The sequence below is a fragment of the Chenopodium quinoa genome, unplaced genomic scaffold, assembly GCF_001683475.1.
Source record: "Chenopodium quinoa cultivar QQ74 unplaced genomic scaffold, ASM168347v1, whole genome shotgun sequence".
NCBI lineage: Eukaryota > Viridiplantae > Streptophyta > Magnoliopsida > Caryophyllales > Amaranthaceae > Chenopodium > Chenopodium quinoa.
The window spans coordinates 668,166-812,344 of record NW_018742318.1 but is presented as its reverse complement, the minus strand read 5'-3'; the positions used below and the strand labels follow the sequence as shown (position 1 = coordinate 812,344).

The following is a 144,179-nucleotide window of genomic DNA, read 5'->3' as shown; positions in this document are numbered from 1 at the left end:
TCATTTCTTGTAACAAGGTTTCTCATCTTGTTTACACATCAAGCGCACTTTAGGGCGCGCTTTAGAGCATATTTTAGGATGATTTTGGATGTATTTGGGGCCGCTTTGGCCGATTATTACCTTGTTATGCTTACGTTCCCCATATTACGTGCTTCACGGGTTTTCGGTTTGTTTTTGATGTGTTTTCAGGTAATATCAACCGAGTTTAATTGGATCCCGAGCCCTTGATGCGTAACCGATCTAGCCTTGACCGGAGTCCGAGGAGTTAAGGAAGTTCAAGTGCCGTGCATTGATTACATAGCACAGGCAGCACGGCCGTGTTACCATAGGCACACCCGTGCTGGCCTATAATCAAGCAACCCCAGGCAAGGCAGCACGGCCGTGCAAGCCAATAGCACGGCCGTGTCAGTATCCACGCACCCGCACGGCCGTGCAGGCCATTAGCACGGCCGTGCCTGATGTTGCCCGTGCCCGTGTCAGCTTCAGTATGAGCCCCTTACTAGAGCATATTCAGCACGGCCGTGTCATTTTTAGCAAGGCCGTGCCAGGAAGCTGCACGACCGTGCCATATATAGCACGGCCGTGCCAATTTGAAGAAGAAATCCGGTTTACTTACTGACAAGCTAGCACGGCCGTGCCAAATACAGCACGGCCGTGCTGATCCAGGGTTAACTGCGCGCTTGACTTCTCCACATTAGAAGACGTATATAAGGCCCAACTTTAAGAGGATTCCTCAGACAGTTTTTTAGAGATAGTTTTGAGAGCCTTTGTAGAGAGTTATTGGAGAACGTTCTTAGTATTAGAGATTCATTAGTTTTCTTAGAGATATTTCTAGCGATTTTAGTTTTCTTGGATTGATTTGAAGCAAGATTTGTGAAGATTCTTTGTATTATTCATTGACGACGGATATCAAAGTTCTGAACTTTTCCATTGATTCGCATCAATACAATTGGTATTATTCATTCTTGTTTATTAATCAAGCTTTATTATTCCTTAATCAGAATTCATGTTTATATCTATTATGCTTTTGGAATTCATTATTGCTTTGATTATGAATATGTGTGAGTAGTCTCCTAGCTAGGGTTTCGGGATGAAACCCGGCCTAGGTAATCTATGTAATTGAGGATTGATTTTGATAAACGGATTGTGATTAAATTGATTATATGCGATTGCATGTTAATTCATTATAATAGGAGTAGCTAACCTAGAATCTTGAATTTGATTGCATGATATTCTTGATTTGAACAAGAGATTGTGAATTGAGTATTTCATCATTGAATGTGGTTTGATTATGTATCGAGTAATGTTAAGTGCATGAGAAATCCAAGCTTAGTATTGCCCGTTGTCTTCCTATCACATGATATTGATCAGACTTATAGTCTTTGCATATCCCGTTTGTCTCTGTGATTCCTTGTTGCTTAGTTACCAATGGTTAGGCGGATTCCCGTTCTCCCTAGTGTCTTAGTTTATTGATTTATTCCATCTTATTATTAGTATTTTAGAACACCATTTTCCATTGATTTCGAACTAGCTTAGGTTTAAGATTGTTTTGCAATTACTCTCGTTCCTCGTGGACCGAACCTTTATTTGCCATTGTACTTGGTTATAGGGTGTTCGTATAAGTATTGTTTGATTGAGAGTTAGATTGTAGCGACCGATTTAACCCTCGTCACGAAGCTAATTGTATTAAATGAAACTAAAAAGCATTCAGACAAGTCTTTTTGAATCAAATAAAAGTCAAACACATTCAAACAAAGCTTTTTGAGTTGAATGAAAGTAAAATGCACTAAATGAAGCCAATTGAATCAAATTAAAGTAAAACACATTCAAACGAATATTTTGAATCAAATGAAAGTCAACCACATTCATACAATGCTTTTTAAATCAAATGAAAGTCAAACATATCAAACAAAGCTTTTTGAATCGAATGAAAGTCAAATTCTTTCAACGACGCTCATTGAATTAAATTAAAGTCAAACGCACTCAAACAAAGCGTTTTAAATCAAATGAAAGTCAAACACATTCAAACCAAGCTTTTTGAGTCGAATAAAAGTCAAGTGTATTCAAACAAAGTTTTTCAAATGAAATAAAGTTAAAAATATTAAAATAAAGCTTTTTCAATCAAATGAGAGTCTAATACATTCAAAAAAAGCTTTTTGAATGAAATGAAATTAAAAAACATTTAAACTAAGCTTTTAGAATAAAATGAAAGTCAAACACATTCACACATATTCAACCAAAGCTTTTTAAATGAAATGAAAGTTTAATTTAACACATTAAAACAAATCTTTTACAATGAAATGAGAGTCAAATACATTCAAACAAAGCTTTTTGAATAATATGATATTAAAACACATTTAAACTAAGCGTTTTGAATCAATTGAAAGTCAAACACATTCAAACAATCAAACAAAGCTTTTTGAATCAAATGAATCAGACACATTCAAACAAAGCTTTAAGCACCATATGAAAGTCAACCACAATCAAACAAAACGTTTTAAATCCAATAAAAGTCAAATGCACTCAACGAAGCTAATTGAATCAAATGAAAATCAAACACATTTAAACAAAGCTTTTGAAATCAAAGAAAATTTAAAGACATTCAAACAATGCTTTTTGAATCAAATTAAAGTCAAACACATTCAAACAAAGCTTTTGAAATCAAAGAAAAATCAAAGACATTCAAACAATGCTTTTTGAATCAAATAAAAGTCAAACACATACAAACAAAGATTTTTCATTCGAATAAAAGTCAAACGAATTCAACGAAGCTAATTGTTTTTAATGAAACTCAAAAACATTCAGACAAGTCTTTTTGAATCAAATGAAAGTCAAACACATTCAAACAAAGATTTTTGAGTTGAATGAAAGTCAAATGCACTAAATGAAGCCAATTGAATCAAATTAAAGTAAAACACATTCAAACAAATATTTTGAATAAAATGAAAGTCAACCACATTCATACAATGCTTTTTAAATCAAATGAAAGTCAAACGTAACAAACAAAGCTTTTTGAATCGAATGAAAGTCAAATGCTTTCAACGAAGCTCATTGAATCAAATTAAAGTCAAACGCACTCAAACAAAGCGTTTTAAATCAAATGAAAGTCAAACACATTTAAACTAAGCTTTTTGAATCGAATAAAAGTCAAGTGTATTCAAACAAAGTTTTTCAAATGAAAGAAAGTTAAACATATTAAAATAAAGCTTTTTCAATCAAAAGAGAGTCAAATACATTCAAACAAAGCTTTTTGAATGAAATGAAATAAAAAAACATTTAAACTAAGCTTTTTGAATAAAATGAAAGTCAAACACATTCAAACATATTCAAACAAAGCTTTTTAAATGAAATGAAAGTTTAATTTAACACATTAAAACAAATCTTTTTCTATGAAATGAGAGTCAAATACATTCAAACAAAGCTTTTTGAATAAAATGAAATTAAAACACATTTAAACTAAGCTTTTTGAATCAAATGAAAGTTAAACACATTCAAACATATTCAAACAAAGCTTTTTGAATCCAATGAATCGGACACATTCAAACAAAGCTTTAAGAATCATATGAAAGTCAAACACATTCAAACAAAACTTTTTGAATCCAATGAAAGTCAAACGCATTTAACGAAGCTAATTGAATCAATGAAAATCAAACACTTTTAAACAAAGCTTTCGAAATCAAAGAAAATTAAAAGACATTCAAACAATGCTTTTTAAATCACATAAAAGTCAAACACATTCAAACAAAGCTTTTATAATCGAATAAAAGCCAAGTGTATTCAAACAAAGTTTTTCAAATGAAAGAAAGTTAAACATATTAAAATAAAGGTTTTTCAATCAAAAGAGAGTCAAATACATTCAAACAAAGCTTTTTGAATAAAATGAAATTACAAAACATTTAAACTAAGCTTTTTGAATAAAATGAAAGTCAAACATATTCAAACATATTCAAACAAAGCTTTTTAAATGAAATGAAAGTTTAATTTAACACATTAAAACAAATCTTTTTCAATGAAATGAGAGTCAAATACATTCAAACAAAGCTTTTTGAATTAAATGAAATTAAAACACATTCAAACAAATATTTTGAACCAAATCAAAGTCAACCACATTCATACAATGCTTAAATCAAATGAAAGTCAAACATATCAAACAAAACTTTTTGAATAGAATGAAAGTCAAATGATTTCAACGAAGCTCATTGAATCAAATTAAAGTCAAACGCACTCAAACAAAGCGTTTTGAATCAAATGAAAGTCAAACACATTCAAACCAAGCTTTTTGAGTTGAATAAAAGTCAAGTGTATTCAAACAAAGTTTCTCAAATGAAATAAAGTTAAAAATATTAAAATAAAGCTTTTTCAATCAAATGAGAGTCTAATACATTCAAACAAAGCTTTTTGAATGAAATGAATTAAAAAACATTTAAACTAAGCTTTTAGGATAAAATGAGAGTCAAACACATTCAAACATATTCAACCAAAGCTTTTTAAATGAAATGAAAGTTTAATTTAACACATTAAAACAAATCTTTTTCAATGAAATGAGAGTCAAATACATTCAAACAAAGCTTTTTGAATAAAATGAAATTAAAACACATTTAAACTAAGCTTTTTAAATCAAATGAAAGTCAAACACATTCAAACAAAGCATTTTGAATCAAATGAATCAAACACATTCAAACAAAGCTTTAAGATTCACATGAATGTCAAACACATTCAAACAAAACGGGGTTTTGAATCCAATGAAAGTCAAATGCATTCAACGAAGCTAATTGAATCAAATGAAAGTCAAACATATTTAAACAAAGCTTTTGAAATCAAAGAAAATTCAAAGACATTCAAACAATGCTTTTTGAATCAAATAAAAGTCAAACACATTCAAACAAAGATTTTTTAATCGAATAAAAGTCAAACGAATTCAACGAAGCTCATTGTTTTAAATGAAACTCAAAAACATTCAGACAAGTCTTTTTGAATCAAATGAAAGTCAAACACATTCAAACAAAGCTTTTTGAGTTGAATGAAAGTAAAATGCTCTAAATGAAGCCAATTGAATCCAATGAAAGTAAAACGTTTTGAATCCAATGAAAGTCAAACGCATTTAACGAAGCTAATTGAATCAATGAAAGTCAAACACATTTAAACAAAGCTTTCGAAATCAAAGAAAATTCAAAGACATTCAAACAATGCTTTTTGAATCAAATAAAAGTCAAACACATTTAGACAAAGCTTTTTTAATCGAATAAAAGTCAAACGAATTCAACAAAGCTAATTGTATTAAATGAAACTAAAAAACATCCAGACAAGTCTTTTTGAATCAAATAAAAGTCAAACACATTCAAACAAAGCTTTTTGAGTTGAATGAAAGTAAAATGCACTAAATGAAGCCAATTGAATCAAATTAAAGTAAAACACATTCAAACTAATATTTTGAACCAAATCAAAGTCAACCACATTCATACAATGCTTTTTAAATCAAATGAAAGACAAACATATCAAACAAAGCTTTTTGAATCAAATGAAAGTGAAATGCTTTCAACGACGCTCATTGAATTAAATTAAAGTCAAACGCACTCAAACAAAGAGTTTTGAATCAAATAAAAGTCAAACACATTCAAACCAAGCTTTTTGAGTCGAATAAAAGTCAAGTGTATTCAAACAAAGTTTTTCAAATGAAATAAAGTTAAAAATATTAAAATAAAGCTTTTTCAATCAAATGAGAGTCTAATACATTCAAACAAAGCTTTTTGAATGAAATGAAATTAAATAACATTTAAACTAAGCTTTTAGAATAAAATGAAAGTCAAACACATTCAAACATATTCAACCAAAGCTTTTTAAATGAAATGAAAGTTTAATTTAACACATTAAAACAAATCTTTTTCAATGAAATGAGAGTCAAATACATTCAAACAAAGCTTTTTGAATAAAATGAAATTAAAACACATTTAAACTAAGCTTTTTGAATCAAATGAAAGTCAAACACATTCAAACATATTCAAACAAAGCATTTTGAATCAAATGAATCAAACACATTCAAACAAAGCTTTAAGAATCACATGAATGTCAAACACGTGATTAAGGGAGGTATTTATAACCTTGGAAAACGTGCCAATCCTAGGTTTAGGTTAACCTAGGGCTGATTGGGCTTCCCTTGGAAGTTGGGCCTAGGTGGCCGATTTCTCCATTAGGCATGGAGGATGCCACGTGTCATGACATAATAGGTCCAGGGTGGACGAATAGGCGTGTGCCACGTGGCAAGCCCTGACAGTTCCAACTGGGGGACACTTGGCAGGACCTGATTGGCCCACGTGGTGCATTCCGATTGGTGGGAGCAAAATCCCTAATCATTTGCCCCTCATAGGTGGCACGTGACTGGTCACGTGTTACCTGTGACAGGTGTCGCACTGTGATAGGCGACGGCCTGCTACAGGTGCCACTCGGCGAAAGGCCGAGAGATTCTCCCGCCCAAATTTTGAATTTTGGAAGTGACCCTTCGCCTTCTCACTTCGCCTATATAAAGGAGTGTTGACTTCAGTCATTTTCACACTTGAGAACTTTTTGAGAGAACATTCGGACCCCTGAACTTGCTCTGACATTTTGGACCCTTTCTGCCTACCGCCTGCTCTGACAAGCCGACTGCACAGGATTTTCAGAACTCCATCAACATCACTCGTTCAGGTAACCGTCGGTTCTCTTACTCTTAATTTTCTCTTTATTTTATTCTTTTTTGAAATGGCACCACGGAAGCACACGACACGACCTAGGTTAGTGATCAGCCGGTCACCGGGGTTGGCTGAATCTAGGACTAGGAGTGCCGCCTGCCCTTTTCCGGACCCATCTTTGCCCTTTATACAAAGTCCGACTGTCTTTGTGTCTATGCAGAACATGATGGCCAGAACTAAAAGAACTGCTAGGATTTCGAACTCAGACGACTCCTCCCACAGGGTGCCGATTAGTGAAACATCTGACCAGGCGCCAGATGTGGAAGTGAACCAAAGCGGCTTGAAAGCCGACAGTTCTGAGGGAGGAGTCAAAGTGACCCCTTCCAATTTTACAGTTGACAAGTCTACATTCTCTCCTGCTCCTTTTAAAGGAGAGGAGGCGGGCCCCTCTGGGAGAGGGGAGGAGTCGTCCTCTTCGGACTCGTCAGAGGACGAATCCGAATCTAGCTCTTCTGGTCATACTTCTCTGGACACAGAAGAGAAAAACAGTCGCCTACAAGAGGCGAGGCTTTCTCACGCAGTTGAGAAGGGGGACAATTGGGCGGAACCATCCGCCTCTTTCCGAGAGCAAAATACCCCCTACTACTGCACTGTCCCACGGGGCCGGATCACGGCCATGCAAGAGAAAGTGGGGAGCTTTATTGCAAACCACACAATGGGCCCCGGCTTATTAGTGTTCGTGCCGGATCCAGAAGACACAGTCGTCTGGCCGGCTGGTACTAGCTATGATGGCGCCTGCTTTGGCTGTTACGAGGCGGCCATCAAGGCTGGGCTGCGCTTCCCACTACATCTGGCAGTTCAGCGGATCTTGGATGGGTATGAGTTGGGGTTATGGCAGTTAGCCCCGAACTCATGGGTCAACGTACTCGGCTATGTGGCCGGGTGCGAACTGCACGGGGTGGAGCCAAACTTCGAGGCTTTCGCCCACATGAATTACCTCAGCCGGACCCCTAAGGCAGGCGGTACCGGCTAGTATCAGTTGACGAGCCACAGAGGCTACCTCATGACAAGAGGTAAAGCAAACAAGTGGAAGGACTAGCGAAGCACCTTCCTTATCATTGAGAGTTCAGACACAGAGCTGAACAAGCGCTTCAATAGGTGGAACTGGAATCCGCCTCTTCTTGCAGGCGGCCGCAGCATGCCGCCTGTTCCCCCCAAGGCTAAGAAAGAGATCCTGGATAAAGGACTCTTTAAAGTAGAGTCAAGGGTCGACTCTACTACAGGGGTACGAGAGCAAGTACCCCTGTACTGCGTCCCGAGCTTCAAATGGCTCTACGACGAGTACTTTTTGGCCGCCTGTGGCCTCAGCAATCGGTGCTCAAGAGGTAGCCGGCCTGTCGAATACTTTGTTTTTCCATGCATTACTATTATGACTTTTTATTAACTTTGCTATATGTTTTTGTAGCGGACGCCATGAGCAAAATTACCGCCTCCAAGACTGCGGCGGCCATGTTGCGGGCCTTCATCATGCAACAGTCCTCAACCGACTCCCCCAACAAGGGAGCGCCCTTGGTGAGCTTCAAACCTTTCACTCTCTTTTTGGAGTTGGGTTTATGCATGTACTGACCGAGTGTTTTTTTTTTTTTTTTAGTCGGGCGCTCCAAAATCCTCTTCTTCCCACCAGCCGGACTCCAAGACCCGGAGGACGATTGTTGCGAGCTCTCCTGGTTCTGCCAGGAAACATGCGACGGCTGAGAAACTAACGCCTGTTCCCTTTTACTTAGGCCCTGCTCCGAGTGAACGGCCTCCGCAAGCCGCTTGACAGGAAGAACAAAGAGGTAAAGGCTGCAAAAGCTATGGCCGCCTCTGACTGTGATAAGACAATGTTTCAAATTGCCCAAAATGAGGTTCTGACAATTGACATTCTTTATTATCAGGCGCAGGCTACTTCCGCTATACGGGCTCAGTTAGAGGCGGCCCAGAAGAAAAATAGCGAGCTGGAGGCGACCATCAACAATCTCAAGGCCGAGCTGAGACCTCTTCGCCAAAAAATGTCCTCATACGACACCTTGGAGAAATCCTTGGCGCACGTTAAGGAACGCCTGGTGACCCAGGAGAAGAGTCTTACTCAGGAGCTCTCGGAAAAGGCCGAGCAAGAAAAGAAGGAGCTGGTCCGGGAGATGATGGAAGACTCTGCTCAAATCCAGCGCATGACCTGGGGCCGCCTCTTCCCTAATGCCGACTTTTCCTCTTGGGAAAAAACGTACCGCAGTGTTCTGATAGATATAATCAAGAGATCCTGGCGGCTGCTGAGGACGAGGCGTTGGAAGAGGAGGAGCCGGTAGTGGCGCTTGTGCCGCTTGGGGGTAATGCATCGAAGAAGGATGCAGCTGAAGCCGAGTCCAACAAAAAGAGTGCTGACCAGGCGGCAGCTGCTATTATTGAAGATCTACCCCCTTCTTAAGCTTTATGTCTTCTTTTCACGGCCTGTGTGCCGTTTGTTTCTATTTACCTGGCCAGGGGGCCGGGGTTCTGAATATTTGGCCGGTCTTTAATGACCGGCTTCTTTTTTATGCCACAATATTTCGTTTTGTTTTGTTTCAAATTTGTTTAAGTATCAAATACTCTGATATCCAATTGCACACTATACCGACTGTTTTGCATGGCCGATAGTTGCGGACAGGTACAAGATAGTTAGTCACGCCACCTATGCCCCTGGACGACTGGTTGTCTGTTTCCAGGCTAAGCGATCAGTCGGCCACTTTAAAGAATGGATTTCCTTCAACCAAGTAGAAAGGTGGTTTCCTACCTGCCTTGTTTGTTTTTTGTTTTTTAAGCTAGAGACTCTAGTCGGTCCAGGCCGACTGTTCCCCGCCACTTTTAATCTAGTGTGGACAGGTGCTGTATGAACACCTTTTTAGCTTTATACTAAAATATTTTAAGGAGTGACCATGGAAACATAATTGTTACCTAGTCGCCAAGTGACTGAGTAGTAGAGGTATCAAGCGGTGGGTACCGGTTGTTCCCCTTTATTCGCCAATGTTTGTTGGCTATTAACTCATAAGATACCAACTGTTCTTATCCCAGGTAGTTCAGTCGGTTGGTTGACACGGATGGTTACTGCGAACACTTGTTTGACCTGATTAATCAGTTAAGTGAGAGGTATCCTTGTCCGGGAAACGGCTACGTGGTTGTCTTGGTTAGACAGTCGTATAGGTGCCGTGTAATGATTTTATAGAACAATGTTCCACCCAAAAGGGAGCTGCTCTCTGCGACGAATTTCATCCGGATGGATGCCGTCGGACGCCTGCTATAATGTTGGGACAGGTCGAATTGAATTTATATTTGGATCAGTTGGCCTGGCGCCTGGTCTGATCATTTTAGCCATGAGCCTTTGATAGTTCTTGGTGAACTGTGTTATGAGAGAGTAACCGGTTGTGTGGAACAAGCGCCGTGCCCCTCTTAAGTAAGAATAAAAATTAAACAGGAGAGTAACCGACTGTTTGTCAGTAGGCATGCTTCCTTAGGTAAAAAATGAAAATTAAACATGGAGAGTAGTCGACTGTTTGTCAGTAGGCATGCCCCTCTTAGTACAAAATTGAATGAAACATCAAACTTTTATTAAGTAGCCTTCGACTATTTACATCATTCAAAAGAAATATTTCTTAAGATTATCTACATTCCAGGTTCGAGGCAACGGTTGGCCGTCTGGTGTTTCCAGACGATAGGTACCGCCCCTGACCTCTTCATAGATTCGGTAGGGTCCCTCCCAGTTGGGAGTTAATTTGCCAGACTCATTAGTCCTACCAACTGCTTCCATTTTTCTAAGTACAAAGTCTCCCACTTTGAGTGGACGCCTGTGTACTTTTTTGTTGTATGATCTAGTCATTCTCATGCGGTAAATTTCATGGCGCAAGACAACATTGCCCCTCCTTTCTGGGAGTGAGTCTAATGCTAGGCGCATGGCTTCCCAGTTTGCCTCTTCGTCATATAGCATTACTCGAAGAGTCGGCTCGTAGTGTTCTATTGGAAGAACAGCTTCCACACCATAAGTTAGGAGGAATGGAGTTTCTCCAGTCGCCCCTTTTTCAGTCGTCCTAATGGCCTAGAGAACATGTGGTAATTCATCCGCCCATAGGCCGCCTGCTCGTTCAATCTTTTTCTTGAGACCGTCTGAGATGATTTTATTAAAGGCTTCTACCTGGACGTTTGCTTTTGGACGGCCGACTGATGCAAAGTGGTGTGCAATTCCTTGGTCACCCAACCAGCTTTTGAGAACAGGCGTCTCAAATTGGGGACCATTATCAAAGACCATAGACATGGGAACCCCGAACCGAGTGATGACATTTTTCCAGATGAATGAAATTACATCCTTCGTCTTGATTCCCTTTACAGCCTCCGCCTCCACCCATTTAGTGAAGTAGTCGACTGCAACAAGTATGTACCTCCTTCCGCCTGTAGCAGGCGTATATGGACCCAGAATATCCATGCCTCACTTAGAAAACGGTAGTGGGCTATGAATGGTAGTGAGGTCAGTAGCCGGACGATGAATTAATTTGCCAAACCTTTGGCACTTGTCACATTTTTTCACCATCTCCATTGCATCTGCTTCTAAAGTAGGCCAAAAGTAGCCCTGCCGCCTTGTCCTTTGAGCAAGCGACCTACCGCCTATATGGGAAGCGCAGTAACCAGAGTGAAGATCGTCTAGTATCTCTCGCCCCTTTTCTGGAGTAACACACTTTAAGTAGGGTTGAAGGTACCCTCTTTTGTGAAGTTCTCCCTTTATCATTTCAAAACTGGCTGCCCGTTTTTTCAGCGCAGCCGCCAGGTGATGATCATCCGGCAGGGTACTGACAAGGGTTAAATCGGTCGCTACAATCTAACTCTCAATCAAACAATACTTAAACGAACACCCTATAACCAAGTACAATGGCAAATAAAGGTTCGGTCCACGAGGAACGAGAGTAATTGCAAATCAATCTTAAACCTAAACTAGTTCGAAATCAATGGAAAATGGTGTTCTAAAATACTACTAATAAGATGGAATAAATCAATAAACTAAGACACTAGGGAGAACGGGAATTCGCCAAACCATCGGTAACTACGCAACAAGGAATCACAGAGACAAACGGGATATGCAAAGACTATATGTCTGATCAATATCATGTGATAGGAAGACAACGGGCAATACTAAGCTTGGATTTCTCATGCACTTAACATTACTCGATACATAATCAAACCACATTCAATAATGAAATACTCAATTCACAATCTCTTGTTCAAATCAAGGATATCATGCAATCAAATTCAAGATTCTAGGTTAGCTACTCCTATTATAATGAATTAACATGCAATCGCATATAATCAATTTAATCACAATCCGTTTATCAAAATCAATCCTCAATTACATAGATTACCTAGGCCGGGTTTCATCCCGAAACCCTAGCTAGGAGACTACTCACACATATTCATAATCAAAGCAATAATGAATTCCAAAAGCATAATAGATATAAACATGAATTCTGATTAAGGAATAATAAAGCTTGATTAATAAACAAGAATGAATAATACCAATTGTATTGATGCGAATCAATGGAAAAGTTCGGAAACTTTGATATCCGTCGTCAATGAATAATACAAAGAATCTTCGCAAATCTTGCTTCAAATCAATCCAAGAAAACTAAAATCTCTAGAAATATCTCTAAGAAAACTAATGAATCTCTAATACTAAGAACGTTCTCCAATAACTCTCTACAAAGGCTCTCAAAACTATCTCTAAAACTGTCTGAGGAATCCTCTTAAAGTTGGGCCTTATATACGTCTTCTAATGCGGAGAAGTCAAGCGCGCAGTTAACCCTAGATCAGCACGGCCGTGCTGTATTTGGCACGGCCGTGCTAGCTTGTCAGTAAGTAAACCGGATTTCTTCTTCAAATTGGCACGGCCGTGCTATATATGGCACGGCCGTGCAGCTTCCTGGCACGGCCGTGCTAAAAATGACACGGCCGTGCTGAATATGCTCTAGCACGGGGCTCATACTGAAGCTGACACGGGCACGGGCAACATCTAGCACGGCCGTGCTAATGGCCTGCACGGCCGTGCGGGTGCGTGGATACTGACACGGCCGTGCTATTGGCTTGCACGGTCGTGCTGCCTTGCCTGGGGTTGCTTGCTTATAGGCCAGCACGGGTGTGCCTATGGTAACACGACCGTGCTGCCTGTGCTATGTAATCAATGCACGCCACTTGAACTTCCTTAACTCCTCGGACTCCGGTCAAGGCTAGCTCGGTTACGCATCAAGGGCTCGGGATCCGATTAAACTCGGTTGATATTACCTGAAAACACATCAAAAACAAACCGAAAACCCGTGAAGCACGTAATATGGGGAACGTAAGCATAACAAGGTAATAATCGGCCAAAGCGGCCCCAAATACATCCAAAATCATCCTAAAATATGCTCTAAAGCGCGCCCTAAAGTGCGCTTGTCAAAACCCCCCAAGCTACACTTTTGCTAGTCCTCGAGCATAAACCAAGGGAAACACACACAAGATCAAATAAACTATGCCATTGTGAACAAATCAAATTAAGCACGGAATGAAATCAATGGATCCTACTTAGAACAACCATGCACGGAAGGAAAACTCACTCAAACAAGCAACGAGGCACACAATCCAAGATATCGTTGATCAAATGCGAACAAGACCTAAACCAAGCATAGAGAACAAAAAAATCATGCTTCCCTCTAAACCCGACCAAACCGGCCACGTCCTCCCCTTTTGCTTCAAATCACCACCCTAATTGGCCCCTCGTGATTCCTCGAAGGAACCGGAAGAAGTGATGTTTTGAGGAAATAACAAAGGTATCCCGACATCTCGATTACGCATAATCTTTCCATAGGGTTGAAAGGTATCTCCCTCCACCGTTTGAGAACCGAACACCTCTAAAGTCTAAGGGTCTTAAAAGGGTTGTAATGTATTGGCAATGGGTAAGGTAGGTGAAAACAATTTAAAAAAATGGGGTTAATTCCTAAATGAAGCGCAAGAATCACAATTCTCAAAAACAATAGTTCAAAAGATGTAATTCACTTTCCACAATCTCATTGATTCACATTCTTACACATTCCAAATTATCCATATAATACACACTCAAATGACCTCTTTCAAACTTCAAAACTTTATTTATGTGTCCTTGCCTTTTCACAATTCGGACGGCTTTTCTCTTCTTTTTTTTTTCTTTTTTTTATTGATGGAAAAATGACTTTCACATTACATATTTACAATTAGGCTCACTTTCACACCTGCTCAAACCAACTATCAAACTTTATTTCTTGATTAGTAAACTATAAGCTCAACAAACCTATCTAGGTAAACGCTTCACAACTAAGGGTTGGTAAAACATTGGCCATCGGGTTTGTAACACGGTTAACCAAGAATGGAATTAAAGCTCAACATGGTTAGCAAGTAAGATGATGTAAAAAGAAAATCAATTTGTAACAAAACAAAAGGAACAAAATAAGAAAAATGAAAAAGGTGCCCTCTTCCTCCCTTAAAAGTGTCAAGTCGGTCTCGGGAGCTACTAGTCAACACAAAGATCGAAAAATGCGTAATCAAGGATCCAAATATGCCACTCAACAAGAATGATGAAGGCTAGAACAAATAAACCTCACGGGATCTAACAAATAAAGCAACTACCAATCAAGGGGGTCAAATCCACAACCGGGAAGCGACTCCATCTTACCACAGCCCAAAGGCATAGAGTTTCACATGACAAAAGTGTTCTATTTCTACCCTTCGCCTAGACTCGTCCACATCGATCAACAATAGACTCGAACTGTGTATTCATCACTGGCTTAAGTGGAAATAGACATTCCATACACATTCATTCACATTTCGAATCCAACATGAACAATATTCCAAAATTTTGCAATTACACAAGTTTATTATGATCCAAAAACATAGGAAAAGACTACAAGGCATATCATATAAGCTAAACCACACATCCTCATAGCAGAAGCTTTTCCTATCTAACACAAACATATGTACAACTAAGCCAACTGAATAAGTTGAAAGGCACATAACGAGGCATAAAAATCACATAAAATCCCAATCGACAAACAAGTGATCGAATGATATCAACATCAACGATCCCAGGTTCCTTAGAACCGATCAAACATCCTCGAACCATTCAACTTCTTCCTAAACTAAACTATCCTAAGCACACAAAAAAAAAGAAAAGATCTCACCAAATTTGCTTCCCGGGAGCTCCAATTAACGGCCATAGCATCGTTCTTCAAACTCATGCCGCGTCTCGAATGTTCCCAATCTGCAAAAAGGAAAGACATACTAGCAAACAAGTTAAGGTTAGTCTAGGAAAGCAGTAAATCTTTTTTTTTTTTTTTTTTTTTTTTTAGAATGAATACAAGTAAGACCCCCCCCCCAAACTAGAATCAAACATTGTCCTCAATGTTTATACATCAAGGACTTACAATAGTAAGGAGAGGGAGGTAACTAAAGGGAAAGGGAAAGGGATCACGAGCTAGGCCCGCCCGGGCCATAAGGGAAACGGGAGGCCATATCATCAACACTCCTCTTCAGGTCTCTGAAGGCGGAGGTCATATCCTCGTTCGACCGGCGCAAATCCGCTACCTCGAGCTTCAAATCTTCCATTCCTTGGCGGAGCCAGGCGAAGTCTTGCGCCGGGATCTGCTGGGCCGCATTCGGGCCACCCTCCTCGTCATCATCATCAGCATCGTCACCTCCTTGGCCCCCGTGGGCCTGCTCATCCCCCTGGTGAGGCTGGGGATTGCGGTCTACATACTCCGTGCCTCCGTCCTCGTGCCAGGCGAAGTCGGGGTCGAAGATCTAGTTGTCTTTGTTGTAAACCACCGTCCTCTCCGGATCGGGCAAGTAGGCGTATGGCTTGCCTACTACGAGCCACAAATAGCAATCCGGCTGGGATGTCCCTTCAAGCCACTGCATGGCTCTCAAGGTGCGCATATCAAGCCTCGTAGTGCCTGGGATAGCCTGCAATTCAGAAAAATCAATCCCATTATATTGCGCAAGAATGGTTATCATGCCACCGATAGTAATATCACCCCTACCCCGGGCTACACCGTCGAGGTGGTCTAGTAACCACGCTCCCATGTCTAGACGCCCGTCCCCACGGGTGAGGTGCCAAATAAACTGTAACTCCCTAATGGAGACTACACCCGAACTATCTCCTCTAGCAAATATAGTAGAGGAGAAGGTCCTATGGGACAACCGAAAGGCGGGATTGACGATGGAAGTCGCCTTATCCCTACGGGGATCTCTATCCATTTTCCCCGTGATTTGCCGCCAAAAAAACCCGGAGTTGTAGTGTTTTGAGTGGCCATCCTTAGGACCATATTTCAGGTCGGATATCCACCCAAAGGCGGCATTAACTTGGGCCACCGACATTTGAATGGTGCCCGAGTTCATTAGTTGAAAGGACAAGTACCGGGGTGAGTTATTCTCATCCCGATGCACGTACAAAGAAGACAAAAATTCGAGGGTAAGCCTCTTGTAAGTGAGAGCATGCATGGTAAGGAAAGAATCAAAGTTGGTAAATGAAAATAGTTGAACCATGTCGCTTTCGATCCCTAGAGCCCTAGCGGCTAAAGGGTCGTAGAACTTGGTAGGCCGGATCGGTCGGTGGGATAATCCTACAAATTTGTCCAAAAAGGACGGGTTATTAAAAACAATACCCATGGTGTCCACCGTGGGTGGAACCATGGATGAGGATGCATCGTCCCGACCCGGTCTCCTAGTCGATGTCTTTGTTCTAGGCATGTTTGATTCAAGAAATTAAGCACAATATACCAATTAACAAGCAAGAAACTATCCTAGCATGCAATGTACTACCCTAACACTACTAGTTCACCCAAACTTGCAACAATAAAGCACAATTCAACAACAAATATTCAATAAAACGAATGAAATTGGACAAAAATTGCGAAAATCAATGAGTTTAAGAACGAATTCACCGAGGACTCCACAAAGTGGAGTTGTGGCGAGCTCAAAGAGGGCCAAATTTTTCGTCCAATCACTTGAAAAATGCTCCAATGCAAGGAGGGTGCCGAGATCTTGAAAGAAGAATATGGGGAATTAGGGTTTGATTTGAGGAATTGAGGGAGGAGGTTGGGGGTTTGGGTTAGTTTAGAGAGAAAAAGGGTAGGAAAGAGTGTTAGAGAGTTAGGGAATAGTGAGAGAGTTTGAGTGAAATCGTGTTTAAAAAACACGAAAAACTATCCGGAACCCACGCTGCACGGCCGTGCTATAACTGGCACGGCCGTGCTGAGGTTTGGCACGGCCGTGCCGAATTTGGCACGGCCCTGTTGGCTTGGCAGGCTTTTTGCGAAATTGAATTTCAGATGGCACGACCGTGCTAAAATTGGCACGGCCGTGCTATTACTTGACACGGCCGTGCTGAAAATGGCACGGCCGTGCTAGAATGTCAGTGGGCTTTTGAGGTTTGGCACGGCCGTGCAGATTGTGGCACGGCCGTGCTGGATTCTGGCACGGCCGTGCTGTCTGATGGCACGACCGTGCTGTCTGTTGCAGTCTGCAGGTTTTCTTTTCCTTCAAGGCACGCATCACTCTCTTCATTCCGACTTCTAACCAATCTTCTACCTGCACAAAAACACACAAGAGCACACAAAACTCACACAAATTAGGAGCTAAACCAACTACAAAACAAAAGAAACTACTCTAGTAAAAGCAAGAAAATCGGGCTGCCTCCCGGAAGCGCTAAGTTTAACGTCGATAGCTTGACGTGGTCACATTCAACTCTTGTGACCGCATTCGAACACATCTATCACACCAACATGGGCTCCCTCATAGTATGTCTTCAAGCTTTGCCCATTAACCACGAAGGATTGCAACCCACTAGAATCATAAAGCTCAACCGCACCGGAAGGGAAAACATCTTTGACAGTGAATGGACCCCTCCATCTTGACATCAACTTACCGGGGAAGAGCTTCATCCTAGAGTTATATAAGAGGACTTTGTCACCAACATTGAACACCTTCCGCTCTATCTTCCGGTCATGGAACTCCTTAGACCGGGACTTGTATAGGTTCGCACTGTCATATGCGTCCATCCGAAGCTCCTCCAATTCATGAAGGTCCAACATCCGTTGCTCTCCCGCGCTTGCTAGATCAAAATTTATCTTCTTGATAGCCCATTGAGCGCGGTGCTCTAGTTCGACCGGGAGGTGACATGCTTTCCCGTAGATCAAGCGGTATGGGGTGGTGCCTATTGGGGTCTTGAAAGCAGTCCGGTATGCCCAAAGTGCATCATCAAGATTATCGGACCAATCTTTCCTATTCTTCGCCACTGTCTTCTCAAGGATGGACTTTATCTGTCGATTGGAGACTTCCGCTTGCCCACTAGATTGAGGGTGATAGGTTGTCCCGAACCTTTGATGTACTCCATTCTTTCGAAGCATCCTTTGAAAGGCCCCATGCACAAAGTGTGACCCGTTGTCACTTATAACCGCCCTAGGAACCCCAAACCTTGGAAATATAATCTTCTTGAAGAGTTTCACCACCACCTTGTGATCATTTGTAGGGGAGGCAATTGCTTCCACCCACTTAGACACGTAGTCCACAGCCACAAGTATGTATTGGTTCCCACGGGAGGAAAGGAAGGGTCCCATAAAGTCAATGCCCCACACATCAAAGATCTCAAGTTCAAGTATGGGTTTTTGAGGCATTTCATTCTTCTTGGAAATGTTTCCACTCCGTTGGCAAGCATCGCAAGTCTTCACAAATGCCCACGCGTCCCTAAAGATATGGGGCCACCATAGCCCACATTGCAAAACCTTTTGGGCTGTCTTATTAGCCCCCATGTGACCTCCGCAAGGGTCGGAGTGGCACATTTTCAGCACACTATGAACTTCTTCCTCCGGAACGCACCTTCTTAGGAGACCATCTACACCTCTCTTGAACAAAATTGGATCATCCCATATGTAATGCCTTTCATCTCTCCTAATCTTCTTCCGTTGGTGCTTGGAGTAATCGGGGGGAAACTCCTCACAAGCCAAGTAGTTTACCAAATCCGCAAACCATGGTAGAATCTTCTCCTTGAGGAGGTATAAAACATCATCCTTCAACTCATCACAAATGGGCAGCCCATCATCTTCTTGTTGCTCCCTCTCCATGCGCGAAAGGTGATCCGCAACCGCATTCTCGGCTCCCTTCTTGTCCCGGATCTCCACATGAAATTGTTGTAAAGAGAGGACCCATCGGAGGAGGCGTGGTTTGGATTCCTTCTTCGAAATTAGGTACTTGATGGCAGCATGGTCAGTATAAACAATCGTTTTGGAACCAATGAGGTAGTCCCAAAATTTCTCAAATGCATGAACAATGGCTAGGAACTCTTTCTCTGTAGTGGTGTAGTTCCTTTGTGCTTCATTTAAGGTCTTGGACATGTAATAGATCACGTGAACCCTCTTCTCAACTCGTTGCCCAAGAACACCTCCAATAGCCGTATCACTAGCATCGCACATCAACTCAAAAGGTAGATCCCACCGTGGTCCTTGCACAATCGGTGCCGAAATCAAAGCTTTCTTAAGTGTGTTAAAAGCTTGTAGGCACTCTTTGTCGAACTTGAAGTCGACTTCCTTTTGCAATAAGGCAGTCAAAGGCTTGGCTATAAGAGAGAAATCTTTTATGAATCGCCGGTAGAACCCCGCATGCCCTAGGAATTGTCTTACCCCTTTTGCATTGACCGGTGGTGGTAGCTTTGCTATAACTTCAACCTTTGCTTTGTCCACCTCTATGCCTGCATTTGAGATCTTGTGACCGAGGACAATACCTTCTTCAACCATGAAGTGACACTTCTCCCAGTTCAGGACTAAATTCACTCTCTCACACCGTTGTAGGCACTTCCCCAAGTTCACTAGGCAATCATCAAAGGAGGCTCCCCCAACAGAAAAATCGTCCATGAAAACCTCCATCTCGGCCTCCAACATGTCCCCAAAAATGCTCATCATACACCGTTGAAAGGTGCCCGGTGCATTGCAAAGTCCAAAAGGCATTCTCCTGTAGGCAAAAGTACCATATGGACAAGTAAAAGTTGTCTTCTCTTGGTCATCCGGGTTTATAGGTATTTGGAAAAACCCCGAATAACCGTAAAGAAAGCAATAATACTTGTGCCTAGTTAGTCTTTCGAGCATTTGATCAATAAAAGGGAGGGGAAAATGGTCCTTTTTGGTAGATGCGTTTAGACGTCTATAGTCTATGCACATCCGCCAGCCGGTCACCGTTCTAGTTGAGATGAGCTCACCATTCTCATTCTCAACTACAGTCATTCCCCCCTTCTTAGGGACAACATGCACAGGGGAAACCCATCTAGAGCTTGAAATGGGGAAGATGATACCTGCATCAAGAAGTTTGGTGATCTCTTTCTTCACCACCTCCCCCATTTGAGGATTGAGTTTCCTCTGCCTCTCAATAGAAGGCCTCGCACCATCCTCGAGAGTTATGTGATGCATACATATAGCGGGGCTAATACCCTTGAGGTTATCAATGGTATAGCCTATGGCACTTTGATGCTCTCTCAATACATCACACAACTTCCGAGTTTGATCCGCATCTAAAGAAGAATTCACAATGACAGGATAAGTTGAATCAGGGCCAAGAAATTCGTACCTTAGATGTGATGGTAGAGGTTTCAATTCTACCTTAGGGGCCTCGTTTACCTCTTTTGTGGTGGCCTTAGCAAGTGCATACATGGGTGTAATTTCCTTGAAACCGTTATCACCATCATCTTCCTCTAGCATTTGCTCCTCTATGTACCTGCTCTCATCGATATCACTTGGCTCAAGATCATGGTTAGTAGAAAGCAATAGTGTATGCATACTAGAGACAATCGAATCAATAGTGTCAATCATCATGCAGTTTTCGGAAGTAGACAAAGGATATTGCATGCTTTTGTTTAGATCAAATTCAAGGACCTCCTCTCCTACCTTTAAAGAAATCTTGGCACTCTTCACATCAATGAGAGCATCAGAGGTAGCTAGGAAAGGTCGCCCAAGAATAATAGGTATATGATTATCTTCATCCATTTCCAAAACTACAAAATCCACAGGTATCACAAATTTCCCAACTCGTAGGGGAACATCTTCTACCTTACCCTTAGGAAATTTGATCGAACGATCAGCTAACTGTAGGGTAATGTTGGTAGGAAGAAGTTCTCCTACCCCTAATCTTTGATATACAGAATATGGCATAAGACTAACACTAGCCCCAAGATCACATAATGCATTATCAATTTTCATTTTATTAATAGCACAAGGGATTGAGAAATTACCTGGGTCTCCCAATTTGGGAGGCATCTTGTTCATGATGATTGCACTACAATTCGCGGTGAGGTTAACAGTTTCCACCCCATCACAATTCCTCCTGCCACTCAAAATATCTTTCAAAAACCTAGCATAGTTAGGCATTTGTTTTATAGCGTCGGTGAATGGTATGGAAAGGTGAATTTGCTTCAAAGTATCTAAAAACTTACCGAATTGAACATCCAACTTATGTCTCACAAACTTATGGGGGTAAGGAAGTTTTTGCAATAGATTGGGTTCTTTGACTTGTGTTACTTCCTTTTCATTTAAGACCTCTACAGTTTTATCATTTTCTCCGGTCCTCTCCTCCTCACTCTCTATAACAGTATCAGTGGTAGGTGTAGTCACAGATTGACTCCTAGGGGGTACTACTTCATCGCTCCCCCTCAATGTCTTTCCACTCCTAGTGGTGATAGCATTTACAGAGTTTTTAGGGTCAATACCTTGAGGTGGGAGTTTTGACACTCCAACCCCATCCTTTATAGCACTAGCCAACTGAGAAATCTGGGTTTCAAGCATTTTATTATGTGTCATCACTTCATTAAACTTTTTGTCACTGGTGGCCATGAAAGTGTTGAACATTTTGGTCTGTGCTTCCATCATCTCCTCCAAACTAGTCCTTTGCGATGGTCCTTGAGCATTGTAGTTGTCATTAGAGGCTCGGGAGCCACACGCATTAGACTGTTGGGGATTTTGATTTTGGATGTTGTTCCTGTTACCATTGTTATTCCAATTTCCCCTGTTATTGGCATTAATGTTCTGATTGTATTGCCCTTGATTACCTGCATTTTGTTGGTAATTATTCTGATTACCAAAATTACCATGTTGATTATAAGACCCTTGGGGATTTTGGTCCCTTTGGTTCCTGTTTCCCCACTGGTTTTGCTGTTCGTAGTCAGAATTATTACCCTGTTGATTATAATTGTTCCCTCTTTGATTAGGTGGTAAATATCTGTTATTGTCATTCCTAGGTCTATTATCATAAGACAAGGCATTGACTTGTTCATTATCACACTCATTACCATCATTATAGTTGGATTGAAATTGGGAATCTACGTTACAGGCAGAGGTATCATGGTCATAAGACCCACAGTTTTCACAGAATATACATCCAGCAGGCATATTATTAGAGTTAGAGTGCATACCTGCTCCCTTAGAATAGGATGGAAGATTTTGATGCAGTGGAGCGTTGAGCTTCTCTTTGATAATTGACATTTCCTTACCTAGATTTAAAGTTTGCGATGTCAAATTCCCGATTGCGTTAAGATGGTCTACCGAATAGACCGCTCCTCCACTCTTGCTCATGGCCTCTCGCTCTCCATCTTGCCAATCCATGTGGTGTCGTACCACATCTTCTATGATATCAATGACTTCTTCTTCGGTTTTGTTCATAATGGGGCCACCTGCTCCCGCATCCAAACTGGTCTTCCCTTGAGGACTCAATCCTCCATAGAAAATCTGTAAAACTTGATATGTTGGGATTCCGTGGTGTGGGCACTCTCTTTGATACTCCTTGTACCTTTCCCATGCTTCGTAGATTGACTCCCCACTCCTTTGCCGAAATCCCTAGATCAAAGCTCTAGCATCGGCCGTCTTCTTTTGGGAATAAAATCTTCCCAAGAATGCTGTCGTGACATCATCCCAAGTGTGTAGAGAGTTCGGCTTCACCTCCTTCTCTAACCATTCGAGAGCTCTCCCAATAAGTGAAAAGGGGAAAAGCTTCAATCTCACGAACTCTTGATTCACCCCATTAACCTTGATGGTATTGCAGTACTTCTCAAATTCGTTCAAATGAGCCAAAGGGCTCTCATGCTTGGCACCACTAAACTGCCTTCTCTCGATGAGGGTGATCATAGCCGGCCGGATCTCGAAATCATTGGCCTCAGTAGTGGGTGGAGCAATCCCACTTGAAGCTCTATACGCCCCAGGAGTTCCCAACTCCTTAAGGGGTCGTGGTGCTGGCCGATTGGGTTGGCGCGGTATGTCTGCCATTGGAACCTGTTGTGTGTTGTGTTCCTTTCCTTGAGAGTTTGATGACGTCAATCGAGATTTACGATTGCTCTTCAAAGTTCTTTCGATTTCTGGATCGAAGGGTATTAATTCTCTCTGTTTAGACCTGCGCATACACACTAACCAAACCAATTAAATAGCAGGGCTACAAGTGTAGCCAAAAGGGAAAAATCTTTTTGTGCTTTTTTTTATGATGAACTAGACTCAAGAAATCAAAAAGCAATTAACAAACACCGCTCCCCGGCAACGGCGCCATTTTGACAAGGGTTAAATCGGTCGCTACAATCTAACTCTCAATCAAACAATACTTAAACGAACACCCTATAACCAAGTACAATGGCAAATAAAGGTTCGGTCCACGAGGAACGAGAGTAATTGTAAATTAATCTTAAAACTAAACTAGTTCGAAATCAATGGAAAATGGTGTTCTAAAATACTACTAATAAGATGGAATAAATTAATAAACTAAGACACTAGGGAGAACGGGAATTCACCAAACCATCGGTAACTACGCAACAAGGAATCACATAGACAAACGGGATATGCAAAGACTATATGTCTAATCAATATCATGTGATAGGAAGACAACGAGCAATACTAAGCTTGGATTTCTCATGCACTTAACATTACTCGATACATAATCAAACCACATTCAATAATGAAATACTCAATTCACAATCTCTTGTTCAAATCAAGGATATCATGCAATCAAATTCAATATTCTAGGTTAGCTACTCCTATTATAATGAATTAACATGCAATCGCATATAATCAATTTAATCACAATCCGTTTATCAAAATCAATCCTCAATTACATAGATTACCTAGGCCGGGTTTCATCCCGAAACCCTAGCTAGGAGACTACTCACACATATTCATAATCAAAGCAATAATGAATTCCAAAAGCATAATAGATATAAACATGAATTCTGATTAAGGAATAATAAAGCTTGATTAATAAACAAGAATGAATAATACCAATTGTATTGATGCGAATCAATGGAAAAGTTCAGAACTTTGATATCCGTCGTCAATGAATAATACAAAGAATCTTCGCAAATCTTGCTTCAAATCAATCCAAGAAAACTAAAATCTCTAGAAATATCTCTAAGAAAACTAATGAATCTCTAATACTAAGAACGTTCTCCAATAACTCTCTACAAAGGCTCTCAAAACTATCTCTAAAACTGTCTGAGGAATCCTCTTAAAGTTGGGCCTTATATACGTCTTCTAATGCGTAGAAGTCAAGCGCGCAGTTAACCCTGGATCAGCACGGTCGTGCTGTATTTGGCACGGCCGTGCTAGCTTGTCAGTAAGTAAACCAGATTTCTTCTTCAAATTGGCACGGCCGTGCTATATATGGCACGGCCGTGCAGCTTCCTGGCATGGCCGTGCTGAATATGCTCTAGCACGGGGCTCATACTAAAGCTGACACGGGCACGGGCAACATCTGGCACGGCCGTGCTAATGGCCTGCACGGCCGTGCGGGTGCGTGGATACTAACACGGCCGTGCTATTGGCTTGCACGGACGTGCTGCCTTGCCTGGGGTTGCTTGCTTATAGGCCAGCACGGGTGTGCCTATGGTAACACGGCCGTGCTGCCTGTGCTATGTAATCAATGTACGACACTTGAACTTCCTTAACTCCTCGGACTCCGGTTAAGGCTAGCTCGGTTACGCATCAAGGGCTCGGGATCCGATTAAACTCGGTTGATATTACCTGAAAACACATCAAAAACAAACCGAAAACCCGTGAAGCACGTAATATGGGGAACGTAAGCATAACAAGGTAATAATCGGCCAAAGCGGCCCCAAATACATCTAAAATCATCCTAAAATATGCTCTAAAGCGCGCCCTAAAGTGCGCTTGTCAGGTACCGTCTATCAGATATGCCCTGATTGGATCCATCCAGGTTGAGCTTCTGTCTAGGATTCCAATAGGGTCTTCCTCGATGCTTCTCTTCTCCATTACTTCCCAAAAAACAGTTCGAGGAGTATCACAAGAGGCGGACGATGCTAATTTTTAAAGTGCATCCGCCTGGTTGTTTTCTGATCTCGGCACTTGAGTCAGATGAAAATCTTCAAGGGAACCGACTGCCTGTCGTACCGCCTGTAAATACTTGATCATGGCCGGATGGGTTGCTTCATAATCTCCATTATACTGACTCACTATCAATTGTGAATCGGAAAAGGCGTTTATCTTTCGTGCCCCTGCCGCCTTGCACATGCGGATTCCGGCTAGTAAAGCTTCATATTCTGCCTCATTGTTTGAGGCCTGAAAACTGAAGCGTAGAGCATATTCGTACCTGTCGCCTTCTGGCGACTAACACATGACGCCTGCTCCACAACCATTTGAAGTAGAGCTTCCATCCACATATACCTTCTAGATTTGGTCTGGATCTCGAGAATCAGGGGGACGAGTCATCTCAACAATAAAGTCAGCAAAGGCTTGCCCCTTCACTGCTTTTCTAGGCTCGAAAGTAACTTCGAGGCTCTGTATTTCTATGGCCCATTTGATCATCCGGCCTGACGACTCCATGGTGGTCAGTGGCCGCTTGATAGGTTGATCTGTATACACGATGACTGCATGTGCCAAAAAGTAGGGCTTCAATTTTTTAACAGCCATGAAGAGTGCAAGACCAAATTTTTCCACTAAGGGATACCTCAACTCAGCATTTTTCAATACCTGACTGACAAAGTAGACCGGGAGCTGACAACCGTCTCTTTCAGCAAGAAGAACAGCGCTTAACGCATGATTAGAGACGACCAGGTACATGTAGAGTACTTCTCTGGGCAAAGGGCTGACCAGCCTTGGCAAGGAATGCAAGTGAACTTTCAATTTCTAGAAGGTCGCCTCAGCATCCGGCCCCCATTCAAACCTTGCCTTCTTCTTAATGGCCTGGAAGAAGTATAAGCATTTGTCGCCTGATCGGCTTAGAAATCTTCCCAAGGCCGCCAGACAACCTGTTAACTTCTGAACCTCTCGGATGGTACGAGGCGACTGCATGTCAATGACCGCCTGCACCTTCTCAGGGTTCGCCTCTATTCCTCTATGATTGATAAGGAATCCGAGAAATTTCCCAGACTCAACTCCAAAGACACATTTCTTGGGATTGAGCATGACATGGTGCCGCCTGAGTGTGGCGAAAGTTTCTCGGAGGTCCGACAGATGATCTTTCTGAAGTTTATTCTTGACAATCATATCATCAACATATGCCTCGACGTTTCTCCCAATCTGATCAAAGAGCACAGTGTTTATCATTCGCTGGAAGGTAGCCGGGGCATTCTTAAGACCGAACGGCATGACCGTGTAACAGTATAACCCCTGATCAGTGACGAAGGCCGTCTTCTCCTGATCTTTCTTCCATAAAGGAATTTGATGGAAACCAGAGTAGGCGTCCATAAAGCTCATCAAAGCATGGCCGGCTGTTGAGTCGACCAGGTTATCAATTTTAAGCAGAGGGTAACTGTCTTTGGGGCACGCCTTGTTTAAATCTGTGTAGTCTACACACATTCGCCAGGTGCCATTCGGCTTTTTAACAAGCACCACATTTGCAACCCAGTCTGGGAAGTAACATTGCCGAATGAACCCTGCATCAAGTAATTTTTTAACTTCGGCGGCTGCCGCCTGACTTCTTTCTTCGCCATGGTTCCGCTTCTTCTGCCGTACCGGCTTCTTTTTCGGATCCACGGCTAGTTTATGTACCGCCAGATCAGGACTAATGCCTGGCATTTCATGGACTTCGAATGCAAAGATGTCCTTGTATTCTTTCAATAGTTTGTGAAAGTCGTCACCAAGGTCTCTTAGAGCAGTCGTCCCAACTTTAACTGTTCGGTCAGGACGTGAGTCGTCTAAGATCAGGTCCGTATGCTCACCAGACGGCTTAGGGCGGAATTCATCCGACCGCTCCTCTACCAATGATTGCTATTTTCTGTCTTTTCTTGCGGCCCCCGTCTGGGCTGCCTTTCTCTTCTTGCCGCCTGCTTCTTGAACAGGCGCACTCTCCTTGACATTGTCAAGGTCTGTTTTTCCACCACTTGACCCTGCGGTCATAACAGTGGGCTTGATATCCGAGAGATAGCACTCTCGGGCCATCCTCTGATCTCCCCTTAGGGACCCGACTGTTCCATTATCCCTCTCAAATTTGAGCAACATAAGAGATGGGATTATAACAACCTTGGAATTATTCAGGGTTGGTCGTCCCAGAATCATGTTGTAGGTCGAGAGTTCTTCTACTACCAGGAACCGGACTACCATGTGTCGTCCTTCCCCTTTTTCACCCAGACGGATGGGTAAATCCACTCGTCCCACTGGGTGGACGACTCCTCCCCCAAACCCTACTAAAGGGTGGGATGCCGGATGTATGCAATCAGTCTGATATTTTAATTTTGACAGACATTTGCTACTGATAAGATCTGAGGAGCTTCCAGTATCTATAAGGATTCGGCCAACTCTCTGGTTGGCCACTTTACACTCAATAACGATAGGGTCGTCATGCGGCCCCCTTACCCCTCCTAGATCTTCTTCAGTGATGACAATCTCAGGAAATGAATATTTGGAGGGCCGTTCTTGGTGAACGGAATTTACATCTAGCCGCCTGATATTGTCTTTGTTGCCCCTAATAGTAGGGCCGCCTCCTGAGAAACCGCCTGCAATGGTGTAGACGACTGCATCATCTGTATCAGAGCTGTCGGCTTGTTGACTCTTTTTGGCCGACTACTTTTTCGAGGAAGTGTTCCCCGTAGATTTCTTGACATAAGTGTCAAGATCGCCCTGCTCAACCAGGCGGTCCAGATACCGCATGAGACTGATGCATTCGTTGGTGTGATGACCAATATCTTCATGATAATCACAGAATTTTTCTTGGTTCCGGTTGCTTGCAGAACCCTTCATGGGGACCGGCTTCTCAATTGAGATCCGTCCCTTGATTTCCTTTAGGATAGCTTGGCTATCCTTGTTAAACGCATACTTTGGGGAGTATGGTTTGAATTCTTTTTTCTTCTTCTGGGCCGGCTGTTTAGAGGAATCAGCCGCCCAGACCTCTTTTCTTTTCTTCTCATCTTTGTTCGACAACTGATTCTGTCGTCCTTCTTTTTTGTCGAACCTTTTCCCGTCCGACTGTTTTGTACTACAAAGATCAGTCGCCTGTATATAGGCTTCCGCTTCAATCAAGGCCTCTTGAAGAGTCGCCACCCTCTTTCGGACCAAATCAAATTTGAATGTCGATCCGTCTTTGAGACCTCTGAAAAAGTCAATATAGGCTACCTCATCCGGTAACCCTTGAATCTGTATTCTCATCAGGTTGAACCGCCTGATGTAAGAACGAAGCCCCTCCTTCTCGCCCTGCTGAATCGTTCCTAAATCAAGGGTCGTCTTCTTCGCAAGTATGTTCATGGCAAAGTTGGAGGTGAATAAGTTAGCAAGCATCCAGAAGTTATTCACACAACCAGTCGGCAGGTTGCCGAACCATTGTTGTGCGATTCCTTTGAGAGTCGCTGGGAAACACTTGCACCAAGTGGGATCATCCAACCCTTGAAGGTACATCAGGTTGGTGAATGCCATCAAATGGTCTTCTGGGTTAGTAGTGCCGTCATAGGCGCCTACTAATACATTTTTCACTTTGGCCGGCTGAGCGGCTTCAGCAATTTCCTTGGAGAAGGCCGACGGCTGTTCCCCAAGTCTAAGCAACCGTAGCTTCCAATCCATAGGTTGGACATTCTTTGATGCATGCCCACCAAACAGAGGTGGCTGCAAAAAATATTGTTGTTGCGGTACAAATGGTAAGTTTTGGTACCGCCTGGTCACTATGAAAGCCGGACTGACGGGAGGTACCGCCTGACTGACTCTCATGATGCGACTGAGTATGCATCATCGAGGTATTGCGCAGACGGTCTTGGAAGTTTGAAGTAGAGGCCGACTCTGACAATCGGTCATTCTTTTTCTGCTCTAGCAATAGCCGAGCGTCTGTGTATGTTTTCTTCGACCCGTCCGCCTGAATATGACGAACGGGTTTCCTCTTTCCTTGAGTAGGAAAATGGTACTTTGTGAAATAAAGAGCAGGCGGCTCCCACTTCCTAGAGTTAGGATGAGGGGTCGCCTCTCGCCCTTGAACTGGCTTCCTCTTCCCTGAAGTGAAAGGTTTCTTAGCCGACTGTTCCTTGGCCAGAGCAGGCTTCTTGTTGAGCAACTCTTGAATCTCTCCCTTGAAGTTAGGATGAGTTAGGATGAGTTCGTTCCTTGTAATGGGAGCAGACCCATCAGTCGGCTGCTGCTGAACAGGCGGTGCGCCGGCTGGATCACTGAGTCCAGTTTGAAGATGTTCCCGTTCCCTCCTTTCGGTATGACGGGTGCGTCGGGCCCTTAGGGTCCCGTCTGAAGCTGTGTGAGTTTCAACTTCAAATTCATTCTAAGTGTCATGGTACGACTGAACTTGAGGATCGTCTAGGGGACGCCTCTCTTCAGGAGTCGGTACAGACGTGGATGCCATCTCAGAAGTACTCTCCCCACAGACGACGCCAAAATGTTTCGGGGTTTTCTGATGTCCTGCGGGAGAGTTACAATTCCGAGACTGGAACCGGACGCCTGTACCTGCAAAACAAACGGATGCTCCGGATGATTGGAGATCCGCCTCCGACGGTCAAGTTAGTACTTGATTAAGGAGTAATTAATGCGGAAATAAAAGTGATTGGGTCTCTCTAGGTGAGAGTGTTTAATGTGCGTAATCCCCCTTAATGAGGATTAAGGGAGGTATTTATAACCTTGGAAAACGTGCCAATTCTAGGTTTAGGTTAACCTAGGGCTGATTGGGCTTCCCTTGGAAGTTGGGCCTAGGTGGCCAGTTTCTCCACTAGGCATGGAGGATGCCACGTGTCATGACATAATAGGTCCAGGGTGGACGAATAGGCGTGTGCCACGTGGCAAGCCCTGACAGTTCCAACTGGGGGACACTTGGCAGGACCTGATTGGCCTGCGTGGCGCATTCCGATTGGTGGGAGCAAAATCCTCTAATCACTAATTGTATTAAATGAAACTAAAAAACATTCAGACAAGTCTTTTTGAATCAAATAAAAGTCAAACATATTCAAACAAAGCTTTTTGAGTTGAATGAAAGTAAAATGCACTAAATGAAGCCAATTGAATCAAATTAAAGTAAAACACATTCAAACAAATATTTTGAACCAAATCAAAGTCAACCACATTCATACAATGCTTTTTAAATCAAATGAAAGTCAAACATATCAAACAAAGCTTTTTGTATCGAATGAAAGTCAAATGCTTTCAACGACGCTCATGGAATTAAATTAAAGTCAAACGCACTCAAACAAAGCGTTTTGAATCAAATGAAAGTCAAACACATTCAAACCAAGCTTTTTGAGTCGAATAAAAGTCAAGTGTATTCAAACAAAGTTTTTCAAATGAAATAAAGTTAAAAATATTAAAATAAAGCTTTTTCAATCAAATGAGAGTCTAAACATTCAAACAAAGCTTTTTGAATGAAATGAAATTAAAAAACATTTAAACTAAGCTTTTAGAATAAAATGAAAGTCAAACACATTCAAACATATTCAACCAAAGCTTTTTAAATGAAATGAAAGTTTAATTTAACACATTAAAACAAATCTTTTTCAATGAAATGAGAGTCAAATACATTCAAACAAAGCTTTTTGAATAAAATGAAATTAAAACACATTTAAACTAAGCTTTTTGAATCAAATGAAAGTCAAACACATTCAAACATATTCAAACAAAGCATTTTGAATCAAATGAATCAAACACATTCAAACAAAGCTTTAAGAATCACATGAATGTCAAACACATTCAAACAAAACGTTTTGAATCCAATGAAAGTCAAATGCATTCAACGAAGCTAATTGAATCAAATGAAAGTCAAACATATTTAAACAAAGCTTTTGAAATCAAAGAAAATTCAAAGACATTCAAACAATGCTTTTTGAATCAAATAAAAGTCAAACACATTCAAACAAAGATTTTTTAATTGAATAAAAGTGAAACGAATTCAACGAAGCTCATTGTTTTAAATGAAACTCAAAAACATTCAGACAAGTCTTTTTGAATCAAATGAAAGTCAAACACATTCAAACAAAGATTTTTGAGTTGAATGAAAGTCAAATGCACTAAATGAAGCCAATTGAATCAAATTAAAGTAAAACACATTCAAACAAATATTTTGAATCAAATGAAAGTCAACCTCATTCATACAATGCTTTTTAAATCAAATGAAAGTCAAACATATCAAACAAAGCTTTTTGAATCGAATGAAAGTCAAATGCTTTCAACGAAGCTCATTGAATAAAATTAAAGTCAAACGCACTCAAACAAAGCGTTTTAAATCAAATGAAAGTCAAACACATTCAAACCAAGCTTTTTGAATCGAATAAAAGTCAAGTGTATTCAAACAAAGTTTTTCAAATGAAATAAAGTTAAAAATATTAAAATAAAGCTTTTTCAATCAAATGAGAGTCTAATACATTCAAACAAAGCTTTTTGAATGAAATGAAATTAAAAAACATTTAAACTAAGCTTTTTGAATAAAAGAAAGTCAAACACATTCAAACATATTCAACCAAAGCTTTTTAAATGAAATGAAAGTTTAATTTAACAAATTAAAACAAATCTTTTTTAATGAAATGAGAGTCAAATACATTCAAACAAAGCTTTTTGAATAAAATGACATTAAAACACATTTAAACTAAGCTTTTTGAATCAAATGAAAGTCAAACACATTCAAACATATTCAAACAAAGCATTTTGAATCAAATGAATCAAACACATTCAAACAAAGCTTTAAGAATCACATGAATGTCAAACACATTCAAACAAAACGTTTTGAATCCAATGAAAGTCAAATGCATTCAACGAAGCTAATTGAATTAAATGAAAGTCAAACATATTTAAACAAAGCTTTTGAAATCAAAGAAAATTCAAAGACATTCAAACAATGCTTTTTGAATCAAATAAAAGTCAAACACATTCAAACAAGGATTTTTTAATCAAAAAAAAGTCAAACGAATTCAACGAAGCTCATTGTTTCAAATGAAACTCAAAAACATTCAGACAAGTCTTTTTGAATCAAATGAAAGTCAAACACACTCAAACAAAGATTTTTGAGTTGAATGAAAGTCAAATGCACTAAATGAAGCCAATTGAATCAAATTAAAGTAAAACACATTCAAACAAATATTTTGAATCAAATGAAAGTCAACCTCATTCATACAATGCTTTTTAAATCAAATGAAAGTCAAACATATCAAACAAAGCTTTTTGAATCGAATGAAAGTCAAATGCTTTCAACGAAGCTCATTGAATAAAATTAAAGTCAAACGCACTCAAACAAAGCGTTTTAAATCAAATGAAAGTCAAACACATTCAAACCAAGCTTTTTGAATCGAATAAAAGTCAAGTGTATTCAAACAAAGTTTTTCAAATGAAATAAAGTTAAAAATATTAAAATAAAGCTTTTTCAATCAAATGAGAGTCTAATACATTCAAACAAAGCTTTTTGAATGATATGAAATTTAAAAACATTTAAACTAAGCTTTTAGAATAAAATGAAAGTCAAACACATTCAAACATATTCAACCAAAGCTTTTTAAATGAAATGAAAGTTTAATTTAACACATTAAAACAAATCTTTTGCAATGAAATGAGAGTCAAATACATTCAAACAAAGCTTTTTGAATAAAATGAAATTAAAACACATTTAAACTAAGCTTTTTGAATCAAATGAAAGTCAAACACATTCAAACATATTCAAACAAAGCATTTTGAATCAAATAAATCAAACACATTCAAACAAAGCTTTAAGAATCACATGAATGTCAAACACATTCAAACAAAACGTTTTGAATCCAATGAAAGTCAAATGCATTCAACGAAGCTAATTGAATCAAATGAAAGTCAAACATATTTAAACAAAGCTTTTGAAATCAAAGAAAATTCAAAGACATTCAAACAATGCTTTTTGAATCAAATAAAAGTCAAACACATTCAAACAAAGATTTTTTAATCGAATAAAAGTCAAACGAATTCAACGAAGCTCATTGTTTCAAATGAAACTAAAAAACATTCAGACAAGTCTTTTTGAATCAAATGAAAGTCAAACACACTCAAACAAAGATTTTTGAGTTGAATGAAAGTCAAATGCACTAAATGAAGCCAATTGAATCAAATTAAAGTAAAACACATTCAAACAAATATTTTGAATCAAATGAAAGTCAACCTCATTCATACAATGCTTTTTAAATCAAATGAAAGTCAAACATATCAAACAAAGCTGTTTGAATCGAATGAAAGTCAAATGCTTTCAACGACGCTCATTGAATTAAATTAAAGTCAAACGCACTCAAACAAAGCGTTTTGAATCAAATGAAAGTCAAACACATTCAAACCAAGCTTTTTGAGTCGAATAAAAGTCAAGTTTATTCAAACAAAGTTTCTCAAATGAAATAAAGTTAAAAATATTAAAATAAAGCTTTTTCAATCAAATGAGAGTCTAATACATTCAAACAAAGCTTTTTGAATGAAATGAAATTAAAAAACATTTAAACTAAGATTTTAGAATAAAATGAAAGTCAAACACATTCAAACATATTCAACCAAAGCTTTTTAAATGAAATGAAAGTTTAATTTAACACATTAAAACAAATCTTTTTCAATGAAATGAGAGTCAAATACATTCAAACAAAGCTTTTTGAATAACATGAAATTAAAACACATTTAAACTAAGCTTTTTGAATCAAATGAAAGTCAAACACATTCAAACATATTCAAACAAAGCATTTTGAATCAAATGTATAAAACACATTCAAACAAAGCTTTATGAATCACATGAATGTCAAACACATTCAAACAAAACGTTTTGAATCCAATGAAAGTCAAATGCATTCAACGAAGCTAATTGAATCAAATGAAAGTCAAACATATTTAAACAAAGCTTTTGAAATCAAAGAAAATTCAAAGACATTCAAACAATGCTTTTTGAATCAAATAAAAGTCAAACACATTCAAACAAAGATTTTTTAATCGAATAAAAGTCAAACGAATTCAACGAAGCTCATTGTTTCAAATGAAACTAAAAAACATTCAGACAAGTCTTTTTGAATCAAATGAAAGTCAAACACACTCAAACAAAGATTTTTGAGTTGAATGAAAGTCAAATGCACTAAATGAAGCCAATTGAATCAAATTAAAGTAAAACACATTCAAACAAATATTTTGAATCAAATGAAAGTCAACCTCATTCATACAATGCTTTTTAAATCAAATGAAAGTCAAACATATCAAACAAAGCTTTTTGAATCGAATGAAAGTCAAACGCACTCAAACAAAGCGTTTTGAATCAAATGAAAGTCAAACACATTCAAACCAAGCTTTTTGAGTCGAATAAAAGTCAAGTGTATTCAAACAAAGTTTTTCAAATGAAATAAAGTTAAAAATATTAAAATAAAGCTTTTTCAATCAAATGAGAGTCTAATACATTCAAACAAAGCTTTTTGAATGAAATGAAATTAAAAAACATTTAAACTAAGATTTTAGAATAAAATGAAAGTCAAACACATTCAAACATATTCAACCAAAGCTTTTTAAATGAAATGAAAGTTTAATTTAACACATTAAAACAAATCTTTTTCAATGAAATGAGAGTCAAATACATTCAAACAAAGCTTTTTGAATAAAATGAAATTAAAACACATTTAAACTAAGCTTTTTGAATCAAATGAAAGTCAAACACATTCAAACATATTCAAACAAAGCATTTTGAATCAAATGAATCAAACACATTCAAACAAAGCTTTAAGAATCACATGAATGTCAAACACATTCATACTAAACGTTTTGAATCCAATGAAAGTCAAATGCATTCAACGAAGCTAATTGAATCAAATGAAAGTCAAACATATTTAAACAAAGCTTTTGAAATCAAAGAAAATTCAAAGACATTCAGACAATGCTTTTTGAATCAAATAAAAGTCAAACACATTCAAACAAAGATTTTTTAATCGAATAAAAGTCAAACGAATTTAACGAAGCTCATTGTTTTAAATGAAACTCAAAAACATTCAGACAAGTATTTTTGAATCAAATGAAAGTCAAACACACTCAAACAAAAATTTTTGAGTTGAATGAAAGTCAAATGCACTAAATGAAGCCAATTGAATCAAATTAAAGTAAAACACATTCAAACAAATATTTTGAATCAAATGAAAGTCAACCTCATTCATACAATGCTTTTTAAATCAAATGAAAGTTAAACATATCAAACAAAGCTTTTTGAATCGAATGAAAGTCAAATGCTTTCAACGACGCTCATTGAATAAAATTAAAGTCAAACGCACTCAAACAAAGCGTTTTGAATCAAATGAAAGTCAAACACATTCAAACCAAGCTTTTTGAGTCGAATAAAAGTCAAGTGTATTAAAACAAAGTTTTTCTAATGAAATGAAGTTAAAAATATTAAAATAAAGCTTTTTCAATCAAATGAGAGTCTAATAAATTCAAACAAAGCTTTTTGAATGAAATGAAATTAAAAAACATTTAAACTAAGATTTTAGAATAAAATGAAAGTCAAACACATTCAAACATATTCAACCATAGCTTTTTAAATGAAATGAAAGTTTAATTTAACACATTAAAACAAATCTTTTTCAATGAAATGAGAGTCAAATACATTCAAACAAAGCTTTTTGAATAAAATGAAATTAAAACACATTTAAACTAAGCTTTTTGAATCAAATGAAAGTCAAACACATTCAAACATATTCAAACAAAGCATTTTGAATCAAATGTATAAAACACATTCAAACATAGCTTTAAGAATCACATGAATGTCAAACACATTCAAACAAAACGTTTTGAATCCAATGAAAGTCAAATGCATTCAACGAAGCTAATTGAATCAAATGAAAGTCAAACATATTTAAACAAAGCTTTTGAAATCAAAGAAAATTCAAAGACATTCAAACAATGCTTTTTGAATCAAATAAAAGTGAAACACATTCAAACAAAGATTTTTTAATCGAATAAAAGTCAAACGAATTCAACGAAGCTCATTGTTTCAAATGAAACTCAAAAACATTCAGACAAGTCTTTTTGAATCAAATGAAACTCAAACACACTCAAACAAAGATTTTTGAGTTGAATGAAAGTAAAATGCACTAAATGAAGCCAATTGAATCAAATTAAAGTAAAACACATTCAAACAAATATTTTGAATCAAATGAAAGTCAACCTCATTCATACAATGCTTTTTAAATCAAATGAAAGTCAAACATATCAAACAAAGCTTTTTGAATCGAATGAAAGTCAAATGCTTTCAACGAAGCTCATTGAATAAAATTAAAGTCAAACGCACTCAAACAAAGCGTTTTAAATCAAATGAAAGTCAAACACATTCAAACCAAGCTTTTTGAATCGAAAAAAAGTCAAGTGTATTCAAACAAAGTTTTTCAAATGAAATAAAGTTAAAAATATTAAAATAAAGCTTTTTCAATCAAATGAGAGTCTAATACATTCAAACAAAGCTTTTTGAATGACATGAAATTAAAAAACATTTAAACTAAGCTTTTTGAATAAAATAAAAGTCAAACACATTCAAACATATTCAACCAAAGCTTTTTAAATGAAATGAAAGTTTAATTTAACACATTAAAACAAATCTTTTACAATGAAATGAGAGTCAAATACATTTAAACAAAGCTTTTTGAATAAAATGAAATTAAAACACATTTAAACTAAGCTTTTTAAATCAAATGAAAGTCAAACACATTCAAACATATTCAAACAAAGCTTTTTAAATCAAATGAATCAAACACATTCAAACAAAGCTTTAAGAATCCTATGAAAGTCAAACACATTCAAACAAAATGTTTTGAATCCAATGAAAGTCAAATGCATTCAACGAAGCTAATTGAAAGTCAAACACATTTAAACAAAGCTTTTGAAATCAAAGAAAATTCAAAGACATTCAAACAATGCTTTTTATACCAAATTAAAGTCAAACACATTCAAACAAAGCTTTTTTAATCGAATAAAAGTCAAACGAATTCAACGAAGCTAATTGTATTAAATGAAACTCAATAACATTCAGACAAGTCTTTTTGAATCAAATGAAAGTCAAACACATTCAAACAAAGATTTTTGAGTTGAATGAAAGTGAAATGCACTAAATGATGCCAATTGAATCAAATTAAAGTAAAACACATTCAAACAAATATTTTGAATCAAATGAAAGTCAACCCATTCATACAATGCTTTTTAAATCAAATGAAAGTCAAACATATCAAACAAAACTTTTTGAATAAAATGAAAGTCAAATGCTTTCAACGAAGCTCATTGAATCAAATTAAAGTCAAACGCACTCAAACAAAGCGTTTTGAATCAAATGAAAGTCCAACACATTCAAACAATGCTTTTTGAATCGAATAAAAGTCAAGTGTATTCAAACAAAGTTTATCAAATGAAAGAAAGTTAAACATATTAAAATAAAGCTTTTTCAATCAAAAGAGAGTCAAATACATTCAAACAAAGCTTTTTGAATGAAATGAAACTAAAAAACATTTAAACTAAGCTTTTTGAATAAAATGGAAGTCAAACACATTTAAACATATTCAAACAAAGCTTTTTAAATGAAATGAAAGTTTAATTGAACACATTAAAACAAATCTTTTTCAATGAAATGAGAGTCAAATACATTCAAACAAAGCTTTTTGAATAAAATGAAATTAAAACACATTTAAACTAAGCTTTTTGAATCAAATGAAAGTCAAACACATTAAACATATTCAAACAAAGCTTTTTGAATCAAATGAATCAGACACATTCAAACAAAGCTTTAAGAATCATATGAAAGTTAAACACATTCAAACAATACGTTTTGAATCCAATGAAAGTCAAACGCATTTAACGAAGCTAATTGAATCAATGAAAGTCAAACACATTTAAACAAAGCTTTCGAAATCAAAGAAAATTCAAAGACATTCAAATAATGCTTTTTGAATCAAATAAAAGTCAAACACATTCAAACAAAGCTTTTTTAATCGAATAAAAGCCAAGTGTATTCAAACAAAGATTTTCAAATGAAAGAAAGTTAAACATATTAAAATAAAGGTTTTTCAATCAAAAGAGAGTCAAATACATTCAAACAAAGCTTTTTGAATGAAATGAAATTAAAACACATTTAAACTAAGCTTTTTGAATCAAATTAAAGTCAAACACATTCAAACATATTCAAACAAAGCATTTTGAATCAAATGAATCAAACACATTCAAACAAAGCTTTAAGAATCACATGAATGTCAAACACATTCAAACAAAACGTTTTGAATCCAATGAAAGTCAAATGCATTCAACGAAGCTAATTGAATCAAATGAAAGTCAAACATATTTAAACAAAGCTTTTGAAATCAAAGAAAATTCAAAGACATTCAAACAATGCTTTTTGAATTAAATAAAAGTCAAACACATTCAAACAAAGATTTTTTAATCGAATAAAAGTCAAACGAATTCAACGAAGCTCATTGTTTCACATGAAACTCTAAAACATTCAGACAAGTCTTTTTGAATCAAATGAAAGTCAAACACACTCAAACAAAGATTTTTGAGTTGAATGAAAGTCAAATGCACTAAATGAAGCCAATTGAATCAAATTAAAGTAAAACACATTCAAACAAATATTTTGAATCAAATGAAAGTCAACCTCATTCATACAATGCTTTTTAAATCAAATGAAAGTCAAACATATCAAACAAAGCTTTTTGAATCGAATGAAAGTCAAATGCTTTCAACGAAGCTCATTGAATAAAATTAAAGTCAAACGCACTCAAACAAAGCATTTTAAATCAAATGAAAGTCAAACACATTCAAACCAAGCTTTTTGAATCGAATAAAAGTCAAATGTATTCAAACAAAGTTTTTCAAATGAAATAAAGTTAAAAATATTAAAATAAAGCTTTTTCAATCAAATGAGAGTCTAATACATTCAAACAAAGCTTTTTGAATGAAATGAAATTAAAAAACATTTAAACTAAGCTTTTAGAATAAAATGAAAGTCAAACACATTCAAACATATTCAACCAAAGCTTTTTAAATGACATGAAAGTTTAATTTAAAACATTAAAACAAATCTTTTTCAATGAAATGAGAGTCAAATACATTCAAACAAAGCTTTTTGAATAAAATGACATTAAAACACATTTAAACTAAGCTTTTTAAATCAAATGAAAGTCAAACACATTCAAACATATTCAAACAAAGCATTTTGAATCAAATGAATCAAACACATTCAAACAAAGCTTTAAGAATCACATGAATGTCAAAAACATTCAAACAAAACGTTTTGAATCCAATGAAAGTCAAATGCATTCAACGAAGCTAATTGAATCAAATGAAAGTCAAACATATTTAAACAAAGCTTTTGAAATCAAAGAAAATTCAAAGACATTCAAACAATGCTTTTTGAATCAAATAAAAGTCAAACACATTCAAACAAAGATTTTTTAATCGAATAAAAGTCAAACGAAGCTCATTGTTTCAAATGAAACTCAAAAACATTCAGACAAGTCTTTTTGAATCAAATGAAAGTCAAACACACTCAAATAAAGATTTTTGAGTTGAATGAAAGTCAAATGCACTAAATGAAGCCAATTGAATCAAATTAAAGTAAAACACATTCAAACAAATATTTTGAATCAAATGAAAGTCAACCTCATTCATACAATGCTTTTTAAATCAAATGAAAGTCAAACATATCAAACAAAGCTTTTTGAATCGAATGAAAGTCAAATGCTTTCAACGAAGCTCATTGAATAAAATTAAAGTCAAACGCACTCAAACAAAGCGTTTTAAATCAAATGAAAGTCAAACACATTCAAACCAAGCTTTTTGAATCGAATAAAAGTCAAGTGTATTCAAACAAAGTTTTTCAAATGAAATAAAGTTAAAAATATTAAAATAAAGCTTTTTCAATCAAATGAGAGTCTAATACATTCAAACAAAGCTTTTTGAATGAAATGAAATTAAAAAACATTTAAACTAAGCTTTTTGTATAAAATAAAGTCAAACACATTCAAACATATTCAACCAAAGCTTTTTAAATGAAATGAAAGTTTAATTTAACACATTAAAACAAATCTTTTACAATGAAATGAGAGTCAAATACATTCAAACAAAGCTTTTTGAATAAAATGAAATTAAAACACATTCAAACTAAGCTTTTTAAATCAAATGAAAGTCAAACACATTCAAACATATTCAAACAAAGCTTTTTGAATCAAATGAATCAAACACATTCAAACGAAGCTTTAAGAATCATATGAAAGTCAAACACATTCAAACAAAACGTTTTGAATCCAATGAAAGTCAAACGCATTTAACGAAGCTAATTGAATCAATGAAAGTCAAACACATTTAAACAAAGCTTTCGAAATCAAAGAAAATTCAAAGAGATTCAAATAATGCTTTTTGAATCAAATAAAAGTCAAACACATTCAAACAAAGCTTTTTTAATCGAATAAAAGCCAAGTGTATTCAAACAAAGTTTTTCAAATGAAAGAAAGTTAAACATATTAAAATAAAGGTTTTTCAATCAAAAGAGAGTCAAATACATTCAAACAAAGCTTTTTGAATGAAATGAAATTAAAAAACATTTAAACTAAGCTTTTTGAATAAAATGAAAGTCAAAACACATTCAAACATATTCAAACAAAGTTTTTTAAATGAAATGAAAGTTTAATTTAACACATTAAAACAAGTCTTTTTCAATGAAATGAGAGTCAAATACATTCAAACAAAGCTTTTTGAATAAAATGAAATTAAAACACATTTAAACTAAGCTTTTTGAATCAAATGAAAGTCAAACACATTCAAACATATTCAAACAAAGCTTTTTGAATCAAATGAATCAGACACATTCAAACAAAGCTTTAAGAATCATATGAAAGTTAAACACATTCAAACAAAACGTTTTGAATCCAATGAAAGTCAAACGCATTTAACGAAGCTAATTGAATTAATGAAAGTCAAACACATTTAAACAAAGCTTTCGAAATCAAAGAAAATTCAAAGACATTCAACAATGCTTTTTGAATCAAATAAAAGTCAAACACATTCAAACAAAGCTTTTTTAATCGCAAAAAAGTCTAACGAATTCAACGAAGCTAATTGTATTAAATGAAACTAAAAAACATTCAGACAAGTCTTTTTGAATCAAATAAAAGTCAAACACATTCAAACAAAGCTTTTTGAGTTGAATGAAAGTAAAATGCACTAAATGAAACCAATTTAATCAAATTAAAGTAAAACACTTTCAAACAAATATTTTGAATCAAATGAAAGTCAACCACATTCATACAATGCTTTTTAAATCAAATGAAAGTCAAACATATCAAACAAAGCTTTTTGAATCGAATGAAAGTCAAATGCTTGCAACGACGCTCATTGAATTAAATTAATGTCAAACGCACTCAAACAAAGCGTTTTGAATCAAATGAAAGTCATACACATTCAAACCAAGCTTTTTGAGTCGAATAAAAGTCAAGTGTATTCAAACAAAGTTTTTCAAATGAAAGAAAGTTAAAAATATTAAAATAAAGCATTTTCAATCAAATGAGAGTCTAATACATTCAAACAAAGCTTTTTGAATGAAATGAAATTTAAAAACATTTAAACTAAGCTTTTAGAATAAAATGAAAGTCAAACACATTCAAACATATTCAACCAAAGCTTTTTAAATGAAATGAAAGTTTAATTTAACACATTAAAACAAATCTTTTACAATGAAATGAGAGTCAAATACATTCAAACAAAGCTTTTTGAATAATATGAAATTAAAACACATTTAAACTAAGCTTTTTGAATCAATTGAACGTCAAACACATTCAAACATATTCAAACAAAGCTTTTTGGATCAAATGAATCAAACACATTCAAACAAAGTTTTAAGAATCATAAGAAAGTCAAACACAATCAAACAAAACGTTTTGAATCCAATGAAAGTCAAATGCACTCAACGAAGCTAATTGAATCAAATGAAAATCAAACACATTTAAACGAAGCTTTTGAAATGAAAGAAAATTCAAAGACATTCAAACAATGCTTTTTGAATCAAATAAAAGTCAAACACATTCAAACAAAGCTTTTTTAATCGAATAAAAGTCAAACGAATTCAATGAAGATAATTGTATTAATGAAACTCAAAAACATTCAGACAAGTTTTTTTGAATCAAATGAAAGTCAAACACATTCAAACAAAGCTTTTAGAGTTGAATGAAAGTCAAATGCACTAAATGAAGCCAATTGAATCAAATTAAAGTAAAAAAACATTTAAACAAATATTTTGAATCAAATTAAAGTCAACCACATTCATACAATGCTTTTTAAATCATATGAAAGTCAAACATATCAAATAAAACTTTTTGAATAGAATGAAAGTCAAATGCTTTCAACGAAGCTCATTGAATCAAATTAAGGTCAAACGCACTTAAACAAAACGTTTTGAATCAAATGAAAGTCAAACACATTCAAACAAAGCTTTTTGAATCGAATAAAAGTTAAGTGTATTCAAACAAAGTTTTTCACATGAAAGAAAGTTAAACAAATTAAAATAAAGCTTTTTCAATCAAATGAGAGTCTAATACATTCAAACAAAGCTTTTTGAATGAAATGAAATTAAAAAACATTTAAACCAAGCTTTTTGAATAAAATAAAAGTCAAACACATTCAAACATACTCAACCAAAGCTTTTTAAATGAAATGAAAGTTTAATTTAACACATTAAAACAAATCTTTTACAATGAAAAGATAGTCAAATACATTCAACCAAAGCTTTTTGAATAATATGAAATCAAAACACATTTAAACTAAGCTTTTTGAATCAATTGAAAGTCAAACACATTTAAACATATTCAAAAAAAGCTTTTTGGATCAAATGAATCAAACACATTCAAACAAAGCTTTAAGAATCATATGAAAGTCAAACACATTCAAACAAAACGTTTTGAATCCAATGAAAGTCAAACGCATTTAACGAAGCTAATTGAATCAATGAAAGTCAATCACATTTAAACAAAGCTTTCGAAATCAAAGAAAATTCAAAGACATTCAAACAATGCTTTTTGAATTAAATAAAAGTCAAACACATTCAAACAAAGCTTTTTTAATCGAATTAAAGTCAAACGAATTCAACGAAGCTAATTGTATTAAATGAAACTAAAAAACATTCAGACAAGTCTTTTTGAATCAAATGAAAGTCAAACACATTCAAACAAAGCTTTTTGAGTTGAATGAAAGTAAAATGCACTAAATGAAGCCAATTGAATCAAATTAAAGTAAAACCCATTCAAACAAATATTTTGAATCAAATGAAAGTCAACCACATTCATACAATGCTTTTTAAATCAAATGAAAGTCAAACATATCAAACAAAGCTTTTTGAATCGAATGAAAGTCAAATGCTTTCAACGACGCTCATTGAATTAAATTAATGTCAAACGCACTCAAACAAAGCGTTTTGAATCAAATGAAAGTCAAACACATTCAAACCAAGCTTTTTGAGTCGAATAAAAGTCAAGTGTATTCAAACAAAGTTTTTCAAATGAAAGAAAGTTAAAAATATTAAAATAAAGCATTTTCAATCAAATGAGAGTCTAATACATTCAAACAAAGCTTTTTGAATGAAATGAAATTTAAAAACATTTAAACTAAGCTTTTAGAATAAAATGAAAGTCAAACACATTCAAACATATTCAACCAAAGCTTTTTAAATGAAATGAAAGTTTAATTTAACACATTAAAACAAATCTTTTACAATGAAATGAGAGTCAAATACATTCAAACAAAGCTTTTTGAATAATATGAAATTAAAACACATTTAAACTAAGCTTTTTGAATCAATTGAACGTCAAACACATTCAAACATATTCAAACAAAGCTTTTTGGATCAAATGAATCAAACACATTCAAACAAAGTTTTAAGAATCATATGAACGTCAAACACAATCAAACAAAACGTTTTGAATCCAATGAAAGTCAAATGCACTCAACGAAGCTAATTGAATCAAATGAAAATCAAACACATTTAAACGAAGCTTTTCAAATGAAAGAAAATTCAAAGACATTCAAACAATGCTTTTTGAATCAAATAAAAGTCAAACACATTCAAACAAAGCTTTTTTAATCGAATAAAAGTCAAACGAATTCAATGAAGATAATTGTATTAATGAAACTCAAAAACATTCAGACAAGTTTTTTTGAATCAAATGAAAGTCAAACACATTCAAACAAAGCTTTTAGAGTTGAATAAAAGTCAAATGCACTAAATGAAGCCAATTGAATCAAATTAAAGTAAAAAAACATTTAAACAAATATTTTGAATCAAATGAAAGTCAACCACATTCATACAATGCTTTTTAAATCAAATGAAAGTCAAACATATCAAACAAAGCATTTTGAATAGAATGAAAGTCAAATGCTTTCAACGAAGCTCATTGAATCAAATTAAGGTCAAACGCACTTAAACAAAACGTTTTGAATCAAATGAAAGTCAAACACATTCAAACAAAGCTTTTTGAATCGAATAAAAGTTAATTGTATTCAAACAAAGTTTTTCACATGAAAGAAAGTTAAACAAATTAAAATAAAGCTTTTTCAATCAAATGAGAGTCTAATACATTCAAACAAAGCTTTTTGAATGAAATGAAATTAAAAAACATTTAAACCAAGCTTTTTGAATAAAATAAAAGTCAAACACATTCAAACATATTCAACCAAAGCTTTTTAAATGAAATGAAAGTTTAATTTAACACATTAAAACAAATCTTTTACAATGAAAAGATAGTCAAATACATTCAACCAAAGCTTTTTGAATAATATGAAATTAAAACACATTTAAACTAAGCTTTTTGAATCAATTGAAAGTCAAACACATTTAAACATATTCAAAAAAAGCTTTTTGGATCAAATGAATCAAACACATTCAAACAAAGCTTTAAGAATCATATGAAAGTCAAACACATTCAAACAAAACGTTTTGAATCCAATGAAAGTCAAACGCATTTAACGAAGCTAATTGAATCAATGAAAGTCAAACACATTTAAACAAAGCTTTTGAAATCAAAGAAAATTCAAAGACATTCAAACAATGCTTTTTGAATCAAATAAAAGTCAAACACATTCAAACAAAGATTTTTTAATCGAATAAAAGTCAAACGAATTCAACGAAGCTCATTGTTTCAAATGAAACTAAAAAACATTCAGACAAGTCTTTTTGAATCAAATGAAAGTCAAACACACTCAAACAAAGATTTTTGAGTTGAATGAAAGTCAAATGCACTAAATGAAGCCAATTGAATCAAATTAAAGTAAAACACATTCAAACAAATATTTTGAATCAAATGAAAGTCAACCTCATTCATACAATGCTTTTTAAATCAAATGAAAGTCAAACATATCAAACAAAGCTGTTTGAATCGAATGAAAGTCAAATGCTTTCAACGACGCTCATTGAATTAAATTAAAGTCAAACGCACTCAAACAAAGCGTTTTGAATCAAATGAAAGTCAAACACATTCAAACCAAGCTTTTTGAGTCGAATAAAAGTCAAGTTTATTCAAACAAAGTTTCTCAAATGAAATAAAGTTAAAAATATTTAAATAAAGCATTTTCAATCAAATGAGAGTCTAATACATTCAAACAAAGCTTTTTGAATGAAATGAAATTAAAAAACATTTAAACTAAGATTTTAGAATAAAATGAAAGTCAAACACATTCAAACATATTCAACCAAAGCTTTTTAAATGAAATGAAAGTTTAATTTAACACATTAAAACAAATCTTTTACAATGAAATGAGAGTCAAATACATTCAAACAAAGCTTTTTGAATAATATGAAATTAAAACACATTTAAACTAAGCTTTTTGAATCAATTGAACGTCAAACACATTCAAACATATTCAAACAAAGCTTTTTGGATCAAATGAATCAAACACATTCAAACAAAGTTTTAAGAATCATATGAACGTCAAACACAATCAAACAAAACGTTTTGAATCCAATGAAAGTCAAATGCACTCAACGAAGCTAATTGAATCAAATGAAAATCAAACACATTTAAACGAAGCTTTTCAAATGAAAGAAAATTCAAAGACATTCAAACAATGCTTTTTGAATCAAATAAAAGTCAAACACATTCAAACAAAGCTTTTTTAATCGAATAAAAGTCAAACGAATTCAATGAAGATAATTGTATTAATGAAACTCAAAAACATTCAGACAAGTTTTTTTGAATCAAATGAAAGTCAAACACATTCAAACAAAGCTTTAAGAATCGAATAAAAGTCAAATGCACTAAATGAAGCCAATTGAATCAAATTAAAGTAAAAAAACATTTAAACAAATATTTTGAATCAAATGAAAGTCAACCACATTCATACAATGCTTTTTAAATCAAATGAAAGTCAAACATATCAAACAAAGCATTTTGAATAGAATGAAAGTCAAATGCTTTCAACGAAGCTCATTGAATCAAATTAAGGTCAAACGCACTTAAACAAAACGTTTTGAATCAAATGAAAGTCAAACAGATTCAAACAAAGCTTTTTGAATCGAATAAAAGTTAATTGTATTCAAACAAAGTTTTTCACATGAAAGAAAGTTAAACAAATTAAAATAAAGCTTTTTCAATCAAATGAGAGTCTAATACATTCAAACAAAGCTTTTTGAATGAAATGAAATTAAAAAACATTTAAACCAAGCTTTTTGAATAAAATAAAAGTCAAACACATTCAAACATATTCAACCAAAGCTTTTTAAATGAAATGAAAGTTTAATTTAACACATTAAAACAAATCTTTTACAATGAAAAGATAGTCAAATACATTCAACCAAAGCTTTTTGAATAATATGAAATTAAAACACATTTAAACTAAGCTTTTTGAATCAATTGAAAGTCAAACACATTTAAACATATTCAAAAAAAGCTTTTTGGATCAAATGAATCAAACACATTCAAACAAAGCTTTAAGAATCATATGAAAGTCAAACACATTCAAACAAAACGTTTTGAATCCAATGAAAGTCAAACGCATTTAACGAAGCTAATTGAATCAATGAAAGTCAATCACATTTAAACAAAGCTTTCGAAATCAAAGAAAATTCGAACACATTCAAACAATGCTTTTTGAATTAAATAAAAGTCAAACACATTCAAAAAAAGCTTTTTTAATCGAATTAAAGTCAAACGAATTCAACGAAGCTAATTGTATTAAATGAAACTAAAAATCATTCAGACAAGTCTTTTTGAATCAAATGAACGTCAAACACATTCAAACAAAGCTTTTTGAGTTGAATGAAAGTAAAATGCACTAAATGAAGCCAATTGAATCAAATTAAAGTAAAACCCATTCAAACAAATATTTTGAAATGAAAGTCAACCACATTCATACAATGCTTTTTAAATCAAATGAAAGTCAAACATATCAAACAAAGCTTTTTGAATCGAATGAAAGTCAAATGCTTTCAACTAAGCTCATTGAATCAAATTTAAGTCAAACGCACTCAAACAAAGCGTTTTGAATCAAATGAAAGTCAAACACATTCAAACCAAGCTTTTTGAATCGAATAAAAGTAAAGTGTTTTCAAACAAAGTTTTTCAAATGAAATAAAGTTAAAAATATTAAAATAAAGCTTTTTCAATCAAATGAGAGTCTAATACATTTAAACAAAGCTTTTTGAATGAAATGAAATTAAAAAACATTTAAACTAAGCTTTTCGAATAAAATGAAAGTCAAACACATTCAAACATATTCAACCAAAGCTTTTTAAATGAAATGAAAGTTTAATTTAACACATTAAAACAAATCTTTTACAATGAAAAGATAGTCAAATACATTCAAACAAAGCTTTTTGAATAATATGAAATTAAAACACATTTAAACTAAGCTTTTTGAATCAATTGAAAGTCAAACACATTCAAACATATTCAAAAAAAGCTTTTTGGATCAAATGAATCAAACACATTCAAACAAAGCTTTAAGAATCATATGAAAGTCAAACACATTCAAACAAAACGTTTTGAATCCAATGAAAGTCAAACGCATTTAACGAAGCTAATTGAATCAATGAAAGTCAAACACATTTAAACAAAGCTTTCGAAATCAAAGAAAATTCAAACACATTCAAACAATGCTTTTTGAATCAAATAAAAGTCAAACACATTCAAACAAAGCTTTTTTAATCGAATTAAAGTCAAACGAATTCAACGAAGCTAATTGTATTAAATGAAACTCAAAAACATTCAGACAAGTCTTTTTGAATCAAATGAAAGTCAGACACATTCAAACAAAGCTTTTTGAGTTGAATGAAAGTAAAATGCACTAAATGAAGCCAATTTAATCAAATTAAAGTAAAACACATTCAAACAAATATTTTGAATCAAATGAAAGTCAACCACATTCATACAATGCTTTGTAAATCAAATGAAAGTCAAACATATCAAACAAAGCTTTTTGAATCGAATGAAAGTCAAATGCTTTCAACGACGCTCATTGAATTAAATTAATGTCAAACGCACTCAAACAAAGCGTTTTGAATCAAATGAAAGTCAAACACATTCAAACCAAGCTTTTTGAGTCGAATAAAAGTCAAGTGTATTCAAACAAAGTTTTTCAAATGAAAGAAAGTTAAAAATATTAAAATAAAGCATTTTCAATCAAATGAGAGTCTAATACATTCAAACAAAGCTTTTTGAATGAAATGAAATTTATAAACATTTAAACTAAGCTTTTAGAATAAAATGAAAGTCAAACACATTCAAACATATTCAACCAAAGCTTTTTAAATGAAATGAAAGTTTAATTTAACACATTAAAACAAATCTTTTACAATGAAATGAGAGTCAAATACATTCAAACAAAGCTTTTTGAATAATATGAAATTAAAACACATTTAAACTAAGCTTTTTGAATCAATTGAACGTCAAACACATTCAAACATATTCAAACAAAGCTTTTTGGATCAAATGAATCAAACACATTCAAACAAAGTTTTAAGAATCATATGAAAGTCAAACACAATCAAACAAAACGTTTTGAATCCAATGAAAGTCAAATGCACTCAACGAAGCTAATTGAATCAAATGAAAATCAAACACATTTAAACGAAGCTTTTGAAATGAAAGAAAATTCAAAGACATTCAAACAACGCTTTTTGAATCAAATAAAAGTCAAACACATTCAAACAAAGCTTTTTTAATCGAATAAAAGTCAAACGAATTCAATGAAGATAATTGTAATAATGAAACTCAAAAACATTCAGACAAGTTTTTTTGAATCAAATGAAAGTCAAACACATTCAAACAAAGCTTTTTGAGTTGAATGAAAGTAAAATGCACTAAATGAAGCCAATTGAATCAAATTAAAGTAAAACACATTCAAACAAATATTTTGAATCAAATGAAAGTCAACCACATTCATACAATGCTTTTTAAATCAAATGAAAGTCAAACATATCAAACAAAGCTTTTTGAATCGAATGAAAATCAAATGCTTTCAACGACGCTCATTGAATTAAATTAATGTCAAACGCACTCAAACAAAGCGTTTTGAATCAAATGAAAGTCAAACACATTCAAACCAAGCTTTTTGAGTCGAATAAAAGTCAAGTGTATTCAAACAAAGTTTTTCAAATGAAAGAAAGTTAAAAAATATTAAAAATAAAGCATTTTCAATCAAAATGAGAGTCTAATACATTCAAACAAAAGCTTTTTTGAATGAAAATGAAATTTAAAAAACATTTAAACTAAGCTTTTAAGAATAAAAATGAAAGTCAAACACATTCAAACATATTCAAACAAAGCTTTTTAAATGAAATGAAAGTTTAATTTAACACATTAAAACAAATCTTTTACAATGAAATGAGAGTCAAATACATTAAAACAAAGCTTTTGATAAAATGAAAAAAAACATTTAAATAAGCGAATAAAAAAGCAAACACATTCAAACAAAGCTTTTTAAATCGAAAAAAAAAACAATTCAACGAAGATAAGTAAAAAAATCAAAAAATTAGAAAGAATAAAATGAAATCAAACAAAAAAATTCAAAAAAGCAAAAAATAGAAATATAATTAACAGTAAAACAAATCTTTTTCAATGAAATGAAAGTATAATTTAACACATTAAAACAAATCTTTTTCAATGAAATGAGAGTCAAATACATTCAAACAAAGGTTTTTTAATAAAATGAAATTAAAACACATTTAAACTAAACTTTTTGAATCAAATGAAAGTCAAACACATTCAAACATATTTAAACAAAGCTTTTTGAATCAAATGAATCAAACACATTCAAACAAAGCTTTAAGAATCATATGAAAGTCAAACACATTCAAACAAAACGTTTTGAATCCAATGAAAGTCAAATGCACTCAATGAATCTAATTGAATCAAATGAAAGTCAAAACACATTTAAACAAAGCTTTTGAAATCAAAGAAAATTCAAAGACATAAAAACAATGCTTTTTAAATCAAAAAAAAGTCAAACACATTCAAACAAAGCTTTTTAAATCGAATAAAAGACAAACGAATTCAACGAAGATAATTGTATTAAATGAAACTCAAAAACATTCAGACAAGTCTTTTTGAATCAAATGAAAGTCAAACACATTCAAACAAAGCTTTTTGAGTTGAATGAAAGTCAAATGCACTTAATGAAGCCAATTGAATAAAATTAAAGTAAAACACATTTAAACAAATATTTTGAATCAAATGAAAGTCAACCACATTCATACAATGCTTTTTAAATCAAATGAAAGTCAAACATATCAAACAAAGCTTTTTGAATAGAATAAAAGTCAAATGCTTTCAACGAAGCTCATTGAATCAAATTAAGGTCAAACGCACTCAAACAAAGCGTTTTGAATCAAATGAAAGTCAAACACATTCTAACAAAGCTTTTTGAATCGATTAAAAGTCAAGTGTATTCAAACAAAGTTTTTCAAATGAAAGAAAGTTAAACATATTAAAATAAAGCTTTTTCAATCAAAAGAGAGTCAAATACATTTAAACAAAGCTTTTTGAATGAAATATAATTAAAAAAACATTTAAACTAAGCTTTTAATATAAAATGAAAGTCAAACACATTCAAACATATTCAAACAAAGCTTTTTAAATGAAATGAATGTTTAATTTAACACATTAAGACAAATCTTTTTCAATGAAATGAGAGTCAAATACATTCAAACAAAGATTTTTGAATAAAATGAAATTAAAACACATTTAAACAAAGCTTTTTAAATCAAATGAAAGTCAAACACATTCAAACATATTCAAACAAAGCTTTTTAAATCAAATGAATCAGACACATTCAAACAAAGCTTTAAGAATCATAAGAAAGTCAAACACATTCAAACAAAACGTTTTGAATCCAATGAAAGTCAAATGCATTCAACGAAACTAATTGAATCAAATGAAAGTCAAACACATTTAAACAATGCTTTATATATCAAATAAAAGTCAAACACATTCAAACAAAGCTTTTTTAATCGAATAAAAGTCAAACGAATTCAACAAAGCTAATTGTATTAAATGAAACTCAATAACATTCAGACAAGTCTTTTTCAATGAAATGAAAGTCAAACACATTCAAACAAAGCTTTTTGAGTTGAATGAAAGTCAAATGCACTAAATGAAGCCAATTGAATCAAATTAAAGTAAAACACATTCAAACAAATATTTTGAATCAAATGAAAGTCAACCACATTCATACAATGCTTTTTGAATCGAATGAAAGTCAAATGCTTTCAACTAAGCTCATTGAATCAAATTTAAGTCAAACGCACTTAAACAAAGCGTTTTGAATCAAATGAAAGTCAAACACATTCAAACCAAGCTTTTTGAATCGAATAAAAGTCAAGTGTTTTCAAACAAAGTTTTTCAAATGAAATAAAGTTAAAAATATTAAAATAAAGCTTTTTCAATCAAATGAGAGTCTAATACATTTAAACAAAGCTTTTTGAATGAAATGAAATTAAAAAACATTTAAACTAAGCTTTTTGAATAAAATGAAAGTCAAACACATTCAAACATATTCAACCAAAGCTTTTTAAATGAAATGAATGTTTAATTTAACACATTAAAACAAATCTTTTACAATGAAAAGATAGTCAAATACATTTAAACAAAGCTTTTTGAATAATATGAAATTAAAACACATTTAAACTAAGCTTTTTGAATCAATTGAAAGTCAAACACATTCAAACATATTCAAAAAAAGCTTTTTGGATCAAATGAATCAAACACATTCAAACAAAGCTTTAAGAATCATATGAAAGTCAAACACATTCAAACAAAACGTTTTGAATCCAATGAAAGTCAAACGCATTTAACGAAGCTAATTGAATCAATGAAAGTCAAACACATTTAAACAAAGCTTTCGAAATCAAAGAAAATTCAAACACATTCAAACAATGCTTTTTGAATCAAATAAAAGTCAAACACATTCAAACAAAGCTTTTTTAATCGAATTAAAGTCAAACGAATTCAACGAAGCTAATTGTATTAAATGAAACTCAAAAACATTCAGACAAGTCTTTTTGAATCAAATGAAAGTCAGACACATTCAAACAAAGCTTTTTGAGTTGAATGAAAGTAAAATGCACTAAATGAAGCCAATTTAATCAAATTAAAGTAAAACACATTCAAACAAATATTTTGAATCAAATGAAAGTCAACCACATTCATACAATGCTTTTTAAATCAAATGAAAGTCAAACATATCAAACAAAGCTTTTTGAATCGAATGAAAGTCAAATGCTTTCAACGACGCTCATTGAATTAAATTAATGTCAAACGCACTCAAACAAAGCGTTTTGAATCAAATGAAAGTCAAACACATTCAAACCAAGCTTTTTGAGTCGAATAAAAGTCAAGTGTATTCAAACAAAGTTTTTCAAATGAAAGAAAGTTCAAAATATTTAAATAAAGCATTTTCAATCAAATGAGAGTCTAATACATTCAAACAAAGCTTTTTGAATGAAATGAAATTTATAAACATTTAAACTAAGCTTTTAGAATAAAATGAAAGTCAAACACATTCAAACATATTAAACCAAAGCTTTTTAAATGAAATAAAAGTTTAATTTAACACATTAAAACAAATCTTTTACAATGAAATGAGAGTCAAATACATTCAAACAAAGCTTTTTGAATAATATGAAATTAAAACACATTTAAACTAAGCTTTTTGAATCAATTGAACGTCAAACACATTCAAACATATTCAAACAAAGCTTTTTGGATCAAATGAATCAAACACATTCAAACAAAGTTTTAAGAATCATATGAAAGTCAAACACAATCAAACAAAACGTTTTGAATCTAATGAAAGTCAAATGCACTCAACGAAGCTAATTGAATCAAATGAAAATCAAACACATTTAAACGAAGCTTTTGAAATGAAAGAAAATTCAAAGACATTCAAACAATGCTTTTTGAATCAAATAAAAGTCAAACACATTCAAACAAAGCTTTTTTAATCGAATAAAAGTCAAACGAATTCAATGAAGATAATTGTAATAATGAAACTCAAAAACATTCAGACAAGTTTTTTTGAATCAAATGAAAGTCAAACACATTCAAACAAAGCTTTTTGAGTTGAATGAAAGTAAAATGCACTAAATGAAGCCAATTGAATCAAATTAAAGTAAAACACATTCAAACAAATATTTTGAATCAAATGAAAGTCAACCACATTCATACAATGCTTTTTAAATCAAATGAAAGTCAAACATATCAAACAAAGCTTTTTGAATCGAATGAAAGTCAAATGCTTTCAACGACGCTCATTGAATTAAATTAATGTCAAACGCACTCAAACAAAGCGTTTTGAATCAAATGAAAGTCAAACACATTCAAACCAAGCTTTTTGAGTCGAATAAAAGTCAAGTGTATTCAAACAAAGTTTTTTCAAATGAAATAAAGTTAAAAATATTACAATAAAGCATTTTCAATCAAATGAGAGTCTAATACATTCAAACAAAGCTTTTTGAATGAAATGAAATTTAAAAAACATTTAAACTAAGCTTTTAAAATAAAATGAAAGTCAAACACAATCAAACATATTCAACCAAAGCTTTTTAAATGAAATGAAAGTTTAATTTAACACATTAAAACAAATCTTTTACGATGAAAGATAGTCAAATACATTCAAACAAAGATTTTTGAATAATATGAATTTAAAACACATTTAAACTAACCTTTTTGAATCAATTGAAAGTCAAACACATTCAAACATATTCAAACAAAGCTTTTTAAATCAAATGAATCAAACAGATTCAAACAAAGCTTTAAGAATCATATGAAAGTCAAACACATTCAAACAAAACGTTTTGAATCCAATGAAAGTCAAATGCACTCAATGAAGCTAATTGAATAAAATGAAAGTCAAACACATTTAAACAAAGCTTTTGAAATCAAAGAAATTCAAAGACATTTAAACAACGCTTTTTGAATCAAATAAAAGTCAAACACATTCAAACAAAGCTTTTTTAATCGAATAAAAGACAAACGAATTCAACGAAGCTAATTGTATTAAATGAAACTAAAAAACATTCTGACAAGTCTTTTTGAATCAAATGCAAGTCAAACACATTCAAACAAAGCTTTTTGAGTTGAATTAAAGTAAAATGCACTAAATGAAGTCAATTGAATCAAATTAAAGTAAAACACATTCAAACAAATATTTTGAATCAAATGAAAGTCAACCACATTCATATAATGCTTTTTAAATCAAATGAAAGTCAAACATATCAAACAAAGCTTTTTGAATCGAATGAAAGTCAAATGCTTTCAACGAAGCTCATTGAATAAAATTAAAGTCAAACGTACTCAAACAAAGCGTTTTGAATCAAATGAAAGTCAAACACATTCAAACCAAACTTTTTGAATCGAATAAAAGTCAAGTATTTTCAAACAAAGTTTTTCAAATGAAATAAAGTTAAAAATATTAAAATAAAGCTTTTTCAATCAAATGAGAATCTAATGCATTCAAACAAAGCTTTTTGAATGAAATGCAATTAAAAAACATTTAAAGGCTTTTTGAATAAAATAAAAGTCAAACACATTCAAACATATTCAACCAAAGCTTTTTAAATGAAATGAAAGTTTAATTTAACACATTAAAACAAATCTTTTACAATGAAAAGAGAGTCAAATACATTCAAACAAAGCTTTTTGAATAATATGAAATCAAAACACATTTAAACTAACTTTTTTGAATCAATTGAAAGTCAAACACATTCAAACATATTCAAACAAAGCTTTTTGGATCAAATGAATCAAACACATTCAAACAAATCTTTAAGAATCATATGAAAGTCAAACACATTCAAACAAAACGTTTTGAATCCAATGAAAGTCAAATGCAATCAACGAAGCTAATTAAATCAAATGAAAGTCAAACACATTTAAACAAAACTTTGAAATCAAAGAAAATTCAAAGACATTCAAACAATGCTTTTTGAATCAAATAAAAGTCAAACACATTCAAACAAAGCTTTTTTAATCGAATAAAAGTCAAACGAATTCAACGAAGATAATTATATTAAATGAAACTCAAAAACATTCAGACAAGTCTTTTTGAATCAAATGAAAGTCAAACACATTCAAACAAAGCTTTTTGAGTTGAATGAAAGTAAAATGCACTAAATGAAGCCAATTGAATCAAATTAAAGTAAAACACATTCAAACAAATATTTTGAATCAAATGAAAGTCAACCACATTCATACAATGCTTTTTAAATCAAATGAAAGTCAAACATATCAAACAAAGCTTTTTGAATCGAATGAAAGTCAAATGCTTTCAACGACGCTCATTGAATTAAATTAATGTCAAACGCACTCAAACAAAGCGTTTTGAATCAAATGAAAGTCAAACACATTCAAACCAAGCTTTTTGAGTCGAATAAAAGTCAAGTGTATTCAAACAAAGTTTTTCAAATGAAATAAAGTTAAAAATATTAAAATAAAGCATTTTCAATCAAATGAGAGTCTAATACATTCAAACAAAGCTTTTTGAATGAAATGAAATTAAAAAACATTTAAACTAAGCTTTTAGAATAAAATGAAAGTCAAACACATTCAAACATATTCAACCAAAGCTTTTTAAATGAAATGAAAGTTTAATTTAACACATTAAAACAAATCTTTTACAATGAAATGAGAGTCAAATACATTAAAACAAAGCTTTTTGTATAAAATGAAAATTTAAACACATTTAAACTAAGCTTTTTTGAATCAAAATGAAAGTCAAACACACATTTCAAACAAATCTTTTTTAAATCGAATAAAAGACAAACGAATTCAACGAAGATAATTGTATTAAATGAAACTCAAAAACATTCAGATAAGTCTTTTTGAATCAAATGAAAGTCAAACACATTCAAACAAAGCTTTTTGAGTTGATAAGTCACATGCACTAAATGAAGCCAATTGAATCAAATTAAAGTAAAACACATTTAAACAAATATTTTGAATCAAATGAAAGTCAACCACATTCATACAATGCTTTTTAAATCAAATGAAAGTCAAACATATCAAACAAAGCTTTTTGAATAGAATGAAAGTCAAATGCTTTCAACGAAGCTCATTGAATCAAATTAAGGTCAAACGCACTCAAACAAAGCGTTTTGAATCAAATGAAAGTCAAACACATTCAAACAAAGCTTTTTGAATCAAATAAAAGTCAAGTGTATTCAAACAAAGTTTTTCAAATGAAAGAAAGTTAAACATATTAAAATAAAGCTTTTTCAATCAAAAGAGAGTCAAATACATTCAAACAAAGCTTTTTGAATGAAATGAAATTAAAAAACATTTAAACTAAACTTTTTGAATAAAATGAAAGTCAAACACATTCAAACATATTCAAACAAAGCTTTTTAAATGAAATAGAAAGTATAATTTAACACGTTAAAACAAATCTTTTTCAATGAAATAAAAACAATAATAATGAATGAGTCAAATACATTCAAACAAAGCTTTTTTAATAAAATGAAATTAAAACACATTTAAACTAAACTTTTTGAATCAAATGAAAGTCAAACACATTCAAACATATTTAAACAAAGCTTTTTGAATCAAATGAATCAAACACATTCAAACAAAGTTTTAAGAATCAAAAAAAAAAAAAAAAACGTTTTAATCAAGAATCAAATGCACTCAAGAATCTAAGAATCAAATGAAAGTCAAACACATTTAAACAAAGCTTTTTGAAATCAAATAGAAAATCAAAAAAGCATATCAAAACGAAAGTTTTAAATGAAATCAAATAGAAAGTCAAAACACATTCAAACAAAGCTTTTTGATTGAATAAAAGTCAAATGCACTAAATGAAAATTGATCAAATAAAGTAAAAACATTCAAACAAATATTTTGAATCAAATGAAAAGTCAAACACATTCATACAAGCTTTTTAAATCAAGAAAATAAAATGAATCAAAAAAACAAATGCTTTCAACGAAGTCATCAAATGTAAACGTCAAACACACACTTAAACTAAGTGTTTTGAATCAAATGAAATTCAAACACATTCAAACCAAGCTTTTTGAATCGATTAAAAGTCAAGTGTATTCAAACAAAGTTTTTCAAATGAAAGAAAGTTAAACATATTAAAATAAAGCTTTTTCTATCAAATGAGAGTCAAATACATTCAAACAAAGCTTTTTGAATGAAATGAAATTAAAAAAACATTTAAACTAAGCTTTTTGATTAAAATGAAAGTCAAACATATTCAAACAAAGCTTTTTAAATGAAATGAAAGTTTAATTTAACACATTAAAACAAATCTTTTTCAATGAAATGAGAGTTAAATACATTCAAACAAAGCTTTTTGAATAAAATGAAATTAAAACACATTTAAACTAAGGTTTTTGAATCAAATGAAAGTCAAACACATTCAAACATATTCCAACAAAGCTTTTTGAATCAAATGAATCAAACAAATTCAAACAAAGATTTAAAAATCATATGAAAGTCGAACACATTTAAACAAAACGTTTTGAATCCAAAGAAAGTCAAATGCATTCAACGAAGCTAAATGAATCAAATGAAAGTCAAACACATTTAAACAAAGCTTTTGAAATCAAAGAAAATTCAAAGACATTCAAACAATGCTTTTTGAATCAAATAAAAGTCAATCACATTCAAACAAAGATTTTTTAATTGAATAAAAGTCAAACGAATTCAACGAAGATAATTGTATTAAATGAAACTCAAAAACATTCAGACAAGTCTTTTTGAATCAAATGAAAGTCAAACACATTCGAACAAAGCTTTTTGAGTTGAATGAAAGTCAAATGCACTTAATGAAGCCAATTGAATAAAATTAAAGTAAAACACATTTAAACAAATATTTTGAATCAAATGAAAGTCAACCACATTCATACAATGCTTTTTAAATCAAATGAAAGTCAAACATATCAAACAAAGCTTTTTGAATAGAATAAAAGTCAAATGCTTTCAACGAAGCTCATTGAATCAAATTAAGGTCAAACGCACTCAAACAAAGCGTTTTGAATCAAATGAAAGTCAAACACATTCTAACAAAGCTTTTTGAATCGATTAAAAGTCAAGTGTATTCAAACAAAGTTTTTCAAATGAAAGAAAGTTAAACATATTAAAATAAAGCTTTTTCAATCAAAAGAGAGACAAATACATTTAAACAAAGCTTTTTGAATGAAATATAATTAAAAAAACATTTAAACTAAGCTTTTAATATAAAATGAAAGTCAAACACATTCAAACATATTCAAACAAAGCTTTTTAAATGAAATGAATGTTTAATTTAACACATTAAGACAAATCTTTTTCAATGAAATGAGAGTCAAATACATTCAAACAAAGATTTTTGAATAAAATGAAATTAAAACACATTTAAACAAAGCTTTTTAAATCAAATGAAAGTCAAACACATTCAAACATATTCAAACAAAGCTTTTTAAATCAAATGAATCAGACACATTCAAACAAAGCTTTAAGAATCATAAGAAAGTCAAACACATTCAAACAAAACGTTTTGAATCCAATGAAAGTCAAATGCATTCAACGAAACTAATTGAATCAAATGAAAGTCAAACACATTTAAACAATGCTTTATATATCAAATAAAATTCAAACACATTCAAACAAAGCGTTTTTAATCGAATAAAAGTCAAACGAATTCAACAAAGCTAATTGTATTAAATGAAACTCAATAACATCCAGACAAGTCTTTTTCAATCAAATGAAAGTCAAACACATTCAAACAAAGCTTTTTGAGTTGAATGAAAGTCAAATGCACTAAATGAAGCCAATTGAATCAAATTAAAGTAAAACACATTCAAACAAATATTTTGAATCAAATGAAAGTCAACCACATTCATACAATGCTTTTTGAATAGAATGAAAGTTAAATGCTTTCAACGAAGCTCATTGAATCAAATTAAAGTCAAACGCACTCAAACAAAGCGTTTTGAATGAAATGAAAGTCAAACAAATTCAAACAAAGCTTTTTGAATCGAATAAAAGTCAAGTGTATTCAAACGAAGTTTTTCAAATGAAAGAAAGTTAAACATATTAAAATAAAGCTTTTTCAATCAAAAGAGAGTGAAATACATTCAAACAAAGCTTTTTGAATGAAATGAAATTAAAAAACATTTAAACTTAGCTTTTTGAATAAAATGAAAGTCAAACACATTCAAACATATTCAAACAAAGCTTTTTAAATGAAATGAAAGTTTAATTTAACACATTAAAACAAATCTTTTTCAATGAAATGAGAGTCAAATACATTCAAACAAAGCTTTTTGAATAAAATGAAATTAAAACACATTTAAACTAAGCTTTTTGAATCAAATGAAAGTTAAACACATTCAAACATATTCAAACAAAGCATTTTGAATCATATGTATAAAACACATTCAAACAAAGCAAACAAAGCTTTTTGAATAAAATAAAATTAAAAAACATTACAACTAAGCTTTTTGAATCAAATGAAAGTCAAACACATTAAAACATATTCACACAAAGCTTTTTAAATGAAATGAAAGTTTAACACATTAAAACAAAGCTTTTTGAATAAAATGAAACTAAAACACACTTCAACTAAGCTTTTTTAATCAAATGAAAGACAAACACATTCAAACAAATTCAAACAAAGCTTTTTGAATCAAATGAATCAGACACATCCAAGCAAAGCTTTAAGAATCATATGAAAGTCAAACACATTCAAACAAAACGTTTTGAATCCAATGAAAGTCAAACGCATTTAACGAAGCTAATTGAATCAATGAAAGTCAAACACATTTAAACAAAGCTTTCGAAATCAAAGAAAATTCAAAGACATTCAAACAATGCTTTTTGAATCAAATAAACGTGAAACACATTCAAACAAAGCTTTTTTAATCGAATAAAAGTCAAACGAATTCAACGAAGCTAATTGTATTAAATGAAACTAAAAAAACATTCTGACAAGTCTTTTTGAATCAAATGCAAGTCAAACACATTCAAACAAAGCTTTTTGAGTTGAATTAAAGTAAAATGCACTAAATGAAGTCAATTGAATCAAATTAAAGTAAAACACATTCAAACAAATATTTTGAATCAAATGAAAGTCAACCACATTCATATAATGCTTTTTAAATCAAATGAAAGTCAAACATATCAAACAAAGCTTTTTGAATCGAATGAAAGTCAAATGCTTTCAACGAAGCTCATTGAATAAAATTAAAGTCAAACGTACTCAAACAAAGCGTTTTGAATCAAATGAAAGTCAAACACATTCAAACCAAACTTTTTGAATCGAATAAAAGTCAAGTATTTTCAAACAAAGTTTTTCAAATGAAATAAAGTTAAAAATTTTAAAATAAAGCTTTTTCAATCAAATGAGAATCTAATGCATTCAAACAAAGCTTTTTGAATGAAATGCAATTAAAAAACATTTAAAGGCTTTTTGAATAAAATAAAAGTCAAACACATTCAAACATATTCAACCAAAGCTTTTTAAATGAAATGAAAGTTTAATTTAACACATTAAAACAAATCTTTTACAATGAAAAGAGAGTCAAATACATTCAAACAAAGCTTTTTGAATAATATGAAATCAAAACACATTTAAACTAACTTTTTTGAATCAATTGAAAGTCAAACACATTCAAACATATTCAAACAAAGCTTTTTGGATCAAATGAATCAAACACATTCAAACAAATCTTTAAGAATCATATGAAAGTCAAACACATTCAAACAAAACGTTTTGAATCCAATGAAAGTCAAATGCAATCAACGAAGCTAATTAAATCAAATGAAAGTCAAACACATTTAAACAAAACTTTTGAAATCAAAGAAAATTCAAAGACATTCAAACAATGCTTTTTGAATCAAATAAAAGTCAAACACATTCAAACAAAGCTTTTTTAATCGAATAAAAGTCAAACGAATTCAACGAAGATAATTATATTAAATGAAACTCAAAAACATTCAGACAAGTCTTTTTGAATCAAATGAAAGTCAAACACATTCAAACAAAGCTTTTTGAGTTGAATGAAAGTAAAATGCACTAAATGAAGCCAATTGAATCAAATTAAAGTAAAACACATTCAAACAAATATTTTGAATCAAATGAAAGTCAACCACATTCATACAATGCTTTTTAAATCAAATGAAAGTCAAACATATCAAACAAAGCTTTTTGAATCGAATGAAAGTCAAATGCTTTCAACGACGCTCATTGAATTAAATTAATGTCAAACGCACTCAAACAAAGCGTTTTGAATCAAATGAAAGTCAAACACATTCAAACCAAGCTTTTTGAGTCGAATAAAAGTCAAGTCTATTCAAACAAAGTTTTTCAAATGAAAGAAAGTTAAACATATTAAAATAAAGCCTTTTCAATCAAAAGAGAGTCAAATACATTCAAACAAAGCTTTTTGAATGAAATGAAATTAAAAAAACATTTAAACTAAGCTTTTTGAATAACGGAGACTGGAACCGGACGCCTGTACCTGCAAAATAACGGAGACTCCTGAGAGCTCCGCCTCCAACGGTCAAGTTAGTACCTGATTAAGGAGTAATTAATACAGAAATTAAAGTAATAAGGTCTCTCTAGGTGAGAGTATTTAATGTAGGTAATCTGCTTTGCTAGCGAGATCAGCCGGTTATTAGTGTGTTCCGTAATGTGTTCGGTCCCTGATTAATGAGGATTAATCGAGTATTTATAGCCTTGGGAAGCGTGCAACTCTCTAGGTTTAAGGTAAACCTAGGGCCGAACGGGCTTCTAGACTGAAATGGGCCTTGATGGCCGGTTGTCCCATTTGGCATGGGTGGACACGTGGCGTGTCTTAAGTGGTCCGTGGAGGACGCGTGGCGGAACCTGGTTGGTCCACTTGTCAAACGGCGCTTGGTGGATAAAAATCCCCTAATCAGTCTTCAAGTCAAGTTTCTTAACAAGATCACTTGACACAACATTAGCTTCACTGCCACTATCAACAATCAAGTCACACACATCTTCATTAACCTTGCATTTGGTTAAGAAGACATTTTCTCTTTGAATTGGGGTTTTCTCAACCTCCACGTGCATTTGGAGGGCTCTCCTCATTACTAGACTATTTTTTTCGGGAAAACAGTCATCAACTTGCTCCTCCTCCTCATTAGAATCATAAGACTCTAAAGGTACATTTTCACTACCATTTTCGTTCTCCTTCTCTTCTTCAAGGACAAAAGGTTGTGCCATCATATTCTTAAGCTCTCGTATGGTTAAAGCTCTTGCATTAGGACAATCTCTCTTGTAATGCCCTCTTCCATGACATTTGAAACAAACAATGTCACTTAAGTCTCCGGTTTTGGCTTTTCCTTTTTCTTTTTGTGAAAGATCAAACGAGGCAGGGTTCTTTTTGGTAGTGGAATTTGGAAAGGAAGGGGTTTCTTTTGGTGGGTTAAATGGGCGTTTGAATTTTGGGTCAAAAGGGTTTGAAGGTTTCTTCTTCTTCTTTTGATTGTCCAATTTCACCGAAAGCTTACAAGCTTCGTCAAAGGTCAGATTGGGTTGCACTTCTACTTTCTCATAAATGTCCTTATCCAAACCAGCCATAAACCTCCCTAATTTGAGTTCTTCATTTTCCACTATTTCGCACACAATGGAAAGTTTCTCAAATTCTTTAATGTATTCCTCCACACTACTCCCTCCTTGCTGCAAAGTGCTCCATTTCACATACATGGATTGCTTGTAATTAGAAGGAACAAATCGTCCCCTAAGTTTCTTCCTAAGCTTGGCCCATGTAGAAATACGAGTTTTCCCATTGCTTTCTCGTTTTCTTTGGACTCCTTTCAACCAAGTTTCAGCATACTTGGCTATCTTTACCTTAGCAATCTTGTACTTTTGTTCATCTTCCTCAACGTCTTTGAACTCAAAGTACCTCTCAAGTGATTGCTCCCACTCCAAGTACTTCTCAGGGTCAAGAGTACCATCAAAAAGGTCTACATCCACCTTTAGACTCTTGTCATCATATCTAGGAGGGTTTTGACGCCCATCCCTTTGTTCTTGTGTCAACAAACGAGCCATTAGAGCCATTATATTACCATGTAATTGCTCATTGGTTTCCAAGAGTCTTTGTTGGTTTTCCTCCATCATTCTAAGTCTCCTTTGGTCAATGGTTTCATTTGGGTTTGCTTGATCCATTTTGGACAGAAATGCCCCCTACCTGGCGCGCCAAATGATGTAAAAACTAATAGAAAGTCTTAGTTAATACAAGCTTAATGGATCAAACTTAAGTGGAAAGAAACAAAGGTTGGTGTTTTAAGTCAAATTACGGGTAAAGGTTTGTAGGTTGTTTTGGAAATGGTTAAGGAACGTTTTTTAGAAGAAAGAAGGATTAGTTTGTAAGGATTACTCACTTAAACAAACAAGATATGTAGGCAAGGATTACTCACTTAAAACCCACTAGTTGTTTAATTTGCATGGAAGGAAAAACTCACTTAACCACTCAAATTCGTCAAGTTAAACTTGGCAACAAAAACGATTTATCTTAGCAACAAGAATAAATAGTTTTTAAGGAGAAAACTTTCTTAATTCATATATCATAATCTGCCATACACTTACATTTCATAAGCTTAAATAAAGAAAACAAACTAGTCCTAAACTACACGCATTAAACAAGCTTAACGTGTGTTTATTGTAACTAAACATGAAAGCTAAAACCTAGCCTAGAATCACGCCTATACTAAGCAGATTTTCTTAACTGATTTTAGGCTTTAATCACCCTTAATTAACCTCTTAAAAACTGCTGAAAAGAAGCTTAAAAACAGCCATAAAGAACCAGCAAAAAAACGTGGAGTAACCTCCCCTTGATTCATGCCTTTCTTCATGCTAAATGTTTATGACTTGCAATGAAGTTTCTCCTTGCTTCAAGGACGCCTTTTCCTATGCCTAAGGCTGTTCAAAACGTGCCTAGGATGCCCATTAACATTCATAACCAGAATGTAAACAAGTAAACCCTTGGTTAGCAAGAAACGGTCCATGCGCACAAAAAGTATCTAACACTTGATCTTCAAATGACTTAGCAAGAATGATTTCTTTGTGAATTGGACTTGTAGGATGATCATGTTTGATTGGACTAATGGACTCTTCATGATTTGCATCATTTTAATTTAACACATTAAAACAAATCTTTTTCAATGAAATGAGAGTCAAATACATTCAAACAAAGCTTTTCGAATAAAATGAAATTAAAACACACTTCAACTAAGCTTTTTTAATCAAATGAAAGTCAAACACATTCAAACATATTCAAACAAAGCTTTTTGAATCAAATGAATCAAACACATTCAAACAAAGCTTTAAGAATCATATGAAAGTCAAACACATTCAAACAAAACGTTTTGAATCCAATGAAAGTCAAACGCATTTAACGAAGCTAATTGAATCAATGAAAGTCAAACACATTTAAACAAAGCTTTCGAAATCAAAGAAAATTCAAAGACATTCAGACAACGCTTTTTGAATCAAATAAAAGTGAAACACATTCAAACAAAGCTTTTTAAATCGAATAAAAGTCAAACGAATTCAACGAAGCTAATTGTATTAAATGAAACTAAAAAATATTCAGACAAGTCTTTTTGAATCAAATGAAAGTCAAACACATTCAAACAAAGCTTTTTGAGTTGAATGAAAGTAAAATGCACTAAATGAAGCCAATTGAATCAAATTAAAGTAAAACACATTCAAACAAATATTTTGAATCAAATGAAAGTCAACCACATTCATACAATGCTTTTTAAATCAAATGAAAGTCAAACATATCAAACAAAACTTTTTGAATAGAATGAAAGTCAAATCATTTCAACGAAGCTCATTGAATCAAATGAAAGTCAAACGCAATCAAACAAAGCGTTTTGAATCAAATGAAAGTCAAACATATTCAAACAAAGCTTTTTGAATCGAATAAAAGTCAAGTGTATTCAAACAAAGTTTTTCAAATGAAAGAAAGTTAAACATATTAAAATAAAGCCTTTTCAATCAAAAGAGAGTCAAATACATTCAAACAAAGCTTTTTGAATGAAATGAAATTAAAAAAACATTTAAACTAAGCTTTTTGAATAAAATGAAAGCCAAACACATTCAAACATATTCAAACAAAACTTTTTAAATGAAATAAAAGTTTAATTTAACACATTAAAACAAATCTTTTTCAATGAAATGGGAGTTAAATACATTTAAACAAAGCTTTTTGAATAAAATGAAATTAAAACACACTTCAACTAAGATTTTTTAATCAAATGAAAGTCAAACACATTCAAACATATTCAAACAAAGCTTTTTGAATCAAATGAATCAGACACATTCAAACAAAGCTTTAAGAATCATATGAAAGTCAAACACATTCAAACAAAACGTTTTGAACCAATGAAAGTCAAACGCATTTAACGAAGCTAATTGAATCAATGAAATTCAAACACATTTAAACAAAGCTTTCGAAATCAAAGAAAATTCAAAGACATTCAAACAATGCTTTTTGAATCAAATAAAAGTGAAACACATTCAAACAAAGCTTTTTTAATCGAATAAAAGTCAAATGAATTCAACGAAGCTAATTGTATTAAATGAAACTAAAAAACATTCAGACAAGTCTTTTTGAATCAAATGAAAGTCAAACACATTCAAACAAAGCTTTTTGAGTTGAATGAATGTAAAATGCACTAAATGAAGCCAATTGAATCAAATTAAAGTAAAACACATTCAAACAAATATTTTGAATCAAATGAAAGTCAACCACATTCATACAATGCTTTTTAAATCAAATGAAAGTCAAACATATCAAACAAAGCTTTTTGAATCGATTGAAAGTCAAATGCTTTCAACGAAGCTCATTGAATAAAATTAAAGTCAAACACACTCAAACAAAGCGTTTTGAATCAAATGAAAGTCAAACACATTCAAACCAAGCTTTTTGAGTCGAATAAAAGTCAAGTGTATTCAAACAAAGTTTTTCAAATGAAATAAAGTTAAAAATATTAAAATAAAGCTTTTTCAATCAAATGAGAGTCTAATACATTCAAACAAAGCTTTTTGAATGAAATGAAATTAAAAAACATTTAAACTAAGCTTTTAGAATAAAATGAAAGTCAAACACATTCAAACATATTCAACCAAAGCTTTTTAAATGAAATGAATGTTTAATTTAACACATTAAAACAAATCTTTTACAATGAAATGAGAGTTAAATACATTTAAACAAAGCTTTTTGAATAATATGAAATTAAAACACATTTAAACTAAGCTTTTTGAATCAATTGAAAGTCAAACACATTCAAACATATTCAAACAAAGCTTTTTGGATCAAATGAATCAAACACATTCAAACAAAGCTTTAAGAATCATATGAAAGTCAAACACATTTAAACAAAGCTTTTGAAATCAAAGAAAATTCAAAGACATTCAAACAATGCTTTTTGAATCAAATAAAAGTCAAACACATTCAAACAAAGTTTTTTTAATCGAATAAAAGTCAAACGAATTCAATGAAGATAATTGTATTAAATGAAACTAAAAAACATTCAGACAAGTCTTTTTGAATCAAATGAAAGTCAAACACATTCAAACAAAGCTTTTTGAGTTGAATGAAAGTAAAATGCACTAAATGAAGCCAATTGAATCAAATTAAAGTAAAACACATTCAAACAAATATTTTGAATCAAATGAAAGTCAACCACATTCATACAATGCTTTTTAAATCAAATGAAAGTCAAACATATCAAACAAAACTTTTTGAATAGATTGAAAGTCAAATGATTTCAACGAAGCTCATTGAATCAAATTAATGTCAAACGCACTCAAACAACTCGTTTTGAATCAAATGAAAGTCAAACACATTCAAACAAAGCTTTTTGAGTTGAATGAAAGTAAAATGCACTAAATGAAGCCAATTGAATCAAATTAAAGTAAAACACATTCAAACAAATATTTTGAATCAAATGAAAGTCAACCACATTCATACAATGCTTTTTAAATCAAATGAAAGTCAAACATATCAAACAAAACTTTTTGAATAGAATGAAAGTCAAATGATTTCAACGAAGCTCATTGAATCAAATTAAAGTCAAACGCACTCAAACAAAGCGTTTTGAATCAAATGAAAGTCAAACACATTTAAACATAGCTTTTGAAATCAAAGAAAATTCAAAGACATTCAAACAATACTTTTTGAATCAAATAAAAGTCAAACACATTCAAACAAAGATTTTTTAATCTAATAAAAGTCAAACGAATTCAACGAAGCTAATTGTTTTAAATGAAACTCAAAAATATTCAGACAAGTCTTTTTGAATCAAATGAAAGTCAAACACATTCAAACAAAGATTTTTGAGTTGAATGAAAGTCAAATGCACTAAATGAAGCCAACTGAATCAAATTAAAGTAAAACACATTCAACAAATTTTTTGAATCAAATGAAAGTCAACCACATTCATACAATGCTTTTTAAATCAAATGAAAGTCAATCATATCAAACAAAACTTTTTGAATAGAATGAAAGTCAAATGATTTCAACGAAGCTCATTGAATCAAATTAATGTCAAACACATTCAGACAAGTCTTTTTGAATCAAATGAAAGTCAAACACATTCAAACAAAGCTTTTTGAGTTGAATGAAAGTAAAATGCACTAAATGAAGCCAATTGAATCAAATTAAAGTAAAACACATTCAAACAAATATTTTGAATCAAATGAAAGTCAACCACATTCATACAATGCTTTTTAAATCAAATGAAAGTCAAACATATCAAACAAAACTTTTTGAATAGAATGAAAGTCAAATGATTTCAACGAAGCTCATTGAATCAAATTAAAGTCAAACGCACTCAAACAAAGCGTTTTGAATCAAATGAAAGTCAAACACATTTAAACATAGCTTTTGAAATCAAAGAAAATTCAAAGACATTCAAACAATACTTTTTGAATCAAATAAAAGTCAAACACATTCAAACAAAGATTTTTTAATCTAATAAAAGTCAAACGAATTCAACGAAGCTAATTGTTTTAAATGAAACTCAAAAATATTCAGACAAGTCTTTTTGAATCAAATGAAAGTCAAACACATTCAAACAAAGATTTTTGAGTTGAATGAAAGTCAAATGCACTAAATGAAGCCAACTGAATCAAATTAAAGTAAAACACATTCAACAAATTTTTTGAATCAAATGAAAGTCAACCACATTCATACAATGCTTTTTAAATCAAATGAAAGTCAATCATATCAAACAAAACTTTTTGAATAGAATGAAAGTCAAATGATTTCAACGAAGCTCATTGAATCAAATTAATGTCAAACACATTCAGACAAGTCTTTTTGAATCAAATGAAAGTCAAACACATTCAAACAAAGCTTTTTGAGTTGAATGAAAGTAAAATGCACTAAATGAAGCCAATTGAATCAAATTAAAGTAAAACACATTCAAACAAATATTTTGAATCAAATGAAAGTCAACCACATTCATACAATGCTTTTTAAATCAAATGAAAGTCAAACATATCAAACAAAACTTTTTGAATAGAATGAAAGTCAAATGATTTCAACGAAGCTCATTGAATCAAATTAAAGTCAAACGCACTCAAACAAAGCGTTTTGAATCAAATGAAAGTCAAACACATTTAAACATAGCTTTTGAAATCAAAGAAAATTCAAAGACATTCAAACAATACTTTTTGAATCAAATAAAAGTCAAACACATTCAAACAAAGATTTTTTAATCTAATAAAAGTCAAACGAATTCAACGAAGCTAATTGTTTTAAATGAAACTCAAAAATATTCAGACAAGTCTTTTTGAATCAAATGAAAGTCAAACACATTCAAACAAAGATTTTTGAGTTGAATGAAAGTCAAATGCACTAAATGAAGCCAACTGAATCAAATTAAAGTAAAACACATTCAACAAATTTTTTGAATCAAATGAAAGTCAACCACATTCATACAATGCTTTTTAAATCAAATGAAAGTCAATCATATCAAACAAAACTTTTTGAATAGAATGAAAGTCAAATGATTTCAACGAAGCTCATTGAATCAAATTAATGTCAAACACATTCAGACAAGTCTTTTTGAATCAAATGAAAGTCAAACACATTCAAACAAAGCTTTTTGAGTTGAATGAAAGTAAAATGCACTAAATGAAGCCAATTGAATCAAATTAAAGTAAAACACATTCAAACAAATATTTTGAATCAAATGAAAGTCAACCACATTCATACAATGCTTTTTAAATCAAATGAAAGTCAAACATATCAAACAAAACTTTTTGAATAGAATGAAAGTCAAATGATTTCAACGAAGCTCATTGAATCAAATTAAAGTCAAACGCACTCAAACAAAGCGTTTTGAATCAAATGAAAGTCAAACACATTTAAACATAGCTTTTGAAATCAAAGAAAATTCAAAGACATTCAAACAATACTTTTTGAATCAAATAAAAGTCAAACACATTCAAACAAAGATTTTTTAATCTAATAAAAGTCAAACGAATTCAACGAAGCTAATTGTTTTAAATGAAACTCAAAAATATTCAGACAAGTCTTTTTGAATCAAATGAAAGTCAAACACATTCAAACAAAGATTTTTGAGTTGAATGAAAGTCAAATGCACTAAATGAAGCCAACTGAATCAAATTAAAGTAAAACACATTCAACAAATTTTTTGAATCAAATGAAAGTCAACCACATTCATACAATGCTTTTTAAATCAAATGAAAGTCAATCATATCAAACAAAACTTTTTGAATAGAATGAAAGTCAAATGATTTCAACGAAGCTCATTGAATCAAATTAATGTCAAACACATTCAGACAAGTCTTTTTGAATCAAATGAAAGTCAAACACATTCAAACAAAGCTTTTTGAGTTGAATGAAAGTAAAATGCACTAAATGAAGCCAATTGAATCAAATTAAAGTAAAACACATTCAAACAAATATTTTGAATCAAATGAAAGTCAACCACATTCATACAATGCTTTTTAAATCAAATGAAAGTCAAACATATCAAACAAAACTTTTTGAATAGAATGAAAGTCAAATGATTTCAACGAAGCTCATTGAATCAAATTAAAGTCAAACGCACTCAAACAAAGCGTTTTGAATCAAATGAAAGTCAAACACATTTAAACATAGCTTTTGAAATCAAAGAAAATTCAAAGACATTCAAACAATACTTTTTGAATCAAATAAAAGTCAAACACATTCAAACAAAGATTTTTTAATCTAATAAAAGTCAAACGAATTCAACGAAGCTAATTGTTTTAAATGAAACTCAAAAATATTCAGACAAGTCTTTTTGAATCAAATGAAAGTCAAACACATTCAAACAAAGATTTTTGAGTTGAATGAAAGTCAAATGCACTAAATGAAGCCAACTGAATCAAATTAAAGTAAAACACATTCAACAAATTTTTTGAATCAAATGAAAGTCAACCACATTCATACAATGCTTTTTAAATCAAATGAAAGTCAATCATATCAAACAAAACTTTTTGAATAGAATGAAAGTCAAATGATTTCAACGAAGCTCATTGAATCAAATTAATGTCAAACACATTCAGACAAGTCTTTTTGAATCAAATGAAAGTCAAACACATTCAAACAAAGCTTTTTGAGTTGAATGAAAGTAAAATGCACTAAATGAAGCCAATTGAATCAAATTAAAGTAAAACACATTCAAACAAATATTTTGAATCAAATGAAAGTCAACCACATTCATACAATGCTTTTTAAATCAAATGAAAGTCAAACATATCAAACAAAACTTTTTGAATAGAATGAAAGTCAAATGATTTCAACGAAGCTCATTGAATCAAATTAAAGTCAAACGCACTCAAACAAAGCGTTTTGAATCAAATGAAAGTCAAACACATTTAAACATAGCTTTTGAAATCAAAGAAAATTCAAAGACATTCAAACAATACTTTTTGAATCAAATAAAAGTCAAACACATTCAAACAAAGATTTTTTAATCTAATAAAAGTCAAACGAATTCAACGAAGCTAATTGTTTTAAATGAAACTCAAAAATATTCAGACAAGTCTTTTTGAATCAAATGAAAGTCAAACACATTCAAACAAAGATTTTTGAGTTGAATGAAAGTCAAATGCACTAAATGAAGCCAACTGAATCAAATTAAAGTAAAACACATTCAACAAATTTTTTGAATCAAATGAAAGTCAACCACATTCATACAATGCTTTTTAAATCAAATGAAAGTCAATCATATCAAACAAAACTTTTTGAATAGAATGAAAGTCAAATGATTTCAACGAAGCTCATTGAATCAAATTAATGTCAAACACATTCAGACAAGTCTTTTTGAATCAAATGAAAGTCAAACACATTCAAACAAAGCTTTTTGAGTTGAATGAAAGTAAAATGCACTAAATGAAGCCAATTGAATCAAATTAAAGTAAAACACATTCAAACAAATATTTTGAATCAAATGAAAGTCAACCACATTCATACAATGCTTTTTAAATCAAATGAAAGTCAAACATATCAAACAAAACTTTTTGAATAGAATGAAAGTCAAATGATTTCAACGAAGCTCATTGAATCAAATTAAAGTCAAACGCACTCAAACAAAGCGTTTTGAATCAAATGAAAGTCAAACACATTTAAACATAGCTTTTGAAATCAAAGAAAATTCAAAGACATTCAAACAATACTTTTTGAATCAAATAAAAGTCAAACACATTCAAACAAAGATTTTTTAATCTAATAAAAGTCAAACGAATTCAACGAAGCTAATTGTTTTAAATGAAACTCAAAAATATTCAGACAAGTCTTTTTGAATCAAATGAAAGTCAAACACATTCAAACAAAGATTTTTGAGTTGAATGAAAGTCAAATGCACTAAATGAAGCCAACTGAATCAAATTAAAGTAAAACACATTCAACAAATTTTTTGAATCAAATGAAAGTCAACCACATTCATACAATGCTTTTTAAATCAAATGAAAGTCAATCATATCAAACAAAACTTTTTGAATAGAATGAAAGTCAAATGATTTCAACGAAGCTCATTGAATCAAATTAATGTCAAACGCACTCAAACAAAGCGTTTTGAATCAAATGAAAGTCAAACACATTCAACCAAGCTTTTTGAGTCGAATAAAAGTCAAGTGTATTCAAACAAAGTTTTTCAAATGAAATAAAGTTAAAAATATTAAAATAAAGCTTTTTCAACCAAATGAGAGTCTAATACATTCAAACAAAGCTTTTTGAATGAAATGAAATTTAAAAACATTTAAACTAAGCTTTTAGAATATAATGAAGTCAAATACATTCAAACATATTCAACCAAAGCTTTTTAAATGAAATGAAAGTTTAATTTAACACATTAAAACAAATCTTTTACAATGAAATGAGAGTCAAATACATTCAAACAAAGCATTTTGAATAATATGAAATTAAAAAACATTTAAACTAAGCTTTTTGAATCAATTGAAAGTCAAACACATTCAAACATATTCAAACAAAGCTTTTTGGATCAAATGAATCAAACACATTCAAACAAAGCTTTAAGAATCACATGAAAGTCAAACACATTTAAAAAAAGCTTTTGAAATCAAAGAAAATTCAAAGACATTCAAACAAGTCTTTTTGAATCAAATAAAAGCAAACACATTCAAACAAAGTTTTTTTAATCGAATAAAAGTCAAACGAATTCAAAGAAGATAATTGTATCAAATGAAAGTCAAACACATTCAAACAAAGATTTTTGAGTTGAATGAAAGTCAAATGCACTAAATGAAGCCAATTGAATCAAATTAAAGTAAAACACATTCAAACAAATATTTTGAATCAAATGAAAGTCAACCACATTCATACAATGCTTTTTAAATCAAATGAAAGTCAAACATATCAAACAAAACTTTTTGAATAGAATGAAAGTCAAATGATTTCAACGAAGCTCATTGAATCAAATTAAAGTCAAACGCACTCAAACAAAGCGTTTTGAATCAAATGAAAGTCAAACACATTTAAACATAGCTTTTGAAATCAAAGAAAATTCAAAGACATTCAAACAATACTTTTTGAATCAAATAAAAGTCAAACACATTCAAACAAAGATTTTTTAATCTAATAAAAGTCAAACGAATTCAACGAAGCTAATTGTATTAAATGAAACTAAAAAACATTCAAACAAGTCTTTTTGAATCAAATGAAAGTCAAACACATTCAAACAAAGATTTTTGAGTTGAATGAAAGTCAAATGCACTAAATGAAGCCAACTGAATCAAATTAAAGTAAAACACATTCAACAAATTTTTTGAATCAAATGAAAGTCAACCACATTCATACAATGCTTTTTAAATCAAATGAAAGTCAATCATATCAAACAAAACTTTTTGAATAGAATGAAAGTCAAATGATTTCAACGAAGCTCATTGAATCAAATTAATGTCAAACGCACTCAAACAAAGCGTTTTGAATCAAATGAAAGTCAAACACATTCAAACAAAGCTTTTTGAATCGAATAAAAGTCAAGTCTATTCAAACAAAGTTTTTCAAATGAAAGAAAGTTAAACATATTAAAATAAAGCCTTTTCAATCAAAAGAGAGTCAAATACATTCAAACAAAGCTTTTTGAATGAAATGAAATTAAAAAAACATTTAAACTAAGCTTTTTGAATAAAATGAAAGCAAAACACATTCAAACATATTCAAACAAATCTTTTTAAATGAAATGAAAGTTTTATTTAACACATTAAAGCAAATCTTTTTCAATGAAATGAGAGTCAAATACATTCAAACAAAGCTTTTTGAATAAAATGAAATTAAAACACATTTAAACTAAGCTTTTTAAATCAAATGAAAGTCAAACACATTCAAACATATTCAAACAAAGCTTTTTGAATCAAATGAATCAAACACATTCAAACAAAGCGTTAAGAATCATATGAAAGTCAAACACATTCAAACAAAACGTTTTGAATCCAATGAAAGTCAAATGAATTCAACGAAGCTAATTGAATCAAATGAAAGTCAAACACATTTAAACAAAGCTTTTGAAAACAAAGAAAATTCAAAGACATTCAACCAATGCTTTTTATATCAAATAAAAGTCAAACACATACAAACAAAGATTTTTTAATCGAATAAAAGTCAAACGAATTCAACGAAGCTAATTGTATTAAATGAAACTAAAAAACATTCAAACAAGTCTTTTTGAATCAAATGAAAGTCAAACACATTCAAACAAAGCTTTTTGAGTTGAATGAAAGTAAAATGCACTAAATGAAGCCAATTGAATCAAATTAAAGTAAAACACATTCAAACAAATATTTTGAATCAAATGAAAGTCAACCACATTCATACAAAGCTTTTTAAATCAAATGAAAGTCAAACATATCAAACAAAGCTTTTTGAATAGAATGAAAGTCAAATGATTTCAACGAAGCTCATTGAATCAAATTAAAGTCAAACGCACTCAAACAAAGCGTTTTGAATCAAATGAAAGTCAAACACATTTAAACATAGCTTTTGAAATCAAAGAAAATTCAAAGACATTCAAACAATACTTTTTGAATCAAATAAAAGTCAAACACATTCAAACAAAGATTTTTTAATCTAATAAAAGTCAAACGAATTCAACGAAGCTAATTGTTTTAAATGAAACTCAAATATATTCAGACAAGTCTTATTGAATCAAATGAAAGTCAAACACATTCAAACAAAGATTTTTGAGTTGAATGAAAGTCAAATGCACTAAATGAAGCCAACTGAATCAAATTAAAGTAAAACACATTCAACAAATTTTTTGAATCAAATGAAAGTCAACCACATTCATACAATGCTTTTTAAATCAAATGAAAGTCAATCATATCAAACAAAACTTTTTGAATAGAATGAAAGTCAAATGATTTCAACGAAGCTCATTGAATCAAATTAATGTCAAACGCACTCAAACAAAGCGTTTTGAATCAAATGAAAGTCAAACACATTCAAACAAAGCTTTTTGAATCGAATAAAAGTCAAGTCTATTCAAACAAAGTTTTTCAAATGAAAGAAAGTTAAACATATTAAAATAAAGCCTTTTCAATCAAAAGAGAGTCAAATACATTCAAACAAAGCTTTTTGAATGAAATGAAATTAAAAAAACATTTAAACTAAGCTTTTTGAATAAAATGAAAGCAAAACACATTCAAACATATTCAAACAAATCTTTTTAAATGAAATGAAAGTTTTATTTAACACATTAAAGCAAATCTTTTTCAATGAAATGAGAGTCAAATACATTCAAACAAAGCTTTTTGAATAAAATGAAATTAAAACACATTTAAACTAAGCTTTTTAAATCAAATGAAAGTCAAACACATTCAAACATATTCAAACAAAGCTTTTTGAATCAAATGAATCAAACACATTCAAACAAAGCGTTAAGAATCATATGAAAGTCAAACACATTCAAACAAAACGTTTTGAATCCAATGAAAGTCAAATGAATTCAACGAAGCTAATTGAATCAAATGAAAGTCAAACACATTTAAACAAAGCTTTTGAAAACAAAGAAAATTCAAAGACATTCAACCAATGCTTTTTATATCAAATAAAAGTCAAACACATACAAACAAAGATTTTTTAATCGAATAAAAGTCAAACGAATTCAACGAAGCTAATTGTATTAAATGAAACTAAAAAACATTCAAACAAGTCTTTTTGAATCAAATGAAAGTCAAACACATTCAAACAAAGCTTTTTGAGTTGAATGAAAGTAAAATGCACTAAATGAAGCCAATTGAATCAAATTAAAGTAAAACACATTCAAACAAATATTTTGAATCAAATGAAAGTCAACCACATTCATACAAAGCTTTTTAAATCAAATGAAAGTCAAACATATCAAACAAAGCTTTTTGAATAGAATGAAAGTCAAATGATTTCAACGAAGCTCATTGAATCAAATTAAAGTCAAACGCACTCAAACAAAGCGTTTTGAATCAAATGAAAGTCAAACACATTTAAACATAGCTTTTGAAATCAAAGAAAATTCAAAGACATTCAAACAATACTTTTTGAATCAAATAAAAGTCAAACACATTCAAACAAAGATTTTTTAATCTAATAAAAGTCAAACGAATTCAACGAAGCTAATTGTTTTAAATGAAACTCAAATATATTCAGACAAGTCTTATTGAATCAAATGAAAGTCAAACACATTCAAACAAAGATTTTTGAGTTGAATGAAAGTCAAATGCACTAAATGAAGCCAACTGAATCAAATTAAAGTAAAACACATTCAACAAATTTTTTGAATCAAATGAAAGTCAACCACATTCATACAATGCTTTTTAAATCAAATGAAAGTCAATCATATCAAACAAAACTTTTTGAATAGAATGAAAGTCAAATGATTTCAACGAAGCTCATTGAATCAAATTAATGTCAAACGCACTCAAACAAAGCGTTTTGAATCAAATGAAAGTCAAACACATTCAAACAAAGCTTTTTGAATCGAATAAAAGTCAAGTCTATTCAAACAAAGTTTTTCAAATGAAAGAAAGTTAAACATATTAAAATAAAGCCTTTTCAATCAAAAGAGAGTCAAATACATTCAAACAAAGCTTTTTGAATGAAATGAAATTAAAAAAACATTTAAACTAAGCTTTTTGAATAAAATGAAAGCAAAACACATTCAAACATATTCAAACAAATCTTTTTAAATGAAATGAAAGTTTTATTTAACACATTAAAGCAAATCTTTTTCAATGAAATGAGAGTCAAATACATTCAAACAAAGCTTTTTGAATAAAATGAAATTAAAACACATTTAAACTAAGCTTTTTAAATCAAATGAAAGTCAAACACATTCAAACATATTCAAACAAAGCTTTTTGAATCAAATGAATCAAACACATTCAAACAAAGCGTTAAGAATCATATGAAAGTCAAACACATTCAAACAAAACGTTTTGAATCCAATGAAAGTCAAATGAATTCAACGAAGCTAATTGAATCAAATGAAAGTCAAACACATTTAAATAAAGCTTTTGAAAACAAAGAAAATTCAAAGACATTCAACCAATGCTTTTTATATCAAATAAAAGTCAAACACATACAAACAAAGATTTTTTAATCGAATAAAAGTCAAACGAATTCAACGAAGCTAATTGTATTAAATGAAACTAAAAAACATTCAGACAAGTCTTTTTGAATCAAATGAAAGTCAAACACATTCAAACATCGCTTTTTGAGTTGAATGAAAGTAAAATGCACTAAATGAAGCCAATTGAATCAAATTAAAGTAAAACACATTCAAACAAATATTTTGAATCAAATGAAAGTCAACCACATTCATACAATGCTTTTTAAATCAAATGAAAGTCCAACATATCAAACAAAGCTTTTTGAATCGAATGAAAGTCAAACGCTTTCAACGAAACTCATTGAATAAAATTAAAGTCAAACACACTCAAACAAAGCGTTTTGAATCAAATGAAAGTCAAACACATTCAAACCAAGCTTTTTGAGTCGAATAAAAGTCAAGTGTATTCAAACAAAGTTTTTCAAATGAAATAAAGTTAAAAATATTAAAATAAAGCTTTTTCAATCAAATGAGAGTCTAATACATTCAAACAAAGCTTTTTGAATGAAATGAAATTAAAAAACATTTAAACTAAGCTTTTAGAATAAAATGAAAGTCAAACACATTCAAACATATTCAACCAAAGCTTTTTAAATGAAATGAATGTTTAATTTAACACATTAAAACAAATCTTTTACAATGAAATGAGAGTCAAATACATTTAAACAAAGCTTTTTGAATAATATGAAATTAAAACATATTTAAACTAAGCTTTTTGAATCAATTGAAAGTCAAACACATTCAAACATATTCAAATAAAGCTTTTTGGATCAAATGAATCAAACACATTCAAACAAAGCTTTAAGAATCATATGAAAGTCAAACACATTTAAACAAAGCTTTTGAAATCAAAGAAAATTCAAAGACATTCAAACAATGCTTTTTGAATCAAATAAAAGTCAAACACATTCAAACAAAGTTTTTTTAATCGAATAAAAGTCAAACGAATTCAATGAAGATAATTGTATTAAATGAAACTAAAAAACATTCAGACAAGTCTTTTTGAATCAAATGAAAGTCAAACACATTCAAACAAAGCTTTTTGAGTTGAATGAAAGTAAAATGCACTAAATGAAGCCAATTGAATCAAATTAAAGTAAAACACATTCAAACAAATATTTTGAATCAAATGAAAGTCAACCACATTCATACAATGCTTTTTAAATCAAATGAAAGTCAAACATATCAAACAAAACTTTTTGAATAGAATGAAAGTCAAATGATTTCAACGAAGCTCATTGAATAAAATGAAAGTCAAACACATTTAAACAAAGCTTTTGAAATCAAAGAAAATTTAAAGACATTCAAACAATGCTTTTTGAATCAAACAAAAGTCAAACACATTCAAACAAAGATTTTTTAATCGAATAAAAGTCAAACGAATTCAACGAAGCTAATTGTTTTAAATGAAACTCAAAAATATTCAGAAAAGTCTTTTTGAATCGAATGAAAGTCAAACACATTCAAACAAAGATTTTTGAGTTGAATGAAAGTCAAATGCACTAAATGAAGCCAATTGAATCAAATTAAAGTAAAACACATTCAAACAAATATTTTGAATCAAATGAAAGTCAACCACATTCATACAATGTGTTTTAAATCAAATGAAAGTCAATCATATCAAACAAAACTTTTTGAATAGAATGAAAGTCAAATGATTTCAACGAAGCTCATTGAATCAAATTAATGTCAAACGCACTCAAACAAAGCGTTTTGAATCAAATGAAAGTCAAACACATTTAAACATAGCTTTTGAAATCAAAGAAAATTCAAAGACATTCAAACAATGCTTTTTGAATCAAATAAAAGTCAAACACATTCAAACAAAGATTTTTTAATCGAATAAAAGTCAAACGAATTCAACGAAGCTAATTGTTTTAAATGAAACTAAAAAACATTCAGACAAGTCTTTTTGAATCAAATGAAAGTTGTTTCGGGGTTTTCTGATGTCCTGCGGGAGAGTTACAATTCCGAGACTGGAACCGGACGCCTGTACCTGCAAAACAACGGAGACTCCTGGTGGTGGGAGCTCCGCCTCCAACGGTCAAGTTAGTACTTGATTAAGGAGTAATTAATGCGGAAATTAAAGTGATTGGGTCTCTCTAGGTGAGAGTGTTTGATGTGAGTTTTAACGTAATCTGCTTTGTTAGCGTGATCAGCCTGTTATCTCTGTAATTAATGTGTAATCTCCCTTAATGAGGATTAAGGGAGATATTTATAACCTTGGGAAACGTGCCAATCCTAGGTTTAGGTTAACCTAGGGCTGATTGGGCTTCCCTCGTAAGTTGGGCCTGGGTGGCCGGTTATCCCAGGTGTCATGGGAAGAACACATGTCGTGTCGTAACAGGTCCAAGGTGGACGGATCATTGCTTGACACGTGGCAGGCTCCTATTGGCCCATGTGACGGACACATGGCGGAACCTGATTGATCCACTTGTCAGATGGTGATTGGTGGGAGCAAAATCCCCTAATCATTTGCCCCTCACAGGTGGCACGTGACTGGTCACGTGTTACCTGTGACAGGTGTCGAACTGTAACAGGCGACGGCCTGCTACAGGTGTCACTCGGCGAAGGGCCGAGAGATTCTCCCGCCCAAATTTTGAATTCTGAAAGTGACCCTTCGCCTTCTCACTTCGCCTATATAAAGGAGTGTTGACTTGAGTCATTTTCACACTTGAGAACTTTGTGAGAGAACATTCGGACCCCTGAACTTGCTCTGACATTTTGGACCTTTTCTGCCTACCGCCTGTTCTGACAAGCCGACTGCACAGGATTTTCAGCACTTCATCAATCGTCACTCGTTCAGGTAACTGTCGGTTCTCTTACTCTTAATTTTCTTTTTATTTTTTGAAATGGCACCACGGAAGCACACGACACGACCTAGGTTAGTGATCAGCCGGTCACCGGGGACGGCTGAATCTAGGACTAGGAGTGCCGCCTGCCCTTTTCCGGACCCATCTTTGCCCTTTATACAAAGTCCGACTGTATCTGTGTCTATGCAGAGCATGATGGCCAGAACAAAAAAGACTGCTAGGATCTCAAATTCAGACGGCTCCTCCCACAGGGTGCCGATTAGTGAAACATCTGACCAGGCGCCAGATGTGGAAGTAAAACAAAGCGGCCTGAAAGCCGGCAATTCTGAGGGAGGAGTCATAGTGACCCCTTCCCATTTTACAGTTAACAACTCTGCTCCTTTTCAAGGAGAAGAGGTGGGCCCCTCCGGGAGAGGGGAGGAGTCGTCCTCTTCGGACTCGTCAGAGGACGATTCCGAGTCTAGCTCTTCTGGCCATGCTTCTCTGGACACAGAAGAGAAAAACAGTCGCCTGCAAGAGGCGAGGCTTTCTCACGTAGTTGAGAAGGGGGACAATTGGGCGGAGCCATCCGCCTCTTACCGAGAGCAAAATACCCCCTACTACTGCACGGTACCTCGGGGCCGGATCACGGCCATGCAAGAGAAAGTGGAGAGCTTTATCGCAAACCACACAATGGGCCCCGGCTTTTTAGTGTTTGTGCCGGATCCAGAAGACACAGTCGTCTGGCCGTCTGGTACCAGTTATGATAGCGCCTGCTTTGGCTGCTACGAGGCGGCCATCAAGGCTGGGCTGCGCTTCCCATTACATCCGGCTGTTCAGCGGATCTTGGATGGATATGAGTTGGGGTTATGGCAGTTAGCCCCGAACTCCTGGGTCAACGTACTCGGCTATGTGGCCGGGTGCGAACTGCACGGGGTGGAGCCGAGCTTTGAGGCTTTCGCCCACATGAACTACCTCAGCCGGACCCCTAAGGCAGGCGGTACCGGCTGGTATCAATTGACGAGCCACAGGGGCTACCTCATGACGAGAGGTAAAGCAAACAAATGGAAGGACTGGCGGTGCACCTTCTTCATCATTGAGAGTTCAGACACAGAGCTGAACAAGCGCCTCAACAGGTGGAACAGGAATCTGCCCCTTCTTGCAGGCGGCCGCAGCATGCCGCCTGTTCCCCCCAAGGCTAAGAAAGAGATCCTGGATAAAGGACTCTTTAAAGTAGAGTCAAGGGTCGACTCTACTTCAGGGGTACGAGAGCAAGTACCCCTGCACTGCGTCCCGAGCTTCAAATGGCTCTATGACGAGTACTTTTTGGCCGCCTGTGGCCTCAGCAGTCGGTGCTCAAGAGGTAGTCGGCCTGTCGAATACTCTGTTGTTCCATACATTTCTTGTTATGACTTATTAACTTTGCTATTTGTTTTTGCAGCGGACGCTATGAGCAAAATTACCGCCTCCAAGACTGCGGCGGCCATGTTGCGGGCCTCCATCATGCAACAAGCTTCAACCGACTCTCCCAAGAAGGGGGCACCCTTGGTGGGCTTCGAACCTTTCACCCCTTTTTTTTTTGGAGTTGTGTTTATGCATATACTGACTTTTTTTCTTCTTTTTTAGACGGGTGCTCCAAGGGCTTCTTCTTCCCAACAGCCGGACCCCAAGGCCCGGAGGACGACTGTTGCGAGCTCTCCTAGTTCTGCCAGGAAACATGTGGCGGCTGAGAAAAAGCCGGACACTTCTTCTAAAACTCCAACTGGGCCGCCTAGAAGTATGAAGTTGTCCTTGTAAATTTTAGACTTGCTCCCTTTTTTACTAGGTCTAATCCGTTTGTTTATGCTTGATGCAGCCGGCCCTCAGGAGCCTGACTTGGTAGAGGTGGCCAAGTCTATGATCAGGGTCGTTCCTCCAGCTGAAAGGGAGGCGGTCAGGGGTGTCGGCACCCTTGACCTAGACGGGATTGCAGGGGTCCTTGCTGAGGTATACTTAGCATATTTTTGAGTATTTGAATTTCTGGACGCTTGTTTTCTTTTTTGTTTGGAAACTGACGCCTGTTCCTTTTTACTTAGGCCCTGCTCCGAGTGAACGGCCTTCGCAAGCCGCTTGACCGGAAGAACAAAGAGGTAAAGGCTGCAAAAGCCATGGCCGCCTCCAACTGTGATAAGGCAATGTTTCAAATTGCCCAAAATGAAGTTCTGACCATTGATATTCTTTATTATCAGGCGCAGGCTACCGCCGCTATTCGGGCTCAGTTAGAGGCGGCCCAAAAGAGGAATGGCGAGCTGGAGGCGACCATCACCAATCTCAAGGCCGAGCTGAAACCTCTTCGCCTAAAGATGTACTCATACGAAGCCTTGGAGAAATCCTTGGCCAACGTAAAGGAACGCCTGGTGACCCAGGAGAAGAGTCTTACCCAGGAGCTCTCGGAAAAGGCCGAGCAAGAAAAGAAAGAGCTGGTCCGGGAGATGATGGAAGACTCCGCTCAAATCCAGCGCATGAATTGGGGCCGCCTCTTCCCCAATGCCGACTTTGCCTCATGGGAAAAAACGTACCGCCAGTGTTCTGATACATATAATCAAGAGATCCTGGCGGCTGCTGAGGAAGAGGCGTTGGAGGAAGCGTTGGAGGAGGAGGAGCCGGTAGTGGCGCTTGTGCCGCTTGGGGGTAATGCATCAAAAAAGGATGCAGCTGAAGCCGAGTCCAGCAAGAAGAGTGCTGACCAGGCGGCAGCTGCTAATATTGAAGATCTGCCCCCTTCTTAAGCTTTATGTCTTCTTTCTACGGCCTACGTGCCGTTTGTTTTGTATTTACCCGGCCAGGGGGCCGGGGCTCTGAATATTTTGCCGGTCTTTAATGACCGGCTTCTTTTTAATGAATTTTGTTTTGCTTCAAATTTGTCTAAGTATTGAATATTCTGATATCCAATTGTTCACTATACCGACTGTTTTACATGGCCGATAGTTGCAGACAGGTACGGATAGTTAGTCACGCCGCCTATGCCCCTGGACGACTGGTTGTCTGTTTCTAGGCTAGATGATCAGTCGGCCATTTATCCAATCGGTATTCGAACTATTTTAAAGACTGGATCCTTTTTAGGCAGGCGGTCCTGTCATTTGTAAATTTAACCAAGTAGGAAAGTGGTCTGACCAAGTAAACATGATTGTTACTTAGTTGCCAAGGAACTGAATAGTAGAGGTATCAAGCGGTGGGTACCGGTTGTTCCCCTTTATTCGCCAATGTTTGTTGGCTTTTAACTCATTAGTTGTTAACCTAGCAGGAGTAGTGGTTGAGAGCCCCTGTTTGCTAAAAACAGGCGGACGACTCATACCTTTTAGGCTCCATACTAAGTTTGAGGGAGTGACTATGAGTTAACTTTGGAGTTACTCAATCGCCGTCACTCCTGCTTGAGTAGTAAAGGTACCAGGCGGCGGAGGCCGGCTGATCCTTTTGATTCGCCAATGTTTGTTGGCTATTTAACTCAAGAGGTTACCCAGTAGGAATAGGGGTTTGAGTGCCCCTGTTTGCCAAAAAAAAAGGCAGTCTGCTCAAACCTTTTAAGTTCCATACCAAGTTTGAGGGAGTGACTATGAGTTAACGTTGGTGTTACTCAGTCGCCGTCACTCTTGTTTGAGAAGTAGAGGTACCAGGCGGCGGAGGCCGGCTAGACCCCTTGATTCGCCAATGTTTGTTGGCTATTAACTCAAGAGGTACCCCCTGCATTTATCCCAAGTAATACAGGCGGTCATCTGACTCAGATGTCAAATGCTACCACTGGTTTGGTTAGTGATAGAGTTATCCTTGTCTCAAAAACGGCTACGTGGTTGCCCTTGGGGGCAGTCGTATAGCTTATAGAACAATGTTCCACCCAAAAGGGAGCTGCTCTCTGCGACGAATTTCATCCGGAGGGATGCCGCCGGACGCCTGCTATGATGTTGGGACAGGTCGTATTAGTTTTGAAGATTGGATCAGTTGGCTTGGCGCCTGGTCTGATCATTCGGCATGTGGCCTTGGTAAGTTCTTGGTGATCGTAGGTGCTAAGTAAAAGGAGGGTAGCCGCCTGTTAGGCACAGGGTCGGCCAGGCCCTAATCTTTTTAGCTAAGTATAAGGAGGGTGGCTGTGTGTTTGGAACCAGTCGGCCCTCTTCTATGGAGAGTAGCCAACTATATGTCCAGGCGGCATGCCCATATGGTGATAGAGTAAAATACTCAATGGAGAGTAGCCGGCTGTAAAGGTACAGTCGGCATGCCCCTCTTTGTACAAAATTGAATATTAAGTGCAAACTTTTATTAAGTAGCTCTTGATTATTTACATCATTCAAAAGAAATATTTCTTAAGATTATCTACATTCCAAGTTCGAGGCAACGGTCGTCCGTCTGGTGTTTCCAGCCGGTAGGTACCGTCCCTGACCTCTTCACAGATTCGGTAGGGTCCTTCCCAGTTGGGAGTTAGTTTGCCATACTCATTAGCCCTACCAACTGCTTCCATTTTTCTAAGTACAAAGTCCCCCACTTTGAGTGGACGCCTGTGTACTTTTTTGTTGTATGATCTAGTCATTCTCAGGCGGTAAATTTCATGGCGCAAGACAGCATTGCCCCTCCTTTCAGGAAGTGAATCTAATGCCAGGCGCATGGCTTCCTAGTTTGCCTCTTCGTCATATAGCATTACTCGAAGAGTCGGCTCGTAGTGTTCTATTGGAAGAACAGCTTCCGCACCATAAGTTAGGAGGAATGGAGTTTCTCCAGTCGCCCCTTTTTCAGTCGTCCTAATGGCCCAGAGAACATGTGGTAATTCATCCGCCCATAGGCCGCCTGCTCGTTCAATCTTTTTCTTGAGACCGTCTGAGATGATTTTATTCAAGGCTTCTACCTGGCCGTTTGCTTGTGGACGGCCGACAGATGCAAAGTAGTGTGCAATTCCTTGGTCACCCAACCAGCTTTTGAGAACAGGCGTCTCAAATTGGGGACCATTATCAAACACCATAGACATGGGAACCCCGAACCGAGTGATGACATTTTTCCAAATGAATGAAATTACATCCTTCGCCTTGATTCCCTTTACAGCCTCCGCCTCTACCCATTTAGTGAAGTAGTCGACGGCAACAAGTATGTACCTCCTTCCGCCTGTAGCAGGCGTATATGGACCTAGAATGTCCATGCCCCACTTAGCAAACGGTAGTGGGCTATGAATGGTAGTGAGGTCAGTAGCCGGACGGTGAATTAGCTTGCCAAACCTTTGGCACTTGTCACATTTTTTCACCATCTCCATTGCATCTGCTTCTAAAGTAGGCCAAAAATAGCCCTGCCGCCTTGCCCGTTGAGCAAGCGTCCTACCGCCTATATGAGAAGCACAGTAACCAGAGTGAAGATCGTCTAGTATCTCTCGTCCCTTTTCTGGAGTAACACACTTTAAGAAGGGTTGAAGGTACCCCTTTTTGTGAAGTTCTCCCTTTATTATTTCAAAACAGGTTGCTCGTTTTTCAGTGCTGCCGCCTGTTGATGATCATCCGGCAGGGTACCATTTGCCAGATATGCCCTGATTGGATCCATCCAGGTTGAGCTTCTGTCTAGGATTCCAATAGGGTCTTCCTCGATGCTTCTCTTCTCCATTACTTCCCAAAAAACAGTTCGAGGAGTATCAAAGGAGGCGGATGATGCTAATTTTGACAGTGCATCCGCCTGGTTGTTTTCTGATCTCGGCACTTGGATCAGATGGAAATCCTCAAGGGAGCCGACTGCTTGTCGGACCGCCTGTAAATACTTGATCATGGCCGGATGGGTTGCTTCGTATTCGCCATTGTACTGACTCACTATCAATTGTGAATCGGAACAGGCGTTTATTTTTCTTGCCCCTGCCGCCTTGCACATGCGGATTCCGGCTAGTAAAGCTTCATATTCTTCCTCATTGTTTGAGGCCTGAAAACTGAAGCGTAGAGCATACTCGTACCTATCGCCCTTCGGCGACTGACATATGACGCCTGCTCCACAACCATTTGAAGTAGAGCTTCCGTCCACATATACCTTCCGGACTTGGTCTGAAACTTGAGAGTCAGGGGGACGAGTCATTTCAACAATAAAGTCAGCAAAGGCTTGCCCCTTCACTGCTTTTCTAGTCTCGAAAGTAACTTCGAGGCTCTGAATTTCTATGGCCCATTTGATCATTCAGCCTGACGACTCCATGATGGTCAGTGGCCGCTTGATAAGTTGGTCTGTATACACGACGACTGCATGTGCCAAAAAGTAGGGCTTCAATTTTTTAACAGCCATGAAGAGTGCAAGACCAAATTTCTCCACTAAGGGATACCTCAACTCGGCATTTTTCAGTACGTGACTGACAAAGTAGACCGGGAGCTGACAGCCGTCTCTTTCAGCAAGGAGAACAACACTTAACGCATGATCAGAGACGGCCAGGTACATGTAGAGTACTTCTTTGGGCAAAGGGCTGACCAGCCTCGGCAAGGAATGCAAGTGAACTTTCAATTTCTGGAAGGCGGCCTCAGCATCAGGCCCCCATTCAAACCTTGCCTTTTTCTTCATTGCCTGGAAAAAGTATAGGCATTTGTCGCCTGATCGGCTTAGAAATCTTCCCAGGGCCGCCAGACAACCTGTTAACTTCTGAACCTCTCGGATGGTACGAGGCGACTGCATGTCAATGACCGCCTGCACCTTCTCAGGGTTCGCCTCTATTCCTCTATGATTGATAAGGAATCCGAGAAATTTCCCAGACTCAACTCCAAAGACACATTTCTTGGGATTGAGCATGACATGGTGCCGCCTGAGTGTGGCGAAAGTTTCTCGGAGGTCCGACAGATGATCTTTCTGAAGTTTATTCTTGACAATCATATCATCAACATATGCCTCGACGTTTCTCCCAATCTGATCAAAGAGCACAGTGTTTATCATTCGCTGGAAGGTAGCCGGGGCATTCTTAAGACCAAACGGCATGACCGTGTAACAGTATAACCCCTGATCAGTGACGAAGGCCGTCTTCTCCTGATCTTTCTTCCATAAAGGAATTTGATGGAAACCAGAGTAGGCGTCCATAAAGCTCATCAAAGCATGGCCGGCTGTTGAGTCGACCAGGTTATCAATTTTAAGCAGAGGGTAACTGTCTTTGGGGCACGCCTTGTTTAAATCTGTGTAGTCTACACACATTCGCCAGGTGCCATTCGGCTTTTTAACAAGCACCACATTTGCAACCCAGTCTGGGAAGTAACATTGCCGAATGAACCCTGCATCAAGTAATTTTTTAACTTCGGCGGCTGCCGCCTGACTTCTTTCTTCGCCATGGTTCCGCTTCTTCTGCCGTACCGGCTTCTTTTTCGGATCCACGGCTAGTTTATGTACCGCCAGATCAGGACTAATGCCTGGCATTTCATGGACTTCGAATGCAAAGATGTCCTTGTATTCTTTCAATAGTTTGTGAAAGTCGTCACCAAGGTCTCTTAGAGCAGTCGTCCCAACTTTGACTGTTCGCTCAGGACGTGAGTTGTCTAAGATCAAGTCCGTATGCTCACCAGCCGGCTGAGGGCGGAATTCATCCGACCGCTCCTCTGCCAATGATTGCTATTTTTTGTCTTTTCTTACGGCCCCTGTCTGGGATGCCTTTCTCTTCTTGCCGCCTGCTTCTTGAACAGGCGCACTCTCCTTGACTTTGTCAAGGTCTGTTTTTCCACCAGTCGACCCAGTGGCCATAACAGTGGGCTTGACATCCGAGAGATAGCACTCTCGGGCCATCCTCTGATCTCCCCTTAGGGACCCGACTGTTCCATTATCCCTCTCAAACTTGAGCAACATAAGAGATGGGATTATAACAGCCTTGGAATTATTCAGGGTTGGTCGTCCCAGAATCATGTTGTAGGCCGTGAGTTCTTCTACCACCAGGAACCGGACTACCATGTGTCGCCCTTCCCCTTTTTCGCCCAGGCGGATGGGTAAATCCACTCGTCCCAGTGGGTGGACGACTCCTCCTCCAAACCCTACTAAAGGGTGGGAGGCCGGATGTATGCAATCAGTCTGATATTTTAGTTTCGACAAACATTTGCTACTGATGAGATTTGAGGAGCTTCCGGTATCTATGAGGATTCGGCCAACTCTCTGGTTGGCCACTTTACATTCAATAACGATAGGGTCGTCATGCGGCCCTCTTACCCCTCCTAGATCTTCTTCAGTGATGACAATCTCAGGAAATGAATATTTGGACGGCCGTTCTTGGTGAACGGAATTTACATCTAACCGCCTGATATTGTCTTTGTTGCCCCTAATAGTGGGGCCGCCTCCTGAGAAGCCGCCTGCAATGGTGTAGACGACTGCATCATCTGTATCGGAGCTGTCGGCCTGTTGATTCTTTTTGGCCGACTGCTTTTTTGAGGAAGTGTTCCCCGTAGATTTCTTGACATAAGTGTCAAGATCACCTTACTCAGCCAGGCGGTCCAGATACCGCATGAGACTGATGCAGTCATTGGTGTGATGACCAACATCATCATGATAAGCACAGAATTTTCCTTGGTTCCGGTTGTTTGCAGAACCCTTCATGGGGACCGGCTTCTCAATTCAGATCCGTCCCTTGATTTCTTTTAGGATAAACTGGTTATCCTTGTTAAACGCATACTTTGGGGAGTATGGTTTGAATTCTTTTTTCTTTTTCTGGGCCGGCTGTTTAGAGGAATCAGCCGCCCAGACCTCTTTTCTCTTCTCATCCTTGTTTGACGACTGTTTCTGTCGTCCTTCTCTTTTGTCGGACCTTTTCCCGTCCGACTGTTTTATTGTACTACAAAGGTCAGTCGCCTGTATATAGGCTTCCGCTTCAATCAAGGCCTCTTGAAGAGTCGCCACCCTCTTTCGGACCAAGTCAAATTTGAAGGTTGACCCGTCCTTGAGACCTCTGAAAAAGTCAGTATAGGCTACCTCATCCGGTAACCCTTGAATCTGTATTCTCATCAGGTTAAAACGCCTGATGTAAGAACGAAGCCCCTCCTTCTCGCCCTGCTGAATTGTTCCTAAATCAAGGGTCGTCTTCTTTGCAGGGATGTTCATGGCGAAGTTGGAGGTGAATAGGTAAGCAAGCGTCCTGAAGCTATTTACACAACCAGTCGGCAGGTTGCCGAACCATTGTTGTGTGATTCCTTTGAGAGTCGCTGGGAAACACTTGCACCAAGTGGGATCATCCAACCCTTGAAGGTACATCAGGTTGGTGAATGCCATCAGATGGTCTTCTGGGTTAGTAGTGCCGTCATAGGCGCCTACTAACACATTTTTCACTTTGGCCGGCTGAGCGGCTTCAGTAATTTCCTTGGAGAAGGCCGACGGCTGTTCACCAAGTCTAAGAAACCGTAGCTGCCAGTCCATAGGTTGGACGTTTTTTGCTGCATGTCCACCAAACGGAGGTGGCTGCAAAAAATACTGTTGTTGCGGCACAAACGGTAAGTTTGGTACCGCCTGGTCGCTATGAAAGCCGGACTGATGGGAGGTACCGCCTGACTGACTCTCATGATACGACTGCGTATGCCTCATTGAGGTATTTTGCAGACTGTCTTGGAAGTTTGAAGTAGAGGCCGACTCTGACAATCGGCCACTCTTCTTCTGCTCTAGCAGTAGCCGAGCGTCTGTGAATGTTTGCTTCAACCCGTCCGCCTGAATATGACGAACAGGTTTCCTATTTCCTGTAGGAAAACGGAATTTTGTGAAATCAAGGGCAGGTGGCTCCCGCTTCCTAGATTTAGGATGAGGAGTCGCCTCTCGCCCTTGAACTGGCTTCCTCTTCAGTGAAGTGGAGGGTTTCTTAGCCGACTGCTCCTTGACCAGAGCAGGCGGCTTCTTGTTGATCAACTCTTGAATCTCTCCCTTGAAGTCCCTCATGAAGGTCATGAGTTCGTTCCTTGTGATGGGAGCAGACCCATAAGTCGGCTGTTGCCGAACAGGCGGTGCGCCTGCTGGCTCGCTTCCTGTATGAAGATGTTCCCGTTCCCTCCTTTCGGTATGACGGGTACGTCGGGCCCTTAGGGTCCCGTCTGAAGCTGTGTGAGCTTCAACTTCAAATTCACTCTCAGTATCGTGGTCCGACTGAACTTGAGGGTCGTCTAGGGGACGCCTCTCTTCAAGAGTCGGTACAGACTTGGATGCCATCTCAGAAGTACTCTCCCCACAGACGGCGCCAAATGTTTCGGGGTTTTCAGATGTCCTGCGGGAGAGTTACAATTCCGAGACTGGAACCGGACGCCTGTACCTGCAAAACAACGGAGACTCCTGGTGGTGGGAGCTCCGCCTCCAACGGTCAAGTTAGTACTTGATTAAGGAGTAATTAATGCGGAAATTAAAGTGATTGGGTCTCTCTAGGTGAGAGTGTTTGATGTGAGTTTTAGCGTAATCTGCTTTGTTAGCGTGATCAGCCTGTTATCTCTGTAATTAATGTGTAATCTCCCTTAATGAGGATTAAGGGAGATATTTATAACCTTGGGAAACGTGCCAATCCTAGGTTTAGGTTAACCTAGGGCTGATTGGGCTTCCCTCGGAAGCAACCCATCCGGAAGTTGGGCCGGTTATCCCAGGTGTCATGGGAAGGACACATGTCGTGTCGTAACAGGTCCAAGGTGGACGGATCATTGCTTGACACGTGGCAGGCTCCTATTGGCCCATGTGACGGACACATGGCGGAACCTGATTGATCCACTTGTCAGATGCTGATTGGTGGGAGCAAAATCCCCTAATCAAAAGTCAAACACATTCAAACAAAGATTTTTGAGTTGAATGAAAGTCAAATGCACTAAATGAAGCCAATTGAATCAAATTAAAGTAAAACACATTCAAACAAATATTTTGAATCAAATGAAAGACAACCACATTCATACAATGCTTATTAAATCAAATGAAAGTCAAACATATCAAACAAAGCTTTTTGAATACAATGAAAGTCAAATGATTTTAACGAAGCTCATTGAATCAAATTAAAGTCAAACGCACTCAAACAAAGCGTTTTGAATCAAATGAAAGTCAAACACATTCAAACAAAGCTTTTTGGATCGAATAAAAGTCAAGTGTATTCTAACAAAGTTTTTCAAATGAAAGAAAGTTAAACATATTAAAATAAAGCTTTTTCAATCAAAAGAGAGTCAAATACATTCAATCAAAGCTTTTTAAATGAAATGAAATTAAAAAACATTTAAACTATGCTTTTTGAATAAAATGAAAGCCAAACACATTCAAACATATTCAAACAAATCTTTTTAAATGAAATGAAAGTTTAATTTAACACATTAAAACAAATCTTTTTCAATGAAATGAGAGTCAAATACATTCAAACAAAGCTTTTTGAATAAAATGAAACTAAAACACACTTCGACTAAGCTCTTTTAATCAAATGAAAGTCAAACACATTCAAACATATTCAAACAAAGCTTTTTGAATCAAATGAATCAGACACATTCAAACAAAGCTTTAAGAATCATATGAAAGTCAAACACATTCAAAAAAAAACGTTTTGAATCCAATGAAAGTCAAACGCATTTAACGAAGCTAATTGAATCAATGAAAGTCAAACACATTTAAACAAAGCTTTCGAAATCAAAGAAAATTCAAAGACATTCAAACATTGCTTTTTGAATCAAATAAAAGTGAAACACATTCAAACAAAGCTTTTTTAATCGAATAAATTTCAAACGAATTCAACGAAGCTAATTGTATTAAATGAAACTAAAAAACATTCAGACAAGTCTTTTTGAATCAAATGAAAGTCAAACACATTCAAACAAAGCTTTTTGAGTTGAATGAAAGTAAAATGCACTAAATGAAGCCAATTGAATCAAATTAAAGTAAAAGACATTCAAACAAATATTTTGAATCAAACGAAAGTCAACCACATTCATACAATGCTTTTTAAATCAAATGAAAGTCAAACATATCAAACAAAGCTTTTTGAATAGAATGAAAGTCAAATGATTTCAACGAAGCTCATTGAATCAAATTAAAGTCAAACGCACTCAAACAAAGCGTTTTGAATCAAATGAAAGTCAAACACATACAAACAAAGCTTTTTGAATCGAATAAAAGTCAAGTGTATTCAAACAAAGTTTTTCAAATGAAAGAAAGTTAAACATATTAAAATAAAGCTTTTTCAATCAAATAAGAGTCAAATACATTCAAACAAAGCTTTTTGAATGAAATGAAATTTAAAAACATTTAAACTAAGCTTTTAGAATAAAATGAAAGTCAAACACATTCAAACATATTCAACCAAAGCTTTTTAAATGAAATGAATGTTTAATTTAACACATTAAAACAAATCTTTTACAATGAAATGAGAGTCAAATACATTTAAACAAAGCTTTTTGAATAATATGAAATTAAAACACATTTAAACTAAGCTTTTTGAATCAATTGAAAGTCAAACATATTCGAACAAAGCTTTTTGGATCAAATGAATCAAACACATTCAAACAAAGCTTTAAGAATCATATGAAAGTCAAACACATTTAAACAAAGCTTTTGAAATCAAAGAAAATTCAAAGACATTCAAACAATGCTTTTTGAATCAAATAAAAGTCAAACACATTCAAACAAAGTTTTTTTAATAGAATAAAAGTCAAACGAATTCAATGAAGATAATTGTATAAATGAAACTAAAAAACATTCAGACAAGTCTTTTTGAATCAAATGAAAGTCAAACACATTCAAACAAAGCTTTTTGAGTTGAATGAAAGTCAAATGCACTGAATGAAGCCAATTGAATCAAATTAAAGTAAAAAACATTTAAACAAATATTTTGAATCAAATGAAAGTCAACCACATTCATACAATGCTTTTTAAATCAAATGAAAGTCAAACATATCAAACAAAGCTTTTTGAATAGAATGAAAGTCAAATGCTTTCAACGAAGCTCATTGAATCAAATGAAAGTAAAACACATTTAAACAAAGCTTTTGAAATCAAAGAAAATTTAAAGACATTCAAACAATGCTTTTTGAATCAAACAAAAGTCAAACACATTCAAACAAAGATTTTTTAATCGAATAAAAGTCAAACGAATTCAACGAAGCTTATTGTTTTAAATGAAACTCAAAAATATTCAGACAAGTCTTTTTGAATCAAATGAAAGTCAAACACATTCAAACAAAGATTTTTGAGTTGAATGAAAGTCAAATGCACTAAATGAAGCCAATTGAATCAAATTATAGTAAAACACATTCAAACAAATATTTTGAATCAAATGAAAGTTAACCACATTCATACAATGTTTTTTAAATCAAATGAAAGTCAAACATATCAAACAAAACTTTTTGAATAGAATGAAAGTCAAATGATTTCAACGAAGCTCTTTGAATCAAATTAAAGTCAAACGCACTCAAACAAAGTTTTGAATCAAATGAAAGTCAAACACATTTAAACATAGCTTTTGAAATCAAAGAAAATTCAAAGACATTCAAACAATGCTTTTTGAATCAAATAAAAGTCAAACACATTCAAACAAAGATTTTTTAATCGAATAAAAGTCAAACGAATTCAACGAAGCTAATTGTTTTAAATGAAACTAAAAAACATTCAGACAAGTCTTTTTGAATCAAATGAAAGTCAAACACATTCAAACAAAGATTTTTGAGTTGAATGAAAGTCAAATGCTCTAAATGAAGCCAATCGAATCAAATTAAAGTAAAACACATTCAGACAAATATTTTGAATCAAATGAAAGACAACCACATTCATACAATGCTTTTTAAATCAAATGAAAGTCAAACATATCAAACAAAGCTTTTTGAATAGAATGAAAGTCAAATGATTTCAACGAAGCTCATTGAATCAAATTAAAGTCAAACGCACTCAAACAAAGCGTTTTGAATCAAATGAAAGTCAAACACATACAAACAAAGCTTTTTGAATCGAATAAAAGTCAAGTGTATTCAAACAAAGTTTTTCAAATGAAAGAAAGTTAAACATATTAAAATAAAGCTTTTTCAATCAAATAAGAGTCAAATACATTCAAACAAATCTTTTTGAATGAAATGAAATTAAAAAACATTTAAACTAAGCTTTTTGAATAAAATGAAAGCCAAACACATTCAAACATATTCAAACAAATCTTTTTAAATGAAATGAAAGTTTAATTTAACACATTAAAACAAATCTTTTTCAATGAAATAAGAGTCAAATACATTCAAACAAAGCTTTTCGAATAAAATGAAATTAAAACACAATTCAACTAAGCTTTTTTAATCAAATGAAAGTCAAACACATTCAAACATATTCAAACAAAGCTTTTTGAATTAAATGAATCAGACACATTCAAACAAAGCTTTAAGAATCATATGAAAGTCAAACACATTAAAACAAAACGTTTTGAATCCAATGAAAGTCAAACGCATTTAACGAAGCTAATTGAATCAATGAAAGTCAAACACATTTAAACAAAGCTTTCAAAATCAAAGAAAATTCAAAGACATTCAAACAATGCTTTTTGAATCAAATAAAAGTGAAACACATTCAAACAAAGCTTTTTTAATCGAATAAAAGTCAAACGAATTCAACGAAGCTAATTGTATTAAATGAAACTAAAAAACATTCAGACAAGTCTTTTTGAATCAAATGAAAGTCAAACACATTCAAACAAAGCTTTTTGAGTTGAATGAAAGTAAAATGCACTAAATGAAGCCAATTGAATCAAATTAAAGTAAAACACATTCAAACAAATATTTTGAATCAAATGAAAGTCAACCACATTCATACAATGCTTTTTAAATCAAATGAAAGTCAAACATATCAAACAAAGCTTTTTGAATAGAATGAAAGTCAAATGATTTTAACGAAGCTCATTGAATCAAATTAAAGTCAAACGCACTCAAACAAAGCGTTTTGAATCAAATGAAAGTCAAACACATTCATACAAAGCATTTTGAATCGAATAAAAGTCAAGTGTATTCTAACAAAGTTTTTCAAATGAAAGAAAGTTAAACATATTAAAATAAAGCTTTTTCAATCAAAAGAGAGTCAAATACATTCAATCAAAGCTTTTTAAATGAAATGAAATTAAAAAAACATTTAAACTATGCTTTTTGAATAAAATGAAAGCCAAACACATTCAAACATATTCAAACAAATCTTTTTAAATGAAATGAAAGTTTAATTTAACACATTAAAACAAATCTTTTTCAATGAAATGAGAGTCAAATACATTCAAACAAAGCTTTTTGAATAAAATGAAACTAAAACACACTTCAACTAAGCTTTTTTAATCAAATGAAAGTCAAACACATTCAAACATATTCAAACAAAGCTTTTTAAATTAAATGAATCAGACACATTCAAACAAAGCTTTAAGAATCATATGAAAGTCAAACACATTCAAAAAAAACGTTTTGAATCCAATGAAAGTCAAACGCATTTAACGAAGCTAATTGAATCAATGAAAGTCAAACACATTTAAACAAAGCTTTCGAAATCAAAGAAAATTCAAAGATATTCAAACATTGCTTTTTGAATCAAATAAAAGTGAAACACATTCAAACAAAGCTTTTTTAATCGAATAAAAGTCAAACGAATTCAACGAAGCTAATTGTATTAAATTAAACTAAAAAACATTCAGACAAGTCTTTTTGAATCAAATGAAAGTCAAACATATTCAAACAAAGCTTTTTGAGTTGAATGAAAGTAAAATGCACTAAATGAAGCCAATTGAATCAAATTAAAGTAAAACACATTCAAACAAATATTTTGAATCAAATGAAAGTCAACCACATTCATACAATGCTTTTTAAATCAAATGAAAGTCAAACATATCAAACAAAGCTTTTTGAATCGAATGAAAGTCAAATGCTTTCAACGAAGCTCATTGAATAAAATTAAAGTCAAACACACTCAAACAAAGCGTTTTGAATCAAATGAAAATCAAACACATTCAAACCAAGTTTTTTGAGTCCAATAAAAGTCAAGTGTATTCAAACAAAGTTTTTCAAATGAAATAAATTTAAAAATATTAAAATAAAGCTTTTTCAATCAAATGAGAGTCTAATACATTCAAACAAAGCTTTTTGAATGAAATGAAATTTAAAAACATTTAAACTAAGCTTTTAGAATAAAATGAAAGTCAAACACATTCAAACATATTCAACCAAAGCTTTTTAAATGAAATGAATGTTTAATTTAACACATTAAAATTAATCTTTTACAATGAAATGAGAGTCAAATACATTTAAACAAAGCTTTTTGAATAATATGAAATTAAAACACATTTAAACTAAGCTTTTTGAATCAATTGAAAGTCAAACACATTCAAACATATTCAAACAAAGCTTTTTGGATCAAATGAATCAAACACATTCAAACAAAGCTTTAAGAATCATATGAAAGTCAAACACATTTAAACAAAGCTTTTGAAATCAAAGAAAATTCAAAGACATTCAAACAATGCTTTTTGAATCAAATAAAAGTCAAACACATTCAAACAAAGTTTTTTTAATCGAATAAAAGTCAAACGAATTCAATGAAGATAATTGTATAAATGAAACTAAAAAACATTCAGACAAGTCTTTTTGAATCAAATGAAAGTCAAACACATTTAAACAAAGCTTTTTGAGTTGAATGAAAGTCAAATGCACTAAATGAAGCCAATTGAATCAAATTAAAGTAAAACACATTTAAACAAATATTTTGAATCAAATGAAAGTCAACCACATACATACAATGCTTTTTAAATCAAATGAAAGTCAAACATATCAAACAAAGCTTTTTGAATAGAATAAAAGTCAAATGCTTTCAACGAAGCTCATTGAATCAAATGAAAGTCAAACACATTTAAACAAAGCTTTTGAAATCAAAGAAAATTTAAAGACATTCAAACAATTCTTTTTGAATCAAACAAAAGTCAAACACATTCAAACAAAGATTTTTTAATCGAATAAAAGTCAAACGAATTCAACGAAGCTAATTGTTTTAAATGAAACTCAAAAATATTCAGACAAGTCTTTTTGAATCAAATGAAAGTCAAACACATTCAAACAAAGATTTTTGAGTTGAATGAAAGTCAAATGCACTAAATGAAGCCAATTGAATCAAATTAAAGTAAAACACATTCAAACAAATATTTTGAATCAAATGAAAGTTAACCACATTCATACAATGCTTTTTAAATCAAATGAAAGTCAAACATATCAAACAAAACTTTTTGAATAGAATGAAAGTCAAATGATTTCAACGAAACTCATTGAATCAAATTAAAGTCAAACGCACTCAAACAAAGCGTTTTGAATCAAATGAAAGTCAAACACATTTAAACATAGCTTTTGAAATCAAAGAAAATTCAAAGACATTCAAACAATGCTTTTTGAATCAAATAAAAGTCAAACACATTCAAACAAAGATTTTTTAATCGAATAAAAGTCAAACGAATTCAACGAAGCTAATTGTTTTAAATGAAACTAAAAAACATTCAGACAAGTCTTTTTGAATCAAATGAAAATCAAACACATTCAAACAAAGATTTTTGAGTTGAATGAAAGTCAAATGCACTAAATGAAGCCAATTGAATCAAATTAAAGTAAAACACATTCAAACAAATATTTTGAATCAAATGAAAGTTAACCACATTCATACAATGCTTTTTAAATCAAATGAAAGTCAAACATATCAAACAAAACTTTTTGAATAGAATGAAAGTCAAATGATTTCAACGAAGCTCATTGAATCAAATTAAAGTCAAACGCACTCAAACAAAGCGTTTTGAATCAAATGAAAGTCAAACACATTTAAACATAGCTTTTGAAATCAAAGAAAATTTAAAGACATTCAAACAATGCTTTTTGAATCAAATAAAAGTCAAACACATTCAAACAAAGATTTATTTAATCGAATAAAAGTCAAACGAATTCAACGAAGCTAATTGTTTAAATGAAACTAAAAAACATTCAGACAAGTCTTTTTGAATCAAATGAAAGTCAAACACATTCAAACAAAGATTTTTGAGTTGAATGAAAGTCAAATGCACTAAATGAAGCCAATTGAATCAAATTAAAGTAAAACACATTCAAACAAATATTTTGAATCAAATGAAAGACAACCACATTCATACAATGCTTTTTAAATCAAATGAAAGTCAAACATATCAAACAAAGCTTTTTGAATAGAATGAAAGTCAAATGATTTTAACGAAGCTCATTGAATCTAATTAAAGTCAAACGCACTCAAACAAAGCGTTTTGAATCAAATGAAAGTCAAACACATTCAAACAAAGCTTTTTGAATCGAATAAAAGTCAAGTGTATTCTAACAAAGTTTTTCAAATGAAAGAAAGTTAAACATATTAAAATAAAGCTTTTTCAATCAAAAGAGAGTCAAATACATTCAATCAAAGCTTTTTAAATGAAATGAAATTAAAAAACATTTAAACTATGCTTTTTGAATAAAATGAAAGCCAAACACATTCAAACATATTCAAACAAATCTTTTTAAATGAAATGAAAGTTTAATTTAACACATTAAAACAAATCTTTTTCAATGAAATGAGAGTCAAATACATTCAAACAAAGCTTTTTGAATAAAATGAAACTAAAACACACTTCAACTAAGCTTTTTTAATCAAATGAAAGTCAAACACATTCAAACATATTCAAACAAAGCTTTTTGAATTAAATGAATCAGACACATTCAAACAAAGCATTAAGAATTATATGAAAGTCAAACACATTCAAAAAAAACGTTTTGAATCCAATGAAAGTCAAACGCATTTAACGAAGCTAATTGAATCAATGAAAGTCAAACACATTTAAACAAAGCTTTCGAAATCAAAGAAAATTCAAAGACATTCAAACATTGCTTTTTGAATCAAATAAAAGTGAAACACATTCAAACAAAGCTTTTTTAATCGAATAAAAGTCAAACGAATTCAACTAAGCTAATTGTATTAAATGAAACTAAAAAACATTTAGAGAAGTCTTTTTGAATCAAATGAAATTAAAACACATTCAAACAAAGCTTTTTGAGTTGAATGAAAGTAAAATGCACTAAATGAAGCCAATTGAATCAAATTAAAGTAAAACACATTCAAACAAATATTTTGAATCAAATGAAAGTCAACCACATTCATACAATGCTTTTTAAATCAAATGAAAGTCAAACATATCAAACAAAGCTTTTTGAATCGAATGAAAGTCAAATGCTTTCAACGAAGCTCATTGAATGAAATTAAAGTCAAACGCACTCAAACAAAGTGTTTTGAATCAAATGAAAGTCAAACACATTCAAACCAAGCTTTTTGAGTCGAATAAAAGTCAAGTGTATTCAAACAAAATTTTTCAAATGAAATAAAGTTAAAAATATTAAAATAAAGCTTTTTCAATCAAATGAGAGTCTAATACATTCAAACAAAGCTTTTTGAATGAAATGAAATTTAAAAACATTTAAACTAAGCTTTTAGAATAAAATGAAAGTCAAACACATTCAAACATATTCAACCAAAGCTTTTTAAATGAAATCAAAGTTTAATTTAACACATTAAAACAATTCTTTTACAATGAAATGAGAGTCAAATACATTCAAACAAAGCATTTTGAATAATTTTAAATTAAAACACATTTAAACTAAGCTTTTTGAATCAATTGAAAGTCAACACATTCAAACATATTCAAACAAAGCTTTTTGGATCAAATGAATCAAACACATTCAAACAAAGCTTTAAGAATCATATGAAAGTCAAACACATTTAAAAAAAGCTTTTGAAATCAAAGAAAATTCAAAGACATTCAAACAAGTCTTTTTGAATCAAATAAAAGTCAAACACATTCAAACAAAGCTTTTTGAGTTGAATGAAAGTAAAATGCACTAAATGAAGCCAATTGAATCAAATTAAAGTAAAACACATTCAAACAAATATTTTGAATCAAATGAAAGTCAACCACATTTATATAATGCTTTTTAAATCAAATGAAAGTCAAACATATCAAACAAAGCTTTTTGAATCGAATGAAAGTCAAATGCTTTCAACGAAGCTCATTGAATGAAATTAAAGTCAAACGCACTCAAACAAAGTGTTTTGAATCAAATGAAAGTCAAACACATTCAAACCAAGCTTTTTGAGTCGAATAAAAGTCAAGTGTATTCAAACAAAGTTTTTCAAATGAAATAAAGTTAAAAATATTAAAATAAAGCTTTTTCAATCAAATGAGAGTCTAATACATTCAACCAAAGCTTTTTGAATGAAATGAAATTTAAAAACATTTAAACTAAGCTTTTAGAATCAAATGAAAGTCAAACACATTCAAACATATTCAACCGAAGCTTTTTAAATGAAATGAAAGTTTAATTTAACACATTAAAACAATTCTTTTACAATGAAATGAGAGTCAAATACATTCAAACAAAGCATTTTGAATAATTTTAAATTAAAACACATTTAAACTAAGCTTTTTGAATCAATTGAAAGTCAAACACATTCAAACATATTCAAACAAAGCTTTTTGGATCAAATGAATCAAACATATTCAAACAAAGCTTTAAGAATCATATGAAAGTCAAACACATTTAAAAAAAGCTTTTGAAATCAAAGAAAATTCAAAGACATTCAAACAAGTCTTTTTGAATCAAATAAAAGTCAAACACATTCAAACAAAGTTTTTTTAATCGAATAAAAGTCAAACGAATTCAACGAAGCTAATTGTTTTAAATGAAAACTAAAAAACATTCAGACAAGTCTTTTAGAATCAAATGAAAGTCAAACACATTCAAACAAAGATTTTTGAGTTGAATGAAAGTCAAATGCTCTAAATGAAGCCAATTGAATCAAATTAAAGTAAAACACATTCAAACAAATATTTTGAATCAAATGAAAGTTAACCACATTCATACAATGCTTTTTAAATCAAATGAAAGTCAAACATATCAAACAAAACTTTTTGAATAGAATGAAAGTCAAATGATTTCAACGAAGCTCATTGAATCAAATTAAAGTCAAACGCACTCAAACAAAGCGTTTTCAATCAAATGAAAGTCAAATACATTCAAACAAAGCTTTTTGAATGAAATGAAATTAAAAAACATTTAAACTAAGCTTTTTGAATAAAATGAAAGCCAAACACGTTCAAACATATTCAAACAAATCTTTTAAATGAAATGAAAGTTTAATTTAACACATTAAAACAAATCTTTTTCAATGAAATGAGAGTCAAATACATTCAAACAAAGCTTTTTGAATAAAATGAAATTAAAACACACTTTAACTAAGCTTTTTTAATCAAATGAAAGTCAAACACATTCAAACATATTCAAACAAAGCTTTTTGAATCAAATGAATCAGACACATTCAAACAAAGCTTTAAGAATCATATGAAAGTCAAACACATTCAAACAAAATGTTTTGAATCCAATGAAAGTCCAACGCATTTAACAAAGCTAATTGAACCAATGAAAGTCAAACACATTTAAACAAAGCTTTCGAAATCAAAGAAAATTCAAAGACATTCAAACAATGCTTTTTGAATCAAATAAAAGTGAAACACATTCAAACAAAGCTTTTTTAATCGAATAAAAGTCAAACGAATTCAACGAAGCTTATTGTATTAAATGAAACTAAAAAAACATTCAGACAAGTCTTTTTGAATCAAATGAAAGTCAAACACATTCAAACAAAGCTTTTTGAGTTGAATTAAAGTAAAATGCACTAAATGAAGCCAATTGAATCAAATTAAAGTAAAACACATTCAAACAAATATTTTGAATCAAATGAAAGTCAACCACATTCATACAATGCTTTTTAAATCAAATGAAAGTCAAACATATCAAACAAAGAATTTTGAATCGAATGAAAGTCAAATGCTTTCAACGAAGCTCATTGAATAAAATTAAAGTCAAACGCACTCAAACAAAGCTTTTTGAATCAAATGAAAGTCAAACACATTCAAACCAAGCTTTTTGAGTCGAATAAAAGTCAAGTGTATTCAAACAAAGTTTTTCAAATGAAATAAAGTTAAAAATATTAAAATAAAGCTTTTTCAATCAAATGAGAGTCTAATACATTCAAACAAAGCTTTTTGATTGAAATGAAATTAAAAAACATTTAAACTAAGCTTTTAGAATAAAATGAAAGTCAAACACATTCAAACATATTCAACCAAAGCTTTTTAAATGAAATGAAAGTTTAATTTAACACATTAAAACAAATCTTTTACAATGAAATGAGAGTCAAATACATTCAAACAAAGCATTTTGAATAATATGAAATTAAAACACATTTAAACTAAGCTTTTTGAATCAATTGAAAGTCAAACAAATTCAAACATATTCGAACAAAGCTTTTTGGATCAAATGAATCAAACACATTCGAACAAAGCTTTAAGAATCATATGAAAGTCAAACACATTTAAACAAAGCTTTTGAAATCAAAGAAAATTCAAAGACATTCAAACAATGCTTTTTGAATCAAATAAAAGTCAAACACATTCAAACAAAGTTTTTTTAATCGAATAAAAGTCAAACGAATTCAATGAAGATAATTGTTTCGGGGTTTTCTGATGTCCTGCGGGAGAGTTACAATTCCGAGACTGGAACCGGGCGCCTGTACCTGCAAAACAAACGGATGCTCCGGATGATTGAAGATCCGCCTCCGACGGTCAAGTTAGTACTTGATTAAGGAGTAATTAATGCGGAAATTAAAGTGATTGGGTCTCTCTAGGTGAGAGAGTTTAATGTGTGTAATCTGCATAATCTCCCTTAATGAGGATTAAGGGAGGTATTTATAACCTCGGGAAACGTGCTTATCTAGGTTTAGGTTAACCTTGGGCTGATTGGGCTTCCCACGGAAGTTGGGCCTAGGTGACCGGTTATCCCAGGTGTCATGGGAAGGACACGTGTCGTGTCGTAATTGGTCCATAGTGGACGGATCATTGCTTGACACGTGGCAGGCTCCTATTGGCCCATGTGACGGACACATGGCGGAACCTGATTGGTCCACTTGTCAGATGGTGATTAGTGGGGAAAAATCCCCTAATCATTTGCCCCTCACAGGTGGCACGTGACTGGTCATGTGTTACCTGTGACAGGTATCGCCCTGTAACAGGCGACGGCCTGCTACAGGTGTCACTCGGCGAGAGGCCGAGAGATTCTCCTGCCAAAATTTTGAATTCTGGAAGTGACCCTTCGCCTTCTCACTTCGCCTATATAAAGGAGTGTTGACTTCGGTCATTTTCACACTTGAAAACTTTGTGAGAGAACATTCGGACCCCTAAACTTGCTCTGACATTTTGGACCCTTTCTGCCTACCGCCTGCTCTGACAAGCCGACTGCAAAGGATTTTCAGAACTTCATCAATCGTCACTCGTTCAGGTAACCGTCGGTTCTCTTACTCTTAATTTTCTCTACTTTATTCTTTTTTTGAAATGGCACCACGGAAGCACACGACACGACCTAGGTTAGTGATCAGCCGGTCACCGGGGACGGCTGAATCTAGGACTAGGAGTGCCGCCTGCCCTTTTCTGGACCCATCTTTGCCCTTTATACAAAGTTTGACTGTATCTGTGTCTATGCAGAGCATGATGGCCAGAACAAAAAAGACTGCCAGGATCTCAAACTCAGACGGCTCCTCCCACAGCGTGCCGATTAGTGAAACATCTGACCAGGCGCCAGATGTGGATGTGAAACAAAGCGGCTTGAAAGCCGGCAGTTCTGAGGGAGGAGTCAAAGTGACCCCTTCCCATTTTACAGTTGACAATTCTACATTCTCTCCTGCTCCTTTTAAAGGAGAGGAGGCGGGCCCCTCCGGGAGAGGGGAGGAGTCGTCCTCTTCGGACTCGTCAGAGGACGATTCCGAGTCTAGCTCTTCTGGCCATGCTTCTCTGGACACAGAAGAGAAAAACAGTCGCCTACAAGAGGCGAGGCTTTCTCACGCAGTTGAGAAGGGGGACGATTGGGCGGAGCCATCCGCCTCTCACCGAGAGCAAAACACTCCCTACTACTGCACGGTACCTCGGGGCCGGATCACGGCCATGAAAGAGAAAGTGGAGAGCTTTATCGCAAACCACACAATGGGCCCCGACTTTTTAGTGTTCGTGCCGGATCCAGAAGACACAGTCGTCTGGCCGGCTGGTACCAGTTATGATGGTGCCTGCTTTGGCTGCTACGAGGCGGCCATCAAGGCTGGGCTGCGCTTCCCACTACATCCGGCTGTTCAGCGGATCTTGGATGGGTATGAGTTGGGGTTATGGCAGTTAGCCCCGAACTCCTGGGTCAACGTACTCGGCTATGTGGCCGGGTGCGAACTGCACGGGGGTGGAGCCGAACTTTGAGGCTTTCGCCCACATGAACTACCTCAGCCGGACCCCTAAGGCAGGCGGTACCAGCTGGTATCAATTGACGAGCAACAGGGGCTACCTCATGACGAGAGGTAAAGCAAACAAATGGAAGGACTGGCGGAGCACCTTCCTTATCATTGAGAGTTCAGACACAGAGCTGAACAAGCGCTTCAACAGGTGGAATAGGAATCCGCCCCTTCTTGTAGGCGGCCGCAGCATGCCGCCTGTTCCCCCAAGGCTAAGAAAGAGATCCTAGATAAAGGACTCTTCAAAGTAGAGTCGAAGATGAACTCTACTTCAGGGGTACTGATGTGTAAGCAAGATGAGAACCTTGTTACAAAAGTACGTTTTAAGGGGTCTTAGTGAAATCGTGATTAGTGAAGGGGAGAATAGGGGAACACTCAACCCTAGTCTCGGATATAACAAAGGGGAACACTCACCCTTTGCTTGGTGTAGTTAGGAATGGGGAACACTCAACCCACTCGTTCACTACGCAAGTTCCTAGGTTTGGGAACACTCTACCAAAACTAGCACTCTTCAAATTTGAGTTATCAAACTTGGACCTTAAAAATGACTAATTGCTAAGTCACGTTTAATCAACAAAACACAAGTGTTTAAGCAAATTTCTGGATGCTTTTCATTCATGCATAGTACACTATTTATAGTAGTGTATAAGTTACATAAAGGAACATAGGATTCCCTTCTACAATTTTTAATGATCATCCATCACTTGCCTAATTAAAAGACAAGATAAAATGCTAATTATAAGGTGATTAAAAGGCTCATATGACTGTCCAATTAACCCCTCATAACAACAAAGTAAAACTAATCAACTAAGCTTAAAACTATGCTTAAATTAAGGAGAAAACGTTCAGCAATCATGAGGTCTTCAAGCAGCATTTTCAACGTCCAAGAAAACATGCAAACAACCCCCTTGAGTCACGCTTGTAACCTCCCATTTAAACCCTTGATTCAAGCTCCTTTATTCTAGCAACAACTCTCTAATTAAGTACATGTAAACCCCAAGTAAAGAGGTAGAATAATCAGCCAACTAATGCCTTAATTCACGCCCAACACAAGCCTTGAATCACGCTGTCAAAATCAGTCCAATGTAACTCCCAAATGCATAAATCATGCGTGGCTTCAAGCTTGGAAAAACGGCTCATGTACTAGATACCTTCAACAAGATTAATTACACTAAGGGAAGTGTAACCATTTGTTAAACTCTTTGGACTAAAACCGTGCATAGGATTGAAGAATGATTTAGACAAGAATAATCCCTTAGCACCTTGCTCAATAGCACCGTGTTGAACCTCCTCATCTTGACCATGGATAGTTGACCCTTGACCATCTTGGTCATCGTCCCCTTCTTCAAAAGGAATTGCCCTCAATTCGTCATCATCAAAGTAAGGAGCAAGATCACCAATGTTGAATGTACTTGAGACACCATATTGGCCTCCCAAATCTATTTTGTATGCATTGTCATTGATCCTTTCCACGACCTCAAACGGACCCTCGGCTCTTGGCATAAGCTTGTTCTTCCTTTTGCTAGGAAAACGTTCTTTCCTCATGTAAATCCACACCAAGTCCCCAACTTCAAAAGACTTCATATTTCTAACTCGTTTGTTGGCTTGTTTCTTGTAGATTTCATTTGCCTTTTCAATGTTTCTTCGAACTTCTTTATGGACTTTTATCATGAACTCGGCTTGCTCCTTTGCCCCACCATGAACGAACTTGTCTTTTGGCAAAGCAATAAGATCAATGGGAACATAAGGATTAACGCCATATACTACTTCAAAAGGAGAGTACTTCGTAGTAGCACTAGGTGTCCTATTATAAGCAAACTCGGCATGAGCAAGCTTATTATCCCAATCTTTGGTACTTTTGCTTACCAAAGCCCTAAGCAACGAACCAAGTATCCTATTCACCACCTCCGTTTGACCATCGGTTTGTGGATGATGTGAGGTAGAAAACAATAACTTAGTTCCCATCAAACGCCATATAGACTTCCAAAAATGACTTAGGAACTTAGTGTCACGATCCGACACAATGGTGCGTGGCACCCCATGAAAACGAACCACTTCTTCGAAGTATAACTTAGCCACTTTTACTGCATCTTCAGTTTTATGGCAAGGAATGAAATGAGCCATTTTTGAAAACCGATCAACCACCACCATTATTGAATCCTTGCCTCTTTGAGTTCTTGGCAAAGCTACAATAAAATCCATACTAACATCTTCCCAAGGTCTCTCGGGAATTGGTAAGGGCTTGTAGAGACCTTTATGAAACACCATCTTTGCTCTTTGACAAGTAGAACAACGACTCACCACATGATGAACCGTGGCTAACATTTTCGGCCAATAAAAGTGAGCTTGGAGAAGCTCCACTGTCTTGTTAATACCAACGTGACCAGCTAGCCCTCCCCCATGAGCTTCATGTATCAACAAACTTCTAATGGGACATTTTGGAATACATAATCTATTTCCTTTAAAAAGAAAACCATTATGTAAGGAAAACAGATCATAGACTCCATGGACACAGTTATCAATTATCCTTTTGAGTTCATCATCTTCTTGATAGTATTCTTTGATCAAATCGAACCCAAGTACCTTTGCTTCAACCATTCCAAGCAAATTATGCCTTCGAGATAAGGCATCCGCAACCACATTAGCTTTCCCACTCTTGTATTTAGAGGAAAAGTTAAATGTTTGCAAGAATTCGACCCACTTTGCATGTCTTGCATTCAGCTTCTTTTGGCCATGTATGAACCTCAAGGATTCATGATCGGAATGCAATATGAAAGGTTGTGGCCTCAAGTAATGTGACCAATGATCTAGAGCTCTTACCATAGCATAGAACTCTTTATCATAGGTGGAGTAATTCAACTTGCCTTGACTCATCTTCTCACTAAAGTAAGCAATGGGACGCCCACCTTGAATCAATACGGCACCAATACCCTTTCCACTTGCGTCACATTCAACCTCAAATGGTTTGGAAAAATCCGGAAGTGCTAAGATGGGTGTGTTGCACATCTTCTTCTTGACTTCTTCAAATGCCCTTTGAGCTTGGGGTGTCCATTCAAACACGCCTTTCTTAGTACACTCGGTGATGGGAGACATGAGTGTGCTAAAATTCTTGATGAATCTTCTATAGAAGGAGGCAAGTCCATGAAATGAACGAACTTCCGTGAGTGTCCTTGGACTAGGCCATGATTGAATTGCTTCAATTTTGCTAGGATCCACCTTCACGCCATCACCTGAAACTATGTAACCAAGAAACATGACTTCATACATAAAAAAATCACATTTTTCTAGTTTCCCATACAATTTTTCTTGCCTCAAAACAGAAAATACTTGGAAAAGATGATCAAAATGAGATTCTTCATCACGTGAATAAATGAGAATGTCATCCAAGTATACTACCACGAACTTGCCAAGAAATGGCCTTAGCACCTCATTCATTAATCTCATGAACGTGCTAGGGGCATTTGTAAGGCCAAATGGCATGACGAGCCACTCATACAACCCATGCTTTGTCTTGAACGCGGTTTTCCATTCATCCCCTTCTCTCATGCGAATTTGATGATACCCACTTCTCAAGTCTACCTTTGAGAAGACCTTGGAACCACTTAACTCATCAAGCATGTCATCAAGCCTTGGAATTGGAAACCTGTACTTGATAGTAATGTTATTAACGGCTCTACTATCAATACACATTCTCCAAGTACCATCTTTCTTAGGGACCAACAAAGCAGGAACGGCACATGGACTCATGGACTCACGCACATAACCCATCCCCATTAGCTCTTCAATTTGACGTTGTAATTCCTTAGTTTCTAAAGGGTTACACCTATAGGCTGGCTTATTTGGCAAAGGTGCTCCGGGAATGAGATCGATTTGATGCTCAATTCCACGTATGGGTGGTAGTTCTTTAGGTAATTCATTCGGAAAAACGTCCTCAAAATCCTTAATCAATTGGGCTAATTTAGGATTTTGAGCAACAAAATTTTCGTGGGTTTCTTTGGAGTATAGTATGAACAACTCTCCCTCACCATCTAACTCCCTTTCAAACTCTTTAAGAGACAACAAGGATACTTCTTTTTGGGGTGTTTGTGATGGTGAAAACCGTGGGGGTGGTAAAGGGTGTAGTTTTTTCTTTCTCCCTTCATGGACTATGGTATACGTGTTGTGATACCCATCATGTATAGATCTTTTATCAGTTTGCCAAGGCCTACCAAGTAGAATATGACAAGCATCCATAGACACAACATCACATAATATAGAATCACAATACGAACCAATACAAAAAGAAACCATGCATTGCTTCCTAACCCCAGTGCTAGCATTAGAATCTAACCAACTTAATTTGTAAGGTTGTGGATGATTAGTAGTCGTAAGACCAAGTTTAGATACTAGGGTCTTAGACACGGTATTAGCCTCACTTCCTCCATCAATAATCAAATCACATACCTCGTCACCAATTTTACAACGGGTGATGAAAATGTGTTGTCGTTGGGGGGCAGCATCCTCTTCCACACGTGCTTGTAAGGCCCTCCTAATCACGAGGCTAGTCTTCTCCTCTGACTCGGCAATGCAATCATCACAATCATCTTCAACTTCTTCTTCCCCCTCCTCAAACTCATCCCAGTTGATGTTTTGAGTGGCCATGAGCTTAACCTCTTGTATGGTTAACGCCCTAGTATTAGGACAATCCTTCTTGTAATGACCTCGTCCTCCACATTTGTAACACACAATGTCACCTAGCTTCACGTCCTTTGTGTCCTTTTTTGGTGGATTACTTGGTTTGTTAAAGGAAGAACCTTCCTTCGTAGGAAAAGAAGGTTTTCGTGCCAATTGAGGAATGGTAGTAGGCTTCTTCTTCTTCCTCTTAGCATCGAACTTAATCACCAACTTGCAAGCTTCAGCAAACGTGAGGTTAGTATAACCTTCAAGTTTGTCTTGTAATTCTTGGTCCAAACCAGATATGAAACGCCCCATTTTGAGCTCTTCATTTTCGGTTACTTCACACACAATAGCAAGTCTATCAAACTCTTTTATGTAATCCTCCACAGAGTCCCCATTTTGTTGCAAGGTACTCCACTTCACATATTGACTCTGCTTGTAATTGTGGGGGATGAAACGGTCTTTCATCCGTTTCTTGAGTTTGCCCCAAGTAGAGATAGGAGCTTTCCCCCTAAGGGTACGTCCCCTCTGCTCTCCTTGTAGCCAACTATCACCATAGCCCTTCAACTTGACTTTGGCAATCTTAAAACGTTGAACATCCTCATGAATGTCCTTGTATTCAAAGTACCTTTCCAAGGATTTCTCCCATTCCAAGTACTTCTCTGGATCAAGTGTCCCATCAAAAGAAGGGACGTCCACTTTGAGACTCCTATCTTCCCTCCTAGGTGGAGGGTCTTCATCTTGATCTCTCCTATCTTGCTCGTTCATGAGCCTTGCCATCAAGGCAGCAAGGTTCCCTTGTAGATTGGCATTGGTTTCGGCCAACCTTTCTTGACTAGCAATGGATCGATTAAGAGCTTCCAAGGCTGTCCTCAAGTCTTGATTCTCTCCCATGGTGTGTAGGTATACGACCCCTTAGGAAATGTTTAGGAAAACACCCCCTACCTGACGCGCCAAATGATGTGTAAGCAAGATGAGAACCTTGTTACAAAAGTACGTTTTAAGGGGTCTTAGTGAAATCGTGATTAGTGAAGGGGAGAATAGGGGAACACTCAACCCTAGTCTCGGATATAACAAAGGGGAACACTCACCCTTTGCTTGGTGTAGTTAGGAATGGGGAACACTCAACCCACTCGTTCACTACGCAAGTTCCTAGGTTTGGGAACACTCTACCAAAACTAGCACTCTTCAAATTTGAGTTATCAAACTTGGACCTTAAAAATGACTAATTGCTAAGTCACGTTTAATCAACAAAACACAAGTGTTTAAGCAAATTTCTGGATGCTTTTCATTCATGCATAGTACACTATTTATAGTAGTGTATAAGTTACATAAAGGAACATAGGATTCCCTTCTACAATTTTTAATGATCATCCATCACTTGCCTAATTAAAAGACAAGATAAAATGCTAATTATAAGGTGATTAAAAGGCTCATATGACTGTCCAATTAACCCCTCATAACAACAAAGTAAAACTAATCAACTAAGCTTAAAACTATGCTTAAATTAAGGAGAAAACGTTCAGCAATCATGAGGTCTTCAAGCAGCATTTTCAACGTCCAAGAAAACATGCAAACAACCCCCTTGAGTCACGCTTGTAACCTCCCATTTAAACCCTTGATTCAAGCTCCTTTATTCTAGCAACAACTCTCTAATTAAGTACATGTAAACCCCAAGTAAAGAGGTAGAATAATCAGCCAACTAATGCCTTAATTCACGCCCAACACAAGCCTTGAATCACGCTGTCAAAATCAGTCCAATGTAACTCCCAAATGCATAAATCATGCGTGGCTTCAAGCTTGGAAAAACGGCTCATGTACTAGATACCTTCAACAAGATTAATTACACTAAGGGAAGTGTAACCATTTGTTAAACTCTTTGGACTAAAACCGTGCATAGGATTGAAGAATGATTTAGACAAGAATAATCCCTTAGCACCTTGCTCAATAGCACCGTGTTGAACCTCCTCATCTTGACCATGGATAGTTGACCCTTGACCATCTTGGTCAGGTACGAGAGCAAGTACCCCTGCACTGCGTCCCGAGCTTCAAATGGTTCTACGACGAGTACTTTTTGGCCGCCTGTGGCCTCAGCAGTCGGTGCTCAAGAGGTAGTCGGCCTGTCGAATACTCTGTTGTTCCATGCATTTCTTGTTATGACTTTTATTAACTTTGCTATTTGTTTTTGCAGTGGACACCATGAGCAAAATTACCGCCTCCAAGACTGCGGCGGCCATGTTGCGGGCCTCCATCATGCAACAGTCTTCAACCGACTCCCCCAACAAGGGGGCACCCTTGGTGGGCTTCGAACCTTTCACCCTCTTTTTGGAGTTGTGTTTATGCATATACTGACTCTTTTCTTCTTTTTTAGACGGGCGCTCCAAGAGCTTCTTCTTCCAAACAGCCGGACCCCAAGGCCCGGAGGACGACTGTTGCGAGCTCTCCTGGTTCTGCCAGGAAACATGTGGCGGCTGAGAAGCAGCCGACCACTTCTTCTAAAACTCCAGCTGGGCCGCCTAGAAGTATGAAATTATCCTTGTAAATTTTAGACTTGCTCCCTTCTTTACTAGGTCTAATCCGTTTGTTTATGCTTGATGCAGCCGACCCTCAGGAGCCTGACTTGGTCGAGGTGGCCAAGTCTATGATCAAGGCCGTTCCTCCAGCTGAAAGGGAGGCGGTCAGGGGTGTCGGCACCCTTGACCTAGACGGGATTGCAGGGGTCCTTGCTGAGGTATACTTAGCATATTTTTGAGTATTTGAATTCCAGGATGCCTGTTTTCTTTTTTGTTTGGAAACTGACGCATGTTCCCCTTTTTACTTAGGCCCTGCTCCGAGTGAACGGCCTTCGCAAGCCGCTTGACCGGAAGAACAAAGAGGTAAAGGCTGCAAAAGCTATGGCCGCCTCTGACTGTGATAAGGCAATGTTTCAAATTGCCCAAAATGAAGTTCTGACCATTGATATTCTTTATTATCAGGCGCAGGCTACCGCCGCTATCCGGGCTCAGTTAGAGGCGGCCCAGAAGAGGAATAGCGAGCTGGAGGCGACCATCAACAACCTCAAGGCCGAGCTGAGACCTCTTCGCTAAAAGATGTCCTCATACGAAACCTTGGAGAAATCCTTGGCGAGCGTAAAGGTACGCCTGGTGACTCAGGAGAAGAGTCTTACTCAGGAGCTCTCGGAAAAGACCGAGAAAGAAAAGAAAGAGCTGGTCCGGGAGATGATGGAAGACTCTGCTCAAATCCAGCGCATGACTTGGGGCCGCCTCTTCCCCAGTGCCGACTTTGCCTCTTGGGAAAAAACGTACCGCCGGTGTTTTGATAGATATAATCAAGAGATCCTGGCGGCTGCTGAGGAAGAGGCGTTGGAGGAGGAGGAGCAGCCGGTAGTGGCGCTTGTGCCGCTTGGGGGTAATGCATCAAAGAAGGATGCAGCTGAAGCCGAGTCCAGCAAGAAGAGTGCTGACCAGGCGGCAGCTGCTAATATTGAAGATCTGCCCCCTTCTTAAGCTTTATGTCTTCTTTCCACGGCCTGCGTGCCGTTTGTTTGTATTTACCCGGCCAAGGGGCCGGGGCTTTGAATATTTTGCCGGTCTTTAATGACCGGCTTCTTTTTAATGAATTTTTTTGTTTTGCTTCAAATTTGTTCAAGTATTGAATTATTCTGATATCCAATTGTACACTATACCGACTGTTTTACATGGCCGATAGTTGCAGACAGGTACGGATAGTTAGTCACGCCGCCTATGCCCCTGGACGACTGGTTGTTTGTTTCCAGGCTAGACGATCAGTCGGCCATTTATCCAATCGGTATTCGAACCATTTTAAAGACTGGATCCCCTTTAGGCAGGCGGTCCTGTCATTTGTAAAATTAACCAAGTAGGAAAGTTGTTTCCTACTTGTCATGCTTTTAGGCTAGAGACTTTAGGCCGTCTAGGCCGACTGTTTCCCGCCATATTAAATCTAGTGTGAACAGGTGCTGTATGAACACCTTTTTAGTTTCATACTAAAATTTTTAAGGAGTGACCAAGTAAACATGATTGTTACCTAGTCGCCAAGTAACTAAGTAGTAGAGGTATCAAGCGGTGGGTACCGGTTGTTCCCCTTTATTCGCCAATGTTTGTTGGCTTTTAACTCATAGGTTGTTAACCTAGCAGGAGTAGTGGTTGAGAGCCCCTGTTTGCTAAAAACAGGCGGACGACTCATACCTTTTAGGCTCCATACTAAGTTTGAGAGAGTGACTATGAGTTAACTTTGGTGTTACTCAGTCGCCGTCACTCCTGCTTGAGTAGTAAAGGTACCAGGCGGCGGAGGCCGGCTGAACCTTTTGATTCGCCAATGTTTGTTGGCTATTAACTCAAGAGGTACCCCCTGCATTTATCCCAAGTAATACAGGCGGTCATCTGACTCAGATGCCAACTGCTACCACTGGTTTGGTTAGTGATAGAGTTATCCTTGTCTCAAAAACGGCTACGTGGTTGCCCTTAGGGAAAGTCGTATAGGTGCCGTGTAATTAGTTTATAGAGTAATGTTCCACCCAAAAGGGAGCTGCTCTCTGCGACGAATTTCATCCGGAGGGATGCCGCCGGACGCCTGCTATGATGTTGGGACAGGTCGTATTAGTTTAAAGATTGGATCAGTTGGCTTGGCGCCTGGACTGATCATTCGGCTTGTGGAATTGGTTAGTTCTTGGTGAACGTAGGTGCTAAGTAAGAGGAGGGTAGCCGATAAGAATAAAAATTAAACATGGAGAGTAGCCGACTGTTTGTCAGTAGGCATGCCCCTCTTAAGTAAAAATGAAAACTGAGTATGGAGAGTAGCCGACTGTTTGTTAGTAGACGTGCCCCTCTTAGTACAAAATTGAATATTAAGTATGCAAACTTTTATTAAGTAGCCCTTGACTATTTATATCATTCAAAAGAAATATTTCTTAAGATTATCTGCATTCCAAGTTCGAGGCAACGGTTGGCCGTCTGGTGTTTCCAGACGGTAGGTACCGTCCCTGACCTCTTCACAAATTCGGTAGGGTCCTTCCCAGTTGGGAGTTAGTTTGCCAGACTCATTAGCCCTTCTAACTGCTTCCATTTTTCTAAGTACAAAGTCCCCCACTTTGAGTGGACGCCTGTGTACTTTTTTGTTGTATGATCTAGTCATTCTCAGGCGGTAAATTTCATGGCGCAAGACAGCATTGCCCCTCCTTTCAGGAAGTGAGTCTAATGCCAGGCGCATGGCTTCCCAGTTTGTCTCTTCGTCATATAGCATTACTCGAAGAGTCGGCTCGTAGTGGTCTATTGGAAGAACAGCTTCCACACCATAAGTTAGGAGGAATGGAGTTTCTCCAGTCGCCCCTTTTTCAGTCGTCCTAATGGCCCAGAGAACATGTGGTAATTCATCCGCCCATAGGCCGCCTGCTCGTTCAATCTTTTTCTTGAGACCGTCTGAGATGATTTTATTAAAGGCTTCTACCTGGCCGTTTTCTTGTGGACGGCCGACAGATGCAAAGTAGTGTGCAATTCCTTGGTCACCCAACCAGCTTTTGAGAACAGGCGTCTCAAATTGGGGACCATTATCAAAAACCATAGACATGGGAACCCCGAACCGAGTGATGACATTTTTCCAAATGAATGAAATTACATCCTTCGTCTTGATTCCCTTTACAGCCTCCGCCTCTACCCATTTAGTGAAGTAGTCGACGGCAACAAGTATGTACCTCCTTCCGCCTGTAGCAGGCGTATATGGACCCAGAATATCCATACCCCACTTAGCAAACGGTAGTGGGCTATGAATGGTAGTGAGGTCAGTAGCCGGACGGTGAATTAGCTTGCCAAACCTTTGGCACTTGTCACATTTTTTCACCATCTCCATTGCATCTGCTTCTAAAGTAGGCCAAAAGTAGCCCTGCCGCCTTGCCCGTTGAGCAAGCGTCCTACCGCCTATATGGGAAGCACAGTAACCAGAGTGAAGATCGTCTAGTATCTCTCGTCCCTTTTCTGGAGTAACACACTTTAAGTAGGTTGATGGTACCCCCTTTTGTGAAGTTCTCCCTTTATTATTTCAAAACTGGTTGCTCGTTTTTTCAGTGCTGCCGCCTGTTGATGATCATCCGGCAGGGTACCGTTTGTCAGATATGCCCTGATTGGATCCATCCAAGTTGAGCTTCTGTCTAGGATTCCAATAGGGTCTTCCTCGATGCTTCTCTTCTCCATTACTTCCCAAAAAACAGTTCGAGGCGGATGATGCTAATTTTGACAGTGCATCCGCCTGGTTGTTTTCTGATCTCGGCACTTGGGTCAGATGGAAATCCTCAAGGGAGCCGACTGCTTGTCGGACCGCCTGTAAATACTTGATCATGGCCGGATGGGTTGCTTCGTATTCGCCATTGTACTGACTCACTATCAATTGTGAATCGGAACAGGCGTCTATTTTTCTTGCCCCTGCCGCCTTGCACATGCGGATTCCGGCTAGTAAAGCTTCATATTCTGCCTCATTGTTTGAGGCCTGAAAACTGAAGCGTAGAGCATACTCGTACTTGTCGCCCTCTGGCGACTGACATATGACGCCTTCTCCACAACCATTTGAAGTAGAGCTTCCGTCCACATATTTCTTCCAGACTTGGTCTGTAACTTGAGAGTCAGGAGGACGAGTCATCTCAACAATAAAGTCAGCAAAGGCTTGCCCCTTCACTGCTTTTCTAGGCTCGAAAGTAACTTCGAGGCTCTGTATTTCTATGGCCCATTTGATCATTCGGCCTGACGACTCCATGATGGTCAGTGGCCGCTTGATAGGTTGGTCTGTATACACGGCGACTGCATGTTCCAAAAAGTAGGGCTTCAATTTTTTAACAGCCATGAAGAGTGCAAGACCAAATTTCTCCACTAAGGGATACCTCAACTCGGCATTTTTCAGTACATGACTGACAAAGTAGACCGGGAGCTGACAGCCGTCTCTTTCAGCAAGGAGAACAGCGCTTAACGCATGATCAGAGACGGCCAGGTACATGTAGAGTACTTCTTTGGGAAAAGGGCTGACCAGCCTCGGCAAGGAATGCAAGTGAACTTTCAATTTCTGGAAGGCCGCCTCAGCATCCGGCCCCCATTCAAACCTTGCCTTCTTAATTGCCTGGAAAAAGTATAGGCATTTGTCGCCTGATCGGCTTAGAAATCTTCCCAAGGCCGCCAGACAACCTGTTAACTTCTGACCCTCTCGGATGGTACGAGGCGACTGCATGTCGATGACCGCCTGCACCTTCTCAGGGTTCGCCTCTATTCCTCTCTGATTGATAAGGAATCCGAGAAATTTCCCAGACTCAACTCGAAAGACACATTTCTTGGGATTGAGCATGACATGGTGCCGCCTGAGTGTGGCGAAAGTTTCTCGGAGGTCCGACAGATGATCTTTCTGAAGTTTAGACTTGACAATCATATCATCAATATATGCCTCGACATTTCTCCCAATCTGATCAAAGAACACAGTGTTTATCATTCGCTGGAAAGTGGTCGGGGCATTCTTAAGACCAAACGGCATGACCGTGTAACAGTATAACCCCTGATCAGTGACGAAGGTCGTCTTCTCCTGATCTTTCACCCATAAAGGAATTTGATGGAAACCAGAGTAGGCGTCCATAAAGCTCATCAAAGCATGGCCGGCTGTTGAGTCGACCAGGTTATCAATTTTAGGCAGAGGGTAACTGTCTTTGGGGCACGCCTTGTTTAAGTCTGTGTAGTCTACACACATTTGCCAGGTGCCATTCGGCTTTTTAACAAGCACCACATTTGCAACCCAGCCTGGGAAGTAGCATTGCCGAATGAACCCTGCCTCAAGTAATTTTTTAACTTCGGCGGCTGCCGCCTGACTTCTTTCTTCGCCATGGTTCCGCTTCTTCTGCCGTACCGGCTTCTTTTTCGGATGCACCATGTGTCGTCCTTCCCCTTTTTCACCCAGGCGGATGGGTAAATCCACTCATCCAACTGGGTGGACGACTCCTCCTCCAAACCCTACTAAAGGGTGGGATGCCGGATGTATGCAATCAGTCCGATATTTTAGTTTCGACAGACATTTGCTACTGATGAGATCTGAGGAGCTTCCGGTATCTATGAGGATCCGGCCAACTCTCTGGTTGGCCACTTTACATTCAATAACGATAGGGTCGTCATGCGGCCCTCTTACCCCTCCTAGATCTTCTTTAGTGATGACAATCTCAGGAAATGAATATTTGGAGGGCCGTTCTTGGTGAACGGAATTTACATCTAACCGTCTGATATTGTCTCTATTGCCCCTAATAGTGGGGCCGCCTCCTGAGAAGCCGCCTGCAATGGTGTAGACGACTGCATCATCTGTATCGGAACTGTCGGCCTGTTGATTCTTTTTGGCCGACTGCTTTTGCGAGGAAGTGTTCCCCGTAGATTTCTTGACATAAGTGTCAAGATCACCTTGCTCAGCCAGGCGGTCCAGATACCGCATGAGACTGATGCATTCATTGGTGTGATGACCAACATCTTCATGATAATCACAGAATTTTTCTTGGTTCCGGTTGTTTGCAGAACCCTTCATGGGGACCGGCTTCTCAATTGAGATCCGTCCCTTGATTTCCTTTAGGATAAATTGGCTATCCTTGTTAAACGCATACTTTGGGGAGTATGGTTTGAATTCTTTTTTCTTTTTCTGAGCCGGCTGTTTAGAGGAATCAGCCGCCCAGACCTCTTTTCTCTTCTCGTCTTTGTTTGACGACTGTTTCTGTCTTCCTTCTCTTTTGTCGGACCTTCTCCCGTTTGACTGTTTTACCGTACTACAAAGGTCAGTCGCCTGTATATAAGCTTCCGCTTCAATCAAGGCCTCTTGAAGAGTCGCCACCCTCTTTCGGACCAAATCAAATTTGAAGGTCGACCCGTCTTTGAGACCTCTGAAAAAGTCAGTATAGGCTACTTCATCCGGTAACCCTTGAATCTGTATTCTCATCAGGTTAAACCGCCTGATGTAAGAACGAAGCCCCTCCTTCTCGCCCTGCTAAATTGTTCCTAAATCAAGGGTCGTCTTCTTCGCAGGGATGTTCATGGCAAAGTTGGAGGTGAATAAGTAAGCAAGTGTCTTGAAGTTATTTACACAACCAGTCGGCAGGTTGTCGAACCATTGTTGTGCGATTCCTTTGAGAGTCGCTGGGAAACACTTGCACCAAGTGGGATCATCCAACCCTTGAAGGTACATCAGGTTGGTGAATGCCATCAGATGGTCTTCTAGGTTAGTAGTGTCGTCATAGGCGCCTACTAATACATTTTTCACTTTGGCCGGCTGAGCGGCTTCAGTAATTTCCTAGGAGAAGGCCGACGGCTGTTCACCAAGTCTAAGCAACCGTAGCTGCCAGTCCATAGGTTGGACATTTTTTGCTGCATGTCCACCAAACGGAGGTGGCTGTAAAAAATAATGTTGTTGCGGTACAAACGGTAAGTTTGGTACCGCCTGGTCGCTATGATAGCCGGACTGACGGGAGGTGCCGCCTGACTGACTCTCATGATACGACTGAGTATGCCTCATCGAGGTATTTCGCAGACTGTCTTGGAAGTTTGAAGTAGAGGCCGACTCTGACAATCGGTCACTCTTCTTCTGCTCTAGCAGTAGCCGAGCGTCTGTGTATGTTTTCCTCGACCCGTCCGCCTGAATATAACGAACAAGTTTCCTATTTCTTGGAGTAGGAAAACGGTATTTTGTGAAATCAAGGGCAGGTGGCTCCCACTTCCTAGATTTAGGATGAGGGGTCGCCTCTCGCCCTTGAACTGGCTTCCTCTTCCGTGAAGTGGAGGGTTTCTTAGCCGACTACTCCTTGTCCAGAGCAGGCCGCTTCTTGTTGATCAACTCTTGAATTTCTCCCTTGAAGTCCCTCATGAAGGTCATGAGTTCGTTCCTTGTGATGGGAGCAGACCCATCAGTCGGCTGCTGCCGAACAGGCGGTGCGCCTGCTGGCTCGCTTCCTGTATGAAGATGTTCCCAATCCCTCCTTTCGGTATGACGGGTACGTCGGGCCCTTAGGGTCCCGTCTGAAGCTGTGTGAGCTTCAACTTCAAATTCATTCTCAGTATCGTGGTCCGACTGAACTAGAGGGTCGTCCAGGGGACGTCTCTCTTCAGGTGCCGGTACAAACGTGGATGCCATCTCAGAAGTACTCTCCCCACAGACGGCGCCAAGATGTTTCGGGGTTTTCTGATGTCCTGCGGGAGAGTTACAATTCCGAGACTGGAACCGGGCGCCTGTACCTGCAAAACAAACGGATGCTCCGGATGATTGGAGATCCGCCTCCGACGGTCAAGATGGTACTTGATTAAGGAGTAATTAATGCGGAAATTAAAGTGATTGGGTCTCTCTAGGTGAGAGAGTTTAATGTGTGTAATCTGCGTAATCTCCCTTAATGAGGATTAAGGGAGGTATTTATAACCTCGGGAAACGTGCCAATCTAGGTTTAGGTTAACCTTGGGCTGATTGGGCTTCCCACGGAAGTTGGGCCTAGGTGACTGGTTATCCCAGGTGTCATGGGAAGGACACGTGTCGTGTCGTAATTGGTCCATAGTGGAAGATCATTGCTTGACACGTGGCAGGCTCCTATTGGCCCATGTGACGGACACATGGCGGAACCTGATTGGTCCACTTGTCAGATGGTGATTGGTGGGGAAAAATCCCCTAATCAATAATTGTATTAAATGAAACTCAAAAACATTCAGACAAGTCTTTTTGAATCAAATAAAAGTCAAACACATTCAAACAAAGCTTTTTGAGTTGAATGAAAGTCAAATGCACTAAATGAAGCCAATTGAATCAAATTAAAGTAAAACACATTCAAACAAATATTTTGAATCAAATGAAAGTCAACCACATTCATACAATGCTTTTTAAATCAAATGAAAGTCAAACATATCAAACAAAGCTTTTTGAATAGAATGAAAGTCAAATGCTTTCAACGAAGCTCATTGAATCAAATGAAAGTCAAACACATTTAAACAAAGCTTTTCAAATCAAAGAAAATTCAAAGACATTCAAACAATGCTTTTTGAATCAAACAAAAGTCAAACACATTCAAACAAAGATTTTTTAATCAAATAAAAGTCAAACGAATTCAACGAAGCTAATTGTTTTAAATGAAACTCAAAAACATTCAGACAAGTCTTTTTGAATCAAATGAAAGTCAAACACATTCAAACAAAGATTTTTTAGTCGAATGAAAGTCAAATGCACTAAATGAAGCCAATTGAATCAAATTAAAGTAAAACACATTCAAACAAATATTTTGAATCAAATGAAAGTTAACCACATTCATACAATGCTTTTTAAATCAAATGAAAGTCAAACATATCAAACAAAACTTTTTGAATAGAATGAAAGTCAAATGATTTCAACGAAGCTCATTGAATCAAATTAAAGTCAAACGCACTCAAACAAAGCGTTTTGAATCGAATGAAAGTCAAACACATACAAACAAAGCTTTTTGAATCGAATAAAAGTCAAGTGTATTCAAACAAAGTTTTTCAAATGAAAGAAAAATAAACATATTAAAATAAAGCTTTTTCAATCAAAAGAGAGTTAAATACATTCAAACAAAGCTTTTTGAATGAAATGAAATTAAAAAAACATTTAAACTAAGCTTTTTGATTAAAATGAAAGCCAAACACATTCAAACATATTCAAACAAATCTTTTTAAATGAAATGAAAGTTTAATTTAACACATTAAAACAAATCTTTTTCAATGAAATGAGAGTGAAATACATTCAAACAAAGCTTTTTGAATAAAATGGAATTGAAACAGACTTCAACTAAGCTTTTTTAATCAAATGAAAGTCAAACACATTCAAACATATTCAAACAAAGCTTTTTGAATCAAATGAATCAGACACATTCAAACAAAGCTTTAAGAATCATATGAAAGTCAAACACATTCAAAGAAAACGTTTTGAATCCAATGAAAGTCAAACGCATTTAACGAAGCTAATTGAATCAATGAAAGTCAAATACATTAAACAAAGCTTTCGAAATCAAAGAAAATTCAAAGACAATCAAACAATGCTTTTTGAATCAAATAAAAGTCAAACACATTCAAACAAAGTTTTTTTAATCGAATAAAAGTCAAACGAATTCAATGAAGATAATTGTATTAAATGAAACTCAAAAACATACAGACAAGTCTTTTTGAATCAAATGAAAGTCAAACACATTCAAACAAAGCTTTTTGAGTTGAATGAAAGTCAAATGCACTAAATGAAGCCAATTGAATCAAATTAAAGTAAAACACATTTAAACAAATATTTTGAATCAAATGAAAGTCAACCACATTCGTACAATGCTTTTTAAATCAAATGAAAGTCAAACATATCAAACAAAGCTTTTTCAATTGAATGAAAGTCAAATGCTTTCAACGAAGCTCATTGAATAAAATTAAAGTCAAACACACTCAAACAAAGCGTTTTGAATCAAATGAAAGTCAAACACATTCAAACCAAGCTTTTTGAGTCGAATAAAAGACAAGTGTATTCAAACAAAGTTTTTCAAATGAAATAAAGTTAAAAATATTAAAATAAAGCTTTTTCAATCAAACGGGAGTCTAATACATTCAAACAAAGCTTTTTGAATGAAATGAAATTAAAAAACATTTAAACTAAGCTTTTAGAATAAAATGAAAGTCAAACACATTCAAACATATTCAACCAAAGCTTTTTAAATGAAATGAAAGTTTAATTTAACACATTAAAACAAATCTTTTACAATGAAATGAGAGTCAAATACATTCAAACAAAGCTTTTTGAATAATATGAAATTAAAACACATTTACACTAAGCTTTTTGAATCAATTGAAAGTCAAACACATTCAAACATATTCAAACAAAGCTTTTTGGATCAAATGAATCAAACACATTCAAACAAAGCTTTAAGAATCATATGAAAGTCCAACACAATCAAACAAAACGTTTTGAATCCAATGAAAGTCAAATGCACTCAACGAAGCAAATTGAATCAAATGAAAATCAAACACATTTAAACAAAGCTTTTGAAATCAAAGAAAATTCAAAGACATTCAAACAATGCTTTTTGAATCAAATAAAAGTCAAACACATTCAAACAAAGATTTTTTAATCGAATAAAAGTCAAACGAATTCAATAAAGATAATTGTATTAAATGAAACTCAAAAACATTCAGACAAGTCTTTTTGAATCAAATGAAAGTCAAACACATTCAAACAAAGCTTTTTGAGTTGAATGAAAGTCAAATGCACTAAATGAAGCCAATTGAATCAAATTAAAGTAAAACACATTCAAACAAATATTTTGAATCAAATGAAAGTCAACCACATTCATACAATGCTTTTTAAATCAAATGAAAGTTAAACATATCAAACAAAGCTTTTTGAATAGAATGAAAGTCAAATGCTTTCAACGAAGCTCATTGAATCAAATGAAAGTCAAACACATTTAAACAAAGCTTTTGAAATCAAAGAAAATTCAAAGACATTCAAACAATGCTTTTTGAATCAAACAAAAGTCAAACACATTCAAACAAAGATTTTTTAATCGAATAAAAGTCAAACGAATTCAACAAAGCTAATTGTTTTAAATGAAACTCAAAAATATTCAGACAAGTCTTTTTGAATCAAATGAAAGTCAAACACATTCAAACAAAGTTTTTTTGAGTTGAATGAAAGTCAAATGCACTAAATGAAGCCAATTGAATCAAATGAAAGTAAAACACATTCAAACAAATATTTTGAATCAAATGAAAGTTAACCACATTCATACAATGCTTTTTAAATCAAATGAAAGTCAAACATATCAAACAAAACTTTTTGAATAGAATGAAAGTCAAATGATTTTAACGAAGCTCATTGAATCAAATTAAAGTCAAACGCACTCAAACAAAGCATTTTGAATCAAATGAAAGTTAAACACATACAAACAAAGCTTTTTGAATCGAATAAAAGTCAAGTGTATTCAAACAAAGTTTTTCAAATGAAAGAAAGTTAAACATATTAAAATAAAGCTTTTTCAATCAAAAGAGAGTCAAATACATTCAAACAAAGCTTTTTGAATGAAATGAAATTAAAAAAACATTTAAACTAAGCTTTTTGAATAAAATGAAAGCCAAACACATTCAAACATACATATTCAAACAAATCTTTTTAAATGAAATGAAAGTTTAATTTAATACATTAAAACAAATCTTTTTCAATGAAATGAGAGTCAAATACATTCAAACAAAGCTTTTTGAATAAAATGAAATTAAAACAGACTTCAACTAAGCTTTTTTAATCAAATGAAAGTCAAACACATTCAAACATATTCAAACAATGCTTTTTGAATCAAATGAATCAGACACATTCAAACAAAGCTTTAAGAATCATATGAAAGTCAAACACATTCAAACAAAACGTTTTGAACTAATGAAAGTCAAACGCATTTAACGAAGCTAATTGAATTAATGAAAGTCAAACACATTTTAACAAAGCTTTCGAAATCAAAGAAAATTCAAAGACATTCAAACAATGCTTTTTGAATCAAATAAAAGTCAAACACATTCAAACAAAGTTTTTTTAATCGAGTAAAAGTCAAACGAATTCAATGAAGACAATTGTATTAAATGAAACTCAAAAATATTCAGACAAGTCTTTTTGAATCAAATGAAAGTCAAACACATTCAAACAAAGATTTTTGAGTTGAATGAAAGTCAAATGCACTAAATGAAGCCAATTAAATCAAATTAAAGTAAAACAAATTCAAACAAATATTTTGAATCAAATGAAAGTTAACCACATTCATACAATGCTTTTTAAATCAAATGAAAGTCAAACATATCAAACAAAACTTTTTGAATAGAATGAAAGTCAAATGATTTCAACGAAGCTCATTGAATCAAATTAAAGTCAAACGCACTCAAACAAAGCGTTTTGAATCAAATGAAAGTCAAACACATTCAAACCAAGCTTTTTGAGTCGAATAAAAGACAAGTGTATTCAAACAAAGTTTTTCAAATGAAATAAAGTTAAAAATATTAAAATAAAGCTTTTTCAATCAAATGAGAGTCTAATACATTCAAACAAAGCTTTTTGAATGAAATGAAATTTAAAAACATTTAAACTAAGCTTTTTGAATAAAATGAAAGCCAAACACATTCAAACATATTCAACCAAAGCTTTTTAAATGAAATGAAAGTTTAATTTAACACATTAAAACAAATCTTTTACAATGAAATGAGAGTCAAACACATTTAAACAATGCTTTAAGAATCATATGAAAGTCAAACACATTCAAACAAAACGTTTTGAACCAATGAAAGTCAAACGCATTTAACGAAGCTAATATAATCAATGAAAGTCAAACACATTTAAACAAAGCTTTCGAAATCAAAGAAAATTCAAAGACATTCAAACAATGCTTTTTGAATCAAATAAAAGTCAAACACAATCAAACAAAGATTTTTTAATCGAATAAAAGTCAAACGAATTCATTGAAGATAATTGTATTAAATGAAACTCAAAAACATTCAGAAAAGTCTTTTTGAATCAAATGAAAGTCAAACACATTCAAACAAAGATTTTAGAGTTGAATGAAAGTCAAATGCACTAAATGAAGCCAATTGAATCAAATTAAAGTAAAACACATTTAAACAAATATTTTGAATCAAATGAAAGTCAACCACATTCATACAATGCTTTTTAAATCAAATGAAAGTCAAACATATCAAACAAAGCTTTTTGAATAGAATGAAAGTCAAATGCTTTCAACGAAGCTCATTGAATCAAATGAAAGTCAAACACATTTAAACAAAGCTTTTGAAATTAAAGAAAATTCAAAGACATTCAAACAATGCTTTTTGAATCAAATAAAAGTCAAACACATTCAAACAAAGATTTTTTAATCGAATAAAAGTCAAACGAATTCAACGAAGCTAATTGTTTTAAATGAAACTCAAAAATATTCAGAAAAGTCTTTTTTAATCAAATGAAAGTCAAACACATTCAAACAAAGATTTTTGAGTTCAATGAAAGTCAAATGCACTAAATGAAGCCAATTGAATCAAATTAAAGTAAAACACATTCAAACAAATATTTTGAATCAAATGAAAGTCAACCACATTCATACAATGCTTTTTAAATCAAATGAAAGTCAAACATATCAAACAAAGCTTTTTGAATAGAATGAAAGTCAAATGCTTTCAACGAAGCTCATTGAATCAAATGAAAGTCAAACACATTTAAACAAAGCTTTTGAAATCAAAGAAAATTCAAAGACATTCAAACAATGCTTTTTGAATCAAACAAAAGTCAAACACATTCAAACAAACATTTTTTAATCGAATAAAAGTCAAACGAATTCAACGAAGCTAATTGTTTTAAATGAAACTCAAAAACATTCAGACAAGTCTTTTTGAATCAAATGAAAGTCAAACACATGCAAACAAAGATTTTTTAGTCGAATGAAAGTCAAATGCACTAAATGAAGCCAATTGAATCAAATTAAAGTAAAACACATTCAAACAAATATTTTGAATCAAATGAAAGTTAACCACATTCATACAATGTTTTTTAAATCAAATGAAAGTCAAACATATCAAACAAAACTTTTTGAATAGAATGAAAGTCAAATGATTTCAACGAAGCTCATTGAATCAAATTAAAGTCAAACGCACTCAAACAAAGCGTTTTGAATCAAATGAAAGTCAAACACATACAAACAAAGCTTTTTGAATCGAATAAAAGTCAAGTGTATTCAAACAAAGTTTTTCTAATGTAAGAAAGTTAAATATATTGAAATAAAGCTTTTTCAATCAAAAGAGAGTCAAATACATTCAAACAAAGCTTTTTGAATGAAATGAAATTAAAAAAACATTTAAACTAAGCTTTTTGAAAAAAATGAAAGCCAAACACATTCAAACATATTCAAACAAATATTTGTAAATGAAATGAAAGTTTAATTTAACACATTAAAACAAATCTTTTTCAATGAAATGAGAGTCAAATACATTCAAACAAAGCTTTTTGAATTAAATGAAATTAAAACAAACTTTAACTAAGCTTTTTTAATCAAATGAAAGTCAAACACATTCAAACATATTCAAATAAAGCTTTTTGAATCAAATGAATCAGACACATTCAAACAAAGCTTTAAGAATCATATGAAAGTCAAACACATTCAAACAAAACATTTTGAACCAAAGAAAGTCAAACGCATTTAACGAAGCTAATAGAATCAATGAAAGGCAAACACATTTAAACAAAGCTTTCGAAATCAAAGAAAATTCAAAGACATTCAAACAATGCTTTTTGAATCAAATAAAAGTCAAACACATTCAAACAAAGTTTTTTTAATCGAATAAAAGTCAAACGAATTCAATGAAGATAATTGTATTAAATGAAACTCAAAAACATACAGACAAGTCTTTTTGAATCAAATGAAAGTCAAACACATTCAAACAAAGCTTTTTGAGTTGAATGAAAGTAAAATGCACTGAATGAAGCCAATTGAATCAAATTAAAGTAAAACACATTCAAACAAATATTTTGAATCAAATGAAAGTCAACCACATTCAAACAAAGCTTTAAGAATCATATGAAAGTCAAACACATTCAAACAAAACGTTTTGAACCAATGAAAGTCAAATGCTTTCAACGAAGCTAATAGAATCAATGAAAGTCAAACACATTTAAACAAAGCTTTCGAAATCAAAGAAAATTCAAAGACATTCAAACAAGGCTTTTTGAATCAAATAAAAGTCAAACACATTCAAACAAAGTTTTTTTAATCGAATAAAAGTCAAACGAATTCAATGAAGATAATTGTATTAAATGAAACTCAAAAGCATACAGACAAGTCTTTTTGAATCAAATGAAAGTCAAACACATTCAAACAAAGCTTTTTGAGTTGAATGAAAGTCAAATGCACTAAATGAAGCCAATTGAATCAAATTAAAGTAAAACACATTCAAACAAATATTTTGAATCAAATGAAAGTCAACCACATTCATACAATGCTTTTTAAATCAAATGAAAGTCAAACATATCAAACAAAGCTTTTTCAATCGAATGAAAGTCAAATGATTTCAACGAAGCTCATTGAATCAAATTAAAGTCAAACGCACTCAAACAAAGCGTTTTGAATCAAATGAAAGTCAAACACATTCAAACCAAGCTTTTTGAATCGAATAAAAGTCAAGTGTATTCAAACAAATTTTTTCACATGAAAGAAAGTTAAACATATTAAAATAAAGCTTTTTCAATCAAAAGAGAGTCAAATACATTCAAACAAAGCTTTTTGAATGAAATGAAATTAAAAAAACATTTAAACTAAGCTTTTTGAATAAAATGAAAGCCAAACACATTCAAACATATTCAAACAAATCTTTTTAAATGAAATGAAAGTTTAATTTAACACATTAAAACAAATCTTTTTCAATGAAATGAGAGTCAAATACATTCAAATAGCTTTTTGAATAAAATGAAATTAAAACAGACTTCAACTAAGCTTTTTGAATCAATTGAAAGTTAAACACATTCAAACATATTCAAACAAAGCTTTTTGGATCAAATGAATCAAACACATTCAAACAAAGCTTTAAGAATCATATGAAAGTCAAACACAATCAAACAAAACGTTTTGAATCCAATGAAAGTCAAATGCACTCAACGAAGCTAATTGAATCAAATGAAAATCAAACACATTTAAACAAAGCTTTTGAAATCAAAGAAAATTCAAAGACATTCAAACAATGCTTTTTGAATCAAATAAAAGTCAAACACATTCAAACAAAGATTTTTTAATCGAATAAAAGTCAAACGAATTCAATGAAGATAATTGCATTAAATGAAACTCAAAAACATTCAGACAAGTCTTTTTGAATCAAATGAAAGTCAAACACATTCAAACAAAGCTTTTTGAGTTGAATGAAAGTCAAATGCACTAAATGAAGCCAATTGAATCAAATCAAAGTAAAACACATTCAAACAAATATTTTGAATCAAATGACAGTCAACCACATTCATACAATGCTTTTTAAATCAAATGAAAGTCAAACATATCAAACAAAGATTTTTGAATAGAATGAATGTCAAATGCTTTCAACGAAGCTCATTGAATCAAATGAAAGTCAAACACATTTAAACAAAGCTTTTGAAATCAAAGAAAATTCAAAGACATTCAAACAATGCTTTTTGAATCAAACAAAAGTCAAACACATTCAAACAAAGATTTTTTAATCGAATAAAAGTCAAACGAATTCAACGAAGCTAATTGTTTTAAATGAAACTAAAAAATATTCAGACAAGTCTTATTGAATCAAATGAAAGTCAAACACATTCAAACAAAGATTTTTGAGTTGAATGAAAGTCAAATGCACTAAATGAAGCCAATTAAATCAAATTAAAGTAAAACACATTCAAACAAATATTTTGAATCAAATGAAAGTTAACCACATTCATACAATGCTTTTTAAATCAAATGAAAGTCAAACATATCAAACAAAAATTTTTGAATAGATTGAAAGTCAAATGATTTCAACGAAGCTCATTGAATCAAATTAAAGTCAAACGCACTCAAACAAAGCGTTTTGAATCAAATGAAAGTCAAACACATACAAACAAAGCTTTTTGAATCGAATAAAAGTCAAGTGTATTCAAACAAAGTTTTTCTAATGTAAGAAAGTTAAACATATTGAAATAAAGCTTTTTCAATCAAAAGAGAGTCAAATACATTCAAACAAAGCTTTTTGAATGAAATGAAATTAAAAAAACATTTAAACTAAGCTTTTTGAATAAAATGAAAGCCAAACACATTCAAACATATTCAAACAAATCTTTTTAAATGAAATGAAAGTTTAATTTAACACATTAAAACAAATCTTTTTCAATGAAATGAGAGTCAAATACATTCAAACAAAGCTTTTTGAATAAAATGAAATTAAAACACACTTCAACTAAGCTTTTTTAATCAAATGAAAGTCAAACACATTCAAACATATTCAAACAAAGCTTTTTGAATCAAATGAATCAGACACATTCAAACAAAGCTTTAAGAATCATATGAAAGTCAAACACATTCAAACAAAACGTTTTGAACCAGTGAAAGTCAAACGCATTTAACGAAGCTAATTGAATCAATGAAAGTCAAACACATTTAAACAAAGCTTTCGAAATCAAAGAAAATTCAAAGACATTCAAACAATGCTTTTTGAATCAAATAAAAGTGAAACACATTCAAACAAAGTTTTTTTAATCGAATAAAAGTCAAACGAATTCAATGAAGATAATTGTATTAAATGAAACTAAAAAAAACATTCAGACAAGTCTTTTTGAATCAAATGAAAGTCAAACACATTCAAACAAAGCTTTTTGAGTTGAATGAAAGTCAAATGCACTAAATGAAGCCAATTGAATCAAATTAAAGTAAAACACATTTAAACAAATATTTTGAATCAAATGAAAGTCAACCACATTCATACAATGCTTTTTAAATCAAATGAAAGTCAACCACATTCATACAATGCTTTTTAAATCGAATGAAAGTTAAATGCTTTCAACGAAACTCATTGAATCAAATAAAAGTCAAACACATTTAAACAAAGCTTTTGAAATCAAAGAAAATTCAAAGACATTCAAACAATGCTTTTTGAATCAAACAAAAGTCAAACACATTCAAACAAACATTTTTTAATCGAATAAAAGTCAAACGAATTCAACGAAGCTAATTGTTTTAAATGAAACTCAAAAACATTCAGACAAGTCTTTTTGAATCAAATGAAAGTCAAACACATGCAAACAAAGATTTTTTAGTCGAATGAAAGTCAAATGCACTAAATGAAGCCAATTGAATCAAATTAAAGTAAAACACATTCAAACAAATATTTTGAATCAAATGAAAGTCAACCACATTCATACAATGCTTTTTAAATCAAATAAAAGTCAAACATATCAAACAAAGCTTTTTGAATAGAATGAAAGTTAAATACTTTCAACGAAACTCATTGAATCAAATAAAAGTCAAACACATTTAAACAAAGCTTTTGAAATCAAAGAAAATTCAAAGACGTTCAAACAATGCTTTTTGAATCAAATAAAAGTCAAACACATTCAAACAAAGATTTTTTAATCGAATAAAAGCCAAACGAATTCAACGAAGCTAATTGTTTTAAATGAAACTCAAAAATATTCAGACAAGTCTTTTTGAATCAAATGAAAGTCAAACACATTCAAACAAAGATTTTTGAGTTGAATGAAAGTCAAATGCACTAAATGAAGCCAATTAAATCAAATTAAAGTAAAACACATTCAAACAAATATTTTGAATCAAATGAAAGTGAACTACATTCATACAATGCTTTTTAAATCAAATGAAATTCAAACATATCAAACAAAACTTTTTGAATAGAATGAAAGTCAAATGATTTCAACGAAGCTCATTGAATCAAATTAAAGTCAAACGCACTCAAACAAAGCGTTTTGAATCAAATGAAAGTCAAGCACATTCAAACAAAGCTTTTTGAATCGAATAAAAGTCAAGTGTACCAAACAAAGTTTTTCAAATGAAATAAAGTTAAAAATATTAAAATAAAGCTTTTTCAATCAAATAAGAGTCTAATACATTCAAACAAAGCTTTTTGAATGAAATGAAATTAAAAAACATTTAAACTAAGCTTTTTGAATAAAATGAAAGTCAAACACATTAAAACATATTCAAACAAAGCTTTTTAAATGAAATGAAAGTTAAATTTAACACATTAAAACAAATCTTTTTCAATGAAATGAGAGTCAAATACATTCAAACAAAGCTTTTTGAATAAAATGAAATTAAAACACATTTCAACTAAGCTTTTTTAATCAAATGAAAGTCAAACACATTCAAACATATTCAAACAAAGTTTTTGAATCAAATGAATCAGACACATTCAAAAAAAGCTTTAAGAATCATATGAAAGTAAAACACATTCAAACAAAACGTTTTGAACCAATGAAAGTCAAACGCATTTAACGAAGCTAATTGAATCAATGAAAGTCAAACACATTTAAACAAAGCTTTCGAAATCAAAGAAAATTCAAAGACATTCAAACAATGCTTTTTGAATCAAATAAAAGTGAAACACATTCAAAAAAAGCTTTTTTAATTGAATAAAAGTCAAACAAATTCAACGAAGCTAATTGTATTAAATGAAAATAAAAAACATTCAGACAAGTCTTTTTGAATCAAATGAAAGTCAAACACATTCAAACAAAGCTTTTTGAGTTTAATGAAAGTAAAATGCACTAAATGAAGCCAATTGAATCAAATTAAAGTAAAACACATTCAAACAAATATTTTGAATCAAATGAAAGTCAACCACATTCATACAATGCTTTTTAAATCAAATGAAAGTCAAACATATCAAACAAAGCTTTTTCAATTGAATGAAAGTCAAATGCTTTCAACAAAGCTCATTGAATAAAATTAAAGTCAAACGCACTCAAACAAAGCGTTTTGAATCAAATGAAAGTCAAACACATTCAAACCAAGCTTTATGAGTCGAATAAAAGTCATGTGTATTCAAACAAAGTTTTTCAAATGAAATAAAGTTAAAAATATTAAAATAAAGCTTTTTCAATCAAATGAGAGTCTAATACATTCAAACAAAGCTTTTTTAATGAAATGAAATTAAAAAACATTTAAACTAAGCTTTTTGAATAAAATGAAAGTCAAACACATTCAAACATATTAACCCAAAGCTCTTTAAATGAAATGAAAGTTTAATTTAACACATTCAAACAAAGATTTTTGAATAATATGAAATTAAAACACATTTAAACAAAGCTTTTTGAATCAATTGAAAGTCAAACACATTCAAACGAATTCAAACAAAGCTTTTTGGATCAAATGAATCAAACACATTCAAACAAAGCTTTAAGAATCATATGAAAGTCAACCACAATCAAACAAAACGTTTTGAATCCAATGAAAGTCAAATGCACTCAACGAAGCTAATTGAATCAAATGAAAATCAAACACATTTAAACAAAGCTTTTGAAATCAAAGAAAATTCAAAGACATTCAAACAATTCTTTTTGAATCAAATAAAAGTCAAACACATTCAAACAAAGATTTTTTAATCGAATAAAAGTCAAACGAATTCAATGAAGATAATTGTATTAAATGAAACTCAAAAACATTCAGACAAGTCTTTTTGAATCAAATGAAAGTCAAACACATTCAAAGAATGCTTTTTGAGTTGAATGAAAGTCAAATGCACTAAATGAAGCCAATTGAATCAAATTAAAGTAAAACACATTCAAACAAATATTTTGAATCAAATGAAAGTCAACCACATTCATACGATGCTTTTTAAATCAAATGAAAGTCAAACATATCAAACAAAGCTTTTTGAATCGAATGAAAGTCAAATGCTTTTAACGAAGCTCATTGAATAAAATTAAAGTCAAACGCACTCAAACAAAGCGTTTTGAATCAAATGAAAGTCAAACACATTCAAACCAAGCTTTTTGAGTCGAATAAAAGTCAAGTGTATTCAAACAAAGTTTTTCAAATGAAATAAAGTTAAAAATATTAAAATAAAGCTTTTTCAATCAAATGAGAGTCTAATACATTCAAACAAAGCTTTTTGAATGAAATGAAATTAAAAAACATTTAAACTAAGCTTTTAGAATAAAATGAAAGTCAAACACATTCAAACATATTCAACCAAAGCTTTTTAAATGAAATGAAAGTTTAATTTAACACATTAAAACAAATCTTTTTCAATGAAATGAGAGTTAAATACATTCAAACAAAGCTTTTTGAATAAAATGAAATTAAAACACATTTAAACTAAGCTTTTTGAATCAATTGAAAGTCAAACACATTCAAACATATTCAAACAAAGCTTTTTGGATCAAATGAATCAAACACATTCAAACAAAGCTTTAAGAATCATATGAAAGTCAAACACAATCAAACAAAACGTTTTGAATCCAATGAAAGTCAAATGCACTCAACGAAGCTAATTGAATCAAATGAAAATCAAACACATTAAAACAAAGCTTTTGAAATCAAAGAAAATTCAAAGACATTCAAACAATACTTTTTGAATCAAATAAAAGTCAAACACATTCAAACAAAGATTTTTTAATCGAATAAAAGTCAAACGAATTCAATGAAGATAATTGTATTAAATGAAACTCAAAAACATTCAGACAAGTCTTTTTGAATCAAATGAAAGTCAAACACATTCAAACAAAGCTTTTTGAGTTGAATGAAAGTCAAATGCACTAAATGAAGCCAATTGAATCAAATTAAAGTAAAACACATTCAAAAAAATATTTTGAATCAAATGAAAGTCAACCACATTCATACAATGCTTTTTAAATCAAATGAAAGTCAAACATATCAAACAAAGCTTTTTGAATAGAATGAAAGTCAAATGCTTTCAACGAAGCTCATTGAATCAAATGAAAGTCAAACACATTTAAACAAAGCTTTTGAAATCAAAGAAAATTCAAAGACATTCAAACAATGCTTTTTGAATCAAACAAAAGTCAAACACATTCAAACAAAGATTTTTTAATCGAATAAAAGTCAAACGAATTCAACGAAGCTAATTGTTTTAAATGAAACTCAAAAACATTCAGACAAGTCTTTTTGAATCAAATGAAAGTCAAACACATTCAAACAAAGCTTTTTGAGTTGAATGAAAGTCAAATGCACTAAATGAAGCCAATTGAATCAAACTGAAGTAAAACACATTCAATCAAATATTTTGAATCAAATGAAAGTTAACCACATTCATACAATGCTTTTTAAATCAAATGAAAGTCAAACATATCAAACAAAACTTTTTGAATAGAATGAAAGTCAAATGATTTCAACGACGCTCATTGACTCAAATTAAAGTCAAACGCACTCAAACAAAGCGTTTTGAATCAAATGAAAGTCAAACACATACAAACAAAACTTTTTGAATCGAATAAAAGTCAAGTGTATTCAAACAAAGTTTTTCAAATGAAAGAAAGTTAAACATATTAAAATAAAGCTTTTTCAATCAAAAGAGAGTCAAATACATTCAAACAAAGCTTTTTGAATGAAATGAAATTAAAAAAACATTTAAACTAAGCTTTTTGAATAAAATGAAAGCCAAACACATTCAAACATATTCAAACAAATCTTTTTAAATGAAATGAAAGTTTAATTTAACACATTAAAACAAATCTTTTTCAATGAAATGAGAGTCAAATACATTCAAACAAAGCTTTTTGAATAAAATGAAATTAAAACAGACTTTGGCCAAAGTGGTCAAGGTTTGGATATTCCAGTCCAAGAGTTGAACGTTAGGGAATTGATTTTGTCTAATTCTTTCTTCGATGCTACTCCTATGGATTTTGGGGTGCACGGTCCATATAATTCCTCAACTGGTTGCACCATATTGAGCGTGACTAATTACCTTGATAATGGGGGAATGTAGACGGATTCAATGCAGACTTTAAGGAGAGTTTCAAGCTGGTTTAACTTCGTAATAAAGGAGCTTGAATGAAGGCTTAAATGGGAGGTTACAAAGGCGCATTTCAAGGCTGCTTTGGAGGACGAATTTGGACAGCATGTTGGAGTCAATTTGCTGAACGTTTTGGGAGTTATTCTTCCCTTGTTATAAGCTTTCTTAATTAGAGTAATAATTAGTTGTAATGGGGATTAGGTTGGACGGTTATGAGCCACTTAATCTACCCTTATTTTCAGCTTTGTATTTCTGATTTGTTGCTTGTTTTAGCTAAGTGTAGTGGCAATTAAATGATGTACTAAAAGCTATAAATAGCATGCTAATGATCAATGAAAGATGGTCCAGGTTTTTGCAAGAAACACACGAGTGTATGATCTAAATTTGACTTGTGCTAGTCAGGTTTAATTTTCCAAACTTGAGAGTTATCTCAATTTGAAGAGTTTGTGTTTTAGTGAGAGTTCCTAAGACTTAAACTGGTAGTTGTCGAATAGGTGAGAGTTCCCTAATCACTACTACGCCCAAACAAGTGAGTGAGTGTTCCTCATTGTTATATCCTCAAGGTTAAGGGTGAGAGTTCCCCTAATCCTTCTTAGTTACTCCACATTGATACTTCTAAATTCAACTAAACACAACACGCACTCCAGACCGTTTGTAAACATGTTTCTCACCTTGCTTACACATCATTTGGCGCGTCAGGTAGGGGGAGAGTTTTCTTAAATTCTTCCAAAGGGGTCAAATACCTACATACCATGGGAGAAAATCAAGACTTGAGGACAGCTTTGGAAGCTCTTAATCGATCCATTGCTAGTCAAGAGAGGTTGGCCGAGACCAACGCCAATCTACAAGGGAACCTGGCTGCCTTAATGGCAAGGCTCATGAACGAGCATGATAGGAGAGATCAAGGCGAAGACCCTCCACCTAGGAGGGAAGATAGGAGTCTCAAAGTGGATGTCCCTGCCTTTGATGGGACACTTGATCTAGAAAAGTACTTGGAATGGGAGAAATCCTTGGAGAGGTATTTCAATTACAAGGACATTCAAGAGGAGTTCCAAAAATACAAGATAGCCAAGGTGAAGTTGAAAGGCTATGGAGATAACTGGCTACAAGGAGAGCAAAGGGGGCGTACTCTTAGGGGTAAGGCGTCCATTTCTACTTGGAGCAAGTTGAAGAAAAGGATGAGGGATCGTTTTATTCCTCACAATTTCAAGCAAAGTCAATATGTGAAGTGGAGCACTTTGCAACAAAACGGAGAATCGGCTGAGGACTACATCAAAGAGTTTGACAGACTTTCTATCGTGTGTGAAATCACGGAGAATGAAGAACTCAAGATGGGACGTTTCGTGGCTGAGTTGGATCAAGAGTTGCAAGACAAACTTGAAGGTTACACCAATTTAACCTTTGCTGAAGCTTGCAAATTTGTGATCAAGTTTGATTCGAAAAGGAAGAAGAAGAAGTCGATTGTCACCCCTCAAACGGCACGAAGACCAACCTTCCCTGTCAAAGATGGTTCTTCTTTTGTCAAAGCCAACGATCCACCTAAGAAGGACAAGAAAGATTTCAAAATGAGTGACATTGTTTGTTACAAGTGCGGAGGAAGGGGTCATTTTAAGAAGGATTGTCCAAATTCCAGAGCTTTGACCATACAAGAGGTAAAGCTTATTGCTAACCAAACTATCAATTGGGAGGATTTCGAGGTTGAAGAAGTGGAGGACGTGAATTCTACTGAAGGGGACGGGGAGGAAGAGCAATGTTTCCCCGAAGAAGAGACCAAAACAAATCTGGTTGTGAGAAGGGCGTTGCAAGCTCGCGTTGACGAACCCTTAGCACCGCAAAGGCAACATATTTTCATTACCAAGTGCAAGATTAAAGGCGAGGTATGTGATTTAATTGTTGATGGTGGTAGTGAGGCAAACACAGTTTCCAAAACCTTGATAGCTAGACTTGGTCTTACAACGACAAATCACCCACATCCTTATAAGTTGAGTTGGTTGGACTCTAATTCTAGCACGGGGGTTAGGAAACAATGCATGGTTAGTTTTTCTATTGGGTCTTATCATGATACTCAACTGTGTGATGTTGTGTCTATGGATGCTTGTCACATTTTGCTTGGTAGACCTTGGCAAACTGATCGAAAATCTCAACATGATGGGTACCATAATACTTACACTATAACTCACCAAGGAAAACAAAAAAAATTGCACCCCTTACCACCCCCACGGTTTTCACAAAATCCTAAACAATCAAAGGAGGTGTCATTGCTTACCCTTAAGGAATTCGAAAGGGAAATTGATGGTGAGGAGGAATTATACTTGTTGTACTCTAAAGAGATCCACGAAAATTTTGTGAGTCAAAATCCCAAATTAGCTCAGTTGATTAAGGATTTTGAGGATGTTTTTCCCGATGAGTTACCGAAAGAGTTACCACCTTTGAGGGGAATTGAACATCAAATTGACCTCATTCCCGGTGCTCCTTTGCCTAACAAACCTGCCTATAGGTGTAATCCCTTGGAAACTAAGGAATTGCAACGACAAATTGAGGAGTTGATGAGTATGGGGTATGTACGTGAGTCGATGAGTCCGTGTGCTGTTCCTGCTCTTTTGGTTCCTAAAAAGGATGGTACATGGCGTATGTGTATTGATAGTAGGGCTGTTAACAATATTACTATCAATTATAGGTTTCCAATTCCAAGACTAGATGACATGCTTGATGAACTGAGTGGCTCAAAGTGGTTTTCAAAAGTGGATTTGAGGAGTGGTTATCATCAAATTCGGATGAGAAAAGGAGATGAATGGAAGACCGCTTTCAAAACCAAGCACGGTTTGTATGAGTGGCTCGTGATGCCATTTGGACTCACCAACGCACCTAGCACTTTCATGAGGTTGATGAACGAGGTGTTGCGGCCTTTCCTTGGCAAATTCGTGGTGGTGCACCTTGATGATATCCTTATTTATAGCAAAAATGGGGATGAACATTTGATACATTTATTTAAAGTTTTCACGGTTTTGAGAGAACAAAAATTGTATGGAAAACTTGAAAAATGTAATTTTATGCTATATGAGGTCACTTTTCTTGGTTACATTGTTTCAGGAGAAGGAGTGAAAGTTGATCCTAGCAAGATTGAGGCTATTCAATCATGGCCTAGTCCAAAGACACTCACGGAGGTCCGTTCTTTCCATGGATTAGCTTCCTTTTATAGGAGGTTCATTCGTAATTTCAGCACTCTCATGACCCCTATCACCGAGTGCACAAAGAAGGGCTCATTTGAGCGGACTCCTCAAGCTCAAAAGGCATTTGAAATGATCAAAGAAAAAATGTGCAATACACCCATCCTAGCACTTCCAGATTTTTCAAAACCATTTGAAGTTGAGTGTGATGCAAGCGGAAAGGGGATTGGTGCCGTGTTGATTCAAGAAGGGCGTCCTATTGCCTACTTTAGTGAGAAATTGAGCCAAGGCAAGCTGAATTATTCCACCTATGATAAGGAGTTCTATGCAATGGTGCGAGCTTTGAATCATTGGTCGCACTACTTGAGACCACAACCCTTCATACTTCATTCTGACCATGAATCTTTGAGGTTCATCCATGGCCAAAAGAAGTTGAATTTGAGACATGCAAAGTGGGTGGAATTCTTGCAAACATTTAACTTTTCATCAAAGTACAAGAGTGGAAAGGCGAATGTTGTTGCGGATGCCTTATCTCGAAGGCATACTTTACTTGGAGTCGTTGAGGCGAAAGTCCTTGGGTTCGAATTAATCAAAGAATACTACAAGGAAGATGATGATTTCAAGGTCATTTTGGAGAAATGCGTGAATGGTAGTTATGAATTATTTTCCTTACAAAATAATTTTCTTTTTAAGGGAAATAGGTTATGCATTCCCAAATGTCCAATTCGAAGCTTGTTGATTCATGAAGCGCATGGGGGAGGTCTAGCAGGCCATTTCGGAGATCAAAAGACTATGGAGCTTCTTCAAGCTCACTTTTATTGGCCTAGTATGCTATCCACTGTTCACCGTGTTGTAGCACGTTGCTCTACTTGTCAAAGGGCAAAGATGGTGTTTCACAAAGGTCTTTACAAGCCATTGCCGATTCCGGAGAGACCTTGGGAAGACATAAGCATGGATTTCATTGTGGCTTTACCTAGAACTCAAAGAGGTAAGGACTCAATCATGGTGGTAGTTGATCGTTTTTCAAAAATGGCTCACTTTGTCCCTTGTCATAAAACCGAGGATGCTACGAAGGTGGCAAAATTATATTTTGATGGGGTTGTTCGTTTCCATGGAATCCCACGCACCATTGTTTCAGATCGAGATACAAAGTTCCAAAGTCATTTTTGGAAGTCCTTGTGGCGTCTTATGGGAACCAAGTTGCTGTTTTCTACCTCACATCACCCCCAAACCGATGGCCAAACCGAGGTGGTGAATAGGGTACTAGGTTCTTTGCTTAGGACCTTGGTTAGTAAGAGCACCAAAGATTGGGATGTCAAACTCGCTCATGCCGAGTTTGCTTACAATAGGACTCCTAGCGCTACTACAAAGTATTCTCCTTTTGAAGTAATCTATGGTTCTAATCCTTATGTTCCAATTGATCTCATAGCGTTGCCTCGAGACAAGTTCGTGCATGGAGGTGCCAAGGAACAAGCCGAGTTCATGGTGAAAATCCACAAGGAAGTAAGGAAGAACATCGAGAAGGCTAATGAAATCTATAAGAAGCAAGCCAACAAGAGAGTCAAAAACGTGAGAAGTTTTGAAGTTGGTGACTTAGTGTGGATCTACATGAGGAAGGAAAGGTTTCCCAATCAAAGGAAGAACAAGCTCATGCCACGAGCCAAGGGTCCATTTGAGATAGTGGAAAAGATCAATGACAATGCCTACAAGGTAGATTTGGGAGGAAAGTATGGCGTCTCAAGCACATTCAATGTGGGGGATCTAGCACCGTACTATAATGATGAAGAATTGAGGGCAATTCCCTTTGAAGAAGGGGAGGATGACCAAAGTGGTCAAGGTTTGGATATTCCAGTCCAAGAGTTGAACGTTAGGGAATTGATTTTGTCCAAGTCTTTCTTCGATGCTACTCCTATGGATTTTGGTGTGCACGGTCCATATAATTCCTCAACTGGTTGCACCATATTGAGCGTGACTAATTACCTTGATAATGGGGGAATGTAGACGGATTCAATGCAGACTTTAAGGAGAGTTTCAAGCTGGTTTAACTTCGTAATAAAGGAGCTTGAATGAAGGCTTAAATGGGAGGTTACAAAGGCGCATTTCAAGGCTGCTTTGGAGGACGAATTTGGACAGCATGTTGGAGTCAATTTGCTGAACGTTTTGGGAGTTATTCTTCCCTTGTTATAAGCTTTCTTAATTAGAGTAATAATTAGTTGTAATGGGGATTAGGTTGGACGGTTATGAGCCACTTAATCTACCCTTATTTTCAGCTTTGTATTTCTGATTTGTTGCTTGTTTTAGCTAAGTGTAGTGGAAATTAAATGATATACTAAAAGCTATAAATAGCATGCTAATGATAAATGAAAGATGGTCCAGATTTTTGCAAGAAACACACGAGTGTATGATCTAAATTTGACTTGTGCTAGTCAGGTTTAATTTTCCAAACTTGAGAGTTATCTCAATTTGAAGAGTTTGTGTTTTAGTGAGAGTTCCTAAGACTTAAACTGGTAGTTGTCGAATAGGTGAGAGTTCCCTAATCACTACTACGCCCAAACAAGTGAGTGAGTGTTCCTCATTGTTATATCCTCAAGGTTAAGGGTGAGAGTTCCCCTAATCCTTCTTAGTTACTCCACATTGATACTTCTAAATTCAACTAAACACAACACGCACTCCAGACCGTTTGTAAACAGGTTTCTCACCTTGCTTACACATCAGACTTCAACTAAGCTTTTTTAATCAAATGAAAGTCAAACACATTCAAACATATTCAAACAAAGCTTTTTGAATCAAATGAATCAAACACATTCAAACAAAACGTATTGAACCAATGAAAGTCAAACGCATTTAACGAAGAAAATTGAATCAATGAAAGTCAAACACATTTAAAAAAAGCTTTTGAAATCAAAGAAAATTCAAAGACATTCAAACAATGCTTTTTGAATCAAATAAAAGTCAAACACATTCAAACAAAGTTTTTTTAATCGAATAAAAGTCAAACGAATTCAATGAAGTTAATTGTATTAAATGAAACTCAAAAACATTCAGACAAGTCTTTTTGAATCAAATGAAAGTCAAACACATTCAAACAAAGCTTTTTGAGTTGAATGAAAGTAAAATGCACTAAATGAAGCCAATTGAATCAAATTAAAGTAAAACACATTCAAACAAATATTTTGAATCAAATGAAAGTCAACCACATTCATACAATGCTTTTTAAATCAAATGAAACTCAAACATATCAAACAAAGCTTTTTCAATCGAATGAAAGTCAAATGCTTTCAACAAAGCTCATTGAATAAAATTAAAATCAAACGCACTCAAACAAAGCGTTTTGAATCAAATGAAAGTCAAACACATTCAAACCAAGCTTTATGAGTCGAATAAAAGTCAAGTGTATTCAAACAAAGTTTTTCAAATGAAATAAAGTTAAAAATATTAAAATAAAGCTTTTTCAATCAAATGAGAGTCTAATACATTATTCAAACAAAGCTTTTTGAATGAAATGAAATTAAAAAACATTTAAACTAAGCTTTTAGAATAAAATGAAAGTCAAACACATTCAAAGATATTCACCCAAAGCTCTTTAAATGAAATGAAAGTTTAATTTAACACATTCAAACAAAGATTTTTGAATAATATGAAATTAAAACACATTTAAACAAAGCTTTTTGAATCAATTGAAAGTCAAACACATTCAAACAAATTCAAACAAAGCTTTTTGGATCAAATGAATCAAACACATTTAAACAAAGCTTTAAGAATCATATGAAAGTCAAACACAATCAAACAAAACGTTTTGAATCCAATGAAAGTCAAATGCACTCAACGAAGCTAATTGAATCAAATGAAAATCAAACACATTTAAACAAAGCTTTTGAAATCAAAGAAAATTCAAAGACGTTCAAACAATGCTTTTTGAATCAAATAAAAGTCAAACACATTCAAACAAAGATTTTTAATCGAATAAAAGTCAAACGAATTCAATGAAGATAATTGTATTAAATGAAACTCAAAAACATTCAGACAAGTCTTTTTGAATCAAATGAAAGTCAAACACATTCAAACAAAGTTTTTTGAGTTGAATGAAAGTCAAATGCACTAAATGAAGCCAATTGAATCAAATTAAAGTAAAACACATTTAAACAAATATTTTGAGTCAAATGAAAGTCAACCACATTCATACGATTCTTTTTAAATCAAATGAAAGTCAAACATATCAAACAAAGCTTTTTGAATCGAATGAAAGTCAAATGCTTTTAACGAAGCTCATTGAATAAAATTAAAGTCAAATGCACTCAAACAAAGCGTTTTGAATCAAATGAAAGTCAAACACATTCAAACCAAGCTTTTTGAGTCGAATAAAAGTCAAGTGTATTCAAACAAAGTTTTTCAAATGAAATAAAGTTAAAAATATTAAAATAAAGCTTTTTTAATCAAATGAGAGTCTAATACATTCAAACAAAGCTTTTTGAATGAAATGAAACTAAAAAAAATTTAAACTAAGCTTTTAGAATAAAATGAAAGTCAAACACATTCAAACATATTCAACCAAAGCTTTTTAAATGAAATGAAAGTTTAATTTAACACATTAAAACAAATCTTTTTCAATGAAATGAGAGTTAAATACATTCAAACAAAGCTTTTTGAATAAAATGAAATTAAAACACATTTAAACTAAGCTTTTTGAATCAATTGAAAGTCAAACACATTCAAACATATTCAAACAAAGCTTTTTGGATCAAATGAATCAAACACATTCAAACAAAGCTTTAAGAATCATATGAAAGTCAAACACAATCAAAGAAAACGTTTTGAATCCAATGAAAGTCAAATGCACTAAACGAAGCTAATTGAATCAAATGAAAATCAAAAACGTTTAAACAAAGCTTTTGAAACCAAAGAAAATTCAAAGACATTCAAACAATGCTTTTTGAATCAAATAAAAGTCAAAAACATTCAAACAAAGATTTTTTAATCGAATAAAAGTCAAACGAATTCAATGAAGATAATTGTATTAAATGAAACTCAAAAACATTCAGATAAGTCTTTTTGAATCAAATGAAAGTCAAACACATTCAAACAAAGCGTTTTGAATCAAATGAAAGTCAAACACATACAAACAAAGCTTTTTGAATCGAATAAAAGTCAAGTGTATTCAAACAACATTTTTTCAAATGAAAGAAAGTTAAACATATTAAAATAAAGCTTTTTCAATCAAAAGAGAGTCAAATACATTAAAACAAAGCTTTTTGAATGAAATGAAATTAAAAAAACATTTAAACTAAGCTTTTTGAATAAAATGAAAGCCAAACACATTCAAACAAATTCAAACAAATCTTTTTAAATGAAATGAAAGTTTAATTTAACACATTAAAACAAATCTTTTACAATGAAATGAGAGTCAAATTCATTCAAACAAAGCTTTTTGAATAATATGAAATTAAAACACATTTAAACTAAGCTTTTTGAATCAATTAAAAGTCAAACACATTCAAACATATTCAAACAAAGCTTTTTGGATCAAATGAATCAAACACATTCAAACAAAGCTTTAAGAATCATATGAAAGTCAACCACAATCAAACAAACCGTTTTGAATCCAATGAAAGTCAAATGCACTCAACGAAGCTAATTGAATCAAATGAAAAATAAACACATTTAAACAAAGCTTTCAAAATCAAAGAAAATTTAAAGACATTCAAACAATGCTTTTTGAATCAAATAAAAGTCAAACACATTCAAACAAAGCTTTTTTAATCGAATAAAAGTCAAACGAATTCAACGAAGCTAATTGTATTAAATGAAACTAAAAAACATTCAGACAAGTCTTTTTGAATCAAATGAAAGTCAAACACATTCAAACAAAGCTTTTTGAGTTGAATGAAAGTAAAATGCACTAAATGAAGCCAATTGAATCAAATTAAAGAAAAACACATTCAAACAAATATTTTGAATCAAATGAAAGTCAACCACATTCATACAATGCTTTTCAAATCAAATGAAAGTCAAACATATCAAATAAAGCTTTTTGAATGGAATGAAAGTCAATTGCTTTCAACGAAGCTCATTGAATCAAATGAAAGTCAAACACATTTAAACAAAGCTTTTGAAATCAAAGAAAATTC

At 34.0% G+C, this 144,179-nt stretch overlaps 1 protein-coding gene across 1 annotated transcript; it reads left to right on the top strand.

The window, feature by feature from the left end:
- Positions 1–136,065: 136,065 nt before the first annotated feature.
- On the top strand, positions 136,066–137,989 carry LOC110688949. The gene is made up of 4 exons (XM_021865700.1): positions 136,066–137,039; positions 137,172–137,444; positions 137,565–137,889; positions 137,978–137,989. Exons 1-4 carry the CDS (start codon positions 136,066–136,068, stop codon positions 137,987–137,989), a joined length of 1,584 nt encoding a protein of 527 aa, XP_021721392.1.
- Positions 137,990–144,179: the final 6,190 nt, after the last annotated feature.

What these genes read in the sequence shown, in the direction of transcription:
- LOC110688949 (XM_021865700.1), top strand. Translation starts at nt 136,066, where the DNA reads ATGAGGGATCGTTTTATTCCTCACAATTTCAAGCAAAGTCAATATGTG. An exon ending in CGAAAATCTCAACATGATGG is followed by an intron (nt 137,040 to 137,171) that starts GTACCATAATAC and finishes GGAATTCGAAAG; the next exon opens with GGAAATTGATGGTGAGGAGG. An exon ending in GAGGAGTTGATGAGTATGGG is followed by an intron (nt 137,445 to 137,564) that starts GTATGTACGTGA and finishes TATCAATTATAG; the next exon opens with GTTTCCAATTCCAAGACTAG.